The sequence below is a fragment of the Lampris incognitus genome, chromosome 16 (assembly GCF_029633865.1).
Source record: "Lampris incognitus isolate fLamInc1 chromosome 16, fLamInc1.hap2, whole genome shotgun sequence".
NCBI classification, from domain to species: Eukaryota; Metazoa; Chordata; class Actinopteri; order Lampriformes; family Lampridae; genus Lampris; species Lampris incognitus.
Window position 1 is genome coordinate 42,637,333 of NC_079226.1, and position 119,073 is coordinate 42,756,405.

At 46.5% G+C, this 119,073-nt stretch overlaps 2 protein-coding genes and 1 pseudogene across 2 annotated transcripts; 1 reads left to right on the forward strand and 2 right to left on the reverse strand.

Moving 5' to 3' along the window:
- Positions 1-8,318: 8,318 nt before the first annotated feature.
- LOC130126758 (cytochrome c oxidase subunit 8A, mitochondrial) lies at positions 8,319-10,734 on the forward strand. The gene is made up of 2 exons (XM_056296380.1): positions 8,319-8,519; positions 10,357-10,734. The coding sequence occupies exons 1-2, from the start codon at positions 8,400-8,402 to the stop codon at positions 10,450-10,452; spliced, it is 216 nt and encodes a 71-aa protein (XP_056152355.1). The 5' UTR covers positions 8,319-8,399; the 3' UTR covers positions 10,453-10,734.
- A 32,376-nt stretch (positions 10,735-43,110) lies between these two features.
- Positions 43,111-68,291, reverse strand: LOC130126768 (NLR family CARD domain-containing protein 3-like). Its single transcript, XM_056296394.1, has 10 exons — positions 68,076-68,291; positions 64,868-64,984; positions 64,459-64,537; positions 64,068-64,272; positions 58,904-60,707; positions 58,165-58,338; positions 57,746-57,919; positions 49,921-50,094; positions 49,701-49,747; positions 43,111-43,981 (listed from the first exon to the last, which is right to left on the reverse strand). The coding sequence occupies exons 1-10, from the start codon at positions 68,141-68,143 to the stop codon at positions 43,455-43,457; spliced, it is 3,369 nt and encodes a 1,122-aa protein (XP_056152369.1). The 5' UTR covers positions 68,144-68,291; the 3' UTR covers positions 43,111-43,454.
- A 25,934-nt stretch (positions 68,292-94,225) lies between these two features.
- Positions 94,226-103,645, reverse strand: LOC130126103 (THAP domain-containing protein 6-like; annotated as a pseudogene).
- Positions 103,646-119,073: the final 15,428 nt, after the last annotated feature.

Here is a 119,073-nt window from a genome sequence, read left to right on the forward strand (position 1 = left end):
TTCTTTAAAACATACCGTTAAAACACTAAAGCAAACTACAGAAAACACAAGTTAGACTTTTTTTTTATTCTCATATTTGCATTTTTTTTTTATTCGAGTGACTTCTGCCTGCTTAGGTGCCCTATTCGTGGCCTGTCCTGAGGGGGAGGAGTCCGTCAGAATGGGCATTAGTTCTTGTTAGAAGCAAGCTTTGATATTTTCTACATAAATTGAACAAGGTTGCCTGATAAATCTAGAAAGACTATTTTCAAACTGTCGGATATGGATACTAGCTCACGTGTAAGTAAGTGAACCACCCCCTGAGGAGTCCCAGGAAAAAAGACTGAATCCTTATTTCTATAGGTACAGCAGCAACAACAACAACTTTGTTTTGTATAGCGCCTTTCAGGAAACCTAAGGAGGCTTCACACTAGATTAAAAAAAAAGAAGATTAAAACAAAGTTCAAAAGGCTCCAGACCGCAGGCCTTTGTAAAAAGGTAAGTTCTCAGTAGTCTTTTAAAACTGTGCAAGGAAGCAGCATGGCGGATCTCTGCAGGAATAGAGTTCCACAGGATGGGGCTGCCACACTATATGCTCTAACCCCAAAAGTCCACAGGCTGGTGTGGGGGATGGAAAGCAGGCCCGTGTCTGTGGACTGCAGATTCTGGTACAGAACAAACCGAGTCTCAAACTCTTAGCATCTTCAACTCTGCCACCTCCAGCTCCACCTCCTGTCTTTTCATCAGTGCCACTGTCTCCAGACCATACAACATAGCTGGTCTCACTACCATCTTGTCAACCTTCCCTTTAACTCTTGCTGGTACCCTTCTGTCACACATCACTTGTTATGGCCACAGGTATGTCCGTGCCTCCTGTATCTAACCCTCACTCTGGCTCTACCTTCAGGTATCCGCCAGGTGCTCCTCATCACCTCATCAACCGGGCAACGAATCCTCCAGTTTCCATCAGCTGTGCAGTCTCCCATTTAAACCCCCACGTGTCTTCAGCTCCCCGGCCAGCTAGTGTAGGTTGTGTGTTGTGGCTACTTGGTGTTTGTAATGTCTGGCCCGTTTTTGGTTAAGTTTGCATTTTGAGTATTTTGAGTTATGCTTAGCCCTTAATTTGTTTAGTTCTTTTGGGCAAGGGGATCAAGGTAAGATGCCCATGGGCAAACACCCCATCACGTAGCTTACCTCTGTTAGACACACTAGGTTAGGAGCGGTTGCCACTTTTTGTCTTCAGGTTTGGTGCTTTTCAGCACTGTCAGGGGTGGGCTACTTAATATTTATATTTTATTTAAACGTTTATGTCTCACTGTGTTGCATCCTCACCTCACTGTTACCCGGTACACTAATATTTGCACCCTCTCCAGACCAAGCGTCGTAACAAACTCCTAAAACTCTTCTCCACCCACTCCACCCTGCCTGCACTCTCTTCTTCACCTCTCTCCTGCCCTCCCCATCACTTTGGACAGTTGACCCCCAAGTATTTAAACTCATACGCCTTCATCACCTCCACTCCTTACATCCTGACCATTCCACTGTCCTCCCTCTCATTCAAGCATAGGTGTTCCGTCTTGCTCCTACTGACTTTCATTCCTCTTCTCTCCAGTGCATACCTCCACCTCTCCAGGCTCTCCTCCACCTGCACCCTACTCTCACTACAGATCACAATGTCATCCACAAACATGATAGTCTACAGAGACTACCACCTGATCTCTTCCGTCAACCTGCCCGTCCCCACTGCAAGCAAGAAAGGCCTCAGAGCCGATCCTTGATGTCCACAGGGGCTCTTTGTGAAAATCACGTGAAATAAGCGGGGCATTACAGATGTTGGCATCTGACAATGAGGAGTGACAGGACACATGGCGTGAGGCTGCTGTGCTATGCACCAAGCTTGGGAAGCTGGAGACTGCGCTGATGACTGAGTCAAGCGCACAAGCAACAGCTTGCAGAAGAGGGACATGGGCCTAATAACGGCTGCACACTTACGTTGCATCACTACGAGGGCAACATGCCAACTTTGAGACACCTACCAGGGCTGTCACAGGTGTGACACAGACCTACCAGTATGAGACTCGCCACGTGATGAGGCAGTCGGCAATGAGGTCGTTCTCACTGGGAGTAAAACGTCCCAAGTTGAGACTTTCAATGGGACTGTTGACAGTTCGCTCTCAGGACTGAACGAACGGCTGGATGCATACAGAGACACAATAAATGGTGGCTTTGGTATCCTGTTTGACATGGGCTGTGATGACACTGATCTCCACAAACAGGCTGATGTTCTCGCCTCTTCATGTCCAGTTGTCTTGGACAAGGCCTCAGCTGATGAGCTGAGCCAGTTCAAGTCTTTTGTCAGCACCAAGCAAGGTAGGACTCCTGCAAACCTATCGCAAGTTGTGTTGAGGAACGGACTCCAGACAGCCTTCACCAACCTTTCTGTTGCGCTCAGGCTTTTCCTCACGCTGCCCGCATCCAGCTGCGAGGAAGAGAGGACACTTCTACAACTGAAACGGCTAAAAAAAGGAAGGGCCGTTGCTTTGATGGCCATGGAGTCTGAGCTTGTGACGGAGCTGGATTTTGAGGACTTGATCACAGAGTTTGCAAAGCAAACGTCGAGAAAGAAGAACTTCTAAAGGTGAGAACCACGTGGTGATGTTGTCTGCGCATTGGGCAGCATTGCCTCTTGGGGTTGTGTGTTGCTGTATGTTCTGTGGATGAGTCTATTTGATATGCTGTTGTGCATAGTGTGTATTGCATCACTGTGGCGTGACGCTGCTGTATTGTGTTGGAGTCGGTTTGTCTAGTTCACTATATGTTGGGTTTTGCAGTTCTGTGTGAAGTTGCCTAGCTCACTTGGTGAGCCTTATTTTGAAAGCTGCATTCAGCGGTGCTGTGTGATGACCTTAGGATGGCGTTGTTGTAAGCCTGCTCGTAGTCAGTCCCATCGTTACATGTCAGTAGTAGCTGCTGTGCTGTCTGCATGGGTGGCTTTCCATGAACACAAGCATGGTCATAGTCAAGTCACACACTGCCCTGGGATGATTTAATCTGTTGTGTCCTTGCTGTGTGGTTTGTTAGTGAAATGGCAGTACTTGGTCTGGTCTGCTGAGCTGTATAGGCACCCCTGTCCAGCTGGATTGGTTATTCAGCCTTTGACCAATAGGTGTGTGACTGGTCTGGTGGATTTGACATGCCAGCTTGACTGGAAGCTCAAAGTAATTAAGGTGGGGTTTAATGGCTGGGGTGTGTTGGGGGGGGGTATGCACTTCAGTGTACTAATCCAGCCTTGCAGAAACCTGTGAAACAACTGACAAGGTGTGACATGCTGTCCCCTGACTAGATCCTTGCTTGAGCTGTATTAACTCTCAGATGCACGTCGCTTTGGATAAAAAGGTCTGCTAAATGAAATTGTAACGTGAGTTTTTAATTTCTTGATAAAAAGCATGAATGGGATCAAAAGAGAGACGGGTATCCGGTATTAAATGGCGGTGACGTAACAGCAGTGAGAGGTGAAGAGAAGGCAGAGATGCGAGCAACAAACTTCTGTTAAAATCCACAGTTCCAACAATGTCAGTGAAGAAGGGGAAAGAGGAAGGGGAAATACAATGGCGGAGCATGAAGCGCTATTCCAGCTAGAGGAAGACTCCGATGACCTATTAAACAAGCCATTTACAAAGACAGAACCGGACCCGCTCTCTCAAGAACCCCACGATGTCAGCACCGGAAAAAGGTCAGGTCCGTTATCTAATGATAAACCGTCTTAGTGAACCATCAAAGGGTATTTGATTGGAATGATATGCTAAAGTTTGGGAGGCTGGGAAATTGTCACAAAGCTGGAAGGAGGCTGTTGTAATATTCAGCACATTTTGTTGTTGAAAATGGAATACCTCAAGATTAACAAAAAAACGAGGACTGGTTGTTAACACCCCTAGTGTTTGCACTGCAACAGTTTCGGTGGGAGTTAAACTGGAGATGTCTGCCAAGGGGACGTTGCCACCACCAGGACACATCCTCAGTTGTGTACCTCAGCATCACAGGGTCTTGCGGCCTTTTGTCACAAGACACCCTCCGCTGAGGCAGGCCCACCACAGGTTGATCGGTCCTGGGTGTCTGACCTTTGGTTAGCTGTTCAGCCTGGCAGCCCAGACGCCATCTCTCCTTTTGATCCAGATCCAGTGGCTTGTCCTCTCAGCAGTGTCGGCTAGCTCTTTGGTCACTCTCCTGTGGGCCTGACTCCTAGTTCCCTCAGGAGTTTTGCTGTGGAGCTGGCAACAAAGCCCCTACAACCCACCTCCACAGGGCGCACCTTCACCTTCCAGCCTCTGTCCTCTGCTTCGGCTGCTAGGTTGGCGTACCGCAGCTTCTTACGCTCGCACGCTTCATCAACTGCATCCTCCCAGGGGACCGTCAGCTCGATGATGTAAGCGAGCTGATTAGAATTGGACCAGAGGACGAGGTCTGGTTGCAAGGTGGTTGTTGCAATCTCTGTCGGGAAGATGAGCTTCTGGCCTAAATCCACTCGCATTTCCCAATCCCTGGCTGAGTTTAGCGAGCCTAAGTCAGGAATTGAAGCCATGGCCTTCAGTTTGTCCCCCTCTCGAACGAAAGCTGGAAACCACCGGGGCCCTTCCTGGTTGTTGAAGGGTTGGGCATTGATGGAAACCCTCTTGCGATCGAGTTCAGCTGCCAAGCACCTGAGCACCTGATTGTGTCGCCAGGTGTATCTGCCTTGGGTAAGGCTGGTCTTGCAGCCACCCAAGATGTGCTTGAGGGTTGCTGGGGCTGTACACAGGGAGCAAGATGGATTCTCTCCAAACCAGAGATTTAGACTTATGGGAGAGGGCAGGACATCATATGTGGCCTTGATGATGAAACTCAGCCTGTTTTATTCCATGCTCCAGAGCTCACTCCATGTGAGTTTTCTCTTTTCAACACCCTCCCACCTCATCCAACGGCCCTGTTTGGCTTGTGCTACGGCTTTAGCACATCTGGCTGCTTCTTCCTGTCAGCGGACCTCCTCAACCACCATAGTTCGCCGTTCGGTAGTAGTCGCCTTTTGCCAGGTAGGTGTTTTTATTCCCAGGCCAAGGCCGCCTCTGCCTTGTTGAACATGGCCTACTACATCTCAGTGGCGGAGGGCAGATTTCGCCTCCAGTACAGCTGCAGCCGGGGTCCATTTTTTCCCTGTTGCTAGGGTTGGAGCAACTCCTCTCACTACCGGGTCTTGGGATTCTGTGAGGGACATGTCCAGCCTCACTTTGGCACATTTGAATTCCTCAACCAGGCTGCAAATTGGCAGTGCGAGGGCTCCATTGCCGTAGAGTCCAACACTGCTGAGGCACTTTGGCAGTCCAAGCCACTTCCTCACCTGCGAGTTCCCTAGCCTCCAAGTGATTGGCCTGAGATAGTGAGACCTCGTACATGGTTATTGGCCACATGAGTCGGGGTAGCAGCCCAAACTGAAAGCACCAGAGCTTCAACTTCCCGGGCAGCGCAGTGTTGTTGATTTGCCTGAGGCCGCTGATTGTGTCCTGGGGAAGTTGCTGCAGTTGCTGGGTGTCTTCGAGGTCTGCATTGTACCACCGTCCGAGGCTCTTGATGGGCTTCTCCCGGACTGTGGGGATTGGTTGATCACTGATGCAGAACCGTTCATCTGCTAGTTGGCCTTTCACAATGGAGATGCTGCGAGATATCCTTCTTTGCTTCAAGGAAGCATAGTAAGCCCTTTGCTGTTTTCCATAATGGTAAATGATGTATTTATGGGAATGGAGAATGAGACAGGCCTTTCACTTTTTGCAGATGACGGAGCAATTTGGAAGAGGGGAAGAAATGTGAAATTCATTATAAAGAAACTGCAGGTGGCTATTATGAAAGTAGAAGAATGGGCATACAAATGGGGTTTTGAATTTTCAGTGGATGCGACAAAGACATTGTTCTTTACAAGGAAAAGAATTGATAATGAAATAAAACTGAAATGATAAGAACTGGAAAGAGTGAAACACTTCAAGTTTTTAGGGATATGGTTCGATGAAAGAATTGCATGGCTTATACATATTCAGAAAGTAGTGGACAATGTAAGACGGTACTAAATGTAATGTGGTGTTTAGTTGGAAGTGAATGGGGGGCAGGTAGAATTGCTTTGAAGGTCACATACAGTGGTTTAATTGGGTCAGTATTAGATTACGGTTGTGTGGTGTATGGGTCAGCAGCAAACACTTCTCTAAAGAAATGAGATAGGGTACAGTGCCAGGCTTAGAGATGAGCACAGGGGCATTTAAAACAACCCCAACAGCAGCATTACAGGTGGAAATGGGTGACATGCCACTAGAAATGAAGGATACAGTTATCCTTGAACTACAGGGCCATAGTCAGGATCATCCAACACTGGACCCCTTGTTGGAAAAATCAGAGGAGGGAAACAAAAAGCTTTGGATGGACGATGACACAGAACTCAGCAGAACTTGAAGTAGGTCATTAAACATTAGTCCATCAGCGCCTCTGCCAGCAATACCACCTTGGATACTTCCAGACGCCACCGTAGATTTCACACTATTAGAAAAGAAGAATAAAGATAGAGTTTAATTATGATTCACATGCCATACATGCTTATATTATTTACCACAGTTATGTCAGGTTTATACGGATGCATCAAGGAGTTCAGTAAATAAAGTAGGAGCAGCATTTATTGTTCCAGAATTTCATATTACAGCAGGGAAAGGGATCAATGAGGACATGCCAGTACACACAGCAGAAATGCTTGCAGTATTGTCAGCAGGGCAGTGGATCGAGGAAACAAGACCACTGACGGCAATTATTTGTTCAGACTCAAGTTCATCAGTAGTCAGTTTACAATACAGTCATTCAGACAGCAGACCGGACATTTTAATACAGGCACAACAAACATTATACAGAACTCAAATGATAGGTCTTACAGTATCATCTTGCAACCTTATCTGCTATTTCAAGGACGTAATGATATGTGCCCACCGGGCCAGTAGGTGGCAGTATTGGTATACCTTGTTTACTGTAGCAGGTGCATGAATATACCAATACTGCCACCTGTTGGCCCGGTAGGCACATATCATTACGTCCTTGAAATAGCAGATAAGGTTGCAAAGAAGGCTACAACACATAATCACATTGAATTGGTAGTTACTTTATGCAAGACAGAAATAAAGAGCGTTAGGAAGCGCAGACTGAAGGGAAGGTGGCACAAGCAACGGGAGGAAGAGGGGAAAGGACGATGGTTTTACACAGTTCAAAGGAAAGTGGGGGAAATGAGGTGTGCAGGAAGGAACAGGAGAGATGAGACAGTAATTTCGAGACTCAGATTTGGCCACAATGGACTAAACGGTACACTTTTCAAAACAGGCAACCACAATCCAGGCAGATGTGACTACTGTGGGCAAGGAGAAACCATAGCGCATGTTATGATATAATGTCAGAAACAGGAGGCAGAAAGAAGGCGTCTCACTCAAAATCTCTGAAAAATAAAAATACAATTTGATTTAGTAGATATCCCACAGAAGAATCCATCCATTATCCAAACCGCTTATCCTTAGTCGGTCGCGGGGATGCTGGAGCCTATCCCAGCAGTCACTGGGCGGGCGGGCGGCAGGCGGGGGGGGGGGCACACCACCCTGGACAGGCCAGCCAGAAGAATTCAACGGAGTGTTATAAAATCTTGGGTACCACTTTAGTATGGGGAACATAAAAAAACTTAATTACTAGTGAATTAGTCATGATCAAGACGTCACTTTAGTATGGGGAACATATTCTAAGTAACAAAAACTTAATTTAGAGTAATTTAACACTATGAACACTTGTAGTTTTGTGTGTTGTTATGTAAGAACAGACCATATTCATTAAGTGTTAGTAAGGGAGAATAACTCTTCTTGTGGTACTACCACCTTATAAAGGCCATACTAAGCAAAGCATATTGAGATGGTACTACTAATAAGCAATACTTCTGAGGTTATAGAGGGAAAACTCATAGCTAATGGCTTACTGGTTGTAAAATAAGGCCATGCAGAATAAGGCATTAATGAGTATGTAATAATGACCAATCAAGAGCCAATATGTTGCTAATAAGCACCTAATTAATGGTGACTACGTTCCCCATACTAAAGTGTTACCAAATCTTGTTTCAGTTTCTTGGAGTAACACATTTAATTAAGAGGATTTGAGTTATTATTTTTTTGGGGGGGGGGGGTAACGTAAATAATAGGCTGAGCCACACTCCATACCAGCTGGTGGCGCTAATGCACCAATTCGTTGTTTGCCAACCGCCAGGAAACGCCAAGAAGAAGCCGAAGAAGAAGCAGTAGTAGAAGAAGAGGAGGATTAACGTTGACCTTTTACAGTCGACGTCCTCATTGCTGCAAGAGACGCGTCGAGTGAGACTTGAGAGGAAAGAAATGATGCGTGGGATCGTGAGGAGCGTCAGTGGCCGGGTCGTCCCTGCTCTGCGGGGCGCCACCATCAGCCAGAGGGCCAACCTCTACACCAAGCCAGCCAAGGATAAGCTCGGGGCTGCCGTAAGTTGAGCCGTGCCGTCCGTTAGCCGTGCTAACGCCCGCTAGCTCCGCTGCCGGTGGACGGCGAGGAGCGGGCCGCCCTTCACCCGTCAGGTCACGCCCGTCTGGTCGCGTCTGTTAAGCGTGTTGCCACGCGTGGGTCCCGAGCGAGCCTCGCTGGCTTCTCATGGATAAGTAGACCCGCTGGCCGCTGGCTGGCGGGTCTGACCCTTTAGTCGAGCGGTTAGCGACGTCTCCCTCGGTGCGGGCGACACGGGTTCGCTTCCCGGCCGCGGCAGTTCCCGTGGTTGCGTCGTCCCCCCCGAATTCGCTACGGTACGTTTGGTTTGTGTGCCTGCTGAACCTGCGCAGGGCGGGTTCTCTGCGGGGCGGTAGAAACGCCAGCGCGGCTCGGCTGTGAAGGACCGGGACGTGTTCTTAAGGGATCGGCAGTCGTGTCAGTTGTACCGGACTGGAGCCGCTGCAGTGGCTCTGGACACACGCTGGGAGTCCTGGTCGACCTTTGGGAACCGGGCGTCGCTGCTCACCACTGCTTATGGAGCTTGTTAGGTCCCCCCCCCCCCCTCCTCCCCCCCCCCCATAGCCCAAATAAAACCTGTTGTATTCAGCAGGCGACGGGCGACTGATGAGGAAACTAAAACGCGGAAACCTGTAAATTCAAACGACGCTGCAGATGATGTCGCTCTTATAGGCAGTTGGGTAACACTTCAGTATGGGGAACGTAGTCACCATTAATTAGGTGCTTATTAGCATGCACATTAGCAACATATTGGCTCTTAATTGGTCATTATTACGTACTCATTAATGCCTTATTCTGCATGGCCTTATTTTACAACCAGTAAGCCATGAACTATGAGTTTTCCCTCTATAACCTCAGAAGTATTGCTTATTAGTAGTACCATCTCAATATGCGTTGCTTAGTATGGCCTTTATAAGGTGGTAGTACCACAAGAAGAGTTATTCTCCCTTACTAACACTTAATGAATATGGTCTGTTCTTACATAACAACACACACAACTACAAGTGTTCATAGTGTTAAATTACTGTAAATTAAGTTTTTGTTACTTAGAATATGTTCCCCATACTAAAGTGACATCTTGATCATTACTAATTCACTAGTAATTAAGGTTTTGTTACTTAGAATATGTTCACCATACTAAAGGGACATCTTGATCATTACTAATTCACTAGTAATTAAGTTTTTTTACTTAGAATATGTTCCCCATACTAAAGTGTTACCGGCAGTTGTTGCGAGATCATTTACGATGGTGTGCACTGACTGTGGGGGAGCACCGCTGTCATGATGCCGGTTACTTGCAGACGAGCTGCCAGATGGTAGAAAGCTGTAGGTACGATTCCAGTCGGCACCAGTAAGGAATGAAGGACATGGTCTCCTAAAAGTGCTATGACTGATTCATCTCTACCATTAAGCGTTTTGCTTTAAGATGTCAAGCTTAGTGGCTGCACACATCTCTCTAGTCTTTACCAGTGTCCGCAAAAAGTATGGATTAAATTATTAAGAACAACTTTTTTCAATATATTATTATATAATTTAATTGCTGTAAGACTAGCCTTTCAGCCGTTTATTTACTATATATAATATGTATAATTACTACGAGTCGCCTTTCAGTCGTTTACGTGTTCCGCTGAGATCTGTCAAATTATATTGGCGTCCTTCAGCTCACTGGTACCTGTTTCTGGCCTTTGCTTACAGTTTGACTGTAATGTTGCCGTGTAATAAAACATCACACTGATGGACAAACGATAAGCGGCAGTGATCAACTTGACTCCTTTATTTCAAATGAACTGACCGTTTCTATGACGACTTCTCTTCCAGGAAACTGCTGTTGGACTGGGGATGTTCGCCTTCGCGATCCTGGGACCATCTGGGTGGATTCTAGCCCACCTGGACGACTATAAGAAGAAGGAATAAGATGGACCTTTTTAACCCTTAACCTGGTGCACCCAGCTTATTGTCATCCCTACTCCAGTAAAAACCCCGGACCACCATGATCAGCACGTGCAGGAAGCTAAGAAGAAGCGAGGGATCACATTTAAACACACGACTCTCCTACCTCTGCCGACCGTTTACTAACCTTCATTGATCATTTCACACAAAAAAGGCTGTCAAACAGTGGCTTTGTAACCTCAGCTGTAGTACATCTGGAAGCTCTTTACAAGGAGTCACAACGACATTAAATTATGTTGAAATTCAGATGTGTACGTTGTCTATCTTGTGGAGCTCGGGAAGAAACCCAACACACAACTTGGCAGCCAAAGTGGACTGGTGTTAAGTCAGATCTCAGGTTTGACTATATGCAGCTTCTGGTGTGAAGGCATAGAAAAAGCACTGACTCACAACCCTTACTTGCATGCAGTCAGCTGAGAGCAGTGAGGGGATTAGAGGTGGCTGCTCTGGCGAGACCGAGGTGGCATCAGGTGTGTGTTTAAAAGTGCGAGTGAGGACTAAAAGCTCAGTTACCCTCGTAAAGTTAGAGCTCCGCTTCTGACGCCTCTGCAGCAACCCATGGCCCGATTTCATGAGGTCGTTGTACCACCGTGGCAGTCCTGTCAGCAGGAGGCAGTAAGTCACATACCTGTACAGCCAAACCTGTGGCCGTGAAGTGGATCTGAACTGCTCTTGACAAGAAGTACAATTATCTGTTTGTAATTTACTTTCCACCCCAGCAAGGCACAAGGGCGGGTGCGCCGTGGCTTCGGAAAGTATTCGCACCCCTTCACCTTTTGCACACTACGATGTTGTAGATTTAACTTTAAATGGATAAAATTGCCACGTTTGCCAGTCTACAGTCGGTAACCCACACTGACAAAGTCAAAAAAACGTCTTTACACATTTTTGCAAATCTATAAAAAAAGAAATCTCATTTCTATCAGTATTCACGTCCTTAAGTCAGCACTTTGCAGACGCCCCTTTGGCAGCAGTGACAGCTGCGAGTCATCTTGGGGAAGCCTCTACAGGCTTTGCAGGCGCTCTTACAGTCAGAGTCTTGTGCTGAAGCCACTCCAGCGTGGTCTTGGCCGTGTGCTCTGGGTCATTGTCGTGCTGAAAGGGGAACCGTCGCCCCAGTCTGAGGTTGCCTGCACTCCGGAGCAGGTTTTCCCCCAAAGACCTGTCTGTATTTGGCTGCACTCATCCTCCCCCAACTCTGACCAGTCTCCCTGTCCCTGCTGCTGAGAGGCAGCTCCACAGCATGATGCTGCCACCGCCCTGCTTCACCGCGGGCATGGCCAGGTGAAGAGCAGCGCCTGAGCTAGTCAGCCGTGGTGCTTGGAGTTCAGCCCAAAGACTTCAGTTTTGGTCTCATCTGGCCAGAGTGTCTTCCCCTCGTGCTGTGTCTTAAACCGCCTTTATTTCAAATAAACCTACAACAGAGAAGGGGCCTGAATACTTCCTGAAGCCACGCAGCTGTGTCGTCTGACCAGCAATCACTCTGTGCATAACTGAATAATGATGATAATTATTATTAATGATAATTATGACGATGAGCATCCTCGTTCTCATAATTATCATTAGCAACAGTTATCACATGCACGTGTCTTCTGGTTAAGTAGCGCTTTAAGCTATTCGGTCACCCAGGGTTTTACTATTAGGGTAGGCCTTGACTACCTCCTCAGGGTAACAGCGTCCTGGCAGTATGACACCCATCAGCTGACAACTTGTGAGACTTCACTGACGTCCCGATTCGGTGACGTCATCGCACGCCGTGCAGTCCAGACAGCCTTGCAGCGTCAGCGGTGCCGCCTCCGACCAGAAAGCCGAAGGAAGTCCAGGTGTCTTCTCTTCTTCTTCTCACTAAACATGTCCAGATGAAGTGACTCGGTCGTGGCTGAACTGGATCTTCTGGTTCACAATAGTCAGTTCACACGTTTTGTTTCACCACGTGCTGTATGGTCGGAGAGCTCATGAAGTCAGCTTGTCAGACATGTACAGGTGAGAAGGAAAACCCCATGACTGACAAAGTAGGAGCCATTGTGTGGTCATCGTTTAGTCAAAAGCTCACAGCATATGACGCGTCGCACCTTTTAGGATAGGCGTCCTGTCCATTGGGGACGCTGGGGACGTGTCCCCACCACTTATTGTTGTGGTCCATTTCGTCCCCAGCACTGCCTGAAAGCCTTTAGTCAGTTGAACTTAGTGATGAATAAAATGACGTTGGCACATCTGACGTCATTAAGAGAGGACCCAGCATGCTTACTGACCAGTAAATCTACAGGCCTTAACATAAGACAGACACACAAACACACACACTACAATCACACAGCAGAACAGTAGCAACACCCACATCTCAGGCTTGAGGTGGACTTTATCTGCTGGTGTGGTCTTTAAGCTGGGTGTGTATCTGTGACCTGTCAACAGGAAGCAGTCAGGTTTCCAGTTCTGCCCATCCAACAAAGAAACATGCATGGACACATCGGCTGTGCGGCTATTTAAATAGCCTTAATGCTAACCTGGACCACAGCACGCTGTCAAAAACCCACCTCAAGCTCGTGCAGCAAAGGTCCTGATGTGGATTCTAACTGGGGACACAGCAGTCCGGCCTGAGTGCACATGGTATGCCCTTAAGTGGTTGGGCCGCCATGATGCCCTGTGGAGATTTCCAAACGTGTGTTGTGTTTTTACCCCACAGCTTTTGACGAACATCCTTCTGATGACGTTGTGGTCGCTCTTTCCTGTGTTCATTGTTGCAGGAGTTACACAACTGTAAGTCACACACACACACCATGACGCACTTCTTAGGAAAGCCTATGAGCTCTACTTCTGATGTGACACTCGCTTGTTGTGCAACATGTGAGTCAACCCGAGAGCCTGGCTCAGAGGTACTGGGAAGTCGGCGCCATCTGCAGACCCAATGACATGGGGAGAACAGAAGGACCACGTGACGGACTGTTACTTCTGTCCGACCAATGAATCTGTTCTCTGCTAAAATAAGACGTCTATTTAATACCCCAACCTGCCTCCAGCCATGACACCAGGGCCACAGGGAGACAGTTTGGCAGTACTGAAGCCGGCGGAGACATGGAGCCTAGATGAGGCAGATGAAGATGCCACACCGCATCAGCCAGATGTGGAAAACGGCACTGATCCACATGTTGAACTACTTGGTCCAAGGTTGTAAGGATGGGGTTTGCTCTCACCAGGCGCACTGACATTGGCGGATTGTTCAGGCTTTGTGTTGTGAACCTGAACATGTGTACCCAGAGCAGGACAAGGGGTTCAGATAATGGATGGGGGTATATATATATATATATATATACACTACCGTTCAAAAGTTTGGGATCACCCAAACAATTTCGTGTTTTCCATGAGAAGTCACACTTATTCACCACCATATGTTGTGAAATGAATAGAAAATAGAGTCAAGACATTGAAAAGGTTAGAAATAATGATTTGTATTTGAAATAAGATTTTTTTTACATCAAACTTTGCTTTCGTCAAAGAATCCTCCATTTGCAGCAATTACAGCATTGCAGACCTTTGGCATTCTAGCTGTTAATTTGTTGAGGTAATCTGGAGAAATTGCACCCCACGCTTCCAGAAGCAGCTCCCACAAGTTGGATTGGTTGGATGGGCACTTCTTTGAGCAGATTGAGTTTCTGGAGCATCACATTTGTGGGGTCAATTAAACGCTCAAAATGGCCAGAAAAAGAGAACTTTCATCTGAAACTCGACAGTCTATTCTTGTTCTTAGAAATGAAGGCTATTCCATGCGAGAAATTGCTAAGAAATTGAAGATTTCCTACACCGGTGTGTACTACTCCCTTCAGAGGACAGCACAAACAGGCTCTAACAGGTACTATTTAATGAAGATGCCAGTTGGGGACCTGTGAGGCGTCTGTTTCTCAAACTAGAGACTCTAATGTACTTATCTTCTTGCTCAGTTGTGCAACGCGGCCTCCCACTTCTTTTTCTACTCTGGTTAGAGCCTGTTTGTGCTGTCCTCTGAAGGGAGTAGTACACACCGGTGTAGGAAATCTTCAATTTCTTAGCAATTTCTCGCATGGAATAGCCTTCATTTCTAAGAACAAGAATAGACTGTCGAGTTTCAGATGAAAGTTCTCTTTTTCTGGCCATTTTGAGCGTTTAATTGACCCCACAAATGTGATGCTCCAGAAACTCAATCTGCTCAAAGAAGTGCCCATCCAGCCAATCCAACTTGTGGGAGCTGCTTCTGGAAGCGTGGGGTGCAATTTCTCCAGATTACCTCAACAAATTAACAGCTAGAATGCCAAAGGTCTGCAATGCTGTAATTGCTGCAAATGGAGGATTCTTTGACGAAAGCAAAGTTTGATGTAAAAAAAATCTTATTTCAAATACAAATCATTATTTCTAACCTTGTCAATGTCTTGACTCTATTTTCTATTCATTTCACAACATATGGTGGTGAATAAGTGTGACTTTTCATGGAAAACACAAAATTGTTTGGGTGATCCCAAACTTTTGAACGGTAGTGTATATATCAACACAGGGGCAACACAAACCGTATTATTCTTTGTTGAGTTCAACAAAGAATCATACGGTTTGTGTTGCCCAGCGTCACGCCCCTAATTTCGGCTGCCAATCAGATGGGGAAACATTCAAACTATAACAACCAATGGGGTAGGTAGCTCTGGTGCACAGCAACCAATGGCGGAGTAGAAAACATTACACCCAGCGGGGTAAGGGGCCGGGGCTTGTTTGGAAAAGCATCTAGGGACCAGGGCTCTGCTGAAACAGCCTACATTTAGAATATAACAAGGTCATTTATGTGAATTATATAGTGGGGTGGTGTTGGGGCACAGTTGGAAGGACAGGCAGTTAAAATATAAAAAAATATATAAAAACAACTCTAATAACTGTCTCATGTGTATCATCTAATGGGGGGGGGGGGGAAAGATGTTTCACTTGTAGTTACAGAGGAGGTATGTTTTTCGGTGTCTACAGCTGGTGGCCAATTCGTTTCTATCATTCAAGGTGGACAAATCAGGTCTGCAAATAATAAAATAGTCACATCTTCTACCTCTAACTGAATATGCACTGCTCTTTGTGAGGGTTTTCCATGAGACAGAATAACTGATATTCTTGTCTACCAATAACCACGTGTGGCGGCTTAAGGCCGCTGCATGTTTCGCATGCTCATGTCTGAAGCTACTCATATGGGCGATAAACCTCATTTTAAAAGGGCCTTCTGTTCATCCCACCTCAGTGTCCACATTGCAGTTGTCTTCTCCTGTCACCGATGCCTGGTAGATGACTCCCTCTGTCTGGCATTTTCCTTCTAGAGGACACGATAAGGCAGTTGCAGTTGGAGGTGTTGGGTTGTGGTGAGGGTGGGTGTGCCTTGGCCATGATGTTTGTGTTGTGGGATGAAATAACCTGCTGAACATCTGGCCTGCAGCTGTTGCTCATTTTGAATGTGTTCCTGTTGAATATTTTTCTCAGTTGATGGTCTGGGGTAAAGCGCTCATCCAAAAGCTTGAAAATTTGTTTTGCAATATTAGACGCCACACGGTGGCGCTGTAGGGAGGATTATACCAGGTGATGTTCCGCCTTCTGCTGCGGTTTTTGGTTTTGGATTTTGCTGGCTGTCACTAATTGGTGGTGGATTGTACTTAAGTGTGAAATCATATCCACATGTCTGTAAGGCTTCCTGGTATGGGGGGGGGGGCTTCATTAAAGATGGCTTCGCTGGATGATAAACGAGATTATTTTGTTTATGCTCACTGGGGTATTTTTCCAGATGGAGGGCGGATGACTGCTTTCTGTGTGGATGTATTGCAGTATGTTGTTGGGCTTCATGTATAGCCTGTATGTACCATTTCTAAGGTCTAATAAGATGTCGAGGAAGTCAGTCTGTTTTTTATTAGCCTCAATTGAAATTTTTAGTCCATTGTTTGCAAATATACTACACATTCTCTTGCCGGTTTGTTGCAGACTGCCAGCCCGTCGTCTCTATATAGCCCCACGTTGATGTCTAGTGGGATGCATTTTGTTTGTCTGCTCTGGACACTTCCCTAGGGTGCCGTTAGAGGGCGCCGGTGTTTATGTATTGGGCATCACTGTTTCCGGGTTGTCTTATTCTGCCCTCTCTTTCTGGAATAAAGCCGGATCACGTCACAATGAAAGTCCGCTTCGCTCCTGTTATTTTAATACGTACGTCAAGTTTAGTAGAGAGAAGTCGGTGACTTCCGTCTGTGAATCTAACAAACTGGCGACGAGTACGGTACCCCTGAATTTCCATACAACGCTGTGGTAACGAAGAATCCGCGTTAGCAAGTTAGCAACGTGTGGCTAGGTTAACAGTTGTAACCGGTTATTTTCTTGCCCGGTGCGGGATTCGATACGGGGTGTACTGCACCACAAGGCGGCATCACTAACCGCTCGGCTAAAGGGTCAGACCCGTTAGCTAGCTTGGGGCTAACGTGTCTTATTAGTAGTTTACACAGTGCTAGTTGCTAATTAGCAGTGCCGGTGTCACCTCAAAGAAGAGATGGGGGGGCTCATCGGGCATATGGATGCCTTTGGCGAGGCGGCGGAGCAGTGGTCAACATATGTGGAGAGGTTTGAGCATTTTGTGCTGGCAAATGGGATTGAGGGTGTCATGTGCATAAACGACAGGCAAGGGAGTCGCGATTAATAACGTGCTTTATTCAGCCATCTGCTTCCCGTCCCCCGACCCGGACCATCCCCAGAATGCTCCAGTACAGAACCGCGCTAGAACATATGGTTGCGTGCCCCTCCTCTTACGTACACAGCATGTTGGGCACAGTACTTCTCATCACATCTCCCTCCTTTTAAAGAACATGTATGTTCCAATGGAAACAATAACATTGCTAGATTATAAAACATAGCAACAGCAATACCATATTAGTAATTTGCTAATTAACAGCATAACCAGCTAACAATGAAGACATGCACTTCAAAATTCAAAACTGAACCTGAAGGGTGGGGTAGACTGCCCAGCCCTTCGACTGAGCGTGGGGATTATTCTGCCCCATTGCTCACTCAGTATCTAAACATCATACCGCTTTGGGGGTTTTACAACTCTGCCACTGGAGGTGATGGTGAACCCAGAGGGCCTTGCTGGCCCGTCCGGCTCCGTGGGAGTGCCCGATGAGGTGGCGACCGGTGGGCTGAGTTGCTCCTGCTGCAAGTCATTGCTGTCTCTGGCTGGTTGGGTTGCAACAGTTGCAGGGGCAGGCACGGACTGCAGGTGCCTGCGGTTCCGTCTGAAGACAGCCCCGTCTTCCGTACGCACCGTGTAGGAGCGTGGTTCACCTGAGGGATTCACCACGACTGCGGGCATGTTCCACCCCTTCTGCCCGTCTAGTTCGACTCGTACCCTCTCACCTCAGTGCAGTTCGGTTAGGGCACGTGCAGAGTGTCTCCTGTCGAAGAAAAACTTATAAGCCTCTTTTGCCCTTCTGTCATTCTTCTCCACCTCCTTGTGGTCGAAGAGCTGTGGCTGGAGTTTCCTCTCCAGCACAGGCATGTTGGTCCGGATCTGGCGGCCGGTCATGAGCTGCGCGGGGCTCGCACCTGTGGCAGCAATTGGTGTGGCGCGGTAGCACATCAGCGCTAGGTGAGGGTCAGGCTGACGCAAAATTCTTTTGGCCGTCCCGACGGCCCTTTCGGCAGCTCCATTTGCCTGGGGGAAGTGGGGGCTGCAGGTTGTGTGGCGGAAATCATAGTTCCTACAAAACTGCCTAAATTCGGCTGACGTAAACTGTGTGGCATTGTCACTAATGAGTTCCCCAGGGACGCCCCATCGTGCGAACATACCTTTCAGCTGCTCAATCACCTGTAGACCGGAGGTGGTCCGTAGCTGGGCGATCTCAATGTCCCTGGAATAATAATCAACCACCACCAGGTAGTTTTTTCCATCCTGCTCGCAAAGGTCTCGACAGTCTCTCCAGCTCTCCGCGAGCGCTGGGGAAACATGCACGTTCGTGGAGGACGTTTCTCCGTGGTACGAAATGCTCGTTGAGTTTACTGACCACCCTGTCATCACCGTTAGCGCGAGGAGCCTCTTCCAGCGTCAATGAATTAAAAATAGCTTCTGCATCTTTCCCCATTGCGTATATCAAGGAATTGACTTGGATCTCACCGTCCTCCGCATTTAGCTTGGTTGCTAGTGGAAACCGGGAAAACCTCTGAATCCAAATCGGCCATGAAATCAAACGCCTCGGGGGGATTAAGTGTCGCCATGCCTCGTCTCACCGGACCAACTCCGTTCCCCATTATTGAGGTAAGTGGATTCGAAGATCTTCTGACACCGTGTCATGTGCATAAACGACAGGCAAGGGAGTCGCGATTAATAACGTGCTTTATTCAGCCATCTGCTTCCCGTCCTCGACCCGGACCATCCCCAGAATGCCCCAGTACAGAACCGCGCTAAAACATATGGTTGCGTGCCCCTCCTCTTACGTACACAGCATGCTGGGCACTGTAGTTCTCATCACAGAGGGGGAGAAGAAGCCGTCAGTTTTTTTTTAAGACAAACCAGGAGGGAAAACATATGATCAGACTGTGGCTGTATTGCAGGGCCATTTCTCCCCGAAGCCCATTGTGATCGCCGAAAGATATCGCTTTCACAAAGGAACCAAGCGGAGGGGGAAGCAATAGCACAGCATATTGCTGATCTAAAAAAGCTGTGAGCACAGTGAGTTTGGGGCTTATTTACATGACGCTCTGAGGGACAGGTTTGTTTGTGGCCTCAACAGTGAGTCCGTTCAGAAGAAGCTGTTAATGGAGCCTGCCCTCACCTACCACCAGAGAGCAGTGGAAATCGCCGTCTCTATGGAGACGGTGGCAAGGGAGTCCCAGCAGCTCAGCGGCTGCTTGAAAGTGAATGTCATGTCTCTTCCAGTCACTCCGGGGAGGAGATGCACTCGATGTGGCAGGACAAATCATACCGAAAGTGACTGTTCTACAGAGACCAGCACTGCCACCGCTGCTGTAAGAAAGGCCACATTTCGCGCACATGCAGAGAGAGAGCAAGCAGGGAAATAAGGCAGGTAACACAATGTGGGAATTAAAAGGGCAGAAAGGGAAAGATCGTTCCAAGAGACAGCTAAATAAATTGGACACCAGTGCCAAGCCGAGTGACACTGATACTGACTCAGACACTGAATTAGCCCTGCACAAGGTAGATATAGCTGTGAGTGAAAATGTCATACAGCAGGACAATCCGGCCTATTCAGTAATGTGGATCAGGCCAAAAGTAGAGGGGCTAACAACAGAGATGGAACTAGTCACTGGTGCAGCGGTCTCCGTTATTTCAGAAGAGTTGTACAAAGCAAAATTCAGCCACGTTCCCCTGAACCACACTCACTTCCTGCTGAAAGCCCTACTCAGGTCAAGTGATCCCCAATGGTAGGGTCCTGAAAATTAGGGTGCAGACAAACAAACAAAGAGCACGAATCCCCCTATATGTGGTCAAAGGTAATGTGCCACCCCTTTTCGGGTGGGAGTGGCTAAGAAGATTGAGACTGAACTAGAGTGCCATAGAAACTGCCAGAGCCATACATCACATGTGGGGAGACACGTTGGAAGCCGTGCTACACCGACATGCAGATGTATCCAAAGATGAACTGGGAACTCTGAAAGGCTGTGAAGTAGCACTGACACTGAAGCCAGAACATTAACTGAAGTTCTGTAAGGCTCGTGTGGTCCCATATGCTCTCAGGCCCAAAGTGGAAGCAGAACAGGAGCGCCTGCAACAACTAGGTGTTATTTCCCCAGTGCAATTTAGTGAGTGGGCCACCCCCATTGTGCCGATTATGAAGAAAAAGGGGGGTGTACGCATCTGCGGGGATTTTATGGTAACTTCCAACCCCACCCTTAGAGCTGAACATTATCCTATTCCCCGGATAGAAGATATGTTTGCTTCCCTAGCGGGGGGCAGCGTTTCAGCAGACTGGATCTCTCCCATGCTTACCTGCAGGTGCCGGTTCAGGAGGGCTCTCGCAGTTACCTTACCATCACCACATATAAGAGAATGTTCCACTACAACTGGCTGCCATTTGGAATAACGTCAGCGCCATCGATCTTCCAAAGAGTAATGGACCAATTTCTTCAGGAGCTAACAAATGCGCACTGTTTTCTGGACGACATTTTAGTGACTGGACGGGACGACGCTGATCATCTAAAAAACTTGGAGACAGTGCTGAGTCGCTTGGAGAACTTTGGCCTCCAGGTGTAGAAGAAAAAGTGTGAGTTTTCCAGGAACTCACTGGGATATCTGGGACACACCATCGACGCCACAGGCCTCCACAAATCCCCAGAAAAACTCAGGGCTATTGCCAAGGCCCCTGCCCCAACAAATGTAAGCCAACTCTGCTCCTTTCTAGGACTGATAAATTATTATGGCAAACATGGCAACAATACTCAGCCCCCTGCGCAAACTGCTGCATGCAGGGGCACAGCGGGAGTGGTCCCCAGAGCATGAAAAAGCATTCTGCTCGACGAAAGAACATCTCCTCTCTGAGAGAGTGTTAACTCATTATAACCCCCAACTGCTGATCGTACTGGCATTTGATGCCTCGCCATACAGAGTGGGCGCGGTGATTTCTCTCTGGTGGTCAAGAGAGGCCCATAGCATTCGCCTTCAGAACCTTGAGCAAAGCTGAGCAAAATTATGCTCAAATTGAACGGGAGGCCTTGGGGATCATATTCGGCGTACGCAAATTCTTTGCATATCTGTATGGGCGCCATTTCACCCTTCTCACGGACCACCGGCCACTGATGACAGTATTGAGCCCCAGTAAAGCCATCCTGTGACCGTGACATAGTGCAACCATGACCACCTCTTAAACCAGCTTTTTTGAAATGACCGCTTCAAGGTCTCTGTTCCACCTCTCCTCCCAGGAAAACGCATGTCTGGTCGACAAGGCTCGTCAAATCCTCTCACTCACGTTAGCTGGGCGGCCTGGCCTGGAACATGTAGCTGCTGAGCCTGCTGAGTCCTGCCGGTCTGTGTTTGCTAATGTTAGCTCTTGGGTGTTTGCAGCCGCTGACCCGCTAGCTACACTGTCCGCACTGCTAATATCCTCCTGGTGACCGTCAGTGGGGACAGGAGAAGTAGGTCTTGGTGCTGCGTCTTCTAACTCGGTCGTCCTTGCTGCTTTCGCATTTTTAGAATTGAAAAAGTCTTAAGATTCTTTTTTTGCGCCATGTTGTTTTGCCAATCAATGCCTCGTGACGTGGGCGTCCGGGTAGCGTAGCGGTCTATTCCGTTGCCTACCAACACGGGATCGCCAGGTCGAATCCCCGTGTTACCTCCGGCTTGGTCGGGCGTCCCTACAGACACAATTGGCCGTATTTGCAGGTGGGAAGTCAACATGGGTATTGTCCTGGTCGCTGCACTAGCGCCTCCTGTGGTCGGTCGGGGCGCCCCCCAGATCTGCAGGGGGGTGGTGGAGCAGCGACTGGGATGGCTCAAAAAGAGCGGGGTAATTGGCAAGATACAATTGGGGAGAAAAAGGGGGGATTGGGAAAAAAAATCTATAAAAGACAAAAAAATGCCTTGCGACTGAGCGTTTGTATCAACATGAAAGTGACCCCGCCGTGAACCCGTAGGGCTGTGCTCACTAAAAACAGACACTCTTTGATTTTTAACATGTTTTCTTCCCCAAAGCAAAATTATTTATTATATCGTTTTAATATATATACTTAAAAAAAAATCCAGGCGGCAGTAGGGGTGCTCCTCCTGCCTGCAGTTCCTTCGCCCTGCAGCTAGGGGGTGCTGCAGCACCCTCTGCACCCCCTTCCCGCACCCCGACCATGGGCAGCTTCGACGGGGCGGGAAACTGTCGTGGAACTTCGGACCTCTAGGGGGCGCTAGACTTTAGGTCAAAACAATAAGTTCGTACGGAAATGTAACAGGAGAAGAGAGTGATTCTGCAGAGTTGCTTGTGCCGTTGTGATATAAAAACCAAGGTTCAATACCAAGCATTAAACATGGTGTCAGAAGTTTGGCGAGGCGAATCCGCAAGTAGAAGAAAAACTACTTATAAAGTCGGGAAAAAGACCGGATTTGCCTACAGTAGCCAGTGCGCTGCTAAGCTAAGTGAGCCTGCTAGCTCGCTGACTCGCCTTCGATAGGGAGGGAGGAGAAGTAACGAGACAATGGACCAGATAGTCTCGATACCACCCCCGGGAAGCTTCGGTTTTGACGAGCCAAGCAGTTGGACTCAATGGCTACGACGCTTCGAGCGGGTTAGAGAGGCTTCAGGACTAGCAGAGAAGAGAGGAGTACCAGACCCGGTTCGCTGCTGTAGATCATGGGGGAGAACGGGGCCAACATCTTGAACACACCGACTTTGCCTGACGAACAGAAGAAGAAGTATGAAGATGTGCGTGGTGAAGCCTTGGGTGATCATTTTATTGGAAAACACAACGTAATATACGAGAGGGCCAGATTTAATAGCACATACCAACAGCCAGGCGAATCAGCGGGAAACCTTATCAGTGTATCCGGTTATTTTCTTGCCCGGTGCGGGATTCGATACGGAGTGTATTGCACCACAAGGCGACGTCACTAACCGCTCGGCTAAAGGGTCAGACCCGTTAGCTAGGGGCTAACGTGTCTTATTAGTAGTTTACAGTCGTCACCCTCCCCGGAAGCGCGCCCTCTCGCTTTGTTATTCCCGCGCTCCGAAGAGACTTCTGAGGATCTGCCCACTTCCGGATCCCGCCGCTGCCACCAATGTAACCGGTTATTTTCTTGCCCGGTGCGGGATTCGATGCGAGGTGTACTGCACCACAAGGCGACGTCACTAACCGCTCGGCTAAAGGGTCAGACCTGTAATGTCCGTAGACGCCTTGTCTTACTGACATAAGAATAATTCAAGAACGAGCCGACTTCGTAGGTTCTTAACTGCGTAGCTTTTACTAGCGTTCATCCGACATACAACCTTCATAACATGCGCTTCTCACTTCCTGTATACATCACACGCACTGCACGTACACCCGTGAGTAGGTCAAGTTAAACACGTGACCTTTCATTCATTACATCTCCCCCTCTAAGATGATTTTCTAAACATTTCTCTGAACATTTACTGCCAACAATTTTAACCTGTATATCACCCCCCTTTTCACAAAAAAATAAAAAATCTCCCACAGTACACAAGTCCATACGCCTCACAAATCCAGCCGGATTGCAGGCTTGCTCACCCTGCCAGAGCGAGTAACATATGGTGTGGAAGTTGGCATTTCTGCTGCTCGGGACTCATCCGTGTTTCCACTCTCCCCTGGAGTGACATGGTCAGGATCCCTGCTGACAAAGGTGAGTGTTTTAGGTGTGGCCAACAGGTGGCGCCTGTTCCTTCTGTAATGTTCACCTTGAGCTGTCTCCACTATGTAGGATCTGGGAGTGGAGCTCTGACTGTGAACAACTGCTGGCATTGTCCATGTTTTCTGTCCATCAAGTTTGGTGAGTACTGCGTCACCCGAGTTCAGTGGGCGCAGTGTCCGCACGCCGTTCCTGCGGTTGTAGTAGAAAGCCTGCCTCGATTTGGCTGCGGCGTCAGCGGTTTTGATCAGTTCCTCTTTAGGCCAGGCCGGTTTCAGGTTATGCTGCAATGTGGGTAAGGTGGTTCTGAGTCTCCTACCCATGAGCAATTCCGCTGGACTGGCTCCAGTGGAAGAAGAGGGTGTAGCTCTGTATGTCAACAGGGCGAGGAGAGGGTCTTCCTGCCTTAATATGCTTTTGGCTATCTGAACAGCCCTCTCTGCCTGTCCATTACTCTGGGGGTAGTGTGGGCTTGAAGTCACATGGATGAAATCATAATCCTCACTGAACCTCCTCATCTCTTCTGAAACTAGCTGTGGCCCATTATCGCTAACTACAATTTCAGGGATACCAAAACGTGCAAATGTAGCCTTCAGCCTAGCTACAACCTGACTGCTAGTAGTTGTTGGTAGATTTAGAATCTCCAAAAACCTGGAATAATAGTCAGACACTATCAAGTAGTTTTGCTTTTTGTACTCACACAGGTCTATGCCAACTTTCTGCCATGGTCTGGATGGGAGCTCACTTGACATTAAAGGCTCTTTTCTCTGTGTGTTCTTGTGTTCTCTGCAGAATTGACATTGCTGTATCTTTGTTGTAATGTGCTCTGTCATTTTGGGCCACCAAACTGACTGGCTAGCTCTCTCTCTGCACTTAACTATCCCCTGGTGCCCGTCGTGTATTCTGTCTAAGATCACCTCCCTCATCTCTGTGGGAATGACGATACGACTGCCTCTGATGACTAAACCATCTACCTCAGATAACTCCCCTCTCACCTGATAAAAGTCTCTGACTGTCTCCGGCACTTTATCGACATACTCAGGCCAGCCGTGTCTGATGAAGCCCAACACTGTCTGGAGCTGCAGATCCCCATCCGTGCTCTGTTTTATCTCCTGCATCCTTTGAGGTGTGGCAGGCACCTGGCACACGATGGCATCAATGTGCGCTGCAACATCATCATGAGAAGCACCATCTCCGTAGCGCTGCTCTGGGCCTCTGGAGAGTGCATCAGCTACAGCTAAAGTTTTGCCTGGTGCGTATTCAGCCACTGCGTTGAAACGCATCAGCCTCATTAACAGTCTCTGGCACCTAATGGGCACATTATCCAAGTCTTTGCTGTTCATGAGAGGCACTAGTGGTTTATGATCGGTGACAAGTCTGAAATTGTCAAGCCCAAACAAGTACTTCTCGAACCTTTCACATGCCCAGACGCTGGCTAAGCACTCTTTCTCGATCTGTGCGTACCTTGTCTCTGCGTCACTCAGCCGTCGGGAGCAGTAGGCCACGGGCTTCCAGTGTTCCCCGTGCTGCTGGAGCAGAACGCCTCCCAGCCCGTAGCTGCTGGCATCTGCTGACACCACCGTAGCCTTAGTGACGTCATAAAAGGTGAGTACCGGGGCGGTGGCGAGTGCTGCTTTAAGGTCTTGGAATGCTGTGTTCTGTGCAGGTCCCCACAGCCACTCTGTCGTTGCTTTAAGCAGTCCATAAAGCGGCTGACCTACAGTGGACAGCTCTGGGACGTATTTTGCCAAATAGTTCACCATCCCGAGGAACCTCTTGAGTTCCGTCACGTTCTGGGGCTGAGGAAAGTTCTCTATTCCGGCCACTTTGTCCGGGTCAGGTCTGAGGCCTGCCTCGTCGATGACATGACCAAGGAAGCGGACTTGTTTCTGTTTAAACTTGCATTTCGCTTGGTTCAGTTTGAGACCTGCTGTTTCAATGACCCCCAGGGCCTCTGCTAGGCGCCGGTCATGGATTTCCTCAGTCTCTCCATGTATAAGGATGTCATCCATGTACACCTCTGTGCCCTCTAGCCCGGTCAGAGTTTCCGCCATCTTTCTCTGGAAAATCTCTGGAGCACTCGTTATACCAAATGGAAGGCGGCAGAAAGCATACCTCCCAAATGGGGTGATGAAAGTGGTGAGCCCCCTGCTGTCTTCATGCAAGGGGATCTGGTAAAACCCACTTGCTGCATCCAACGTTGTGAAGAACTTTGACCCTGCGAGCCTTGGCATTATTTCCTCCATAGTGGGCAGCACGTATTTCTCACGTTTCACCGCTCGATTCAGCCTCCTGAGGTCAGCGCAGCAGCGAACCTCTTTCTTGTTCGGTTTCAGCACCGGCACCATAGCGGCGCACCATTCTGTGGGCTGAGTCACTTTTTCAATAATGCCCTCATTTTCCATGCGCTGCAGTTCTTTCTTAACCAGTGGTACAAGTGGCAGCGGTATCCGTCTGGCTGTATGCACCGCGTATGGCTGGGCACCCTCCACCAGAGCTATTTTCACTGGGTCTGTTTTCAGCAGTCCACTTGAACCGAAAACTCCACTGACCTCATTCATCCGCTTCACTAGACCCATCTCCACTGCCTCTGGACGACTCAGCAGACAGCTGCCTCTCCCCTTGATCACATACACTGGAAAGGAGTATTGTTTCTCCTTGTAGTTGGTTGTGGCTTGAAACTGTCCTATGCAGCTGATGTTTCCACCTTGGCTTATGAAGCATGTGTCAGGAGGTCCCAGTTTTATGTTTGGCTTCAGCTTTTTAAATGTCCCTTGGTTGATAACAGTAGCGTCAGCCCCCGTGTCAATTTTAAAGGTTATTGGTACATCACTTATTGTTAAACTAACAGTCCAATCTTCCTGACTGCTCTCTTTGCCAACTTCTCCCAGAAAGTACAGCTGTTTAACCTCTTCAGTGACTTCTCTCACCGCTTTAGAGTGACATACACGCTCCCAATGTCCCTTTTTATGACACTTGTTGCACTTACTGTTCGTTGCAGGACATTTCCGCTCATCGGTGTGCTGCGTCTTGCCGCACCTCCCGCATTCATCTACTTTGTTGGTTGCAGGTCTGCTGCAACCATGACGCTGTCCGCCCTTTTTGTTTTGGCGTTCGTCCCGCCATCGGACAACATTGACGTTAGCCAGCAGGGCCTCTGGTTGGTTAGCTTGGAGGCTGAGCTGCTTTGTTATTGCCTCCGCCTGGCGCACTTGTTCAATGACTTTCACCAGAGTAAGGTCCGCTGTGAGCTGGAACTGACGGGAGAGCACCTTGTCTTTTGTGCCCACTACCAGACGATCTCTGATATGTTCATCCCTCTTGTCCCCAAACTCACAGTGTTCAGACAGCTCGTACAATGTCCGGATGTACATCTCCGCTGTCTCTCCTGGCTGCTGGCTACGTTGATAGAAGCACGCCCTCTCATGTATGATGTTACGGCGGGGAATAAAGTAGTCGTCGAACCTTTTCAGTACGATATCATAGTCCACTTTATCACCCTCCGCCGCGAAGTCAAACGAGCTGAATATCTTTTCAGCCTCGCTTCCCATTGCATAAATCAGCGAACTCACTTGAATCTCCTCGTCGTCTTTATCCAGCTTTGTCGCGAGCCTGAAGCGCGAAAACCGTTGTCTCCACTCCGGCCATTCAATGGGGCAGTCAAACTTGAATTCACTCGGCGGATTAAACTTCGGCATGAGCGCTCGTGTTCCGATACACAGACTATTCTGACACCATGTAATGTCCGTAGACGCCTTGTCTTACTGACATAAGAATAATTCAAGAACGAGCCGACTTCGTAGGTTCTTAACTGCGTAGCTTTTACTAGCGTTCATCCGACATACAACCTTCATAACATGCGCTTCTCACTTCCTGTATACATCACACGCACTGCACGTACACCCGTGAGTAGGTCAAGTTAAACACGTGACCTTTCATTCATTACAAGACCCGTTAGTTAGGGGGCTAACGTGTCTTATTAGTAGTTTACAGTCGTCACCCTCCCCGGAAGCGCGCCCTCGCGCTTTGTTATTCCCGCGCACCGAAGAGACTTCTGAGGATCTGCACACTTCCGGGTCCCACCGCTGCCACCAATGTAACCGAGGGTTTGTAGATGTCGCCTATACGGTATGAAACTATGAAATAACAAATACGGAGGCTCCACTTTCACACGAGGACCACTTTATTTGGATTCTTCCCCCCAACAGAACTCCACAGCAACAACACTGCGTACAGCACTTCCGCTCTCTCTCTTCAGCCTTCAAAATAAGAGCTCGAGGCATATACTGTGGCAACAGCTTATAACAGGAACTTAAAATCACTAACAGGCAAGTCCAGAAAAATAGGTTACATCAGGAATGCTGCCGTTTGGGGAAGTGTTTTGCCCGCCAGGTGGGCGTTCCAATATGAATGTGACGTCACGTGAAACGTATGGCTGGCTGCAAGAGAACCAGGGGAGTTTAAGATGGCGGCGACAGCGCAGAAAAATCACACTGCGCAGAGAACCGAAAGCTGCAAAAGATGTGGGAGAAGCCCTCAGCGCACGTGGAAGCAGTGTCCAGCTAGAGAGGTGGAGTGTAGAGAATGCAAAAAGAAAGGCCATTATGCAGCCGTATGTAGGACAGTACATAGAGTGGAGGCAAACGAAGAAAGAGGTGAAACAGCAGAATGTGCATTCATGGGAACAGTTCAAAGTCGGAAGCAAGACAGTATCTGGAAACAGGATATACAGATGAATGGAGAATTGATGAACTTTAAGCCAGATACAGGAGTGGCGGTCACAGCCATACCAGAATCCACGTTCTCCAACGCCAGAGGCGGTAATCTCCACAATGCACAGCGAATGATAAACGGTCCCAACAACCGACCACCCACCCACCCACTGTACTGGGCACGTTCCAAGCAAGTCTGAAAAAGGGCAAAAAGGACACAGAGCAGGAGGTATATGTAGTGAAGGATTTAGTGATGCCACTGTTAGGTCCACAGAATAGAGATCGTACATGTGGTGTATTGGATCGAGCACTCGGTGCTCGATTGTGTTGGACTGTCACCACTACTGAGTTCTGTAATACACTGGTCGAGCCTAGTAGTGGGTGATGTCTCCGTCAGTAAAGATCAGACTTGTGCCGCATCCTCGTCTCCGTGTACTTATATATAATAGTGATTAAGTTAGTAACCCACGAATAGTAACACTACAATAGTGTACATAAGAGAAGTCACAACATGGTGTCAGAAGACGGAGTTACGGTATAATTCGAGGGCGGTACTTCAACGAGTTCGCTGGTAGCTGAGGCAGCTAGCTAACACGTGCTAGCCTGAGCACAAATATGGAACAGTTCAAGCCGCCACCACCGCTGATACTTACCGGGAATGTCGCAGAAAACTGGAGACGATGGGAACAGCGTTTCCAGCTGTACATGACCGCTTCAGGTGCATTGGATAAGGAAGAGACGGTTAAAATAGCCATTCTGCTTCACACCATCGGCGAGGAGGCGCTGGAAGTGTATAACACACTCACCGTCATCCCAGAAGGAGACGACGAATCGATGGAGGACGTTCTGAAAGCCTTCAAGGACTACTGCAGCCCTCGGAAGAACGTCGTGTTCCAACGCCATCAATTCTGGTCGCGCACGATGTCAGCAGGAATATCGGTGGACAGATTCATCACAGAGCTGCGCCAGAAGGGCAAAGACTGTGAGTTTGGCAGACATGAAGATGACATGATAAGGGATAAATTAGTGTTCAGCATAAATGATGCTCGTTTGAAAGAAAGACTGTTACGTGATAATGAGCTTACTTTGCGCAGGGCCGTAGAGATATGTAGATCAGCCGAGCTCGCTAAGTCACAAATACAAGCGATGCAGACGTCACATGTTGTCCAAGACGCCTCAGTGGAGGCATTGAAGAAAGCAACAGGGCAAACGCGCACGGGCAGCTGGAACAAGAACAAAACGAGCAGCAAGAGGCATGTAGCAACAACTCTCTGCCACAAGTGTGGAAATAAACATGAGCCCCGTCAATGCCCAGCTTATGGTGCAGTGTGCCACAAATGTGGTAAGAACAATCATTTTTCCAAGGTGTGTAAATCAAGCACTGAAAAAAGCGGCAATTACAAGACAAAGACAGTGCATAATCTAGAAAGTGAAACTGATTCCTTATATATAGGCATGATTGGAAAATACAAAAACAAAGCAGCCCACCAAGCTAAAGGCAATGTATGGCGTGAAACAGCCACGGTCAGAGGCGTAGCAATTAACTTCAAGTTGGACACAGGCGCCGATGCAAATGTGCTTCCTATGCGCGTATTCCGGCAGCTACCAGGTCCCGTTCAGTTACGGCCCACAAAGACTGTGCTGATTGCTTTTGGTGGTGCACGACTACCCTCAGATGGTGTTGCATCTCTAGATTGCCGCACGTCTAAGCATACGGCTATATTGGACTTCCATGTGTCTAGCCGAGCTAACAAGCCAATCCTGGGTGGAGATGCGTGTGAAGAGCTGCAGCTGGTGAGAAGAGTCGAGGCGCTTGCAGTGGAGTCCCCACAACCAGCAAAACCTCCGGCCACCAAAGAGGAGCTGCTGCAGAGGTATGCGGAGGTCTTCACAGGATTAGGCGAATTTCCTGGAGTTCATCACATACACATTGACCCCAGCGTCACTCCTGTGATTCATGCGTGCAGGAACGTACCACTCTCCATCATGGACTCACTAAGAGAGACACTCACAGACTTGCAGAACAGGAAAGTCATAACTCCTGTCAATGAACCTACAGAATGGGTTAACAGTCTTGTTGCCACAAAGAAAAAAAATGGTGCGCTAAGGGTATGTTTGGATCCTTGCAACCTGAATGAGGCAGTCAAGCATCAACACTACTCCATTCCTACACCGGAAGACGTGCGCAGCAGGCTAACAGGAAAATCTATCTTCTCCATCCTAGATGAAAAGGATGGATACTGGCAGATCAAGCTAGATGAGCCGTCGTCTAAGCTATGCACCTTCAACACGCCGTGGGGCCGGTTCCGCTTCCTCAGACTCCCATTCGGGATCAAATCGGCCAGCGAAGTGTTTCAACAAAAGAACTGTGAGACCTTCGGCGATATCCCAGGTGTGTACATTATAGCAGACGACATGATCATCGCAGCGTCATCAGAGCGGGAACACGATGAAATCCTGCAGAAAGTAATGGAGAGAGCCAAGACCGCACATGTGAAATTTAACAGGGACAAGATCCAGTTTAAAGTTGATACTGTAAAGTACATGGGACACGTCATCACGGCAGCAGGACAGAGAGCTGACGACACAAAGATCAAAGCGATTGTCGACATGCCAACCCCGGAAGACAAACAAAGTCTCCAACGTCTGCTGGGAATGACAAAATTCCTAGCGCAATACCTACCAAACGAAGCCTCACTCACGGCACCCCTCAGACAGCTGCTCAAGAAGGATGTAGCGTGGCAATGGTGCCCGCACCACAGCTCAGCGCTAAAGGCACTAAAGACCATCCTCACACAAGCCCCTGTGCTGAGATACTACGATCACAAGCAGCCTCTCACTCTACAAGCAGACTCCTCAAAGGATGGACTGGGAGCCTGTCTGATGCAGGACGACCGCCCAGTGTGCTATGCCTCACGAGCGCTCACCGACACAGAAAAGAGGTACGCACAGATAGAGAAAGAGTTGCTCGCTATAGTGTTTGCTGCTAAGAGATTCCACCAGTATGTCTACGGCAGACCAGTAACTGTCCAGTCCGATCATAAGCCTCTGGAGGTCATCATGCGCAAGCCGCTGAGCAAAGCACCTGCGCGGCTGCAAGGTATGCTTTTACAACTGCAGAGGTATGATCTGAGTGTAACATACACACCAGGCAAGCACATGTACATTGCCGACACACTCTCACGCGCTACAGCTAGCAGAGAAGGTGACCATATTGATGAAAACCCTTGTGATGAGAGAGTTGTGTATGCCTTGGATGCCACAGATGCCTTGAGCGAGGAAACACTCAGCCAATTAAAGAAAGCAACGGCAGCAGATAGCGTGCTGCAAGCTGTGTGTGAGAAACACAAGAAAGGCTGGCCCATGAAAAAGAAAAGTTTGGACAGAAAACTACACGCCTACTGGGCAGTAAAGGACATTATAAGCATGGAAGATGACATTGTCTTGGTCGGAGACAAAATCATCATACCCCAGAGCTTCAGGAGCACGATTTTGGAGAAGCTGCATCTTGCACACCAAGGAGTGCAGCGCACAAAAGCCAGAGCAAGAAAGTCTCTCTACTGGCCTGGAATGGCACGAGATATAGAGGCAATGGTGGAAAAGTGCGTGCAATGCCAGCAGCTACAGCCCAAACAGCAGGCTGAGCCACTTATGCCGCATCAGGTCCCAGAACTGCCATGGATGAAAGTCGGAGCTGACATCTTCGAGCTACACGGTCAGTCATACCTGTTGTTAGTTGATTACCTAACCAAATATCCTGAAGTGCTCAACATATCTGACAAAACAGCATACACAGTAATCCAGAAGATGAAGTCTGTTTGCCAGACACGGGATTCCTAGGGAGATAGTGAGTGACCATGTCCCATTTGCCAGCTATGAGATGAAGTCATTTGCAGCTTCATGGGAGTTCAAGCTCACACACTCCAGCCCAGGTTTTCCCTCTTCAAATGGCATGGCTGAGAGAGCCATAAAGACAGTGAAACATGCGCTGAAGAAGGCAATGCAGACCGGCACTGACCCACATCTGGTGCTGCTGTCACTGAGGAACACACCGGTGACAGGACTGGACGTATCACCTGCACAAATGTTGATGGGGAGAGTTCTACGAAGCACACTTCCGTGCTCCAGTGCTGTGCTGACACAATCAGTCCCACAGCACATTCACAGCAAGATCCGGAACCTGCAGTTCCGCCAAAAACAACGTTACGACCAGTGTGCAAAGCCCCTGCCAGTGTTGACCCCAGGAGACACCGTACACATGCAAACGCGGCGCGGCTGGGAGCCTGCCGTTGTCATCCGACAGCGAGATGAACCACGGTCCTACACTGTGCAGACACCGGCTGGGAGGATGCAAAGAAGGAACAGGCGACATCTGAGGAAGATACATCCGAGCCTATTCAGAGACACGGACAGTGAGGAACATTTTGACCCAGAGGTACAACCCTCACCTCACAAGCGCCTGTGCCAGTCGACTCACCACCACATGACTTGCCACCACACGACCCTCCTCCGGTGACTACAGGCAGTACACCCACATGCTACACAAAGTGCGGCAGAGCAGTTAGGCGCCCTGCCAGATACAATGACTAACCTCAGGGTTCTTTTGTGTGATCATTCAAGTGTTTATTAAGAAAGAAAAAAAGAAGGTGAAACAAAGAGTACAAGGTGTGTTTAACCTGAAATGTTGCAAGATTGCTGAATGTTCAAAATGTTTACATGCCAACCACCAGAATGTGAAAAGGAAATGGTTTATGTTGTTTAATGAGAGTCATCTGTCATTTAAAAAAAATGCTGTATTAATCATTGAAGTATGCAAGTAGAAAAGACTTGTTCAGTGTTAATGCCATAGTGTTAATGGTTCGGTAAAGGGTCTACTGTTGAAGCAACTGATGAGTAGGCCACATCTCAGTTGGAAAAGAGGGATGTGGTGTATTGGATCGAGCCCTCAGTGCTCGATTGTGCTGGACTGTCACCACTACTGAGTTCTGTAATACACTGGTCGAGCCTAGTAGTGTGTGATGTCTCCGTCAGTAAAGATCAGACTTGTGCCCCATCCTCGTCTCCGTGTACTTATATGTATGATAGTGATTAAGTTAGTAACCCACGAATAGTAACACTACAATAGTGTACATAAGAGAAGTCACAACAGTACACAAGTTTTTCCCCCCACTTTTTATTAATCAAAAATCAGTACAATTCAAATAATGTAATGAATGTATATACAAATGAACAGCAGGAAACAAAGAAAACAAAGCATACTCCAAAAAGAAAAAAAACCCCCAAAAGCAAAGGTTGTGTAAAATGAAATAGTATAAGCTGGGGGGCTCAGTACAGTATTTTCAGGAAGACAAAATAGTTTCACAGATGTTTCTAGTTGTGATGGCTTTACTGTGTTTACTACATTTGAGAGTATCTAAATATTGGTCAAAAATGGCTTTGAAGATAAAGAAGTTGGGTTCACGGGCAGAGCATTTGCTGGGAGGGACATGATATTTACCAAAAATTAAAAGAAGATTAATAACATGTGAAAATTGGACATTATCAAGGTCCTCTTTAGTTACTCCGAGTAAGACATGCTCCGTTTTCCCATTGAAGTTAGTGATTTTCCTGTGTATAAAGTTACTAACATCAGTCCAGAAGACACCGCTATATGTACATTCCCAGAAAAGATGAGTTAAGGATTCATCCTCATTAGCTACAGCTAACACCAGTATCCATCCTATATCTAGAAAAGTAGGTCTTAACAGGGTAGCAACGGTGCATTATTTTGAATGACACTTCCTTATCTTTGTTAGGTAACAAGTATTTGTCTGAGAGAAGCCATGACCATTTCCACTGAATGTTGTCAAATATGTTATTCCAGAAGAAACCAGCAGAGGGAGTAGTAACTGTTTCCCTAAGAATACTATTCCTTATGCGCTGGTTAGTAGCTTTGACACTCAGTAAAGGACATTCAGCATCAATATAAACGTTAACAGGGTCTAAGGAAAGAATCACACAAACATCTCCTCTGGGTGCAGATGATCATAACATGTTGGCTGCAGGAGGGATTGCATCAAACACAGCAGCATAACCCTTTGGACTGACAGGAACAGTATACATGTTCAGGAATCCTTCATATGTGAGTAGATGGCCTGCTGGGTTGAATAGTTGACTAACTAACAGTATTCCTCTGTCAAACCACCTCTTATTGAATAGAGCCTTATTCTTAAAACGTCTGTCAGAATTGTTCCATATAAGATATTCATGAGGAGAAAACTTGTACTTATACATTAATGACCAGCTTAGGAGCATTTGTTTATGAAAAGTTGAAGGTTTCAGTGGAATCTTGGAAATATAATAGTTGCATCTTAACAAAAAGGGTAGACCACCACCAGAATTAAAAACATAGGGGGGTATAAAATTCCAGATTGAGGATGGATTCTTGAGCTAGACTTTGATCCAGTTTATCTTAAAGGTCACATTTAAAGTAGAGAACTCTAATGCATTGGTGCCACCAGAACATGGTTTATTCATCAACACACTCTTTTATTAGGTGAGGTTTCTTCTTCCAAATGAAATGAAATAAAAGTTTGTCTATGTTACTACAGTAATTCTTGGGTACCTCCGTTGCTTGGGCATTATAAATAAGTCTAGATAAACCCTCTACCTTTGTTAGCAAAGATCTCCCAGAAATGGATAAATCACTCTGAAGCCAGAGATTGAATCTCTGCTCTATTGTTTTGATCATTATAATCATAAAGGTTCTGGTCTCTCTTTATGGTTACACCTAGATATCAGACTGCGTTTCTCACCGGTATGTTTTGTTTAAAAAGAGACCAGAAACTTTGGAGAAGACATTAATCACATCAATAGATGTTTTAATTTGGTCCTTATTTTTTAAGAATAATGTTGTGTCATCAGCTAATTGGCTCATGAGGATAGATTTATCAGCAATGGATATACCCATGACACCCCTGTTTTTAATGTGAATCGAGAGAATTTGCATAGCAAGCAAAACGAGATATGGTGAAACCGGACAACCCTGGCGAAGACCTCTATTAACGCTAAATCTTTTACAAGTGCCATGTGACAATTTAATGGAACAATTGCTATTTTTATAGAGGGTTCTAACTGCATTTGAAAATGTACTACCAAAGCCAAATATATTTAAAGCTTCAACAATGAAATCATACTCTATTGTGTCGAAGGCCTTATAGAAGTCTAAGAAAAAAAATAAATCCCTCATCGTCCACCAAGTGTGAATAATCTAAAATGTCTAGAACAAGTCTATTGTTGTTGGTTATGTGTCTGCCTACCATAACACCTGACTGGGTTTCATCTAGTATAGCAGTAAGAGCATCCTTAATTCTTCTAGCTAAACATGTGGCTACTATCTTGTAATCATTTTGGAGGAGGCAAATTAGACGCCAATTATCAATAAGCAATTTATCTTTATGTGGTTTTGGAATCAAAATAATAAGACCTTGATTCATGGAAGGAGGAAGATATCCTTTATGGAAAGCTTCCATGAATACCCTATGTAGGAAAGGAGATGATTCATTAGAAAGTTTTTCATAGAATTCAGCTGTTAGACCATCAGTCCCTGGAGACTTATTAGACTTGAGCTTCTTGATAGAATCTTTAATATCATTTATAGTAACAGGTAAGTCACAATTGCTGATATTTTAACAGCTTCTAATTTTTGGATATAATTGTGTATTTCAGAGATTGAGGATTTGGATTCATTTAGGTTTTTGTAGAAATGGTCACAGTGGCTAAAAACCATTAGGCGGTCTTCTATGACCGAATCATCGATTTTCAGTTTCATTAAGCAATTATTCTTCTGATGGTGTTCTTCTAGTTTAAAAAAATAAGATGAATTTTGTCCTCCCTCTTCGAGCCATTTTTCCTGGAAGGTAGGAAGGCTCCTTTCGCTTTATGAATGTAAATGCTGTCCAATTTGAGTTGTAATTCTGCTAATTTTACTTTATTCTTCTCCAGCATATTAGGTGCCAAGTTATTTACTGTGACGACATCTGCAATTAATTGGGTTTCTTCTTTTCTTCTGGACTTGACTAATTCAGCTCCTAATTTCATCATCAATTTACGGAGTTCGAATTTTTGGAGTTCCCAGTTTTTACTGAAAGCATTTTGAGTAAGACCTGGTGGCCAGTACTTATTTGTTTTCTCTAAGACATCCTGTTCTAAACATGTATGTGCTAATAAAGAGTTGTTTAGCTACCAGTAACCACAGTAGTCCATTCTTGTTTGGTGACAGGCAGACACAGCCACTTCCAATAGAATAGCTTGATGATCAGATAAGGGGGCTGGTAAGATTACAGCTCTGAGTGTGGAGTCCACCATACAATCTGATATTAACCAGAGATCTGTTCGAGATTTAACAGAACCGGTTTTGTTTCCCCACATAAAATCGATCATGTTTGGGGTCTTTAGTCTCCAAATATCTGCAAGACCTAAATTGTGTATGAAGTCTATCAAGATGGCATTTGGGTTGGTACTAGCCTTTGCAGGCCATCTGTCAATCGTATAGTCAAATTAAAGTCTCCACCCACGATCATATTCATATTTGTATATTTACCCTGTATATATATTCTATTTTATTGTTCAATGTTTCCATTAATTCAATATTTTATTTTTTATTTTTATACCCATAAATGTTGCCAAGCAAAAAAAGTTCCTCATTTAGTGAGATAACCAAAAAAATAAAGTGACCATGAGGGTCAGACCTGGAGAGAAGGCTCCTACCACTGAACCTGTCTTTTAATGTTAAGTCACCTGCAGAATGATTCGAGCCATGGGAGAACCACACTTCTTCACCCCATTGCCACTTCCAAAATGTTAAGTCATTTGCCTCTGAATGAGTCTCCTGAATAATACAAGAGTCAGCATTAAAACTCTGCATAAAGAAAAATAGCCTTTCATTTTACCTTGTCCCTTAAGCCCTGAGCATTAAAGGAAACGACTGTTAAGGATGAAATGATGAGGGGAATAAAAGAACGACCTACACTGAGCTAGAGTGTAGCTGATACCCGGAGAAGTGAAGAGTAGTGTTCTCCCTGGAGCAGAACGCTGTCCTTATGTAAAACACAACAGAGCAACTTTACTAAACGACTTTATATCAAACAGACCACACTTACTGTATAGTGCAACAACCAGAACAGCATATGCACAGTAACTACCTTGAGTTAGGACAAGGAGTAAAGTTCAGATATGACTGAGAATAACGGCAGTCTGTTCAGTAATACATGTTCTTCCTCTTTTTTGAAAGTTACCGTTAACGTTACAAAGTCAGACTATTGAACAGTGCAAAACGGAATCGAGGGAATTCACAGGTGAAACCCAATGTCAGAATGTGTGACTGATCAAACCTGCATGCTAACGAGCGATCTTAAGTTTGTTGGGGATGAATCTCCTTTCTCTCGATATATATATATATTCTATTGCATCACAGTACAAAATATTCTCTCGAAATGTATGTAACACTTGTGTCACTATCTCACACTGGACCAGATCTAGGCTCTTAAGGAGTGGTTGAGCAACAAAATAGCAGACCAGAGACTGGGGTAACAAAATGAAAAAGCTGTAAAATAGTGTAAATTCACTTGAACATGAAAACTATTCACAGCTATATGTGTCACACATTCATACATTTACATATACTTCGATCCCTGGTTTGAATCCCTTTTTAATTCCAATTAGGTTGTTTAGGTTCAGGTTTCTAATTAGTTTAGTCAATTATCTATTTCATATTTTCCATTTAAGATGAGACCGGTCTATATTTTTCCTAGGATAACGGTCTACTTTATCAAGCTAGACCTGTTTTGTGTCAGTTATTTTATCCTTTGAGTTAACTCTTTTTAGTTTCAGGTGGATCAGGTAAATCTACACTCTAAAATCCCTTTTTCAGGTGAGTTCCCCGTTTGAGATTAAACCTTGCAGGAAAAACCATTCAAGTTCACCATTTAACTCAAAACACCACCATAGAGTCAGTAACATTAGCAATTTAACCTTAATGAATGCAGTGTTACACTTAACAGGGTGTCCCTTTCTTTTCAGGTCAGTTCGATGTCAACAGTTCAGTTCAAGTCTCACTCTGAGCGGAGGTCTGATGGCGTTCAGACGGGGGGTTTTGCGTCTTTTTATTGCCTCACAGTCCAAAATATTCTCTCCATGTGAGGGATATTTCTACAGTTTGCCCATAATAACATTTGTGAACAAAGGGGCTCAGGAGAAGTGGTAAGATCCCGTCGAGATCGCTTCTGTGCTGATGTTTCGGGACAAACGGGGCCTATTTCGCCACTAATAATGCCTGATGTTTAATACCCTTTATTGTCGATTAGGCCAAATTAACTCTCCCAAGCTTTGTATTTGTGATAAATGAACACAGATTTGAATCAGCTGATTGAAACGAGACAATCTTCCTCGTGGGGCCATTGAATTACTGACAGCGCGCGATCACCGGCCGCTCCAGGTAAACAACAATGGAGGACGCGCTTGCGTCTTTACGTCTCCTGTGACATAGAACAGCTCATTGGTACTTCTGTAGGATCTCTATTCTGTGGTTAGCTCTCCCTGCTATCCAGACTTTGCCACTATTGCATCAGGTTGCAGCAGTCCATGCTATGGGAAACAAATTCAAAGCAATGTTCCCAAAGGTGTTCTCAGGCTTAGGGAAGCTGCAAGGTAGCTATAAGATAGAGTTAGCAGAGGGGGCAACGTCATATGTGCGTTCAGCTCCTCGACGTGTAGTGCTACCCCTTTTGGACAAAGTGAAGTCAGAACTCCACAGGACGGAAAACACGGGAGTCATCCGACAAATTCAAGAGCCCACCGAGTGGTGTGCAGGAATGGTGGCCGTGCCAAAGCCCAATGGAAACATTAGGATCTGCGTAGACCTAACAAGACTCAATGAAAGTGTGCGTCGAGAGAGACGCATACTCTTAGCTGTGGATGACACTCTTGCAAAGCTAGATGGAGCAGTAGTGTTCAGAATACTACTGCTGTATTTTGGGGTCGCTGTATTGATGACATCCTTTTAATTTGGTCAGGAAGTGAGGGTGAACTCTTACAATTCCGCGACAAATCCTAACATCAAGTTGTCAATTGACTATTCCAAAATGTCTGTAAACTTTCTAGACTTATCGATTTCTATTGATGGGAGGAGTGGCTCTCTACAAACCACAATATAGAGAAAGAGTACAGACAGGAACACTTTACTCAGATCTGACAGTTCCCATGCCAGGGGACTTAAGGACAACAATCCCTTTGGACAGTTTCAGCATCTGAAACGCATTTGCAGCAATGATTCAGATTTTGAAAAACAGGCCAAAGACATGAAATTGAGATTTTGTGAAAGGGGTTATTCCCCAATTTTGATTGATGGTGCAATAAAAAAAAGCCCAGTCTCAAAATCGGTCTGACCTCTTGAAGAAAAAGAAGAAAACTAATATGGTTAAAAATAATCCCAGACCATGCTTCATCCAGTAGTGGATCTAGAGATTTTTTCCTGAGGTGGCAAAGGGTTGGCAAGACTGTGTCCCAGAGGTGGCAGCTGCCACCCCTTTGCCACCCTGTAGATCCGCCCCTGGCTTCATCACACAATACAGCCGCTGTGCCTCCAGGATGAAACAAATAATCAGGTCCAACTGGAAAATGATTAATAGTGATCCACTTCTAAAGGAACTTTTCCCAAATCCACCTATGACAGTGTTCAGAAAAGCACCTTCAATAAAAGACAAACGTGTCAGGAGTTACCTGCCAGGCTCCAAAGAAAAAAACATGGTTGCATAAAGACCTTTGGGGAACTTATAAGTGCGGGTCATGTAAACACTGTGTGGGTGTCATTCAGTGCAAGACATTCCTTGACCTGAAAACCCACAAAGAATACAAAACCAATGGCTTTATCAATAGTAATGCTGAGTTTGTTGTGTATCGCCTACAGTGCCCATGTGGGTGCTTTTACGTAGGTAGGACAAAGAGGAAATTAAAAGAACGTTTTTCTGAACACAAATATGCAATAAGGATCAACAATGAAGATCATCCAATGGCCAAACACTATAGAGGAATGCACCATAGTGACCCTTCATCCTTAAGAGTCCAGGGTATTGAGATTATAAAGAAATCTGTACGTGGGGGGGGGTTAGATTGAAAAAGTTGCTGCAGCAGGAAACTTTTTGGATGTGGAATTTTAAGGCAATGGAATATCCAGGTTTGAACGAGGAGATAGACTATAGGCCTTTTTTGTAAAAATGTCTCATTTATAGTCTACTGTCTTTCTGAGTCACTGTGAACGTGTACCTCTATTGTGATATAGTAGTTGTGGGTGTGTGTACACTTAATCTGTGTGTTTGTTTTCTTTTTACAAAGAACTGTGTTTGGCATGTGGTTGCTCTCTAGGATCTGTGTGAGGGTCGGGTCTTAGTAATTGGTTGCTTCAGATCCAATCAAGCAACTACCACCTGTGCTCTGTGCTGCACAAAAACCATTCACTCCTGTTTTGTCTCACTGTGCCCTGCAGAAGGCCCGAGCCGCTACCCGTGGGCATTTTTAGGTCCTTTGTGGACATGTCCAAGTTTCAATAAAGACATGTTTAATTACACGGAGTGCCTTGGTCAGAGGCATTTGTTCTCTTTCTCTCATCTGGCTATTAGTACTTTTCGATTTTCCGTGTCCACTGGACATGTTGCGTGATGTTTGCAACACCCTTTATGCGATGAGCACCACACTGAGTCCATCCCCTGGCGGCGGTGCTTGTTGGACTGATGCGACAGTGGAGGCCGTAATCCAACCACCTATTGCCGATAGGTAATAGGCGAGTGGAATGACGGCCTCCATCGGGGGCGTGTGCAGTATTTTCAGATGTTATATTACAGTGACTTGAAAAGACTGGCATACTCTAACTGCAACTTACTCACTTCTGCCCCTTTCGTGGCGTGAAATCCTTTTACTGTTTACTAGTAATCCTGCAGTTAAAGTCCATACTAACTGCTATTGGGACTCCTCTTGCTTTCATGGTATCGTAAAATCCTGTACTTTCCTGTTTCTATTACCAATACCATCCTTAAACTTAGAAATACAAAGATAAGTATTTCATAGGTTTTTAATTCTGCATAGACTTTGTCTGATTCTGCATTTCACCAATACTTATTTCAATGGATTTTATCACAAAAATCATGATGGTTTGTTCTACTCAATGATAATTGGTTTTCAAGTATATCATTGATCCAAAACATATTTCAGCTTGCCTACAAGTCAGGCTCAAGTGTTGGAGATAGACGAAACACGTGTACGACTACAAGATCGCTCATTGAGACTGGTATTAATGTTGGCGAGGTCACAGAAAATAGAATGCGCTTTGACCGCTACAAACACTATATGACCTTCTGACTCTTGACTTGTCACTATATATTTGTACTTTAAATCAAACAGAAATAAACATTAGGTTTTGTAGACACGATTTTATATATGATCTTAATGAATTTGTTAGTTAAAGTTAAAATAAAATTCTGGCCGTGACAGACGCCAGCAGCTTCCTGTATCAGTGTCTTATTATAATTTATATGGCATTCATACTTAGTCGTATAATGGCTTAAAGTGTGCCATTCAGCCACCTGCCTAATTTGAAGACATATCACTGCAGCCTTGACACTTTGGTGCAAGGATATGGATATTATGTAATATAAGGCACGTCTGGTTTACGACTTCCAGTCAGTAGCTGATTACTATGATGTTGCGATGCACATTACTGTACTACTGTGTGCTGTTCCCGGACCTACACCTTCTGTAGCCTCAGTGTGTGGAATTTACAAGTTGAAACTCCATATAGACAATGCAACCGCTGTCGAGCAACACATCGAATTTTATCTTTTCAGATGAACTGCGACTGCAGTGAATCAGCATCCTCACACCATTTGAAATTCGCTAAAGACTCGACGACAACATAAGCTAACACGTGGTTCAAACTTCAGAGTTGGTTCTGAGCAGTCACGCATGACGTCATACGCTTCCGCAGGGCTTCACGAATGGACGTTGACATTTGAGTCTGACGACCCACATGCAGACAGGTTTTCATTCAGAATGGGGACTGTCCCGGCTAGGAGACGCTGCTGTTCATTTTAAGTTGAAACCAAATATGAGCGATCAGGTCAACAGCAAGCGACGGGGGCATGCCCCAGTCTTACACTTTTATATCACTCCTCTTTTCCGTAGATGAGAGCTTTAACCATACATGAAACAAAAGCAGTGGAGAGAAATAGGATAGTGTCGGCCCCATTCAGAGGGCCAACCGCTTCATTGGGTTTTTGGTAAAATAACTGACAGTCAGCTGAAAAACACGTGCAACACAGTACAGACATGGTGCAACGTGATATAAAACGTTCAGAAGGACAAATGATGGAGCAGATCGAACACTAGCTGATGACAGGAGAACATCCACACACTGGCCATGAAAGACAAAGACTCGCTCTGAACAAACTGTCTGAAACTCACTAGAACAACATCACCTTCATGTTCTCATCTTCACACCTCCTCCTCTGCACCAGCAGGAATGAAAGTAGATGTTTATGGTGCAGTGATGAGAGTAATAACATGCCAAATGAAAAGCATTACCAGCTATCTATTATGATGAAGCTCCTTTAGACAAACAACACGACTCTATTCTATTCTACTTTATTCTATTGTAAGAATCATGTAAAAAGCTGCAGGATTAAAAGTGACTTGTATAACTTTAATAACTTGGTTCTACCTGCTGAAAAACTCCCTGATCTCATTTCCCACATAACACAAACACCTCGGACCCAACTACACTTGTGTGTGTGTGTGTGTGTGTGTGTGTGTGTGTACAGAGTGATCTATCATGTCAGCAGGTGTGTTTGGGCAGGAGTGTGAGTGTTCCTCCAGGACACAGGAGGCGTCTCTACCTCCTCTATCTAACACACACACACTGAGGAGCCAGGTGACCAAAACTCAAACCCAACATGGAGAGGTTCAGTGAATGTGGAGGTGAAGGTGTGGAGGTGTGTCAGTGTGTCAGAGGAGACTCTGTAGAAGGACAGAGTTCCAGCAGACCGGTCCAGATACACTCCTACTCTGACAGAGGAGGAGGGGGAGATACTTATCTTTGTTACTCTACCATTATGACGGGCAGTGTATCTATCACTAGTACAGTACAGACTCCAGGACTTTTCATTATATCCAAGAAGACAGTCATCATCTTCTCCTCTCCTTGGGATTCCTCTGTAAGTCACTCCTATATGAACAAGTCCTTCCCACTGTACCTCCGTGTAACAGCGGTCAGTCAGACTTTCTCTACTTAGAACCTGTGTCCAGAAGTCAAATCTGTCTGGATGATCAGGATACGACTGCTCCTTCTTCACCAGTGTCACCTTTCTGTTGTCCTCAGACAGAAGGAGGTGTCTGTGTGCTGTGTTTGGGTCCAGTATGAGTTCACAGGCATCTGATGGAGACAACAAACACAATACAGTAGCGGGTGTTGAACTAATATTCCTCTTCTGTTTGGTTTGTGTTGATTTAGTCACAGGTTGGAGCTCATCTATCAATATGTTCATGAATGTGTAGGTGTCCTCGTGTACTGTATTTGTTTTGCCACATGTTCTGCACGTGCATCTTGTTTACAACGCAGCTTCTACGTCACGTGATAAGAGCTCTATAAGACAACTGGACATGTCTATTTCAACTGAACAGTTCGACATTAACACATTATTTTAACTGTTTACACAAATAATCAAAGCACTCTTTGTTATTGTATTCCTGCTGAGTGTTTCTGTGTGTACACGCATCATAATAAATGTCACTCATAATAAATAATAAACATAATAAATAATGTGAATCATAATAATAATAATAATAATCATAATAAATAATAATCATAATAAATAATGTGAATCAGAATAAATAATAATCAGCATAAATAATAATCAGAATAAATAATGTGACTCATAATAAATAAGGTGAATCATAATAAATAATATGAATAATAATAAATAATGTGTTTAGTGAGAGTGTAGATTAAAATATCTTCTCTGTTAAATACCCAGACTGGTCATAAAAACATCGTGTACAGTCAGTACAATGTACTGGTTGTGACTGGAAGTGGTGCAGAACATCTTCTGTTGTTGTCTTCAGAGACCAGATTGTCTCAAGTGTAGTTGAGTTTCTAAAAGGACAATTTAGGAGTTACTCTAACCTCAATATTTGCAAAAGTAATTAAAAAAACAGCATCAACAGCCTTGTGATGACCTGGCGGCCTGTCCATGATGTCTCCCCGCCTGCTGCCCGATGGCTGCTGGGATAGGCTCCAGAGTCCCGCGACACTGAGAGCAGGATAAGCGGATCGGATAATGGATGGATGGATGGATGGATGGATGTATTTATTTATTTGTCACATCCCTGCCTGGTCAGCCCCTCCCTCGTCAGGCCGCTCCCACTGCCTTACCTAGCTCATCTGGTTCATCGACTTCACCTGGAGCTCTCCAGAGCTCACACCTGACCTGCATCTCCAATCAGGCCGATCAACCCATCTCGGCCAGGATAAGAAGCCGCTCGGCTCTCCAGACGATGCCAGATCGTCCTACCACTACAAGTGTTTTGACCTCCCTGCCATTGCCTGGACCACACCTGTACACTTACCACGACCCTGCCAAGACCACCACCAGCGCGGGAATCACGACCCTGCCATGCCCACCACCTGTACGAGAGCCTTGTCCCTGCCTAAACCCAGCAGACAATAAACATGCCTCTTCGCCCCCCCCCTCCCCCATCCTGTGTCTCGTTCAGATTTTGGGTCCTACACCTGGCATCCCTGACAGAACGATCTGGCCAACATGGACCCAGCAGACGTTGAGGCATTACGTGCTGCCATAGAGGGCCAAGGAACCCTGATCAGGAGACATGACACCGCCCTCCAGGATGCTGCCTCCTCTATGCAAGCCCTCTCTGCCAGTGTGGGAACCCTCACCACTCGAGCAGCCCTAACAAACCAAGGCTTACAGGGCCTAACCCAGCAATTCATGCAGTTTCATGGCTCAACTAAACCCGCTACTACAGCAAAACCCGGCCCAGGCCCCAGTCCGAGCCCCAAAACTTAGTCATGCCCCTGTACAGCCCAGGTGAGAACCCAGCATCCCCAACCCCAGCGGCCCTCTCGCCACAGCGGTGCTGTCGGCGTTGTCCTTCTGCCCGTCCACCGGAGAGGCCCTGCGTCCTGGTCAGCTCCCGATTGGTCCCAGCCGTCATGCCGCCTGCCTGGGATCCCTGGCCCCATTCGTTTTTCCCGCGGCTGCCACACCACCTTCGAGGTCTGTATCCCGCGCGGCTGCCGCGCTGCCTCCGAGGTCTGTATCCCCCGCGGCTGCCACACTGCCTTCGATGACTGTATCCCCCGCGGCTGCCGCGCCACCCCCTAGGTCTGTATCCCCCGCGACCATCCGGCTGCCCCCGAGGTCTGTATCCCCCGCGGTTGCCGCGCCGCGTCCGAGGTCTGTCTCCCCCGCGGCCATCACACTGCCACCTCCGAAGTATGGTTGCCCCGCGGCCGTCCCACCGCCTGCAAGCTCAGTCCGCCGGAGCAGGACACAGACGAACCGGCGCCAATACTCCCTTCTGCATGCCTGGTGGGCACGCTCACCTGGGAGGTTGGATTGGTGAGGGATGCCCAGAGGACTCCAACCAACCCAGATAACGGCCCTTCTCACCGTCTCTTTGTGCCTGACCAGGTCCGTACCCAGGTTCTCCAGTGGGCTTACACCTCTCAGTTCGCCTGTCACCCTGGAAACAACCGTACCCTGTTTAAGCGCCGGTTCTGGTGGCCCACCTTCTCTTCAGACACCCACGACTACGTCCAGGCCTGCACGGTGTGCGCTCGAAGCAAGTCTTCTCACCTACCCGCCTCTGATCTCCTATGACCCCTGCCTGTTCCTAGCCGACCTTGGAGCCTCATCCTGGACCCGTCCCTCATCCGGGACTTCCATCACGTCCTTTCTGGTCGGTCATCAGGAGTCGCCCGTAGAGTGGGGGGGGGGGTCCTGTCACGTCCCTGCCTCGTCAGCCACTCCCTCATCGAGCCGCTCCCACTGCCTTACCTAGCGCATCTGGTTCATCGATCTCACCTGAATCTCACACCTGACCTGCATCTCCAATCAGGCCGATCAACCCATCTCGGCCAGGATAAGAAGACGCTCTGCTCTCCAGACGATACCAGATCGTCGCACCACTTCAAGTGTTTTGACCTCCCTGCCATTGCCTGGCCCACGCCTGTACGAGTACCATGACCCTTACAAGATCACCGCCTGTACGAGAACTACGAGACTGCCAAGCCCACCGTCTTTTGACCTCCCTGCCATTGCCTGTAAGAGTACCACGACCCTGCCAAGCCCACTGCCTTTTGAACTCCCTGCCATTACCTGCACCACGCCTGTACGAGTATCATGACCCTGCTAAGCCCACCGCGGGTACGAGAACCATGCCCCAGCTAAGCCCACCGCCTGTCCGACAGCCTTGTCCCTGCCTAAACCCAGCATATAATAAACGTTCCTCTTTGGCTTTTCCCCCCATCCTGTCTCTCGTTTTGCTTTTGGGTCCTACCCCTGGTAGCCCTGAAAGTATTTATCAAATGTGCTGACGTATGACGTTTCCATCCTACTCTTGTGTGTATTATGATGACTACCAATCATTCATGAACTGGAGTCACGTTCACGAGTCCTTATTTATCATGAATTAAAATAAGCTAATGGGCTGTACTGTATTAATGTAGTCTTAATATGTCACAGCGAGAGCAGGGAGAGGACCCAAGTGCAGACAGCGGAGAAAAACCGGGCCAGAACAACTCTTTAATTACACAAACACTTACAAACAGCAGGTACAGACAAAGGGGAGAGCTCACAACAGGATGTGGCGCTTCCGGCGACCAAGAGTCCCTGTGAGTGCGTGAAACGATCTGATAGGGAACCCGGGAAACCTAGGGTAATATATACCTAGCGGGGCCAATCAGGGAGACTGGTCGCAGGTACCGTATGGCCAATCAGAGAAAGGGGAGGGAGATTGGGCACAGGTGCGCCGAAACCCCAATCAGAGGAAGGGGACGGGCGAGTCCCGATGACCCAGACCACACATTCATGACAGGACACCCCCAGGTGACAGATTCCAGACGTCCCAAAAAAACAACCAAGAACACCAAGAAGGATGGACATAAGAGGGTCTGGGAGGGCCTTGGGACCCAGTGGTCTGGGAGAGGACGAATGGGGCCCAGGATCTCAGGTGATGGCCCGAGGGCTGGACCGATGGATGCAACTGATCCGGAGAGGGACCAGGACGCAGGACCAAGGGGCAGGACAGCTTCGGCAGAGGGCAGATGGATGACCAAGAGGCCGACGACGCCAACAGGACCGAGGCGGCCGACAGAGGCCTCTGAGGTAGTTAAAAAGCTCCTCAGTGGCAAGGTGCCAGGTGTGTAAGAGATTTGCCCCGATTCTGTTTGTGATATTCATGGACAGGATCTCAAGGTGCAGCAAAGGTGAACAGTGTGTCCGTTTTGGGAACCTCAGAAATGCATCTCTACTCTTCGCAGATGATGTGATTTTGTTGGCTTCATCAGAATGTGACCTCCAGCATGCACTGGGGCGGTTTGCAGCTGTGAGTGAAATGGCCGGGATGAGAGTCAGCACCTCCAAGTCTGAGGTCATGGTTCATTACTGGAAAATGGTGGATTGCTCCCTCCGGGTTGGGGATGAGTTTTTGCCTCAAGTGAGGGAGTTCAAGTGTCTCGGGGTCTTGTCCACAAATGAGGGTAGGATGGAGTGGGAGATTGATAGGTGGATTGGTGCAGCATCAGCAGTAATGCGGACATTGTACCGGACCGTTGTGGTGAAGAAGGAGCTGAGCCGGAATTCAAAGCTATCAATTTACCAGTCAGTCTTCATTCCAACCCTCACCTATGGTCATGAGCTTTGGGTAGTGACTGAAAGGGTGAGGTCGCGGATACAAGCGGCTGAAATAAGTTTCGTCCGTAGGGTGTCTGGGCTCAGTCTTAGACATAGGGTGAAGAGCTCGGATATCCGGAGGGAGCTTGGAGTAGAGCCGCTGCTACTTCGCGTCGAAAGGAGCCAGCTGAGGTGGTTCGGGCATCTGATTAGGATGCCTCCTGGGCGCCTTCTTTTGGAGGTTTACCGGGCATGGCCAACTGGGAGGAGACCCTGGGGTAGACCCCAAACTTGCCGCAAGGACTACATGTCCAATCTGGCCTCGGAACGCCTTGGGATCTCCCAGAAGGAGCTGGAGGGCGTTGCTGGGTAGAGGGACGTCTGGAGTGCCCTACTTAGCTAGCTGCCACCACCGCGACCCGACCCCGGAGAAGTGGCTGATGATGGATAAATGAATGAATATTAGCCCTAACAGAATTGTAATATTAGTCTTAATAGAGTCTCAATAGAGTTTTAATAGACTTTAACAGCGGGGCTCTGGTGAATCAGAATCAACTCAAAAGTCTCTCGTAATTCTCAGGGGAAAAAATCAAAAATGCGTCCTGTCCCTGAAAAGACGCTCTTGTCAAATCCTCTACAACACAAGGTGGGCCCATTTAACACGGGGACTTTACAGTATTTTGTCCCTTTAAGTCTTCTTTTTCAGTAATTAAATGAATATTACACAGGGAACAATCACAGGAAGTGTTTCCAGTCGTCTGTTAATCATTCTAAACATTTTATCTCACTTCAATAGTTTGCTAACACGTTTTCTCAAGTCTTTTCTTCATATGTCCATATTAGAGGACAGAGTCTGTTCAAATAAGACTATTTCATGAATAGAAGTGAAGGTTTCTGCATAAAGGTGTCGCTGTGAAGGCTCAACACATCTTAGGTGTAGTCACAGGTCTTCATACATTTCTGTCAGACGTGTGAAAAAGTTGATAAATCCACTTTTCATGTAGAAACCTCAGCATGAAGGGACCACACACACATTAGTGTTGAAGTTCCTTGATAATGAGACCTAATGACTGTTAATCTCTCAGCAGTGTGATGAAGACCCATTATGTCAACCTTCATCTTCCTCCCCAGCAGGGTGTGAATGAATGGATGTCCCACACTGCTGTGTGGACCCACTCTCCATCTAAACAGCTGAATGTGATCTGCTTTGTTCTCATGAAGAAACTAAACACAACTTACACTTCCTCAGACCCAGCTCCAACCTGCACACTCCAGCATGGTCCAGCCTGGGGGTGGAGGAGAGACACAGTCACACCAGCACCTCCTCCATCTAATACACCTCCACCCAGTATCAGTCCTGTCCTCTGTTACAGAAGAACCAGTCTGATCCAGCATCAGAGTAGGAGGAGACATCCTTGTAGGAGACATGATGAGTGAGTGTCATCCAGCTGGTCCATACCTGAGAGAGTCCAGTCTCCAGTGTGGATCCTCCAGTCCAGCAGAGAGCAGCTTCCCTCCTGAGTCTCCTGGCTGGTTGTAGCTCAGGTCCAGCTCTCTCAGATGGGACGGGTTGGAGATCAGAGCTGAGAGCAGAGAAGAAACACCTTCCTCTGAGACCAGACAGCCCGACAACCTGAACACACACACACACGCACACACACACATTAATGATGGATTACATTTATACAGCACTTTATCTGGACAGCCAAACGCTTCACATTGAAGGAGGAAACTCACCTCAACCACCACCAATGTGTAGCACCACCTGGGTGGTGCACGGCAGCCATTTTGCTCTTCCTCCATTTATTCCCCAGTGTCTAATCTCCGTGTCTCTCTTTTTCCTCCCAAGACTCTCCCTCCGCGACTTCCACGGCTCCCCGCGTCTCCCTCGTCCCCAGCGACCTTCACGTTTTTCCCCGGACCTCTCCAGCGATCTCCCCAGTGTCTCTCTACCTGGACCCCTCATTTTGGACTTGACCTTCTGGATGTCGGACCCGGACTTCCTCAGACAACCCCTTTTGGCATCACGGACTGGACTTGCTTGCCAGGTGCACGCACATTATTCAACACCTCCTTGTCATTTACACACCGCACCACACATAGGCTAAAAACACTCACACATAGTTATATACGCAAACCACTGGACACCACACATAGTTTATTCACACATCCCACTAACAGAACGTTTTTGTGCCATACATTCCCCCCACTCTATTCCATTTATTATTTTGTGGCAGTATTTGTTATCTCCCTTCCTTGGTATTCCCCTCCCCCAATAAAACCGCCTTTTGGATTTTGAACTGTCATCCTGTGTCTGCCTGCCTTGGGTTTCGCCACACGGGTCGGGTTCTGGTTCGTGAGCACAACACAGATGTTAGTGTCCATGGACCACTGGTTATTTGGTAAACTGTACGGGTCACTGTCAAGTCCCACTTCCTTTAATCTAAGCAGATAATCTTGCATTATAATCCCGGTTTCACTGTTTCCCCTACCAGAAGCAGCCATGTTGCGTAATGTTTTACCATTCACTGTGACTGAGGGGGCGTGTCCCAATGGGAACGTGACGTCAATGCATATCCTCTATAGGGAAGAAGGTGAGACCACTTTCGGACTTGTGCGAGTAAGTATTATTTATCTCTATTAACGTTCAGGACTCATTGCAGAATAGAGCCAACGTAAGATGTGTTAACGTTATGCTAACGTTGACGTTATGGAGCTAGCTATGAAGCTAACTTGTATGACGCTAACTATGGAGCTAGCTATGAAGCTAACCTAGTTTACACAAGATATGTATAGACCCCTATACATTATGAAGTAGGCTAATTTCATGCTTTGTTTTTTGCAGTTTGGATGAAAGGAAAGGAGTGGCTGTGGGGTCGACCTACAGAAATGAAAAGCAGGCCAGGACCTTCATGGGATACATCGCAGCAATGGAGAGGCAGAAAAATGGAGGTGGCATTGAGAGAGCAAAGTTTCTGTCTCTTCTGGCATATGGCTCAACTGATAGTGCCGTGAAGGAGGAGCTGGTCTATCTTTGCTACTGAAATGAAGGGAAAATCGAATCAACATTTGTGGGCATCCAGACGGTGTAGAAGGCGGATGCAGCAAATGTCACAACAGCCATCGACAGCATGATGGAGAAGATGTCCTCAGATTGGGACAGAAAGCTGGTTGCTGTGGCCACATATGGGGCAGCGGTAATGACAGGAGCCAAGGATGGTGTCGTCAGTCGCCTTAAGCAGGACCGGTGTCGGTACTTGATCTACTCACCCTACCGGATGTGCGACTACAGATGACATCACTACACGCATTATGATCGGGTAGGGCCTAGTTCAGATTAGGAACAGCGGGAAACAGTAGATTGATGTTAGACGCTGCTCGGGCCTTCAGCGCTCATGCGCGTTCGCTCGTCCAGGGGTCCTGAGCCTGCGGCCTCACTCCTTAGAGGCAGCTCGGGCCTGCGGCCTCGCAAATTTACTAACCAACTCCATGTCAACGTGGATTGTAAAAACACAGCTAAATAACTATATAGCTAGCATTAAACAACGCTAGCTAGCAACGTAATCCGTGACGTCATATGTAGTCGAAGGACCCCGAGTCGATATTGTACCAGAGCAGAAATGGAACCCACAGCGGCAGTACATTTTTGGCATACACTGCATGGCACACCATCTTGAATTGGCCTTCAGAGATGCCATCCGCAGCAACAATGTATACCAGAGGGTTGAAGACCTAAGTGGGCTGTACACGTTCTATCACGTCAGCCCACTGAACAGAGCTAATTTGATCAGCAGCTTCCACATTCTCTGCCATACACCACTGGTGCTTACCTGAATCGATGGCACCCGCAGGGTAGGGCCAGTATTGGTTGTGGTTGCTATAGTTACCAAGCCTCCCTTCCGGTCTGCCTTTGTTGCAGTCAATGTTGTTTTTCCTGTTTTAACTAAATGGCTGCCGCTGCACGTTTCCATCTGCGTTGTGTGATTCATTGATGTCGTCTCTCATTACTGGCGTGGTGGCAGCGCTTACCAGACTTACGTCCCGAGGACTGATATTTACCGAATTAATGGCGGTAGCCCTTCCAGGGGAATCACAGGGTAGTTCCGTCTACCACCAGACGCAGCTGGGCTAGCTCAGACACAGTTGTGCTAGCTAAATGGGCAGCATGGCGACACACAGAGCACCGAAGCAGTGGTGTTTAACAAAGACCAAGACGGTGAACTCTTTTGAGAGCTAATGTTGGGACAGATAGCCAATTATTGTCCTGTAATCTCTCGTCACAGCATAGTCAGGAACTCCACATCTATTGACAGCATATGGAAAGCTATTCGTCTACATTATGGCTTTCAGTGCACCGGGGCTGTGTCTGAACTCCCCATGTCAAAGCAATCCATCCCTGTCCGGACAAGGAGGTCATGTCCCCTTTGTAAATATGCCGGCAGGCCTGATAATCACTTCCTCAGCAAATGTTCCTTTTTGCCCCCCCCCCCCAAAGATAAAATGTACATGGCAAAGTCGCGCCAGGTTTTGAGAGTGCAGGTCGAGACTGATGATGAGGTAGAGGAGTGTGTTAGTGGGGAGCCAGCGCCATCTAGTGGTGTGAAACGTGTACTTATCAAACAGTCCCCTTACCTTGATGCCTTCCATGGACACTGACCTGTGCATCTCACCGTTGATAGTGGGGCAACAGGCAACATGATGAGGGCCTCATGCCCGACCAGGCTGGGCGTCACCGTCACAGGAAGTACGCAGTCCGCATTCCAAGCAGATGGCTTGTCCCTTGTGAAAGTATTGGGAGAGACGCAGACACACTTCCAGAGCGATGGCCATGACCTCTATTTTGAGGGCCTCGTCGTTGAGAATCTTGAATCTGACATCCTGGCTGGAATTCCCTTTACGGAAAGGAACGACGTCTCCATCAGACCAGCCAAACACCAAATCTACCTGGGCGAGGATATATATACCGCTACGGCACCCTCCAAACACCGATGGACAGGCATGCCGTACGGCGCGCGGACGTTCTCCGCGCTCAGGATAAATCTACTGTGTGGCCAGGGGAGTATATCGAGCTCGAGCTGCCTCCTGAGCTGTGCAATGTGGACAGTGAGCCGGCTGTTGAACCACACGTCGAGGTCTCATGTGACCAGTCTGACACACAGCAGTGGCCTGCCCCAACTTTGCTACGGGGTGTGTCCGGGAAGATCCGTGTCCCAAATCTCAATGGTGAGCCGCAGCTGGTCCAGAAAAGCCACCACCTATGCCGTGTCCGCGCCACATATGTCCCGTCACTCAGTGACGCCGCCGTGCCAGCTGATCCCCCCAAACTGGCCCCGACGACCATGTCAGCCTTGTCCTCTGACCTTGTCGCTCTGGATCCAGATAACATCATGCCTGCTGACATCAGAGATGAGTTCTGCGCCCTGCATAGAGAGTTTGATGTAGTGTTTGATCCCCACTTTGAAGGATATAACGGCGCTGTGGGTCCGTTCCAGGCCAGGGTGAACATGGGACCTGTCCTACCTCTGCCCTTCACCAACAGGTTGGCTTGGCTTGCCATATAAGCAGAGTGCTCTGACTTCAGATGGAGTCTCATTGACGACGAGCGCAGAGACACTCTCAGGGACACTTTAACCCACTTATGTGTGGGTCTGTGCCCTCTCGACGGCCCCTTTGCTGTGAGCAGGACTGACCCTGCCCCTGGTTTTGCTGCATTGGAAGGGGATGGAGCCCTCGCTATGCACAGACTAGTTGCTGAGGTGGGCAACGCCAAGAACGTCAATAAGAACCCAGTGGCGGAGAAGGCTGTTCAAGAGATTCAGGGGGAGATTCTTCGTCTCAAGCCTAACTGTAGGGCTGTTACTCCCCTGTTACTCTCTGTCGCCACGGCCAACCTGAACAGTCGTGTTAGGTCGCGTGGATTGTCTGCCCGTGAAATGCTGCTTCAGCATCACCAGTTCTCCCATAGGCAGTTGCCTGTGGTTGACCAGGATCTCATCTTGAAACAACACTCGGAGCATGTTACCAACCATCCGTACAGCATGAAGTCAAAGGTGCCCTCTGGTCGTGTGGCCGTGCCTCCCGCCATTCGACGTGGTGAACTGGTGTACCTGTATGGTGACCGGAATAAGTCAAAGGCCCGTGACAGGTACCTCGTCACGAGTGTGGATGGTTCATGGTGCAATATCCAGAAGTTCACGGGGTCTCAACTTCATCGCACCTCCTACAGGGTCAGGCTGGGTGATTGCTACAAAGTGGAAGGTACCTCTACGGCCTGTGAACCCCTCACGGACGATTTCACGTCTGATGAGGACTTGGACAACCCTACCCCGCACTGCCCTGACATACCGCCAGCCACTGCCGAGCCCCCACCCACACCTTGCCTGCCTTGTGATAACGATATGAGGCTGGGGGATGAGACTGGGCCTCCCGTCGAGGTCGAGCCTGGGTGGGAGCTCCCCTGGCGAGTGTGTGCCTGCTCTTGCACCTGATGCTGCACCTCGACGCTTGGAGCGTCTCCGGCGCTTGCCACGGCATTTAGAGGACTTTGAACTTTAGGCCAGTTGTTTGTGTGTACTAGTGATAATGTTTTGTCTTACCTTACAGGCCTAGTTATATAGCCTGAGCTGTGATGTTGCTATTGTTGTACTGTGTGTGTGTGTGTGTGGGGGGGGGGTCTTTCTTTTGGAAAAAAAGGGGTGACGCCAGTATTGGTTGTGGTTGCTATAGTTACCAAGCCTCCCTTCCGGTCTGCCTGTGTTGCAGGCTCTGTTGTTTTTCCTGTTTTAACTAAATGGCTGCCGCCGCACGTTTCCATTTGCGTTGTGCGATTCATTGATGTCGTCTCTCATTACTGGCGTAGGGCACCTGCTTCGTGCGCTGGACCACTTCTTACAGGGTTACAAAGGAATCACTCAGCACCTGGAACAGGTAGTGTCTCTAGTTTGCCTTACTACACCAAAGTAATTTGTCAATGTGTGTTTTGTCAAAATAATGAAAATATTAATGTAATACAGTAAAAAATTTAATTTAATATGGACTTGTTGATGGAACTATGAAAATGTGCCATTATAGAATAGGTAATATCATAGTTATTTGAAAAGAAAGTAACTGGCTAATTGTGTTTGTCTGTGTTTTCTAATGTATTTCAGATTCAATCTCTTGATGCTCAAGGTGGCAGTGCTGTCCAGCAGGCCAAAGCAAGGAGGTTCTTCAGCACCGCCAGGGAGACTGTTGTGGTCCAGTTCTGCGGTTTCCTCCATGACATGCTCACCTCAATAGGGCAACTGTTATCAGGGAGTGGCACTCAGCCGGGGTGACAACAAGGCAGTCACCACCTCACAGGCAAAACTGACAGGGAGGCTTGTAGAGAGCATGAAGATCGGGTTCCAGGATGCAAGTGTAGGGGTTCTGTGTGCCACGAAGCTTGTCGACTTTAAGAACTGGCCAGAGTCAGGGGAAGCAGCAGCAGGTTTGTTTAGTATTATGTTTTGTATGACAGGTCACTCAGGTCTCTACTACTACAGTGTCATTATTTCATAGACTGCAATAAAAACTGTATGAAGCTGTAATGTAGAATTTGTTGTGTATTGTTTCAGATTTTGGTGACACTGAAGTGGATGCCCTGGTGGACCACTTCAGGCCTGTGCTGAATGACTCTGGGGTCGATACTGAGCTGATCCCTGACCAGTGGACCATCCTAAAGACCAACTTCTATCTAGAGCCCCAGACCCTTAAGAAGACCAGCTGGTGTGACATCAACAGCGGTCTTCAGTCCTCATGCCCAGACATTCTGGCTTTGGTATACCCTGGTGTTGTCCCTGCCTGCCCCCACAGCAGAGTGTGAGCAGGGTTTCAATGTAATGAAGCAGGTGAAGACAGACTGGCGCCCTCTCAGACCTACTCCTGGTTCAGCTGTCTTCACCAAGCATACAGGACTACAACCCCACCTGTGCTGTGGAGCTGTGACACCAGGAGTCCATAAGGAGCAGAAGACCAGACTTCATGGACAAAAATAAGATGGGGGGGGGACGACTGAAAGTGAGGAGTCTAGTGAGGACGACTGACTGGGGGTGGGACCCATACTTTGAACCTGTACTTTGAAGTTCAATTTAAATGCATACAGGCATGTTATTTTGTTGCACTTTGTTGCACATTGCTTTGCTGCACTGTTTTATTAACAATACAAAATGAAATCAAATTATTTTTCACTTACAATCTGCTCTGGCCACTGCTATTATTCACCACCATAATGTGTTATCATGCAGATTAACTGTATGTATGACACACAACACAAAAATCTCATTTTATTTTTTGGCCGGTAAAAAAAGTTTGGCGAGTAGAAATGTTCACATACCAGACATTTGGATGGTGAACCAAAAAGTTAATTTCGGACCCTGCATGTGGCTGAGGGTACTGACCATCTGCAGCTTTGAGGGACATTCTGATGTTAATGGAGCCAACACACAGTCATGAAGCCCCACAGAGAGGCATCAAACCCAGCAGTGAACAAGAACCCCCCACCTTTACAGATCATGTGACGACTACACATCATATAGATGATGTCATTAAGACTGTCATGTTTTGTTCTTAGGAGGGCACAGTGATGAGCACACATTGTGTGCTCAGAGAGCTGCAGAGGTCAACACATCTTTTTGTGTTCTCATAGTAGAGATGTGAGTGTGAACAAACTGCCAGAGGAAGTGATGCCTCCTCCACTCCTACAGTATGTCTGTAATAGGAAGATGAAGTCGCTCTTCACCCCCGAACCTGTGGCCTCCACCTCTACATTTAAAAGATAGACAAGACCACTAGACCATGAACCTGTACACAGGATTACCACCTCACATTCATGTGTTCATACAAGCACATGTGTATTTAAGTTGTGTTTGATACACTACAATATAATCAGAACCAGTGCAGTATTTGTCAGGTGAAAACAGAGTTACACTGCAGACTGAAACAAGAAATATGAATTATAAATATATAGCTGGATATGGTCAGAAGGAAGGCCTTGCTATGCCTGTTAGACTACTTCACTTTTTTCTCTGAAAACAAAACTATATTGATGTGTGATGCACTGACAGGACCTCTTTGCTGGTGGATGTGCTCATGGGAAGTGGTTGACAGGAAGTAGGAAGTAGAAGCACAGCTTGTTACTACACCTGCTTTGTTATTCCTCCAATCAGAGAAAACACCACCCAGGTTAGGATGTAGTGACTGCCATTAAAGTGGATGTAAATGAGGACCGAAGTGGTCCTGTGTTGAAGAGGTTTAGGAAGACTGACCTGAGAGTTTCCAGTCTACATTGTGGACTCCCCAGTCCAGCAGAGAGCAGCTTGACTCCTGAATCCTGCAGATCATTGTTACTCAGGTCCAGCTCTCTCACACTAGAAGAGGAGGAGCTGAGGACTGAGGACACAACTTCACAGCTTCTCTCTGACAGATTACAGGAACTCAACCTGAATGGACACACACACACACACACACACACACACACACACACACACACACACACACACACACACACACACACACACAAACACAATAAGTATGTAATACATTTATACAGCACTTTATCTAGACACCCAAAGCGCGTCACATTGAAGGGGGAAACTCACCTCAACCACCACCAATGTGTAGCACCACCTGGGCGGTAAATGAGGACTGAAGTGGTCCTGTGTTGAAGAGGTTTAGGAATACTGACCTGAGAGTTTCCAGTCTAAATTGTGGACTCCCCAGTCCAGCAGAGAGCAGCTTGACTCCTGAATCCTGCAGATCATTGTTACTCAGGTCCAGCTCTCTCACACTAGAGGAGGAGGAGCTGAGGACTGAGGACAGACCTTCACAGCTTCTGTGTGACAGATTACAGGAACTCAACCTGAATGGACACACACACACACACACACACACACACACACACACACACACACACACACACACATCACTCTATCATATACTAATGGATCTAATACTTTTGATTTTACTATTTGTTTTCATCATTACAACAGTTTGGATAATAGTACTTTATTATAGTACTCATCTAAACACGGATATAACAAAATATTACTACTACGAGAGTACTATTACCGCTGCTACCTTTACTAGTAGCCCTACAATAACTGCAATGGCTGTTTGTTATAACACAATTTGTACTACTACTGCTACTACTGTGACTACTAATACTATTGCTACTACTAGACTAGTTGTACTGCTACTATTACTGCTTTTACTACTGCTGCTGATTCCAATACTACCTGCTTGTTTTATGATTACTGCTACTTAAAACTATTACAACGACTGTTTTGATAGTTGTAATTATTCTATCATTTTAATGTCTTTAATACTTTTGATTTTAGAACCTGTAACCCCAGTAACACTATCAATCATCAGCGGAATGAAACAATATTTTCTCACCAATGGAAAAATATAATCTATACACTTACAGAGCTGTACTGGAGGCTTTGACCACTGGCAGCAGCCTCAGAAGACCCTCCTCTGAAGCAGAGTATTTCTTCAGGTCAAACACCTCCAGTTCCTTTTCTGAAGACAATAAAATGAAGAGCAGAGCTGACCACTGAGCAGGAGAGAGATGGTCTGTGGAGAGTCTTCCTGATGTCAGGTACTGTTGGATCTCCTTCACTAGAGAATGGTCATTCAGTTCATTCAGACAGTGGAACAGATTGATGCTTCTCTCTGGAGAGAGATCCTCCCTGATCTTCTTCTGGATGTACACGACTGTTTTCTGATTGGTCTTTGACAATCTTCCTGTCTTTCCCAACAGGCCTCGTAGGAGATTCCAACTACGCTCCAGTGAGAGGCCCAGGAGGAAGCGCAAGAACAAGTCCAGATGTCCGTTTGGACTCTCTAACGCCTTGTCCACTGCTGTCTGGTAAAGGTCTGGTTTTTTACGTTTATATCCAAGTGGTTTAGACCTGCAGGCGGTTGACTGTGTTTGTGACAGCAGATTGACTCTAGTTTTAATGAATGAGAGAAAGACATAAAGAGCAGCCAGAAACTCCTGAATACTCAGATGGACAAAGCAGAAGACCTTGTCCTGGTACAGCCCACACTCCTCTTTAAAGATCTGTGTGAACACTCCTGAGTACACTGAGGCTGCTCTGATATCAATGCCACACTCTGTCAGGTCTGCTTCATAGAAGATCAGGTTACCTTTCTTCAGCTGTTCAAAGGCCAGTTTCCCCAGAGACTCAATCGTCTCCCTGCTCTCTGTATTCCAGTGTGGCTCTGTCTCGGATCTCCCATGATACTTCACATTCCCCTGGATGGACTGAACCACCAGGAAGTGGATGTACATCTCAGTCAGGGTCTTGGGCATCTCTCCTCTCTCATCTGTTCCCAACACGTGATCCAGAACTGTAGCAGTGATCCAACAGAAGACTGGGATGTGACACATGATGTGGAGGCTTCGTGATGTCTTGATGTGTGAGCTGATTCTTCTGGCTTGCTCCTTATCTCTGAATCTCTTCCTGAAGTACTCCTCCTTCTGTGGATCAGTGAACCCTCTCACCTCTGTCACCATGTCAACCCACTCAGGAGGGATCTGATTGGCTGCTGCAGGCCGTGTGGTTATCCAGAGGCGAGCAGATGGAAGCATATTCCCCTTGATGAGGTTTGTCAGCAGCACGTCCACTGAGGTGGACTTTGTGACATCAGTCCAGATCTCATTGTTCTGGAAGTCCAGAGGAAGTCGACACTCATCCAGACCGTCAAAGATGAACACAACTTGGAACTCGTCAAAGCTGCAGATTCCCGCTTTCTTGGTTTCAATAAAGAAGTGATGAAGAAGTCCCACCAAGCTGAACTTTTTATCTTTCAGCACATTCAGCTCTCTGAACGTGAATGGAAATGTGAAGTGTATATTGTGGTTGGTTTTGTCTTCAGCCCAGTCCAGAGTGAACTTCTGAGTTAAGACTGTTTTCCCGATGCCAGCCACTCCCTTTGTCATCAATGTTCTGATTGGTTTATCTTGTCCAGCTAAGGGTTTAAAGATGTCTTCACATTTGATCGTTGTTTCTGGTCTCGCTGGTTTCCTGGATGCTGTTTCAATCTGCCTGACCTCATGTTCATTATTGACCTCTCCGCTGCCTCCCTTTGTGATGTAGAGCTCTGTGTAGATCTGATTCAGAAGTGTTGACTCTCCTGGTTTAGCGACGCCCTCAAACAAACACTGAAACTTCTCCTTCAGAGCTGCTTTGAGGTTACTCCGGCACAAGGTAACAAGGATTTCTGAATAAACAAATAAACCAGGGAATCAGTGAATGGATGTTACTGTAAGTGTGAGAAACAGAAACTTTACCAAACTCCATAGTATTACTTCAGCTCATCACTGGTGGATGGACAAGCAGGTCTGATTTAAGACAAACAATGAAGACATGTATATAATTTATATAAAGGGTAGATTTATCCAAGTGCATTCCCACAAACAACCTGCTTCATTTCTACTGTAATAATATTTTGATGGTTGCTGTTCCAGCTCTCGTAGTAACCACGTATTAGTTAGGAGCTCTTTACTGGGATTATGGGGACAGTGGTGATGTCTTAAAGAGGTTCTCTCTGGTATTATTGTTCTGATGTGAACCAATGTCATCAGCATTTTACACCCACATCATCCAACCAATAGCTTAACCAGATTATCCATTAGATTTCTTTTATTTACCATCCAAATGGAAACTGTCTGAACCTCCTTTGATAAATCTACATTTTCAACAGAGTTTGAAAATAGTTCCACCTCCCACTTTGTCTCTATTAACCCTTTACATCACAGGTTCCCAAACATTGGGGTCGCAACCCTAAGCGGGGTCGCATTGAATTGAAATGGGTTCACCTGAAATTTCTAGTAATTCATCAATACAAATAATAATAATTATTATGATACTAAAAACAACACACACGATTTAAAACAACTCATTCCCCTCATAAAAATCGAATTCTCAGCAGGAGCTGATTGTGGACTTCAGGAGGTCTAGAAGCTCCAGCCACTCCCCCATACACATCAATGGGGTGGAAGTGGAGCATGTTTCCAGCTTCCACATCAGCGAGGACCTTTCGTGGACATTAAAAACCCAGGCCCTTGCGAAAAAGGCCCAACAACGCCTGCATTTCCTGAGGAGGTTGAGGAGCGCCGTCTACCCCCCAAAATTCTCACCAACTTCTACCACTACACCATAGAGAGCATCCTGACCAGCTGCATCTCAGTGTGGTACGGCAACTGCACCTCAGTAGACCAGAAAGCTCTGGCCCAGCATATCACCGATACCCAGCTCCCAAGAGAAAACACGATGAACCCTTCCTTCAGTTTGGATTTACTAGCATAACTGAACACAACGAGGAAAGGCCACATATCTGCTGTTTGGTAACGTCCTGTCTATGGACAGCATGAAACCCAACAAGCTCAAGAGACATTTTGAGACACAGCATAAAGAATATGTAGGCAAACCAAAATCTTTCTTTGAAAAGAAATATGCCGAGCTGAATAAGCAGCGAGTGTACTTCAGAAAGACAACGACTGTCAGTGAGTGAGCCTTGAAAGCATCTTTTGAGGTGGACGAGTGTCTTGTTGCAAAGGCTATGAAGCCACATACCATCGCTGAGACTTTGATATTGCCAGCTGCCATTGAAATGGTAAAAACTATGTGTGGGGAGGGAGAAGTGCAAAAACTGAAGACAATACCATCGTCTGATAACACAGTGAAAAGAAGGATAGATGCCATCGCTAGTGACCAAGAGAGCACACTAACAGACCGACTACGAAATTCCCCAGCCTATGTTCTACAAACGGATGTCAGCACAGAAGGGAGAAATGCCCAGGCTTTGACATTTGTTCATTATATGCAGGAGAATGCTATTCACCAGGGTATTTTGTACCGTCTCCCTCTTCCTGAACAAGAGACTGCCAAGGCAATGTACCATGTCTCCACAACTATATGGAGACAACAACATTCCATGGGAGCGTATGGTAGGGTTTTGTACAGATGGGGCTCCATCTATGGCGGGGTGGCGAGCAGGCCTACGTACGTTAATCGTGGAACTGGCGCCCTCTGTCGTGTGGAATCACTGCATGATTCATCGTGAGCGACTGGCATCTAAGGAACTGAGTGTGCCCATCACAGACATTCTGCAGCAGGTTGAAGCCATGGTGAACCACATCAAACCACATCCACTGCATGCAGGTCTACTTGCCAAACTATGTGGCGATGTGGGCTCTGAACACGACAACTTGCTCTTTCACACAGAGGCACGGTGGTTGTGGAGAGGGAGGGTGCTGGAGCCATTTTTAAGTTGAGAAATGAACTGTTGGTGTTTTTCATTGATGTGAAAAAAACCAAACAGATTTTGTCGACTTTCTGTGTGACCAGCAAAAAATGCTCCTCTTGCGTATGTAACGGATATCTCTGGAAAACTTAATGAACTGAAGATAAGCATGCAGGGAAAAACAAGAATATCGTGCAGATGAGTGACCGTGCTGATGGATTCAGGAGGAAACTCACATTCTGGAGAGAAAGCCTTCCAAAAGCAAACGTCACCCCTTTCCCCCAGCTGAGCAAGTTTCTAACAGACACGGCATCGATGACCAGTGCTCCACAAAGATGATGTGCCAGCCCCTGAAACGCCTACAAGAGCACTTTCCCACTTACTTTCCAGACTTGGATATGTCCAAGTTTGACTGGGTGAGGGACCCATTCCACTGTGCTGCAGGCTCGGTGGACCCACCTGCCACTGCTACTGAACAGCTGATTGAACTGAGCTGTACAGAACACAACAGGGACCGCATTCACGAGTGGCGATGGAGGAATTCTGGTTTGGTGCAACAGAAGAGTACCCAGAGATCTCACAGTGTGCTTTAAATCTGTTGGCTCCTTTTGGGAACACATATTGCAAAAACAAATACCGGTGTGAGTTCCACTTGGAAAAGGAGAAGGAAAAGCAGAGATTAAGAGGAAAGGAATGGAGATATGGCAGACAAGGTGGGAGGAAGACCAGAAAGGAAGGGGGTTTTACAAAAGAAGAAGAAGAAGAAGAAGAAGGAAAGACATACTTGTGTGAAGTGGATTTAGTGCTCTTGTGTGCATGAAGTCAAAGCAGTGTTGGTGAGTGGATGTAGCTGCAGAGATGAGATGCACTCTGTCTACTACACCACCCAACTTTGAAAGGCTGCAGCGAGATGTGCAAACTCAACTGCCCCATTAAATATCTGAGCGACACCAACCATGGGTCCTGTGGGAGGGGGCTCTGAGCAGTCTGAGTATGTGTGTGTGTGTGTGTGTGTAATTTTCGTATGGTTTTTTTTCCCTTATTTGTATATTGTGTTTGTATTGTGTGTGGGAAAAAGTAGATGACTCATAAAAAACTTGATAACAAAAAAGAGACACCAATCATAAAACACCAAATAAATATACAGAGTTGTCATGGGTAGAGCCTACATGTGGTCTAACATGAACATTTTCTTGCAGCAAATTAATTCTGGTGTAATTGTAGAGTGTCTGGGGTCAGTGGAGGTTAGTGACTTCAAAGTGGGGTGACGAGCCAGAACAGGTTGGGACCCCTGCTTTACATGGTGTTGAGGCTTTGGAATAAAGAGTCTCTTACTGCTCTCCAGACGGGCAGCCAGCTCCTCCTGCTTCATACTCCTCAGGAAGTGCTGGGTGATCTTCAGAAGTGCCTCTCTGGTACTCCTGCTCTGCTCCTCCTCTTCCCTCTGTCTCCCTAAGCACTCTGGGTAATCTGAACTCAGAACCTTCTGGAACCTCTTCAGCTCCTTCTTCACAAAAGTGACAATGTTCTCCTCAAGCAGCTGGAAATGAGTCAGTATGTGAATTAAAGTTTCATGCTAAAGTCATGGAACAAAACATCAAGCCCATCTGTCACTGATTAAAAACCACTGGTGTGAACAGTGGAGCATGAAGACCATCATGACCAGAATGATGTTTTTCATTTCATCTGTAGGTGAAGTAAAAGCTGTTGATGTACATTTACACACCATAAATATGGAGTCCAGGTCTGTTTGATGCTCCTGGACAGACTGACCACTGAGAACCTCTGACCTCTCCTGGTGGTCTCTGTGGAGCACACATGACATGTTAGGTCTCTAGACACACACACACACACACACACACACACACACACACACACACACACACACACACACACACACACACACACACACGAGGTTGCAGGTGTTGTGTAGTGATGGATGCAGGCAGAAACACAAGGTGAACACCACTGTAAATACTGATGTGGTTATTAGATGAGATGTTCTGAGAGAAGAACCTGAACCAGCAGAAGGTTCAGACCAATTCCATGTGTCATGACTTGTTACTACCTCTGTCTGTTCAGTAGAGTCTGATAACAACCAAACCATCTGTTCATATCAGCTGTTCAATTCTGACCTCTGTTCAGTAGAGGGGTGTCCATCTTTGAAATTATTAGGTGGATCCATAGAGTGGTCACTCTTCATGGACACACAGCTGGGTGCAGGGGGGTCTGGTCTCTCCTGATGGGTCCTGCTAGAAACAGAGGAAGACTATTTAATAAGTCTTGTTCTGAAGATGTATTAAGTAGGTATGGGTCAGAACAGTCGACTACTGTGTCAGCTTTTGTATGTTTAGATGTGAGGTTTTTATCTTGTGTCAGTCCATCAAACTTTATTTGAATCCCATCTTTCATACCGGTTAGTGCAGTTCAAAGTGCTTCACACATGACTGACAAGCCCATAACAACACACAACAATCTGACACAACCTGACAATAAGGAACATATATACACTTGAATAAAAGCTAGACAAATAAACCAGATAACATAGATTAAAAGGACAAAACCAAACAAAGACAAGTAAAATTGATAAAAACATGATAATATTAATAATAATAAAATAACAACATAAATACAATCTAATAAGTGAGTAAGATAAAGTAAATCAGTAGATTGTAGATCTTTTATAATGATGTTCCCGATGGATCTGACCAGCTTTTCTTAATGTGTTAAAGTAATTAAATAGATGAACCAGCTATATGTAGATTAGTGCTACGTCAGTTTGGCAAATGACTTTTCTGAGAGGGAATCGCTGGTTGTTAGTAAGCAGCGTGTTACTGGTAGGGACACATTATGGTTGTTCGAGTGAACGCACTGATCTTGTCCGCCAGGTGAGGAAGGTGCTTGTCTCGGCCTTGAAGCTGAAGATTTAATTCATTCAGCTTTCAAATATATCGCTGAGATAGGACAGGTTCATCAGAAATTGTTCTTCACTAAACTTGCTTGCAACTTCATGCATACACTCCTCCTCCAGAAACACCCACATTTCCTCTCTGAGCTGAAAGACTCCCGACAACACTTCACCTCGCGAGAGCCACCTAGCGTCGCTGTGAAACACCACAGCTGAATGTTCAGCTCCCATCTCCCCACAAAGTGCAGAGAACAGCCGCGCTCTCAGGGGTCTTGTTATGATGACGCTGACCACGTAAGAACATGGGTCAAAACCTGGTTTAGGTCCGGGCTAATCAGTCTTGATGCTAGCGCTGCTCTGTGTATGACACAGTGCGTCCATTGTGCGTTTGGCGAGACCCTCTTGATTAGTGGCTGCAGTCCCTTCGTTTTCCCTGCCGTGGTCTGTGCACCATCCGTGCAAACGCCCGCACAGTTCTCCCATTTCAGCCCAGGTTCTGTCAGGTACCAGTCCAGAAGCCTAAACAGCTCATCAGCCGTCCTGTACTTGGGACGTACCTGCAGAACAGCAAGTCCTCACACAGTGGCTCTGACGTGACAAAGCCAACAAGAGCAATAAACAAGCAGTCTTTACTGCTGTCAGTAGCCTCGTCCACTAGCAAGGTGAAACGTTTGTCTTTCAGTTTTTCAGCGAGTTGTTCTTCAAGGTCATTTGAAAGGTCGCATATACGTCTTGCAACTGTGCCATTGGACAGAGGGACAGCCTTCAGTTTTGCGGCGCTTGTCTCATCAAACATAGTTGACACCATATCTAAAGCCACGGGAAGTATGAGCTCCTCTGCTATTGTGTGTGGTTTCTTGCACTGGGCAGTTGTGTATGTGACTTTGTGTGACGCCATTAGTGCTTTGTTGTTCACTGATGCAGGACTTACAAAGCCATGCTCCTGCTGACGGTATGCACCAAGTCTTCTCTGACAGAACTCCAGTGGCTTGTTGACATGACCGGGGTGTAATGTCTCTAAGTGTCTTCTTCGTGTGTTTGGTCTCACACTACCAGCTGCCAGAGTTTTCACACATAAAATACACACTGGTCTCTCCTCATCTCCCACCACATTCACTGTGAACCCAGGAGCAAGACAGGCTTCGTCATATTGTCTTAACTTGGTTTTTGGTTGATTACCGTCAGTGAAGCACTTTGTCTTGTTTGTCTCGGAAACATCTCCTGTCTTTCTTTTCGTCCCTGTCAAATGTCTCTCCATTCTGAGAACCTACAGACTCTGTCTCATGAAAGCAGGTTTTGTTGATTGTTCCACCGTGAAAAAGATTCTGATGTCAAAAGAGTAGTTCCAGTCTACATTCCCCACCAGTCACACATGTGACCCCTGTCATACCCATGTGCCCCCCAGGGGGGCGCCACACACTTTGAGAAACGCTGGGTTAAAGGAAGTATTGTAAATGCTCATAGGTATCAGGAAAACACAAATCTTGCCATAAGGAGAGCATCCTGACTGGATGCATCACCGCCTGGCATGGGAACTGTCCTGCGCACAACCACAAAACCCTGCAGAGGGTTGTGGGACGGCCCAGGACTTCAGAGGATGTGGGTTTCCCTCCATCCAGGACATATATAACAGACGCTGTGTCAGCAAAGCCTGCACAATCATCAAACATCCCAGCCACCCCAACTATGGACTGTTCCAGCTGCTACCGTCAGGCAAGCGGTACCGCAGCCTCAAAGCCCGGACCAGTAGAACCCGGAACAGCTTTTTCCACCAAGCAACCAGGCTTTTGAACAACGAACATTAACGACACTAAGCCTGGTGCCGGACTGACTGGTGCTGACCTATGGTCTGCAGCGGATCATCAGTTTACCCACACACACACACACACACACACACACACACACACACACACACACACACACAATTTTGCATACAAAAATACACAATATGCAAACTACACACACACAGGCACATTTATCAAGGTAGAGCCAATACACACACAGCACCTTACACACCCCACACACTACGTATTATTATTATTACTGCTTTCTGTGTTGTTTTGTTGTTATGTTATTGGTGTTGTTGCTGCAGTGTTGAGGAGCCGAAACATCAGAATTTTACTCTCTTGTACTTACAGAGGCAACAATAAAGGATTTTGAATCTTGAAAGAAGACAATTTAGTATTGGAACAAGGACAAAAGTCAATTGAAATATTTTGGATCACCTTGCCTTCACCAATTCACCACATCAGCACAGTAAATATTGTCAATAATCATCACGCTGTGATGAATGGGACACACACCCAAAGAGAACATCTCTGTTGGACATTGTTATTGGACACGTGAAGAGAACAGTACTGCCCCTCCAATGCAAGAGAGGAACAAGAACTTTGGTTTTAACTGATGGTCACTACAGATGTGACCATAGACCTCACCTCTGTTCAGTAGAGGGGCGTCCATCTCTGAATGTAAGAGGTGGATCCATAGACCAGTCACTCTTCATGGACACACAGCTGGGTACAGGGGAGTCTGGTCTCTCCTGTTCTCTTTTTTCATTTCCCCCCTTTTTTCTCTGAATTGTACTTGGCCCCCCCTCTTCCGAGTCGTCCCGGTTGCTGCTCTGCCCCCTCTTCAGAGCCGGGGAGGGCTGCAGACTAGAGCCTGGTCTCTCCTGATGGGTCCTGCTAGAAACAGAGGAAGACTATTTAATAAGTCTTGTTCTGAAGATGTATTAAGTAGGTATGGGTCAGAACAGTCGACTACTGTGTCAGCTTTCGTATGTTTAGATGTGAGGTTTTTATCTTGTGTCAGTCCATCAAACTTTATTTGAATCTCATCTTTCATACAGGTTAGTGCAGTTCAAAGTGCTTCACACATGACTGACAAGCCCATAACAACACACAACAAGCTGACACAACCTGACAATGAGGAACATATATACACTTGAATAAAAGCTAGACAAATAAACCAGATAACATAGTTTAAAAGGACAAAACTAAACAAAGACAAGTAAGATTGATAAAAATATGATAATATTAATAATAATGAAATAACAACATAAATAAAATCAAAAAAGTGAGTAAGATAAAGTAAATAAGTAGATTGTGGATCTTTTATAATGATGTTCCCGATGGAGCTGATTAGATTTTCTTAATCTCTTAAAGTGATTAAATAGATGAGCCAGATATATGTAGATTAGTGCTACGTCAGCTTGGCAAATGACTTTTCTGAGAGGGAATCGCTGGTTGTTAGTAAGCAGCGTGTTACTGGTAGGGACACATTATGGTCCACATGAAGTTATGGTGCAAATGAAACACATGAATGATAGAACAATGTGTATACATGCAGCATCTCTTTATTGTGAATGTGTGTAGGCCTGAATAACAATCATGGGTCTTCATTGAAGTAAGTGGGCCCAGGAAAAGTAGAGCCTAATTAATAGAGCTTCCTTTAGACCAACTAGTCGACTATTCACTCAGACATCCTCCCGACTAGTCGACTTGGAAAAAACTGACTCTACCATATTTCTATTTTGTGTCTGTTATAGGAGCCCTTCACATCATGTGTAAATAAAAGAATGTAAATAGGAAAATATTTATTTTGGCAGTGTGATGGTTGAGGTGATAGGCAGCTGTTTTAAGGAAACAGGTTAAAGGAAGTAGTATTGTAAATGCTCATAGGTATCAGGAAAACCCAGTTCTTACCATAAAGAAGACAATTTAATATTGGAACAAAGACAAAAGTCATTTGAAATATTTTGGATCACCTTGCCTTCACCAATTCACCACATCAGCACAATAAATATTGTCAATAATCATCACGCTGTGATGAATGGAACACAAACCCAAAGAGAACATCTCAGTTGGGCATTGTTATTGGATACGTGAAGAGAACAGTACTACCCCTCCAATGCAGGAGAGGAACAAGAACTTTGGTTTTCACTGATGGTCACTACAGATGTGACCTTAGACCTCACCTCTGTTCCGTAGAGGGGTGTCCATCTCTGAATGCAAGAGGTGGATCCATAGACCAGCCACTCTTCATGGACACACAGCTGGGTACAGGGGACTCTGGTCTCTCCTGATGGACTGGACTTCAACACAACACAAACAGACCTTTGAGTCTGACTGAAGATGTCATGATGACATCACTGCTGAGCTCTGAGATGGAGACCAGTCATAGACCAGTTAGAGATCCTCATCTTACCTCTTAGCTTTGGTCTGGCTGTCATGTTCCCCAGACAGAGTGGTTTTGGAGGTAGGACCTCCCTCCTCTCTCCCCTCAGACAGATTCATAGCAGAGTGTAGACCTTCACACAAACACACACAACATGCTGTGTTAGTTGGACACATTATTTCCATAAGCTTTTCATCAGAGGATCAGTTATTTGTAGGCTTGTCATCATTCATATTAGTAACATGTCACATACACACAGTGTATAAAATACTAGAACCCCCTGCTGTCTGCATCTAACAGACTGACCAGAAACATCCAGAAAGAAGGATTTGAAGCCTTGTGGACCATCGAGACCTGCAGTGACGTGCGGTGAGGTTCGTGGCTGGTGAGGCACTGACTTTTTCAGAGTCAGATTTACAAATATACGAACCCAATATAGTAGCTTCAATTCACCATTCATTTGGCTTTGTTTGTGACATCCGTTGTCTCGTCTACTTCTACAGCAACAAATGGGGCTGCATTAATCTCCTTTTTGATATCATTTCTTATCACATCACCGATTGCTTCAATTAAATCGTTCTGAATTCTGTTTGACAAGCCAGAAAACACAGCGGATATCTCCAAATGTCTAGCTAACCTTTCATCTCTCTCAGCAAAAGCACGTAATAGTTCTACATAGTTGCCACGATTAGAAGAGCTTGTACTCTCACCGTTACCACGAAATGCCAGTTGCTGTTTGGCTAGGAAGCAGGTTGTTGCATTAATGAGGTCTTTTAAAACCTCCCGGGTTTCCTTTACCTTAGCATTGTGGACGGAAATGTTTAGTCTCCGTTGTTCATCCAAAGCCAAATCTATTCTTGGAGATCCAAAAGTTTTCAAAGCAATTTGGCTTTGAATATGAGTAGTGGATCTTTCATGTTTGCTGAGGCGTCTTGGTAGATTTTCAAGTGACAAAACCCTGTGTTAGTTAGTCCAGCCATTACCGCGTGTTGAGGACAAAAGAGCGGGAAAGCAGAAAAGGCGGGTTCTTGTAGCACAGCCACACCGCCAGTCTTGTCGGGTGCTCCACCACCACCGCTCCGTTTGAAAAGAGCGAGTTATCTTCTGTCCCGTTGTTTGGATCAAACCTTTTAGCTCCGGCATTGGTCTTCCATCATCTATCACTTCGCTTTTTGATTGAAAGTGCAGTTTTGAGAAACGTTTGAGCTTAGATAGAGAATCTACCATTGTTGCAGTCAGAATGTTTTTTCAAAATAAACGAACCGCTGTAGTGAACTCGACTCCGCGTTAAAGAAGAGCAACAGCAGAAGAAGAAAGCGTCCTGTAACCCCGTGGGCTCACGCATACGCCCCCTTCAGTGAGGCAGAGGTACTGGCTGCCTCATCTCGTGGTTTTTCAGTGTGGTTTTATGTAAGATCAGCAAGACTAAATATGTTATACACATACATGAAATACATTAACTATTTTAAGGAAAGTGAGGACATATAATAAAAGTGTCTAAAAACATTATATTGATGACAAACAGTGAGAAAGCAAAAGGCACGCGCTCAACCCAGTTTGTGAGGGATTGCGCAATCCGAGGTGAGGCTCCACTCCTCGCTGCCTCAATTCGCGTATTTCCCCTCTAATTGAACAGGATATATGCAAATTCAGCGATTTTGATAATAAAAATGATTTAAATTATTGGAATTGTACATAGATTACATTTATAGCACAGACCAGTAGATACATATTAATATTTATGTTATTTTATCATCATTTGTTTTTTCTTTTCGTGATGAAAGGTGACCTGCTTCCCCTGACCGCACGTCCCTGGAGACCTGGACTGTTTAACAGGTGGGTGTGTTAAAGGGGGTGGATCTCAGTGTTGGAAGGTGGTAGTGTTTTCTACACTCAGTAGATGAACAGTAGATAAAATGTACTTCAGTCAAACTTATCCAAGCTGTCAGAGCAGTTGTGAGACTTCCTGCTTAACTCACCAGCAGAACGAGGAGAGACAACACACTATAACCTGTTGGCTGCTGTTGGTTCTGTCTGGATACCACTGAAAGGAAAACACACAAAACATTCTCATGAAATGTTCATCTCAACACCAAAGTCAGACAGAAATGCTGGAAGTCATCATACAATGAATTCCAATGAATATTCACATCTGAAAGCAACACATAATGTTGGGTATTGGACCCCTGAAACTGGTTGGTTGGATGATTGACCACTAGAGGGCTCAGGTCAGAGAGCACAGAATCATCAGTTTGAGTTAAGTCCTTTACTTGCAGAGTGGTAATAGTTCCAGCAGTACAAACGGTACAGCATAACGGAGCATATCTCTATAGTTTCTGAAATAAACACAAAGAACACAAACGCATGACTGTCTGTGAGTTGTTACTGGTAGCCAGCATAACAAAGCATTTAAGCATCGCACAATGAAATCTGCATCCTCTCAGGAATCAGAAACAATTTATTGTCATTTCTTACATGTACTTGCATACACAAAGAAATGACAATTCATTTTCTCCCAGCCCACAGAAGTGCAACACAAGAAACGCACATCCAGAATTTCCCAAAAACAACACCACCAAAAACACACAAAACAGAGAACAAAGCAAAAAAACAACAAACAGTTAACAACACAGTCCACTCAGTGCAACGCAGTCCACAAGATTCCTCTGTCCACAGAACGAATTGTAGCCAGGATGACTGTGGTATGCATGGGCTAGCAGTTAGCTTAGCATGCCCCGCTTCCGCGTCCTGCTCGACCGTTCTCGTTGTTTCCTACCCGGCCCGGGCGCAGCTCCAGGCAGGGGCTGTGGTCCCTGGACCCATCGTACGAAGCAGACCAGGCTCCCTCAGCCGATCCAAAGCTAGCTCTCCCAGGCAGACACCTGCGACACACCTGGTGAACTCAGGTCCACATCAAGTCAAACAGACCTTCTTGTTGTGGTTTCACCGCCCCGAGCTGCCTCCCCGGCACGTTCCCGCCACTCCTCCAGCTCGGACACGCCGGGAACATCCGGGAGCTCGGTTCGCGCTCTGAGGGGACGAGCAATGCGCTGCACCAGGTGTTGGCCATCATCCATCAGGCGCACCTGCGGCAGTCAGGCAGCCTCTACCAGAAGCCTCCCGGACCGCCTTTCTGGACTTGGACGTACTGAGCCCTGCGGTGAAGCTCTGACAAGCCTGTTCCAGTGACTCCTGGGCACCCTCTTCTGTGTCTGTTCCCACGCTGCTGTTTTGTTTCTCAGTGTTTAACTCCCGTGTTCCTGTTTTTCCTCTCGCTGTTTTTGTTTCCCTCCGCAACTTCCACGCTCCCCGCGTCTCCCTCGCCCATCGTCCCCGGCGACCATCACGTCTCCCCGGACCCCCTCCGCGTCTCTCTCCCTGGACCCCTGCCTCCGCGCCTCTCCCCCTGGACCCCTCCCTCCGCGTCTCTCTCCCTGGACCCCTCCCTCCGCATCTCTCTCCCTGGACCCCTGCCTTCGGATTTGACTTCCTGGATCACGGACTCGGACTTCCTCGGACAACCCCTCGCTCAACGGATTTGGGCTTTGGTAGCCAGGCGCGCGCACATCGTCTCAACACCCCGCCAAACATCTCTCCATTATTACACGTAGGACAGATGTTGCAAGTTAGACACCAGCTTTCATTACACACACGTAGTATAGCACACATCTCACAAACAGACCCGCTATCCGCACCATGCAGCCCCTCCCCACCTCAGATCCACTCCCCTGTTATTATTTTGGGGCAGTTTGTTTGCTTTATCCTGCATTAAAATCGCCTTCGGGTTTCTCAGGACTCTGTGTCCGTCTGCCTTTGGGTTTCGTTGCGCTGGCCTCTGGTCTTCATTTGAGATCCATAAGACTTCTATCTTCATCCGTAGAGGAAACACAGAGAGAAGATGCTTCTTGTTCTCTTTGGTCTGTCCTGGATGTCTGTGGACATTTGACCACATCTTCCTAACTTCAGTATCAACGTCTAGAAACGTCAGAATGACATCAGACCAGTCTAACCAGTCTAACCAGTGGTCGGGTCTAGTCTGTGCCAGACAAACCACATATCAGGTAGTTTAGTTTATCTGCGGCCACTACACAGAAGATAAGGATCGCATCTTGGGCAGTGGACTGAAGAAAAGCCTCAAAACTCAGAAATGACACTGAGGTGGAGAAACTTTTATCAATTCAAAATTCAGCAGCTGAGGTAGAAAGTCAATGTTGTGAAAATCTGTCTGACATGACACAAAATCACAGCTCCAGAACATCACAAATAATAAAATATTACTGAGGGGAAACCAGAGAAATGGTAAATTCTCATGTTTCTGTATTGACACATCTGGTTTGGTAAATGGTTTCCTGTGGTTTCATCAATTCTTTGCGTGATTAATAATAATAATAATATAATTTGATTTATATAGTAGCTTTCTAAAACAATGTTACAAAGTGCTTCACAAAAACAAAAAAATGAACAGACAAGGCAGGAATAAGAGTAAGATCAAATAAGAGTGAAAATAAAAACGGTAAAAATAAAAAATATCAAACATTTGTAAAAAAGAAAAGTTTTAAGACGAGATTTAAAAGAAGCTAGAGACTTGGTTTATCTTAGCTCAGCAGGAAGAGAAGTCCATAGGGTGGGGCTCCAAATTGAAAAGCCCCCTCACCCTTTGTAGCCACAAGAGACCTGGAAATAACCAGCAGGCCTCCATCTGCAGACCTTAATGGTCGAGGGGGCACATACCAAGTCAATAAATCACAAATGTAAAAAGCAGCAATACCACATAAAGCCTTAAAAGTGAGCAGTAAAATTTTAAAATCAATTCGAAGTACAACAGGGGGGCAGTATAGGAAACATAGTCAATATGTGTATGAAGCCTCAGAAACGTTCAAAGTGCTGCTTTCTGGTTTAGAGGTCTAGAGTGTTCTTCACCAACAGGCCTCGTCTCTGGTCCGTCTTTTCTTGATGACAAAGCTCTTGAACGGGTTTCAGTCAAATCCCCCATTAAACAAGCGGCTTAGTCGTCTTTAACATGGTCCCAGACACGGCTGTGTTAACAGTTGTTCACTCTGACAATGTGTTGAACAGAAACATCAGATATTAAGAGTCGAGTCAAACAGCAGAGTGAGTGTGGAAAAGTCCAGTCAAACTTACATTATTCTTATTGTCCCCTAAATGAAGCAGGAAGGCGTCGCCAGCAGCAACAGAGACCCACTGAAACCACGTCACGCAAGAATGTTCCACTATGACGCTGTTGTGTTGCTGTGAAATACATCCACTTTTACTGCTCCTGCTGCTAAATATTTCTACTGCGAGGCCTGAAAGCGAAAGTAAATCTCACAAAGACGGAAAGAGAGAGAGAGAGGAGGGGAGAGAGAGAGAGAGGGGAGGGGAGAGAGAGAGGGGAGAGAGAGAGAGAGGGAAGAGATGTTTTATTTTAAAAAGGAACATTTATACAGAACACATTACAGTCAAACACAATCATCTCTTTATAATCCAGCTCATACAACAAAAACAGTTTCAGGAAAAAAGAAAAGACCATCGAGTAGTCTATAAACAATCTAAACAAGTATTTGTAAAAACAGACCTTCAAAATAAAATAGCCTGTATCATTGAGCACGCACACACTTGGTCGAGATTTCTATAACTGAACTTTATTTGCAGGTCTCTGCACATACATACAGGCAGTAGCTGTATAGCGCCCCCACAGGCCACTATCGGTACATCTCCCTTTTTCTAAAGATTAAGATAAAGTTGATCTTAAAGAATAACAGATGATTATCTTCAATCTGTAACAGTACAATTATTACACTTCTCTTTACCCCCCCCCTTTTTTTCCACAAAATTAAACACTGCTTTGGAACCATACAGCATAAATTTACAAATAACATGAGTCCAGAACCCAACATGACCCCAAGAACAGAACTCCCAGGCTGCAATAAAAACACAAAAATAAAAAAAATAAAAACCCACTCTGTGTGTGTTATTAGCACTCCTCTACAAGTCTCCTAGGTCTGACAATGGTTCTACTTGGCCTTTGAACCCGCTCCACCCCTGGGGATGGTGGCTGAACCTGCTCCCCCCCAGGTGAGGGTGACTCGACGACAGGAGGGCTGTCTGTGTCTGATTGAGTATGCCCCCCTTCTCTTTGCCCTCCTGGAGCCTCCCTGTCATGGCCATTCTCTACAGGCTGTCTTTCAGAGCGTGGAATCTTCAGCAGGTGTCTCCGGTTCCTGCGGATCGTGTTGCCACTCTTGGTAAGTACCTCATATGATCTTGGAGCAGTCTCTTTGAGGACTTGTGCGACTGGTCCCCATCTTCCATCGCATCTGACTCTCACTAGGTCCTCTCATTCCAGAGGTCCCAAGGGCCATGCTCTTTTGTCATAGGCCTGTTTGGACCTGTGCTCTCTCAGTGTGCACTGGTCAGCACGCTGGAGCAGGTGCTCCGCCGACGGCAGCTTTGTCTTGAGCTTCCTGTTCATCAGCAACTCTGCTGGCGAGCGGCCACATTCCAGTGGTGAAGCTCTGTAGTTGAGGACGGCCAAGTACGGGTCATCACCCGCTTCCGCTGCTTTCTTTAGCAGCCATTTGACGATTTGCACTCCCTTTTCCGCTAGACCATTTGACTGCGGATACAGTGGGCTTGACGTTACATGCTTGAATCCATACTGTTTAGCGAAGTCTGCGAACTCCTGACAACTAAACTGCGGCCCATTATCACTTATTAGGGTTTCTGGAATACCATGCCTTGTGAAAATGGACTTAGAATGAGTGATCACTTGCTTTGCTGTACTATCAGACAACAGCACATATTCCGGATAGTTTGAATGGTAGTCAACTATGATTAAATAGTCTCTCCCTTTCAGCTGAAATAGGTCTACACCTACTTTTCTCCATGGCTCGGTCGGTTTGCTATGAGGCAGAAGCGGCTCTCTAGGCTGCATATACCTATGCTGTTGGCATATCTCACATCGCTGTACTAGAGTCTCAATATCTCTGTTCATGTATGGCCAAAACAGTACATCACGAGCCCGCCTCTTGCTTTTCTCGATTCCCAAATGGCCCTCATGTGCTAACTTAGCCATCTCTGATCTCATGGAGCTGGGAACTACTATTTTTTTTACCTTTTAGGAGTACCCCATCGATCACTGACAGTTCATCTCTGGTGTGGCGATATGGACTTGGCAGTATCCTGGCCTCATCTCCTGGTGAGAGGATGGCTGCTATGACATCCTGCAACTCTCTGTTGCTTGCCGTTTCCTGCGCGAGCTGGGCCCATTTCTCGTTTGATGCAGGCAGCTGGCCTTTCACGCAGTCCACGTGGATTTGCACCTCCTGCTCCGGGCCGTGTCCCTCAAACTCGTTCTGCTGAGAGCGTCTGCCACTACTAAGTACTTTCCCGGAGTAAACTTGAATGTCATGTGGTACTTCTGTAGACGTAACATAAGAAGCTGGATGCGTGGCGGTGCATCCCCAAGTGGCTTTCTGGAAATGGCAATAAGCAACTTGTGATCAGTCTCTAGTATTATTTCCCTGCCATAGATATATTCATGGAACTTTTCACATCCGAAAACTGCGCCTAATGTCTCTTTCTCGATTTGTGCATAGTTGTGCTCTGCAGGTGACATTGTTCGGGATGCATAAGCAAGAGGAGACCATTGTGTGCTGTGTAGTTGGAGCAGCACCGCCCGAGACCCTCTGATGCATCAGTTGAGACTTTGACCCGTTTGTCAACATCATAGTATTTTAACAGCGGCTCTTTGATCAGGTTGGCCTTTAACACCTCCCACTCGTTTGCATGTTCGTGCTCCCACTGCCATTCATTTTGCTATTCCAGTAGACTACGGAGGGCCTTTGTGTTAGCAGACATATTTGGTATAAACTTCCCCATGTAGCTGACTAGCCCTAACACTCTTTGCAGGTCTGTTTTGTCTTTTGGCGCTGGCATCTCTACTATCGCCCTTATCTTTTCTGGATCAGGCTGTATCCCTTCTGTGGACACCTTTTCACCTAGGTAAGTAACCTCTGTCATCCCAAACTCACATTTCGACTTGTTAGTTTAAGCCCTGATCTACGTGCTTGTTCTAGCACCCCGCGTAATCTCTCGTCATGTTCGTCTTTTGTTTTGCCCCAGACCACTATGTCATCAATAAACACACCCACACCCTCCATACCATCAAACAGCTGCTGCACTGTTTTGTGGAACACCTCTGGAGCTGAGCATATCCCAAACGGTAAGCGAAGAAAGCAGTGCCTTCCAAAAGGCGTGTTAAAGGTACACAGTTTGGAGCTGTATTCGTCTAGAACGATCTGGTAGAACCCTCGCGCCGGCCATAGCACTAGTGATGTCTGAGTTAGTTGGTAGTTTGTAGTGTTCTCTTTTGATCCACTTGTTCAGGTCTTTTGGGTCTATACAGAGCCTTAAGTCACCATTCTTTTTCTCAACTATTACCAGAGAACTGACCCACTCAGTCGGTTCCTCTATTTTCCTCACTATGCCCTTCTCTATAAGGGATTGCAGTTCTGCTTTCAGCCTAGCTTTAAGGGTCACCGGCACCTTACTTGCCGCGTGGACGACCGGTTCTGCATTTGCTTTTAACTGGATTCTGTACTGCCCAGGTAGGCATCCTATACCCCTGAATACGTCCCTGTATTGCTCTCTTATCTCCTCTGTGTCAGCTACAGTCTCATGCTGTTTGTCAGCTGCACCACTAGATGTCACTATAGACCTGTCAACTACATGCACTCTTTTGCTAAGACCCAATCTCTCACAGGATTTCAGACCTAGTATGGGCTGTCTATCGCCCTCAACCAACACAAACACAGCATTAACAGAGCGCCCATCCCTTGACAGTGTGACTCTACATACCCCTTTTGTAGGAATCGGTTCATCGTTGTACGTTCTCAGATTTACCTTTTTCACATGCACTTTTGGCTTCTTGTACAGTTTATTAAAGTCTTTCATCGTCAGTATGTTCACCTGAGACCGTGTCAAATTTCAGAGGAATTGTCGTTCCGTTGATTTTCAGATTGGCTTCTGTGTCGGTCGTGTCGGTGTCGCTGCCTTGCACCACCTGTACCGTCTTCTTTGACAGGCAGCACCGGGAGTATTAATTCTTCTTTCCGCATTTGCGACAGTCCACACCGTAAGCGGGGCAGTTATTCGGAGCGTGTTTGCCCCCGCAACTGACTTTCCGTTGCTGTTCCTTTTGCTAGCGGCCCTCTCATGTACCGCTGCTGCTGCTGCAGCTTCGGGCTCGAATGATTTGAGCTGCATCTTGGTGCTCTCTGACGCCTGGCAGATCTGTACTGCCTTCTCCAGGCTCAGATCGGACTCTTTGAGTAGTTGCATTCTCACTTTCTTGTCGAAAACGCCGATAACTATCTGATCCCTTATTAGCGAGTCACACAATGTGCCAAAGTTGCACGACTGGCTTTTCAAACGCAAGTCCGTGACCAACTGTTCAATGGGTTCTGACTCAGCTTGTACTCTGTTGCGAAAAACATACGTTCATATGTCTCGTCCTTTTTTTTTTGCGTGCAATATTCTTCAAACTTTGCTAGCACTGCATCGTACTTTTGGTCGTCGCCCTCCTCAGGAAACTGAAACGTGTTGAAAACGTCCCTCGCGGCTCTGCCTGCCACTGTGAGAAGCAATGCTACCTCCGACGTTCGTGTCTCGCATCTTCCAGACCGATTGCACACACGTACAACTCAAAACTTTGCTTAAAAGCTTTCCAATTCTCGTGGACATTTCCACTTAACTTCAACTCCTCTGGCGATCGAATGTTGTTCATCTTTGTAGGCTAGTTTGACCTCACTCTGGTACCATGTATCATTGAGCACGCACACACTTGGTCGCCATTTCTATAACTGAACTTTATTTGCAGGTCTCTGCACATACATACAGGCAGTAGCTGTATAGCGCCCCTACAGGCCACTATCGGTACATATCCCAACATAACAAACACACATTCTCCTCAGGGGTTCGTAGCAACACAACATCCTGTCGGTAGACCAGCGAAACTCAACCCGCGGCTCCTTAACGACTAGTTGCGGCTCTTTTAAATCCTACTTAAAAAAAATAAAACTAAAAAAAACGGTCACAAGTCACATCAATCTATTACGCTCCGCCCCTCAACCGCCCGAACAACCAATCACAATTTCTCTCAGGTCTCGCACTCCGCAGGCGCGCGAGACAAGCGCAAACGCAGTCCCGGCGGGAAACCCGGCGCAGCAGGAAGGTAACATGGAGAAAGAACACAAGGAGCGCGCACATGAGGAGCAGTGTCCGCCATTTAAAGAGGACTGCGGACTCGGCTTCTTCTTCGTGTCCAGCGGTTCGGGGAAATTAATCTGTCTGCTTTGTGATAACGTCACTTCGCAACTGAAAAGGTCCAATTTGCAGCGCCGTCACGAAACAAAACACCCAAGGTTCAGCACCGATTTCCGAAAGGTTGCGCTCTAAGGGCTGAAAACCTGGCGGGGCTCAAACAGAAGCAACTGCTCAGGAAAACTTCTTCCACACTTTACTGGTGAAACAGCGCCAGAGGCGTCCCACAAAATCACACAGGAGCTGGTGAAGAAGATGAAGCCGTAGACTGATGGAGAACTGGTGAAGGACTGCATACTGCTCGCCTGTTCAACGCTGCTTCCCGAGACAAAGACCTGGAGCGAGAGGTAGAAAACCTCAGCTATGGGATTCTACTGTGGCCAGGAGGCCATCAGACATTTCACAGAACACTGAACATATTCTGAAGGACAAACCGCCACGCTCGGTTCGTCCGCGTTGCAGTGGACGAAAGCCTGGATATCAACCAAACGACACAACACTCATCTTTGTCCGAGGACTCAACAGGCATAATTAACTGCCATAAATATTATATATGTCATTTTCTTTTGATTTTGTGTATGTATGTATGCCTTGATTTATTTTTATCGTAATGTTATCGTTATGATATGAATGTTAATGGCTTTGTAACGCAGCGCAGGAACTACAAATGCAATGTTGCACACGGGCACTTTAGGGTGTTGCAATGCTTTGTGCCAAAACAACGTGAAGCGGGACGGTTGAAAAGTTGCCGAAAGATTTTATTCTTAAGGTGTCTGTTTCATTTCCCATTTGGAAACCTTACGCTGAAGTGGACTCATCCCCTCATGGTTCTGTGCAGACAGCGAGGTGTGTTCTTTATGTTTATGTCTCGTCAGGTATTTGATTTATAAAGTTTTTACAGATAAGATCTCTGCTATTAGGGCCTCACCATCCTCTTTGGCCTCAGATCCTGCTATTTATTCTATTAGTCCATGGGCCAGAGCCCAAAATTTCCTATTTCGGTACACTCAAGGTGGCAAAACTTACTTATAATTTTTGAAAGGATCCATGTCTGTAGATGATATTTTGGTATGATAACCATTCCTGAGTGGCAGCTGTATCACAGTTATCAACTCATGAAGTTAACCACCCCCTAAAGTAAATTGCATTTTAGACGCTGGTGCATATCCTGGTTTAGCCTCATGGTCAGGACATTTTTCAATGTTCTATATAATATTGTCTTTGGTATCATTTTAAAGGGGACCTTCTTAGCTTTCATTCAAGCCCTGTTGTGGATATTTCTCACAAATATAGAGGTCACTTGAGCTCTTCAACCCGTCAATAACACACATCTTTCTGCAATGTTCGCCTAAACTATATACTTTCTTTTAGCCCTGTGGCATCTAGGAATATCAGGGACACAAAACACAAAAACTGGAATACTCACAGGACTGTAAAGATTCAGGAAATGTATAATATACCCATACTATTTCATTGTGTGAGGTGATTGTGAACCTTAAATTAGAAGGGCATTATTACTAAGAAACTAAATAGACCAAAGCCAGTTAGTCCATGGGTCAGACCAGATATCGATATCACCCAAGGTGACACAACTTCACTGGTGCCATTTTATTTGGTACACTAACAGAAGTAAAATAATACATGATAACCTTTCCAAATGAGCAGCTATTTCATTTTTCTTTCAGGAAACCTGTTTCTGTGCCTCTCACGATTGTGTATTTGCCCAGATTTTTACAAATATAGCATTTCAACACCTCTGGTACTGATTAGCCTAGCTTAAACTCTGGGACAGTTCTTAGTTGGCCAACAACCAAGGATAACCAGTACTGTGTACTTCCATTCATTGTGCTAAGCTAGGCTAACGTGCAGCCAGATAGCTTTCTACTAAACACATATAGAGGAAACTGGTATCTATCTTCTTGTCTCACTCTGGAGAAGATTGTAAGCTAATTTCCCATAATGTTAGCATGTTCTTTTAATGTATATGTTAATATGATTAGTTAAAGTGGCTACGAGGAACTTTCATCTTGTGTTGATTTTAGCGGCCTCATGTGGACAAAATACAGCTGTTGCATAGCAACTAGGTAATGCATCTATTTGTGGCTATGTAAGATAAATAATGGTAATATGATGCTGGTGAAGCAAAGTAAACTTTGTTTTAGTAGTGTTCATACACCTAAGTTACATGTATTTGTTTGTATGTGGCGGGTGAAAACTGACTGAATATGGCCACTGGTGAACAAGCAAGTTTTTACCCAATACCAAAGCGCCCACGGGTGGAGTGCATTATCCACTGTTCTGATGATACAGATAAGCTGGTTTCACTACAAAGTGTCGACTCATGGAGAACTCTGCTCAGGGCAGCTCAGATACGAAATCATGCACCAGTTTTGAAACTGGCAAAAGACATTCCTGAGGGACAGATTCCAGCAATCTACTACCACAGAAAGTGTCGCAGTATCTTCACTATGAAGCAAATTCTTGATGGCCTCCTTGCAAAAGAAAAGAAAAGTTGTGTCTCTGCTGAAGAGAAACAATCTAAGAGAGTAGCTCGACATGCTCCAAGTACATCTAGGACTTATGATGCAGAGTACATATTTTGTCAGAAAAACAGCAAATATTCCAAGAGACAGAATATGAGAGAAGTACTGGTGCAGTGTCGAGAACTGCGAGCTGATGCAAAGATCAGGAGTGCAGCCACAAAGAAAAGGGACAGCAGAATCCTTGCCATTGTGAGTAGAGACCTTGTAGCAGCTGAAGGGCACTACCACAGGTCATGCTATAGACTTTACACCAAAGAAGAGGTTTCCAAAGGAGAGGTTGCCAGCAATGAAGATGATGATGCTGCAGCCCAGTATGAAGCTGCTGTGAATAAGGCATACAATGAGCTGTTCCTCTTCATCAGGATGGAGCTTTTTGGCAATCCTCAAGTGATGACAATGACTGATCTCTCTTCTAGACTGGTAGCTTCAATGAACTCCCAAGGCATTGCCCAAGTCAAGGAATCAACCAAGAAGCACATAAGGCGAAACCTGGAGAGTGAGTTTGCTGGAGCCTTGCAGATATTCCCTGATGAGAAAGGAAAATTCCTCCTCTATCCCGATAACTTGTCCATGAGGGAACTTGCCAAAGAAAATCAGTCTCTCAAAAGGGAGCTGCAGACCCTGAAAAGTGTCAGTGCACAAGATGTTATAGCCAAAGCAGCCATCAAATTGAGAGCAGACATTAAAAGTCAAGATGTTCCTCAAACCTGGCCGCCTGAAGTCAAACCAGAAGCAGAATGTCCTACCATTCCAGAGTCGCTCATTATCTTCCTGTACTCTCTACTCACAGGCTCAAATGATCCTGATCATGCACCCCAGAGAGTGCAGTGCCTTCTGCAGTCATTTGGCCATGACATAGTATATGCAGTGACATGTGGAAATACCAAGCCTTCCAAGCACATTGTTCTGCCATTCAGTGTCAAATCGTTGACAGGAAATGTAGAGTTGATAAACATCCTCAACCGACTTGGTCACAGTGTGTGCTATTCACAGATGGAAGAGATCAACACTGCCCTGTGTCTCCAGAAACTCTCATCATCAGGGAGTGGCATTGCCCTTCCAGCTAACATCCATCCTGGCATATTCACAACTTTAGCCTGGGACAATATCGACCGTCTTGAAGAAACTGTCAGTGGTGAGGGAACATCTCACAGAGTCAATGGGATTGCTGTGCAAGCAAAGCCAGTCAACCCACTTCCTGTCCAACCCATGCCCACTGTTCCCAAAACAAAGAAGAGAAGCATTGATGGACCCCCACCAATGTTACCAACTTACAATGCTGGACAACGGGTAGGGCCACCACAAAGCAAAAAGTCAGATGCCGATACTGCAGCCAATACTAAGCTTGCCAGAGAGAAAAACCTTCTTTGGGTCCTAGCACGCATGTCACAACAAGAAGAACAGTCAGTCAGCAGCTGGACAGGCTTCAACATCCTGACTCGAGGAGAGATGACGGTCATCCCCGACAATATAGGCTATCTGCCTACCATCAATGCTCCAGCGACACAAATGTCTACTGTCAACGAGGTGCTTAACCAGTCACTGAGCATCATGCAGTGCTTAGGCCTGAGGAAGATTGTCTGTGTCTTTGACCAAGCCCTGTATGCGAAGGCTGTCAAGATCACATGGAAACACCATGACAAGTTCCATGACATCATCGTTAGGCTTGGGGTATTCCACACCATCTGCACACTGCTGGCAATAATAGGAAAGCGTTTCCAAGATGCTGGACTCAAAGACCTCTGCATTGAGTCTGGCATGATTGCAGAAGGCTCAATTGCTGGTGTTATGGATGGCCGCAAGTACAACAGGGCAGTGCGACTACACAAGCTCCTGTATGAGGCTCTCATGCGACTGACCTTGAATGGTGTCCTGTCCTGGTTGGAAGAAACTCACAGGAATGACATGGTTCACCTGAATGAGACACTGAAGACCATTGACAGCCTTGGGAAAGAAGTCTCACAACATGCTTTGAAGGAGGTCCTCGAGAACAGCTCTTGTACACGCATCATGGATCTATTTGAAGTCTACCGTGAGTTCCTTAGAGGTGGAAACGGCAGCCTCTCGAACTTCTGGATGTCCTATTTGGACATGGTTGAAATCTTGTTGGGGCTCATCCAAGCATCCAGAGAGGGAGACTGGATGCTACACTTGGCTAGCATTCGAGCAATGATCCCATGGTGCTTTGCTTATGACAGGATGAATTATGCACGCTACCTCCCCTACTACTACGCCCAGATGTCTGAGCTGCCCATCACACACCCAGATGTGTACACAGAATTCATGGAAGGAGGCTTCTCAGTCCAACTGGGCTCCACCAATCCCTTTGGCCGAATCCCTGTTGACCAAGCTATAGAAGAAACGGTGAACAAAGACACCCAAACAGCTGGAGGGACAAAGGGATTCAGCTTGAAGCCAGGAGCTGTGACCAAATATTATCTCACAGCTGAGTATAGAAGCATGTACCTCAGACAGCTGAGAGACCTGACAGGTCAAGGCAGGTGCAAATGGTCTCATCCAGATCTACAGAGTCCAAGGATCAAGAGAGATGAAGCAGATGTCCAGTCTCTCATGGACCTTATGGAGAATAACTGGCTCAATCCTATGTCCCCTGATGATATTGATTTGGTTAGCCTCTCCACTGGCAACATGGCTCCACCTGATGTGACCATAGATCTCTTGAGAGCTCTCGAGAAAGGAGAAGAGGCCTACCAAGCATTCCAGCAAACAAGGTTAGATGCAGACCCACCACCTGTGAAATTCCACGACAAGATGACCAAGAAAAGTCTGAAAACATTCTCCAATGTCAGCACAAAACAAGCTCATGGAAAGAAAGCACAGGATGTGGTTCTGAAGGCAGATAGAAACCTTTTCAGTCACATGATCCTGGTGGCTGAAAGCAGGAAGGTGAATCTGAAGGATGTCCTTGCCTACCCATTGGGCCCACTACCATGGGCACTGGCAAATGCTGATGGGTCCTTACGAAAAACAAGCAAGGCTGCACTTGCCAGAGAGCTTGAAAAGAATGTATCTCCTGCAGAAGACATCCCAATCCCATCTACTTCCATCATTGATGGGATGAGCCTGGTCCAAAAAATGAATGGCAACAACAAAACCTTTGCACAGGTGCCAGAGTCAGCCTTGACCCAGGTCCTCCATGAGGGAGCACAGAGTGGGAGGATTGATGTTGTTTTTGATGTCTATCACCAGACTTCGATCAAAGATGCTGAACGACTGAACCGGGGTGGAGACATCACTCTCCAGTACAAGAATCTTGCAGTGGGACACCACGTCCAGCAGTGGAGAAAATTTCTGTGCAGTTCCTCCAACAAGACCAGTCTCATCAAGTTTCTGGTGGAAGAGTGGAAACTCCCACGATACAGAGCTATGCTGCATGGCAAGGTGTTGTACATGACCTGTGAGGAAACCTGCTACAAGTTGACAGAAGATGGGTGTGAGGAAGCAGCAGAACTGCACTCCACACATGAAGAAGCTGACACCCGTCTGCTCCTGCATGCATTGCATGCAGCAAATGCGGGCTCAAAGTCAGTTATCATCACAGCTGAGGACACTGATGTCATGGTGCTTTGTCTTGGCTTCCAGAAGGACATCACCTGTCCCATCTACCAGAAGTGTGGGACTCAGAACCGCACACGGTTTGTCGACATCACCAAACTGGCAAGTTCACTTGGAGACAGCATCTGTGACAGCCTAATTGGCTTACATGCCTTCACAGGCTGCGACACTGTCAGTGCATTCGCTGGTCGAGGGAAGCTGAATGCCCTGAAGATAGTGAGAAAGCACACTTCCTGCCAAGAGACTTTTAGTCAACTGGGACAGACATGGAATGTGAGTGATGAGCTGTTCCAGAAAATTGAGCAGTTCACCTGTCAGATGTATGTTGCTAATAGCAGCACTGCTGAGGTGAACAAACTGCGTTACCAGCTCTTCTGCACCAAAAGGGGAGAGGTTGAGTCCAGCCAGCTGCCACCATGTAGAGACTGTCTCTTTATGCATGTTCAACGAGCCAACTATCAGGCAGCAATATGGAAGTGCTGTCTGCAGGCTAACCCTGTGGTGCCAAGCCCTACTGAGTATGGATGGACAGACGATGAAGGCAAGCTGGCCATTTACTGGATGCGCTCCCCACCTGCACCAGATGTGGTCTTGGAAATGCTAACATGCAAGTGTGTGCATTCATGCAAAATGCCAAGCTGCATGTGCCTGTCAAATGGACTTTCATGCACAGACATGTGCAGGTTACAGACCTGCAGTAACCAAAAACAGCAGGATGGTCCAGAACTGGACTTTGAACTTGGGGAGTCAGATGATGAGAGAAACGAGCAGTTTGATGAATGACAGTGTGATGATTCTGATGGTATTACTGTGGTAGTAGTCTATTGATGCACAGGATGTTGATTCTGGACTTGGTTACCCAGAGCTTGATAACAATAATGTAACCATATTCACATATACCCATTACCCTACCCATTACCATTACATATACCCACTAATGATATGGGATTACATGTATCATTGACTAAGTATATGTAAATGTCAATGTTGTTTAAAATATTAAAATAGTCCATTACCTCACTATGGTATTCCTTTTTATCATGTATTTTGATTGTGTATTTAAACAAATGTATAGAGACCAGTTTGTGACCTAACTGGCTTTGGTCTAGTTCTCATTTAAGGCTCACAATCACCTCACACAATGAAATAGTATGGGTATATTATACATTTCCTGAATCTTTACAGTCCTGTGAGTATTCCAGTTTTTGTGTTTTGTGTCCCTGATATTCCTAGATGCCACAGGGCTAAAAGAAAGTATATAGTTTAGGCGAAAATTGCAGAAAGATGTGTGTTATTGACGGGTTGAAGAGCTCAAGTGACCTCTATATTTGTGAGAAATATCCACAACAGGGCTTGAATGAAAGCTAAGAAGGTCCCCTTTAAAATGATACCAAAGACAATATTATAGAACATTGAAAAATGTCCTGACCATGAGGCTAAACCAGGATATGCACCAGCGTCTAAAATGCAATTTAGTTTAGCGGGTGGTTAACTTCATGAGCTGATAACTGTGATACAGCTGCCACTCAGGAATGGTTATCATACCAAAATATCATCTACAGACATGGATCCTTTCAAAAATTATAAGTAAGTTTTGCCACCTTGAGTGTACCGAAATATCGTCTGGCCCATGGACTATATGTGCCCAACTGTCTTAGAGCAGTTTGAGCCCGTGTCCCCCTCCTTTATATCTGAGGTACTGTTAGGGTTTGTGGAAGACCCCAAGCGCAAGACACCAGACAGAGATGGGGTTAGCCGAAACTGGCGTACTTTATTCCTTGCGCGTACAACAGTCAAACACAGGGAGGCAATGAGCGACAAGAAAACGGGAAGTCCAAGGGAAAAAAACTCGCGGGTAATCCAAACGGGAACACGGCAGGATACTTCCACGGGGAAACTTTGCAAGGGAAACCATAAACCAAGGGCTGGGGTGAGGTCGGAGAGAAAAGCACTGTAAGGGAAGAGCAGCCACTACTGCGAGGAGATTACGGCACGAACTGACAACGGGCGCCGGGAGACCACCAAACTTAAGCCCCGCCCTGACGGCTAAGCCCGGCCCTGACGAGCTGATTGGCTGCCGGCGCAGGGTGGGCGGGCCGTGGCGCGGGGTGGGCGAGCCGCAACACTGTTCCTTTTCTTGAGGTTTATTTTTAGGGTCGTCTTTTGTTTTCATTCATTTCAAATTTAATTTTCATTGATTTCAATTTTTTATTCCTTTCGTTTTTTCGCAGGGCATTGTTAGTGCTTCTCCAAACAGCGAGTGATGATTGACAAGCAGACGTGACGTGACAGTCACTTTCCAACAACCAGCAACGAAGTAAAATTAAACTTCTCCTACCTTACCATGTAGAGAAGAAAAGTGAAACGAGTGGAAAACCAGTGAATTAAGCCAAAAAACACCCTCAAGCTCATTCAACACCCTCACTCACGCTGATGCACCCAACTTCCCAGCATGCAGTGCAGAGAGAGAGAGCAAGAGAGAGAGAGAGCAAGAGAGAGAGAGACTTTGACTTTTAAAATAACTTATTTACATCACAGTAAAAAAATAGTAAGCTAGAAAAACAAAATCTCATGCATCATTACTCAATCAAAATACACACACACACACACACACACAAACACACATGACCATAATGAATAAAAAATTGAGAACAAGTGACCCATCTTCACCTAGTGAACATAAAACATGTCTTAACCCCCACAAAGCCCTGAAAGAGTCCAGATTACTGGTCAGGGTGTAGAAAGTGTGCTCTATCCTCAAATGAGCCGCCACAAATCTTTCATACTCTGCACCACATCAGTCCAGCCCAGATCTCGCATCTGATTCTCCCTGGTCTTCCAGATCGCTAGTTTAGCAGTTCTGAACAGAAAATTGACTAGGACCAGAAGCAGTCTTTTTCTTGCCATGTAATTGGGCCCAAAAACAAATATGGGGATGGAGAAATCCCCACCCAACGCTTCAACCCATTCCCACAGTACCCTAAATAAGCCCACTAATATAGGACAAGAGACCACTAAATGCTCTAACGTTTCCCTCTGAGTGCAGAAAGGGCAGTCCTCCCCAGTGCTTGGATCTAGGTGAGCCCTATCTGTTAGTAGCTATTGCTCCATGTATAATTCTCCACTGGAGGTCAGCCATCTGTTTCTCAACAGGAGGCTTATACAGGACCCTCCACCTGCCTTTAGGGGTACAGTCTGAAGCAAAAACCTCAGTCCACCTCGACTCCCTGACTTCAGCCAGAGAGCGAAGGTTGAGTACATTCACACAGCTTTAGTAAAGCTGCTTCTTCCCACAAGAGCTGAAACTATCCAGCACTGGTGTATTCAGGGAAAGAAGCAGTCCGCTCCCCCCTCGCCATGCCCCAAATGCAGGACTGACGATTAGGAAGGGAAAAACGTACTCATCGTCCTCATCCCATTGGTCAGCTAGAGCACGATTTTCGGTAAACGCCCTCAGTGGCCCAGGCAGAGATTCCCAGACATCCTCCACAACCCTCTTCAGCACTCCGGAGGACCTGATGTTGATGATGCCAACAAGTGCTTCCAAGGATGTTCTTGTAAGATGGCCCAGTTTGGTAATGCCAGCCTCAACAAACTTAGTCCATACCGTCGCAGAGGAGAAGGTGGTATTCAGTGTCATTCATAACATCACTATGAGTTTCCTGGACAAACATGACGTCAATGAGCTTTAGCTTTACAAGTTCAAAAAGACATGCTCTCTTTCTCACGTCTCTTGCTCCATTTAGATTGAGTGTAGACACTTTGAAGTTGGCCATCGACACTGATGTGAGGAAAAAAAACATGATAAAATAACAGTAACCAGAACGGGAAATGATTTGTCTTATACTGCTTCTGGGAGCTGGCATCATTGAGCCGGTGGACGCTTCACCCTGGGTCTCAAACCTCGTGGTGGCTAAGAAGAAGTTCGGGGCCCTACGTGTCTGTGTCAATCTATGTGCAGTGAATAAGGTGGTGATCCCTGACAAGTATCCACTACCCACCTCAGAAGAGCTCACAGCTCAGTTCTATGGATCTACTGTGTTCTCCAAGCTCGACCTCAGACAGGGATACTTGCAGGTGCCTCTCCACTCCGGCAGCAGAAACCTCACAGCCTTCATGACACATGCATGAGTGTTTTGCTACACCTGGATGCCTTTTGGCCTTAGCTCCGCCCCTAGCTGCTTCCAGAAAGTCATGGTCTCTACGCTGGCTGGCATACCGGGCATGGCCTTATACAGTGCATCCGGAAAGTATTCACACCCCTTCACTTTCCCCACATTTTGTTCTGTTACAACCTTATTCCAAAATGGATTAAATCCTGTTCTTTTCTCATCAATCTACATACAATACCCCATAATGACAAAGCGAAAAAGGTTTTGTAGAAATTTTTGCAAATTTAAAAAAAAAAAAATTGAAATATTGCATGTACATAAGTATTCACACCCTTTATTCAGTACTTGGTTGAGGCACCCTTGGCAGCAATTACAGCCTCAAGTCTTCTTGGGTATGAAGCTACAAGCTTGGCACACCTATATTTGGGGTATTTCTCCCATTCTTCTCTGCAGATCCTCTCGAGATCTGTAAGGTTAGATGGGGAGCGTCGCTGCACAGCTATTTTCAGGTCTTTCCAGAGATGTTCAATGGGGTTCAAGTCTGGGCTCTGGCTGGGCCACTCAAGGACATTCACAGACTTGTCCCGAAGCCACTCCTTCGTTGTCTTGGCTGTGTGCTTAGGGTCGTTGTCGTGTTGAAAGGTAAACCTGCACCCCAGTCTGAGGTCCTGAGCGCTCTGGAGCAGGTTTTCATCAAGGATCTCTCTATACTTTGCTGCATTCATCTTTCCCTCGATCCTGACTAGTCTCCCAGTTCCTGCCGCTGAAAAACATCCCCACAGCATGATGCTGCCACCACCACGCTTCACTGTAGGGATGGTATTAGCAAGGTGATGAGAGGTGCCTGGTTTCCTCCAGACATAACGTTTGGCATTCAGGCCAAAGAGTTCAATCTTGGTTTCATCAGACCAGAGAATCTTGTTTCTCATGGTCTGAGAGTCCTTTAGGTGCTTTCTGGCAAACTCCAAGCAGGCTGTCATGTGCCTTTTACTGAGCAGAGGCTTCCGTCTGGCCACTCTACCATAAAGGCCTGATTGGTGGAGTGCTGCAGAGATGGTTGTCCTTCTGGAAGGTTCTCCCATCTCCACAGAGGAATGCTGGAGCTCTGTCAGAGGGACCATCGGGTTCTTGGTCACTTCCCTGACCAAGGCCCTTCTCCCCCGATTGCTCAGTTTGGCTGGGCGGCCAGCTCTAGGAAGAGCCCTGGTGGATCCAAACTTCTTCCATTTACAAATGATGGAGACCACTGTGCTCTTCAGGACCTTCAAAGCTGTAGAATTTTTTTTGTACCCTTCCCCAGATCTGTGCCTCGATACAATCCTGTCTCGGAGGTCCACAGACAATTCCTTTGACTTCATGGCTTGGTTTCTGCTCTGACATGCACTGTCAACAGTGGGACCTTATATAGACAGGTGTGTACCTTTCCGAATCAAGTCCAATCAATTGAATTTACTACAGGTGGACTCCAATCAAGATGTAGAAACATCTCAAGGATGGTCAGTGGGAACAGGATGAACCTGAGCTCAATTTTGAGTGTCATAGCAAAGGGTGTGAATACTTATGTACATGCAATATTTCAGTTTTTTATTTTTAATAAATTTGCAAAAATTTCTACAAAACATTTTTCACTTTGTCATTATGGGGTATTGTGTGTAGACTGATGAGAAAAAAAGGAATTTAATCCATTTTGGAATAAGGCTGTAACATAACAAAATGTGGGGAAAGTGAAGGGGTGTGAATACTTTCCGGATGCACTGTATCTGGACGATATAGCCGTACACCGGACCACCACTGAAATCCATGACGAGCGACTCAACAGGGTCTTTGCAGCCCTACCCAAGCACAACCTAACTCTCAATGCTGAAAAATGTGTCCTCTCTGTGCCAGCCATTGAGTTTGTGGGGTTCCAGCTGTCAGCAAGTGGCATAACCCCACCCCAGTCCAATGGTGATGTCATTCAGGCCATCCCGAGCCCAGCTCAGCTGCCCAGGTCACCTCCTTCCTGGGTATTACAGGATACTACCTGAAGTTCCTCCCTCAGTACTCTGCCACCACAGCCCTGCCTGCACCAGCTGCTGCGTAAGGACAAGCCTTGGGTGTGGTTTCGGGCATGCAGTGACACTGTGCATGATCTCAAAACGCAACTGACTTCACCAGCAGTGCTGGCTGACTTTGACATCTCCAGCCTCACCCTCATGACCTGTGATGTGTTGGCCACAGCGATAGAGGCTGTGCTGCTGCAGAACCAGAACGGCGTGGAGAAGCCCGTCACCTTTGCCTCCCGTGCCCTTAACCAGACCGAGCAGCGGTACTCTGTGGTTGAGCGTGAGGCATTAGCCTGCATCGTGGCCTGTGAAAGGTGGCACCTGTATCTCTTTGGCCCCTCCTTTACCCTCAGGACGGATCATCAGGCACTGACAGCGCTGCTGTCCACATCTGGAACAGGCCACAGACCCCTGAGGTTACACTGGTGGTCTGATCACCTCCGTCAGTACAACTTTAGCCTGCAGTTCACCCCAGACAGAAACAATGTTGTGGCTGACCTGCTCTCTCGCTCCGTCTCCACTCCAGCCCTACACACAGACACTGACTGTGTGGAACAGGACATTATTCAAATGCTACACACACCCCTCCAGGCCACTGTCTCTCTGCAGGAGCTGAAGGAAGCCTCCGAACAGGACCCTGTCCTCTCTCAGCTCTGCGCCTACATCCAGAATGGCTAGCCTCACAAGGTCCCAGAGAAGCTGACTGCGTTCTCCCGAGTCAAATAGGAGCTCTCCTGCTGGAACGACACCTGCGTGGCATGTGGGCTTTGCATAGTGGTCCCAGGTGCTCTGCGTGTGCATGTGTGACCATGGCGCATGAGGGCCACCCGGGCATTGTGAAGCTAAAACAGCGCTGGCAGGACCTGGTGTGGTGGCTGGGGATAGACGGAGACATTGAGGCCCTGGTCAAGGACTGCTCTGCCTGCCTCATGAGTGGCAAGACTGGCTACCAGGCTCCCCCACCCCTGCAACCTCTTGCCTGGCCCTCTCAGCCCTGGGAACACCTGCATCTGGACATCTGCGGAGAAATCCATGGGGTTCCCCGCCACCAGTGCTTCTTGGTGGTTGCCTATGACCTACACTCAAAATGGCCTGAGCCCACCACTACTGGCTTTGTGACCTCACAGGTCATCATTGACTTCCTGGACTCTTCTCTTCTATCGCTGGGGCCTCCCAAAGACCATCACCACCGACAACGGTCCTCAACTGGTCTCTACAGAGTTCACTGCTTACCTTGAAAGCAAGGGTATCTGTCATGTACGCATTGCGTATTATCACCCCCAGGCCAACGGCAGCATTAAACGCTTTCACCAGTCACTGAAAAACTGCCTCAGAGCACACCTGGCCCAAGGGTGCTCCTTCACGCATGCCATCCGTCACACTCTGAACTACAGGGCCACACAGCACTCGACTGCGAGCGTCTCCCCAGCCTCTCTCATGCTGGGTCGGGAGCTAAACATGCCCCTCGACAGGCTCCGCCCATCTACACCCCAGGCACCTCCCTCTGGGTTCAGAGCCTCAGTCACCCGTCAGCAGGGGCGGATGAAGCAACGATTTCACCAGTCAAAACGAGCCAGGGTGCCAGACATCAACGCCTCAGACTAGGTCAGGGTCCGTAGGCCCCACAGGGACAATAAAATGGCCTCATACTGGTCCTCTCCTCTCCAAGTCACCCGTCAGCTGGGCCCAGTCACCTAGCTCCTCAACGACGGCACTCGGTGGCACTCCAGCTGCCTTCAGAAGGTGCCAGCTCTGCCACACACAGCTGGTGACATACCCCAAACTATAGCCTCATAATGGCAGGACACCCCTACACAGGCCCCAGACATTCCTGGGCCTCAGCTGCCCCTGCCTTCTGTCTCCTCACCTCGGCCTGCTCAGCCTCAGCCTCATGCCTCCCTATGACCTGTTCGCACACGTTCACACCCTGGCCACCTAGAGGACTTTGTGTCAACTTTTCATGTTTGAAACCCTGCTGGGGGGGAATGTTATGTCTGCACACTGGGTCACCAGTGCTGCATTCAGGTTAGCACTGTTCTACTGTGCTGCAATCGTTATATGATGCCTTTATGGCTGTTCTTGAATTGATTGGTTGAGTCTGCTGTAAGGGTTTTTGAAACGCAGAGTAAACGAACGTTGTGTTGATGCTGATACTGTGTCATGGTGTGATCCTTCAAACATGATAATATTAGTAAAGGCCATGTCACTATATGAGCTACAGTGACATGGCCTTTACCAGTATACTTCACAAGAAACACCACCCAGGAAAAATTACAGCTGCTGCACAGCAGGGAGCCAGGGCTGGGCATTTTGAAGAGGAAGGAGGAGGACAGGGAGGAAGATGTAATAAGAGGAGAAAGACAAATGAGAAATACAAGAGGGTCCATCAGCAACAAAGACATGCTTGTAATTCATTTTTACAAAGCTTGATTGCTCCTTAAGTGAGAAACTGATGTTTAAAGATGCTCTAGTTCCACTGACTGCAACAGTTTACATGAGGACAGAATTCAAAATACTGTCCAAAATTTCACTTTTGAGATACACTTCTGAAATTTACCACACTGCATCTACCATGACATCACAATTTTGACATTTATTTTCATGAACATTACAGATTTATTTAGCCAGGATTTGCAGTAGCTGTTTACAGGAAAATATTTCGATACACTGTGGGCTCAATTTTTGATAATTCCAAAATCTGGCTGGAAGGTTTGTAGAGGACAGTGTGAAGATGCAGTGTAGCAAGTTTGGTGTCAGTTGAGCAGGAAATGTGGGGGGAGACAGGGCTGGAAATTAACTTTTCTCCCCCAGCGTCCCGCAACTGTCCTGAATTCTAATTCTAAGCAGTGGTTCGGCCCTGGAGTCGCCTTGTCACGGAAGTGGCGAGGCGTCTCCTTCCAGACTGCAGGCTGGAGAGATGCAGTTGGTGAACGCATGCAGTACGAGGGTGGGTGTTTGAACTAGAATAGGGATCGATTGGCTACTAGATTGGGAGAAAAAAAACAACAAAAAAAACAGTGCAATTATTATTTAGACAATTTCAAACATCGCACATTAGATGACATGTAAGAGAACACATATTGACAATTACCAATACGATGCAGCTAAATTAGCAGCTTTCTGGCACAGGTATTATGACACATTATGAACACTGTGAAAGTGTTATTAACGCTTTTACAGTGTTCAGTTTTCGTGGCCATTTATACACAGAACCAAATGTTACTTACCTCGCTCGGCTTATCAAGGGTGCAACATGCAGGGGAAATACAGACTCGGCTTCCCTCAGGTCTCGTGCTGCTAGCTTGATGGAGACGCCTTCTCTGAGCTACAAATAGCACTAAGATGCAACGAAACGTAACACTGCGTAAGTTTCAAAAGGTTACTACGAATGTAAAGATATGAGCTAATGTTAATGAGCAACTAGCATCACATTTCTACATCACATCATGTTAGCGTACATGCTACACAGACGTTTTGTGGATTGTTGGATTCCGCCACCAACGTCAGCCATAACCAGCCTTGCACATTAGCTGGACAACTGCAATGAACTGCACCCAAACTAAACGTTTGCGCGGCAAGTGACACCCAATGAAATAATAGCCGATATAGTCTGCCTCATAGACATATAAAGAGTAGACGCCGCATCGACCGCTACTGCCTATTGGCGCTGACGAGCCGTGGGGCCGCCATCTTGGACTGGTCACCCGCTCTACTCAGTGTAATGTGTTTGGCAGGCGCAATGAACTGTCAGCGCAGTTAACCAACCATAACTCACTGAATACCAAACTGATTTCCACGCCTTTTTTGTTGCTGAAAACGTCATACATGTAGCTATGATACAGGACACATGGTTTGACGTATTTTAATATTCATAGTTGGCTTAACAGTAATAGAATATTCTGATATATGATACATGTGATGTATGATAGGTAGCTACCGTATTGTTCTGAATATAAGACGGGGTTTTTACCCTGGAAATACGTATGAAAAAGTGGGGGTCGTCTTACATTCGAGGTCTAGACTTTTGAATGTCAATATACATTCTCACTCAGTCAGATTTGTTTCAAGACCGTTCTAAAATTAGACCACTTCAATGGTTAATGCAGTTATTGAAATGTTTAAATGGTTATTTTTTCACTATGAGATAGATAGTCTCAATAGACCACAGTTTATTTTCATTTGTATGCTATTTAAATACCATAAGTCATTCATTTACAAATGTATTTACTTTTTTTATTTAAATGTGACAATTTCATCTAAAATATATTGAAAACAATTTTATTTAAAAGCTGTTAAACAGACTACCTTGTTTTATTCAATGTGTTTTTATTATCATTATTTTCAAATATAATGTTTTTCTTTATAAAACCAATATTTGCTCTTCAAAAAGTATTTTTCCAAAAATGGGTCCTGAAAAAGGGGGGGTCGTCTTATAATCAGGGTCGTCTTATATTCGGAACAATGCGGTATTTAGCAAAACATTCACTATAAAAATAAATAAATAAATAAACAGTGGGGAAAATAAATATTTGACCCCTTGCTGATTTTGTAGGTTTGCCCACTTACAAAGAATGCAACAGTCTATAATTTTAATCATATGTACATTTTAACAGTGAGAGACGGAATCCAAAAGAAAATTCCAGAAAATCACATCATATGAATTTATAAAAATTAATAACCACCTGATTTAGAAAAATAAGTATCTGATCCCCCACCAAACAGCAAGTATTCTGGCTCCCACAAACCAGTTAGTTTTTCTTTAAGATGCACCCCCAATCCCAACTAATTACCCACATAAAATACACCTGCATCACCTTGTTACCTGTATAAAAGACAACTGTCCACACCCAATCAATCAGATTTCAACATCTCCACCATGGGCAAGACCAAAGAGCTGTCTAAGGACACCAGGGACAAGAGTGCAGACCTGCACAAGGCTGGGATGGGCTACAAGAGAATTGGAAAGCATCTTTGAGAGAAAGTAACAACTGTCGGTGCAGTTATCAGGAAATGGAAGGAACACCACACCACCGCCAACCTCCATCCTCGGTCTGGGGCTCCACGCAAGACCTCGCCTCGTGGGGTGTCTCTGATCATGCGAACGGTGAGGAATCATCCCAGAACCACAAGGGGGGGAACTGGTTAATGACCTGAAGGCAGCTGGGACCACAGTTACAAAGCAAACGGTTAGTAACACACTACGCCGTCATGGATTAAAATCCTGCAGTGCACGCAGGGTCCCACTGCTAAAGAAGGCACATGTACAGGCCCGTCTGAAGTTCGCCAATGAACACTTGGACGACTCAGAAGAGGCCTGGAAGAAGGTGATGTGGTCGGATGAGACCAAAATAGAACTTTTCGGGCTCAACTCAACTCGCCGTGTTTGGAGGGTGAAGAACATGGAGTACAACCCAAAGAACACCATCCCCACCGTCAAGCATGGGGGTGGCAACATCATTCTTTGGGGCTGCTAATCAACCAAGGGGACAGGACAACTCCATCGCATCGAGGGGAGGATGGACGGGGCCATGTACCGTGGAATTCTGGACCAACACCTCCTTCCCTCAGTGAGAGCGCTGAAGATGGGTCGTGAATGGGGGTTCCAACACGACAACGACCCAAAGCACACCACCAAAGCAACCAAAGAGTGGCTGAAGAAGAAGCATATCAAGGTTCTGGAATGGCCTAGCCAGTCTCCAGACCTGAATCCAATCGAAAATCTTTCGATTGGATCAAAATTCGGGTCAAAATTCTGGTTGCCAGGCGACAGCCTCCAAACCTGAACGATTTGGAGGCTGTCTGCAGGGAGGAGTGGGCCAACATCCCTGCCGAAATGTGCACAAACCTTGTCAGAAACTATAAAAACCGTTTGACATCTGTGCTGGCCAATAATGGCTTTTCTACTAAATATTAACAATGTTCGTCCAGGGGTTCAAATATTTATTTTGGACCAAAAATATGCAAATAAATTCATAAAATTCATACAATGTTTTATTCCACTTTTTTTGGTCATATTCTGTCTCTCACTGTTAAAGTGAACCTACGCTTAAAATTATAGACTGTTGCACTCTTTGTAAGTGGGCAAACTTACAAAATCAGCAGGGGCTCAAATAATTATTTTCCCCACTGTATATATATATATATATATATACACACACACGCTAAAATATGATAGAGAGGCAGAAGCAGATAGTGGCAGTAAAGTCAGCTATTTTAATAAGTTGAAGAAACAATATATGATTAGGCTATATAAATACATAAACATATTATATATCTACAGTATATATAACAACAATATATGTTATATATCAGAGAAAATGAAAATATATATAAATCCCCGCCCAAAACCATATTTACACATGTACAAAGTTGCTTACATAGGTGACCAGTACATTACACACAATGGACAAACGTAAACACTGACAACACAAAATATTTACATGTGAGGGTAGGAAGTATACAGTGTGTGTGTGTGTGTGTGTGTATATAATAAAGTGGTACAATACTGTAATAATATCGTAATTATATCCAAGACTATGATGTAATAATAAAAAATAAATACAGATATACATATATATTTTAAAGAGAGATGAATATATAAACAATGTAGCATAACAATGTAGGGGAAAAAAATAAAAGTTACTAATTAAAGTTTGACATGAAACCCCTAAAACCCTTGAAAGAGAACTGTTTTGCCATGAAGTCTACTTGAAGATCTGAAATTTTATGAGCAAAAATTAATAAGTCCCCTTCAGATAACAACTAAGGAGTTTAATAAAGAGTGTAAGAATAACATGTACATGAATTTCAAAGCGCTAACTTCGTCTTACCTGAGTAGAATTCAAGCCTCTCGTTGAGCTCTTCATTAATGAGGTTCTTTTCTCTCAAATCCCCCAAAAGACTTTTCACTGTGGTCTTTGCCCTCTTTTCTCTGGCCATGGCATTCTTCTTCTCTCGCTCCAGACTTTCCACGGCTTCATTAAGTCTGGTCTTCAGAGCAGTAGAAGAAGCAGGAAAGGCATAGGCATGATCCTAGTAGAAAGAGGGATGAACATAGTTTGAGTGATGTTTCACTTCACACATATCACTTTGACACCACTAGTGTATGGCCCACATTCTTTCTTATAGTCATCACCTGTCAAAGCCAATGCCAGCACCGTGTGTGTGTGTTTCTTTGTGTGTGTGTGTGTGTGAGGAATGCATGTTCAACATGTCTTTAATTGTGTGTATGGGTTAATTTGAGAGTGTGTTTAATATGAGTGGCAGCAAACAAGTGAGATTTGAATATGTCCAGGACCATTATGATATGATGTTTAAAGTAGAAACTCGCATCATTAGGCTGCAGGTTCTGGGGCATCCTGAGAGGCCACGGACAGGCTCTCTTCAGCTCTTCTGGAGGTAGACGTAGTCCTTTCCCTTTCCGGCTAAAATGAAGAAGTATAATACTTGGAAAGAATATATATATACACTACCGTTCAAAAGTTTGGGATCACATTGAAATGTCCATATTTTTGAAGGAAAAGCACTGTACTTTTCAATGAAGATAACTTTAAACTAGTCTTAACTTTAAAGAAATACACTCTATACATTGCTAATGTGGTAAATGACTATTCTAGCTGCAAATGTCTGGTTTTTGATGCAATATCTACATAGGTGTATAGAGGCCCATTTCAAGCAACTATCACTCCAGTGTTCTAATGGTACAATGTGTTTGCTCATTGGCTCAGAAGGCTAATTGATGATTAGAAAACCCTTGTGCAATCATGTTCACACATCTGAAAACAGTTTAGCTCGTTACAGAAGCTACAAAACTGACCTTCCTTTGAGCAGATTGAGTTTCTGGAGCATCACATTTGTGGGGTCAATTAAACGCTCAAAATGGCCAGAAAAAGAGAACTTTCATCTGAAACTCGACAGTCTATTCTTGTTCTTAGAAATGAAGGCTATTCCATGCGAGAAATTGCTAAGAAATTGAAGATTTCCTACACCGGTGTGTACTACTCCCTTCAGAGGACAGCACAAACAGGCTCTAACCAGAGTGGAAAAAGAAGTGGGAGGCCGCGTTGCACAACTGAGCAAGAAGATAAGTACATTAGAGTCTCTAGTTTGAGAAACAGACGCCTCACAGGTCCCCAACTGGCATCTTCATTAAATAGTACCCGCAAAACACCAGTGTCAACATCTACAGTGAAGAGGCGGCTGCGGGATTCTGGGCTTCAGGGCAGAGTGGCAAAGAAAAAGCCATATCTGAGACTGACCAATAAAAGAAAAAGATTAAGATGGGCAAAAGAACACAGACATTGGACAGAGGAAGACTGGAAAAAAGTGTTGTGGACGGATGAATCCAAGTTTGAGGTGTTTGGATCACAAAGAACGTTTGTGAGACGCAGAACAAATGAAAAGATGCTGGAAGAATGCCTGACGCCATCTGTTAAGCATGGTGGAGGTAATGTGATGGTCTGGGGTTGCGTTGGTGCTGGTAAGGTGGGAGATTTGTACAGGGTAAAAGGGATTCTGAATAAGGAAGGCTATCACTCCATTTTGCAACGCCATGCCATACCCAGTGGACAGCGCTTGATTGGAGCCAATTTCATCCTACAACAGGACAATGACCCTAAACACACCTCCAAATTGTGCAAGAACTATTTAGAGCAGAAGCAGGCAGCTGGTATTCTATCGGTAATGGAGTGGCCAGCGCAGTCACCAGATCTGAACCCCATTGAGCTGTTGTGGGAGCAGCTTGACCGTATGGTACGCAAGAAGTGCCCATCCAACCAATCCAACTTGTGGGAGCTGCTTCTGGAAGCGTGGGGTGCAATTTCTCCAGATTACCTCAACAAATTAACAGCTAGAATGCCAAAGGTCTGCAATGCTGTAATTGCTGCAAATGGAGGATTCTTTGACGAAAGCAAAGTTTGATGTAAAAAAAATCTTATTTCAAATACAAATCATTATTTCTAACCTTGTCAATGTCTTGACTCTATTTTCTATTCATTTCACAACATATGGTGGTGAATAAGTGTGACTTTTCATGGAAAACACAAAATTGTTTGGGTGATCCCAAACTTTTGAACGGTAGTGTATATATATATATATATACAGGGATGAATATCTCACCCAGCCCTGTAATTGATAATAGAATATTTACATTTATTAATGCTAATAGTCTTATGATGATACATCTACTCTTTGGAGGTGAACCGGGAAGCTGAAGACGGATGGAATAACTACATGTCGGAGTCGGACAATCTGACCTGTCCTATCAAAATCGCTCTGCTTAAAATGCTCACAGCAGAGCACGGAGGAATCCCTTGCAGTGAATCCTTCCCTCCTCAAAGACACTTCCCACTTCTTCCTCAAAACATTGTCTTTGGGAAACCTTCAAAATGAAAACGGGAGATTTGAGAGAGTCTACACAAAAACATTTTACAAAGGAGGTCACGCTTATTTTTTTCCTTCAAATTTCATAGAACCTTTCTTCAACAAAACTCCTATTTTGATGCATATTTGTTGACAATGAACCAAAGCTGGTGAACTTGTGAATACGGTAGGTTTGTTTGCAAACTACTCTACAGTCAGATGTTCTGTATTTTTAAATAAGTGAGGTGGGTATGAGACATGAGAGGTAGGAGAACCGGGCCGAAAGTACCACTTTTTACTTTTTCCGAGTTTACTCCAGTATGGTGACAGTAATAGATGCCATATCTTATCAGAAACCACATACATGTGTCCCCTTTCAGAAGCAACTTTCCATATGTTTCTCAGTTAAATGATCTGGACATAAACAGACGGAGAACACAACTTGCGCGATGGTACTTTCGCACCTCCCTTGCGGGACCAAAGTAGCACTGCTGCGGTGCGAAAGTACTGGCTGTCATAAAGCGTAAGATGCATCGTATAATTATGGTTTTGTATTCTGATCACGTTTATCTTTATCAACCAATCTTGCAGACCCAATTTAACATCTGTGCCAATTCATCCAGGCAATATTTTGAGTTTCATAGACTAATAAATATTCTTAGCGTCAATTTATCAATGTTGTGTAACGCAATTTTGATACAAGCCTCATATTTTTTTCAACATTTTCACAAAAACGTCAGTGATAGAGGTTGGTTGTTATATTTGAATCAGCCATTCGCGCTTTTGTTCATTTCTTTTAATTCACCAATTGCTTTTGCGCTAACCTTCACGCGCACACCGCCATCACGTGGAGCTAATCGGTCTTTGTCGACATTTGGAGAATTGCAGTTTGTGTGAAGGCGTAAGCAAGGTAAGTCCTCAAATAATTAAAAACAATTGGCTATGTAGGCTTAAAAGAATGACCTTAACTGTACTATTCTGTAAGTAAAATACATTAACTTGCAGCTTGCTAGGGAAATCATTTACGTTACTTTCGTCCCTCCCCTCGCTGGTACATTCGACCCTCTCAGGTCACCTCTCCATTTAGCCTGGCTAGCATATGAACTGTGGTAGCCAGGCTAGCATATGAACTGTGGTAGCCAGGCTAGCATATGAACTGTGGTAGCCTGTCGATTTAAAACTATTCTGTCATCGAGACAGTAAATGTGCTAACAAAGCAACATAAAGTCATTTACCGGAACTTCTAAGAATGAAACGCAATTCGAAAAAAAACCTCAGATCACGTAATTTTACTTACCGCATGAAAAAACAGCTTTGGCTCTATAACTGTTTTAAATAACTGCGTATCGCGCCAGTGTTTTGGGAGAAGGGAGAGGTCTTATAAACACACACACCGACTTCATTGCGTCACGTCCTGTTTGGTTTCCTTGGAAAAAAGCTCTTTGCTAATTTGGCGGCGTGTTACTTTGGGCGCGGTTCTCCCCTATCTTCCTGTTGTTAGGATGGATGACATGTGAATAATACAGTCTGTGCTGCGCCACCTGTGTAACATTCGCTGGTCAATATAATACCAGTAACGTTCATATTGTTTTATCTGTACAATAGCATTCTTTTGTCAGCTGTAAAGTCAGTGTTATGGAATACGACTTATAAAGTCTCAGTTCATAGCCGGGTGAACACCGGCACTGAGCATAGCCTAGCTAGCTGGCTACGATTTCGCAGTTGGACATAAATACAGTAGGGTAATATTATATTCACAAAATACAACCAATAGTGATGTTCAATCTTACTTGTGAAAAGTAATCCCCCGAGCCCTGTTTTCCACGGTCCGTCGATTGAAGCAGGAATATGCTGAACAGTGTTCTGGCATCTTTCTCAGTCGTGTCGTGTATTCTGCTGCTAGGCAACTCGTAGGATGACCGGTCCAAGATGGCGGCCGTATTTCTCGCGCCCCAACAGCCAATGCGGCGTCTACTCTTTATATGTCTATGGTCTGCCTAGCAACCACGGGCGTAATTTATGGGGGGGGGTCAGGGGGGACATGTCCCCCTCAATATTTAGAAGAGGTGAATTTGTCCCCCCCAAAAAATATATCATGAATGATAATGTTACCTCCCTCGCCACAAAAGGTAAAAACAACAACACAGACAGTCGAAGTACTTAAAATGTCATTCATACTTGTTTTCCAACGATTTCATACACCCCTATGCTTGGACCATACCATTTTAACCTTGCCACTGGGATTGCCGACCTCGTTGCTGTCTCGCAGTTGCTCCTGACAACCAGGAGACCGGAGCATGAATGATGGTGTAAGCAAGTGTAAGTAACGTAGCTAGCCAGCTTGTTTAGCCCAGTACACCATCCTTTCTTACCTTTGGGGTTTCTGAGTTAGATTTTCCTACGTATTTCCGGATGAATTATAGCCTTATCTAGTTTATAACTTGTGTTTGGGGTTATCAGTTCAGACCCCCTCACGAACTAGCTAGCTAGCGCTTGCTAACAGTAGCCCCTAGACGTTTATGTTAGCTTAAATGAACTTGAACTGATAATTTTGGGCACATTCACCAGAATGGAGGAAATTAAATGTGTGATGCTCAAAATGTCCAGGGGGAGGACCCCCTGACCCCCCGCTAAATTTGTCCCCCCCAATGTTCAAGTGAAACTTACTCCTCAGCTAGCAACTACTCCTCTCTTTGCCCCACCGTCACCGCGGCTGTGGCTAGAAGGTGTCCACATTCTGATGAAATGCATATTAACTTCGAAAATCGATTATCACGCACATATTTTCTTTCATCTTGCTTTTAAAATGTAAAATCAATGGAATGTGGACACCTTACAGCCATGACCAAGAACAAAAACAGGCTTCTCTCTCATCGTCCCACGCCAGTCCCAAATGACGACTCTGAGCGTCCCAACTCAGCTTCTTTATGGCCCCGGGATGTCGGGACTCAGTTCATTTTGAGCCCTGGGTGAACAACAGAGTGGCGGACTTCATTATTTCTGCCAGCTCAAAGCATCTGAGCATTTCTGCTCAGTTTGGCCTACATTTTGGTGAACTGTAAAGTGGTTGCACGTACAATTCACTTGTTGTGAATTTGTTTTATGAACGTTCAAAGTTTAAAAATTTTGACATTTTTGAATTATCTAACTGATTCATGACCAAGAACAACACTAACAACATCATATAAAATCTGTAATCCATACGGACCATTAAATAACAACCTACCTGCAAACATGGTCCAGCAGTTGAGGCGTGCTCCTTAGATGTTGCTTCTGCCCCATCATTGCTGTCTTTCTGCATCTATGTATTAAATTTGGTGTATTTATGAAATAAACAGAATTTTAAAAAATGTATAACACAGAGCAGACATAAAGACATAGCAGATGTAAACAAAGAACACAACATAACATGGTCTTTAGGAAGGTTTGCTTGTTTGGCTGAGAAATAAGCTGCTGCATCGATGAAATCATTTCAGGGAGACCTAAAATTACAGTGACTATTAGCAAGTCCTCCTATTGAAATAAGACAGAGTCTATAGCCATGCTAGTGGTGGTGTGATATTCACATATGTCAGTCTAGACTGAAGCGGTGGACTGACTGACAGACAGACAGGCAGACAGGCAGACAGACTGATACTGCCATCCAGAGCTTCAAGCTACCAGCATGGATAAAACACATGTTATTGGTATAATCAACATAGCGTCAGTGATGCTCGAAGCATTCCTCAGAGAAGAATTCTCCCTCTCAAGTTCTGCAGCCCTTTGTGCTGCTGTCCTCAGGGAACCCTCTTCATTTATGTTGCTTTTGTCCTTTTGCTCTTGTGCCTATCACAGAGCACACTCACAGTTAATGCACTAGTCCCTATATGGCTTATTATGGTTAAAAGGCAGCGGTGGGAAGTAAGTACTAAGTACATTTACTCAGGTTTTGTACTTCAATTTGAGGTCCCTGTACTTGAGTATTTCAGTATTTCTTCGTAATTTGAACTTCTAGTCCGCTACAGTACTTTTTACTCCGCAATATTTACAACTTGTGTTACTAGTTACTTTACACATCGATTCAGAAAAATATCCAGAACTAAATAGATATGTACCATGACAAATTAGTCTACTTAGCAATAATTAAAATCAGCCCCACCTTTACCAGCTACAACATTAAAATTGATGCTTACACATGAATGCATCAGTAATTATTCAGAAATGGGTCATTCTGTACAGCAGATCAGTGGTTCTCAACCTTTTCAAGTCGCAACCCCCCAGAATAGTCAGGTTGGTGTTCGTGATCCCTCGCCAAACAGCATGGGGACACACTGATCGCTCACACTCAGACTCTTCCTGACAAGTCTTTGCTCCATGGTGCATCCATGACGGCGAGGGAAACTGGCTATAGCTGCTTGGCTAAGCACAAAAGCACCAACATTAGTTCTTTCTTATGTGTCCAATCAGAACTCATGTGCACGCACACTTTGACTCTCACACAAACACTCATAGACACACACAAACTACACGCTAAGGCAAATTATATCACTGGGACAGACAATGCAATTTAAAACCATTCCCCCGTCTAAAATAAGTTAAGGTTGGACTTTTTTTCTTCTCCACAACCATCTGGCGACCCCTGGAAATGATCTCATGGCCCTCTTGGGGGTCCTGACCTCCAGAAACAATGCAGGAGGTAATGCTACTTTTGGTACTTCAAGAACATAAATTTGAATGCGGGACATTCACTTGGAACAGAGTATTCCTCCACTGTGGTTTTGTGACTTTTACTCAGAGTAGTTCATTCAGCACTGTTATAGTGTGGCTTTGACATGTCAGGTCACTGCACACTGGATTTAGTATTTCTTAAATCACATACACACCTTCTGAAGGCCCTGGCATTTTTCCATCACGTCAGAGGAAGACGAGGAGATTGCTGGCTTTATCTTTTTACTTGGCCTCTCCTGAAAACAGACAATAAAATAAATATCTGAGTGTGTGTGTGTGTGTGTGTGTGTTTGTGTGTGTGTGTGTGTGTGTGTCTTGCAGTATTTGGATATTTTCAAACTATGTGAATAACTCACCTGTAACTGTTCCGTGTCACCCTCAAGATCAAGTAACGGCCTCCTTTTTCCACCCTCGTGCCCTTTCCCATCTGCTTTTCCTGTTCATCCCATCCTTGCCTTCCACCAGCCGCTTCCTCTTCTGAATGACTGCACCTTTGTCAGCGATCAAAAGAATCCAACACATTCAGCCAACAACTTTTACAACCCATACCTGTAGAGTAATCAACATCAATAGTTTCATCAAGTTATTGGTTTCAAGCTAAACTACCGTCACCGCTCTTGCTCCTTTATGCTTCTGCTCCTCTGCTTTCAGGTTATTTAACAGAATGATATTGCAGTCAAGTTGGGGGCCAGCCCGTCACAGCCGGGACATTAACTCGGACTTCCTGTACCGCGGGCGACAGCGTTAACCAGTCGACTAAAGGGTCCGACCCGGTAGCCGAGGGCTAGCAAGCCTATTCAGCCGTGATCCTTACAATGTATTACGAACAAGTGGCCACCTGTCATATCTTGTAAGTGTGACGTACTGCTGTACACTAAACTACCCAACAGTATATAAAGTGTGTCGGGCTGGCTGCTTACACGTTAAGCCGTCAGTAATGGTGCTCTACTGATATGATAAGCTTCTGTAAGTTACATGCAAATAGAACACCGACATGTCTGTGAATGTTCTCATTCATCCAGGTCATGGTTCTCCAGAGGAGTTGAACCAAGTGCAACTGGACTTGGTATATATCCGTGAAGACGTGTCGCCTCTCATCCAAGAGGCTTCCTCAGTTTGTGCCTTTCTGACTAGACTAGTTAGACCAAGACTAGCTAGTCTTGGAGAACACAGACAGCCCTACACCAGTATGTTTACGCACGATACTCCCAGTCCATTTAGCTGACAATAGCTGGTAGCAGGGTGAGTGAAACTAATGTTATATCTGCACAAATAAACGCAGCCTTTTGGTCACATGGCCTAATTAATGACAGTCTGCAATAGCAGCTGTACGCTATGGTTAAGTCCGCCAGCTTACCGCCAGTTGCTAATATTTTAGCAGTCCAAGAAAACTTTTCCCGGTGCTTCGGGGCCACCATACTGCCACTTCATAATCCCCCTCGGTCAAGTTCAGCCGGCCCACTGGTGTGGTTGCTGAATTCCTAAAACGCATACATTTTCAAAGGGAAAGTCTTAACAAATAAAGACTGTTCGCTGTCCAGCATTAGGCACCACCTACACACTTTAAATAAACAGTTAGAGATGCGGGAAGCGCAGGGCAAAGGCTGGGCATGCGCAGAGCAGACTGGCCAGGCTAGTCATGTTGTCTAGTTGATTGCAATGAGCAAACGCAGGAGAAAACCTGAGAAAGACGTACAAAAGGTTTTTGTCAGACTTAAGTACCGATATTCCAAGGACCACGAAACGATACCGGAACACCCGTAACAAAGCACAACATCCATCCAGCCAGCCATTATCTGAACCGCTTATCCTGCTCTCCGGGTTGCTGGAGCCTGTTTCAGCCAGGCCATCACAGGCCACCAGACCATCACAGGGCGCCAGTCCATCACAGGGGTCCAGCCATCACAGGCCACCAGGCCATCACAGGGGTCCAAGCCATCACAGGCTGCCAGGCCATCACAGGGGTCCAGCCGTCCAGGCCATCAGGCCATCACAGGGCACAAGTCCATCACAGGGGTCCAGGCCATCACAGGGGGCCAGGCCATCACAGGCCGGCCGCCAGGCCATCACAGGGGTCCAAGCCATCACAGGCTGCCAGGCCATCACAGGGGTCCAGCTGTCCAGGCCATCACAGGCCGTCAGGCCATCACAGGACACACACACACACACACACACACACACACACACACACCTAGGGACGATTTAGTGCGGCCAAGTCACCTGACCTACATGTCTTTGGACTGTGGGAGGAAACCGGAGGAATCCCACACAGACACGGGGAGAACATGCAAACTCCACACAGAGGGACGACCCAGGATGACCCACCAAGGTTGGGCTACCTCAGGGCTTGAACCCAAGACCTCCTTGCTGTGAAGCGACCACGCTAACTGCAGCGCCGTGCTGCCTGAAGCACAACGTGTGCCAGGTAAATATGATTTTCTCTTCAGGGAGCATATTAGCAATTTGCTAGTTTAGCTAGCTAATGTAGTACGTAGTCAGGCAAGAAGGGTTCAAAACCAGATGTACTTTGGTCGTTTTTGTGTCATAACTGTATTCAGCGAGAGATGGTGTTGTACTCTGAGGATGGTCGGTAGTGTGAATGGGAAGGATGGACCAGCAGGCAGGAGTTGATGTTCAGAATAAACAAATATTCATTCTGATCATGAGTGCTAAGCTACGTCAAACCACAGATTTCCTCCTGTCAGTTCTAAAACACAATGATCATTTGCTATATTATATTAAATTATATAGTATAATAAGTGTAGCTGTGTGTGTTTCTCTGAATATGTGCAGCGACAGCTGTCACAGCCGGGTCGTTTTAGTTTGAGTAAACACGTTTGCTAAACCAGACTTGTTTTGTATGCTGTTATCTATAAGCTTCTTTCTTTACAGCATGACACGCCTACTCAGACTCATCTGATGATGAAGCCACAGATAAACACCCAATGATGTGTGAGCTTAAAATGTTGTGTTACAAATATTAACCTCATCTCCTCAGGGTGGTTATCGTTCAGTCGTTCCCTGCCTCTCAGGCTGATCACCTGTCTGGCGGGCCATCACATGACAGAGGGGAAGAGCCACTCCATGAAACGGTGCCGTTCTTGTCCTGTAGTGAGTCTTCCACTTACTGTAGGACAGACAAAGTGGACTCACCGGTGTTTGGCTTAACTATGACTTCTGGTGTTCTTCTAGTCCAGCATGTTGACGGAGGCACAAACCCCTCAGATGAAAGTGCAGGTGAAGGTGTCATGGTGTGTATGGTAGATGGGACAACATGTATCTGGCAAAAACAAAACTCCTCTGGTCGGCAAATAACATTTTAGTTGCTCTTGTGGCACTATCAATATTGTGCTACTGTAGTGCACACTGGATTATAGCTGCACAACTTTTGTTAGGACCGAGCGGGTAATGGTTTGACCCTCCCGTGTCATCAACTGCTAAATGATTAATATTGTAGCGAATTCGGGGGGACAACGCAACCACAGGAACTGCCGCGGCGGGGAAGCGAACCCGTATCGCGCGCACCGCAGGAGACATCGATAACCGCTAGACTAAAGGGTCAGACCCGCCAGTCAGCGTGTCTTCTTATCCATGCACGTTACACTACCCCCCTCCTTCGGGAAGCGCGTCCCCGCGCTTAAGCATATCAGCTCCTTCACGCCTCAGGGCGCCTACGCTTCCCATGGCCTTACGGTCGCTCCATCCCACTTCTGACACCAATGTAGCGAATTCGGGAGGCAACCACAGGAACTGCCGCGGCCAGGACGCGAACCCGTATCGCCCGCACCGCAGGAGACATCACTAACCGCTCGACTAAAGGGTCAGACCCGCGAGCCAGCGGCCAGCGTGTCTTCTTATGCATGCCCGTTACACTATACTAAAGGGCAAGGTTTACATAGCAACAAACCCGATTGCGTCATCAAACGAGCCCCTTTAGAAAAACACTCATGGTGCCATGTCCAAAAACAGACAACGTAGTTTTATCCAGTGAGAGGCGAGTAAAGCCGTTTGATGCTTTGGGGCTTGCTCTCATCTGTTATGAAAACTACACACTACACTGCAGGGAATGCAAATACCATCATGAAATATTGTAACGTGCATGGATAAGTAGACACGTTGGTCCTTGACTAACGGGTCGGACCCTTTAGTCGACTGGTTAACGTTGTCGCTCGCGGTGCAGGAGATAGAGGTTCGCGTCCCGGCTGTGGCGGTTCTCGGGCTGCCCCCCGAATTCACTACAATATGCTGCAGTAAAATGATCAGTAGATCACAGATCAAACAGATGCGTAGGTATGGAATCAGGCCCGTAGCCAGTGAGGGTTCGGATGGTTCGAGCGAACCTCCCAAACCAGGTAAAGGTCCTCAATTTCAGGTGGGTTTTTTTCCCGGGTTTTTTTTAAAAGTCCGTTTTTTAAAGTGTGCCCCCATTTTAAACGACGATGTACAATTCTAAACTAATCTTAAAAATAATCTAAACAAAACTGAAGCCGAAGAGACTTCTGAGAATCTGCACACTTCCGGATCCCACCGCTGCCACCAACGTAACCGGTTATTTTCTTGCCCGGTGCGGGATTCGATACGGGGTGTACTGCGCCACAAGGCGACGTCGCTAACCCCTCGGCTAAAGGGTCAGACCCGTTAGCTAGGGGCTAACGTGTCTTATTAGTTTACAGTAGTTTCTTCCGAGTGGACTAACCCTACTTCCTTCCTCAATCAAACGGAGCGCACAGCTTACTGTAACGGAGCCAGCTAGCCGGCTGATGGTGGCTAAAGTAAACCATCCTGAAATCAATCTCAAAATGGGTCGAAAGACGCAAGATGCTCGAAAGAGAAAGCAAGCTGTAGCCTCACTTTCTCAAAACGTTGGACAGATGTTCAGAAAAAAAGCCAAACGGTTAGTTTAACTAGTTAGGATAGCTAAAGTATGCTGGGTTTGGCTAGCTAGCTATGAACGTTAGCTGTGAACATATGTTGGAGGGATGATTTTTGATTACCTGTGTGGCAAACGTAAATCTGTTTAGACTGATTTTTTTGTAAATCAGTTTAGATCGCTAACGTTTTAGCATAAGTAAATGGGGTTTTACGCTGAAAAAATATTAGCATGGCGGCTAAGCGGAGATTTCTGACTGAGTTGATGAAATCAATCAAATAATTTATGACACTGTGGCGGGACATACCTAGCTAAGAGATATTGGCCCGAGATCAGTTTACAACTGGTTTTGTTTAACGAAAAAGTACAGGATAGCTTCAAGTTCTTCCATTGTGCTGTGATGGGTTAGGTGACACAATGCGTGCTGTCCTACGCCGTACCATACTGTCTAGTGGAGAAACGGCATGATACACAAAGCGTATTTCAATGAATGATACAGTTGAATGTACTGCTGGTAGGCTCTCTCTCACCAATACAATGCTTGTTTTCTATACTAAATCAAGTTTTCAGCTGTCAATCGCAGGGATAAATTAGATTTTTTTTTGCACATGATTTTGTTGCTGACTGTAAAAATCAGCATGCACTAATGGTGGCGGATAGCTGCATGTACCTCCACTACACCACTGACTAAAATCCATCTATACGTTTACAGATAGGGAAGCAGGTCAGGGTGATCCACAAGAACCCAGGGAAGGTCAGGGTGATGCAGAACCCCTCATGGAAGGTCAGGGGGATGCAGAACCCCTCAAGGAGGATCAGGGTGGTCCCCAACCCCAGAAGGGTCCACAACATACTACGTCAGGATGATGAGATGTTCAGTGACCTAGAATTTTTCATTCAGGCCACAAAACCAGCTGAGGAAATCTTAGAGAGTGTGTGTAGGATGTCTGAGGGCCAGAAATACCATTTGCTCAGGAACCATGACAGGCCATCAAATCACTTCGTTTTCCCAACACAATTCCTTGGTGGCTGCAACAGGGCATTCGAGCTCAGGTGGTTGGAGGAATATGGCTGGTGTACAGTTCTAAGCTTGATGGTGCCTTCTGTGTGTGCTGTGCCCCGTTTGTCAATGCCAAGGAGAGGAGGCAGATGGGATTGATGGTCAATGCTTCATTCACGCAATGGCATAAGAAAACATTGGTCATTGGCAACCATTCAACAAGTCCATCTCACTTAGCTGCAGTTGAAAATGCTAGATTGTTTCTCCAGTCGGTCGACAAACCTGAGACCCAAATATCAGTCCTGATGGATAGTAGGAAGGAAGCCAACATCAAAGAAAACAGGCACATACTCAAGTCTGTAGCAAAGACTGTACTTTACTGAGGTCACCAGTGTATTGCACTTAGAGGTACAACTGAGCCGCAGCATTCTACTGGCAACCCTGGAAACTTCTTGGCCCTGATGAATCTACTTGCAAACATGTGATGCTGAAGCAGCACATGGAAAAGCCAAAGCTCAGCAATGCCACCTACCTCTCACCCCAAACCCAAAATGAGATGATAGACGTGATAGGAAAGCGAATGATTCAGGCCCAGATTGTGGACGAGGTCAAAAATGCAGATCTATACAGTCATGGCGGATGAGGAGAGATCCCATAATGTAGAGCGGATGCCAATGTGTGTAAGATTTGTGGACAGACTTAAATATCAGGGAATAATTGCTAGAGATTTGTTCTCTGCCACGAATCACAGGCCGCCACATTGCAACCGCAATTATGTGCCGAGTCACCTAAGCACAGAGATTGGTGATTGTCGAGGACAGGGTTATGACAGTACCAGCAACATGAACAGTGAAAATGTTGCACGCTCCTGTGCTCTTCCAATTGTGTGCAACATGATTGACAGGATGAAGTATGTTGTCATATTCTTTACCTACAGCCCGAAGAGGGAACACCTACTCAGGGAGGTCGTAAATAAGGATGCACACTCCACTGGAAAGAGGAAATCCCTCATTGACATATATCGCACAAGATGGGCAGAAAGATATGATGCCTACAGCCACTTTTATAGTGCCTTCGTCTTCATTGTTAAGGCTTTAGAAAGCATGGCGTTTGGTCTCCATACAGAAGAGTACAGCCAAGATGTCACCACTGGGTGGGAGGGCAAGTACAAAGCGGAGGCCTATGGTCTCTTGTCTGGGCTCCAAAACTTTGATTTCATCCTGATCTTCCTCACCGTCTACCAAGTTTTATGCCGCCTTGCAGGCATAACCGTGAAGCTGCAAAGAACCTCAAATGACACTGACGAGGCATTTAGCATGGTAGATGAGGTGAAGAATATCGACATGAGACAATTGAGGATAACTTCTACCAGATCTACGAGCAAGCAATCAGGATGGCTGCTCAGGTCAATGTGCAACCTACCAGTCAACCAATGTCTGCTGGAAGGCAGACACAGGGAAAATGCACCTGCTGAAATTGTGCAGGACAACTATTGTCACAACCCTTCCTAGACCATGTCATCTGAAGTTTGAATCCAGATTTAGTCCATCTGTAACAGCATCAAGGCTCCTGGGCCTAATCTGTGTGTACAGTGCCACTCAGATGTGACAGTGGACATCTCTGAAGCAGTTCACCTTTACCAAGATGACTTACCTTCCCCAGAACTGAAAAGCTGGACACTGAAGTGGCAAAACAAGTCATCAGAACAAAGGCCAACTTCATGTGCCGAGGCATTCAAATGTGATGTGCTGATCTACCCAAACATCTTTAAGCTTCTCAAAATAGCTTGTACTTACTTGCCAGTTACCTGCTGTGAGTGTGAACGGTCAGCCAGCACTCTCCGGAGACTGAACCCATTCATGCGTAGCAGCATGACAAACGACTGCTTGTCATTACATTAGTCATTTAGCCGACGCTTTTATCCAAAGCGACTTACAGTAAGTGCATTTAACGTAGGAAATCAGGAGAACTACTCGTCGTCAGAGGTCATAAGTGCATCTTCTCTGTAAACAAGCATCTAAGAGCAAAACCAGTGCTAAAGTAAAAGTGCGAGAAAGATGTTTTTTTTAAATGGGTGAATACAATAAGTGCTAACAGCAAGTAACAGGGTAGTAGTTCTTGAAAAGGTGAGTTTTCAATCTGCGCTGAAAGATGGGCAGCGACTCCGCTGTCCTGACATCAGTGGGGAGTTCATTCCACCACTGTGGGGCCAGGACAGAAAAGAGCCGTGACCGGGTCGATCAGCAGCAGGGGCCTCTGAGCGACGGGGCAACCAGGCGTCCCGAGGCAGCAGAGTGAAGTGGTCGGGCAGGGGTGTAGGGCTTGACCATGGCCTGGAGATAGGAAGGAGCTGTTCCTTTCACTGCCTTGTAGGCTAGCATCAGAGTCTTAAACTGGATGCGAGCAGCTACTGGGAGCAAGTGTAGGCACATGAGAAGGAGTTGTGTGGGAGAACTTAGGGAGGTTCAACACCAGATGAGCTACAGCTTTCTGAACAAGCTCCACAGGTCTGATGGCCGACGCGCCAGCAAGAAGGGGGTTGCCGCAGCGGAGAGATGACCAGAGCCTGGATGAGCACCTGTGCTGTCTCGTCGGTGAGGAATGGGCAAATCCTTCCGATGTTATAGAGGAGAAATCTGCAGGAGCGAGCAACCGATACAACGTTTCCAGCAAACAGTTGGTCGTCCAGGATCACACCCAGATTCCTCACAGTCCAAGTTGGCATTACCACGGTGTTGTCAATGGCCAGTTCTCGGTGCAGGCTTGTCATCATTGGCTCTCGTCCACACACACTTTGATATGGCAGTGGACCTGGATGAAGCCGTCAACACATTCTCCAAACTGAACCCAAGGAAATTAGCTCTGACCAGTGTTCTCATTCAGTAAGTGTCAAGACAAAGACATGGATGGCAACAAGAGAGGCATTAAGAGAGAGTAGAAGAGACAAGTGGGGATGATGAGAGACGGAGAATACAAGGGGAGGAGGAGCAAAATAGAGGGAGGACAGAGACAGAAATACATGGACAGCAAAAAGACCGGAGAGGCAATGACAGAGATGACAAAAAAAGCTAGAGGAGAGAAGAGAGAGTGACTGTCCAGAACAGATAGACAGCAACATGAGAGGAGAGAAGAAAAGACATTAACAGACATGGAACATGGGAGGAGAGACACTAGGAGAGAAGAGAGGAGACAGACAGCAACAGAGAACACAAGAAGAGGAGGAGCAAAAGAGGAGAAGCATTGACACGGATGACAAAAAAAATATATAGACTGTCCAGAGGAGATGGACAGCAACGAGAGGAGGAAAGACATTAACAGGAGAGAAGGGAGACTGTCCAGAAGAGATAGACAGCAACATGAGAGGGGAGGAGGGAAGATATTAACAGACATGGAACAGGAGAGGAGAGACTAGGAGAGGGGCCACAAAGCAGTGGCCCATGCCAGGGGAGGGCCCGACAGGAGCTGTATAATAAACGAGACCTTAGCCATCTCGTTTACAAACTTGGAGGGCTGAGCCCCAATGGCTAGCTCACATTGAACCAAGAGCTGGCGGCAGGTCTCGGGGTTCCCAGAATACGTCTCTGGGTGGGGGGGGGCAGGTTCGGTTCTGGGAGTCGGGATAGAGTGGAAGGCTGGTCAGTAGAGACGGTCGGGTTGGGTGTTGCTGGCGCTGGCGGTGCCGCCTGGGCAGGCTGTTGCTGCGGGGGAGTGGTGGCGAAGCTAGTGATGGCGGCCACCAACTGCTGCTGTCGAGCCTGGACCTGCTGCGGCTGGGAGTGAACCGCTGCCTGCCTCTGAAGCATGGGGCGGATCTCTCCAACCAGGCTGGAGATGGAATGGATGCTCGCCTTCAGCGGCTGCAGCTCGGTGTGCTCTTCGCCCAGAGCTGCACCTTGGGCGGGAACGGCGACGCGCAACTGCTCCAACTCTGCTGGGTCCATGTCTGGACGAGTCTTGCTGTTGTTAAATACTAAGTCGCTTCACTGGACTCCAGAAAACATACAATAACCAAAAACCACTGCCAAACGGGGCAGGCAAAAATGCAAACACGAATTAACACAAAATACGGAACACTCGCTCACACACAGGAGGCAGACGAGGGTTCAGGAGACACGGGCATCCGCAGACCGACGCTAAGCTTTCCCGAGACTCGACAGCGTCTGTCTGCAAAGCACCCGGTCAAATAGTCCCCAGCACAGGTGCGCCTCATCACAGGCCAATCAAGGGCAGGTGCCACTCACACTGGCCGACAGGGAGATGCCACACCCGTTGGCTGCCGACCCTCTGGCCAGCGATCGTGTCATTTATATGCAAAGGACAACACAAAATGCGGGAACCAGGGTGTCGAATCAAAACATAATGGAATATAATGCAGGCTACTGCCCAATGACCTACACCACTCAACAGCTCCAAATATTGACATGTTTAATAACTCAGATTCATTGCTTACCAAACACACACACATACACACTTATCAAGTCCAACTTCTCAGCCTACTATTGTCTCTGTAATGGCCTGGTCTCTCTTTCCTCTCTTCTCCCATTCTCTTTCCGGGCCATCAACCTGCCAATGGACAACAGATGAAAATGAGTCTGGTGGCTAAATGTGGCACGTTACATTTGATTATAAATGTTCATTAACATGCACTGTCCCTTAAACAGAGACATCTTACAAATCTCTTTGCTCTCTCTGCACTCCTCTCTTCTCCCGTCTCTCCTTTATCGTTGTTGTTTCTCCCTCGCTTCTGCTGCATGTCGTCTGTCTCTTTCCTCTCCATTCACTTTCTCTGTTGCTGTCTCTCTCCTCCCTACCGAACCTTCGTGGAGGAGCTGCGCCGAGTTTTTGACCACCCTGTGACGGGACAGGAGGCAGCCAAGCGACTATACGCCCTGCGACAGGGAGGGGAGACAGTAGCGGACTACACCATCAAGTTCCGCACGCCGGCAGTGGAGAGCGGATTGAACACTGCCTCCCTCCTCACCGTTTATCAGCATGGACTGTCGGGGGACATTAAGGATGAGCTGGCCGCCAGGGAGCAGCAGGACGACCTGGAAGAGCTCGTTAAACTCGCCATCCTAGTGGACAATGGCATCCGGGAGCGGCGGAGAGAGAAGAGGGTTCGGGGCGCCCATAGATCCCAGCTCGGTACCTATGGCACTGGCCGCTTTCCGGCGCCTGCAGGCGCCTTCCCCCCGCTGGGAGTAGAGGAGCCCACGCAGATCGGCAGGGCCAGTCTGTCAAGGGCGGAGCGTGTCCGCCGGCGGAGGGAGGGCTGCTGTTTGTACTGCGGAGAGACTGGCCACTTCCGTCGCCCACTGTCCCAAGGCTCCACCAAAAGACGAGATCCGTCAGTAGCTGGGGAGATTCTGACGGGTCCAGTCCCCATACTTCCTTCTCCCCAGCCCCGTGTGTTGTTGTCCGCCACCGTTTCCTGGGACTCTCTGACACATCAGCTCAGCGCCTTTGTTGACTCCGGCGCCGCCAGGAACCTGCTAGACATTGTCCGGGCCCAGGAGTGGGGCGTCCCCACCCGACACTTGGAGGAGGACATTAACGTGACAGGCCTCGATGGCCGCCCCCTTTGCACCATCCCCATCACATTGGTCCTGGAGGGGAGTCACCGGGAGGAGATCTCCCTGCAGCTCGTCGACTCACCCGCCTATCCTCTGGTGCTGGGGTATCCTTGGCTGGCCCTACACAACCCGCAGCTGGATTGGATCGCAGGTCGGCTGGAAGGGTGGGGGCCCCCTCTGCCAGTTTTCCTGCCTCAAGGAACCTCGGGAGACACCCCAGCATGTGGAGACCAAGCCGCTGACATAGCCAATGTTCCCCCTAAGTATGCTGACCTCCGGGAGGTGTTCAGCAAAAAGCGGGCAATCGTCCTTCCTCCGCACCGCTCCTACGACTGTGCTATTGAGCTCCGTGCTGGCACCAGCCCTCCCCGGGGACACCTGTACTCTCTCTCTCGGCTCCAGAGACTGCCGCCATGGAGCAGTATATTAAGGAGGCCTTGGAGATGGGATTTATCCGGCCATTGACTTCTCCAGCAGCTGCTGAATTCTTTTTCGTGGGGAAGAAGGATGGCCCACTTCGCCCCTGCATAGATTACCAGCCCTTGAATGCCATTACCATCAAAAACCGGTACTCTCTTCCTCTGCTGGCCACCGCTTTGGAACACCTTCGAGGCGTCACCATCTTCACCAAAATCGACCTGCGCAGTGCCTACAACCGGTTCCGAGAGGGGGACGAGTAGAAGACAGCATTCATCCCTCCCACGGGCCACTACGAGTATCTGGTGATGCTCTTCGGCTTGGCAAACGCCCCGGCCGTATTCCAGGCGCTCATCAGTGATGTCCTGCGGGACATGCTGGGCAGGTTTGTGTATGTATATCTTAACGATATTCTTGTGTTCTCCCAGACCCATCATGAGCACGTCCAGCATGTCCGCAGGGTCCTGAAGAGGCTGCTGCAGCACCACCTGTTCGTCAAACCGGAGAAGTGAGTTCCACGCCACCACAATCTCCTTCCTGGGCTCCACCCCCCCCCCCCTCCGGCATGTTCTTAGCAGCTCTCCGTAGCATTTCGGTAGAAGCATGAAGTAAACTGAGTGATGATCGCTCTGGGTTGAGCATTATTCTCACTGCTCGCTGCTTTACCAAGGCGATGCACAAAATCTATGGCAGCGGGGACCCCATCTTTCTCATCTGAAGGACATGCTGGC

Coding starts and splice junctions, on each gene's coding strand:
- LOC130126768 (XM_056296394.1), bottom strand. CDS start 68,143: ATGAAGAGTGACTGGTCTATGGATCCACCTCTTACATTCAGAGATGGA. Junction 60,708..64,067: donor GGCTGCCCGTCTGGAGAGCA/GTAAGAGACTCT, acceptor TTGTTTATTCAG/AAATCCTTGTTACCTTGTGC. Junction 49,748..49,920: donor TGGAGACTGGACTCTCTCAG/GTATGGACCAGC, acceptor CTCCACCCCCAG/GCTGGACCATGCTGGAGTGT.
- LOC130126758 (XM_056296380.1), top strand. CDS start 8,400: ATGATGCGTGGGATCGTGAGGAGCGTCAGTGGCCGGGTCGTCCCTGCT. Junction 8,520..10,356: donor AGGATAAGCTCGGGGCTGCC/GTAAGTTGAGCC, acceptor CTTCTCTTCCAG/GAAACTGCTGTTGGACTGGG.